The sequence below is a fragment of the Onychomys torridus genome, chromosome 21 (genome assembly GCF_903995425.1).
Source record: "Onychomys torridus chromosome 21, mOncTor1.1, whole genome shotgun sequence".
Lineage (NCBI taxonomy): Eukaryota > Metazoa > Chordata > Mammalia > Rodentia > Cricetidae > Onychomys > Onychomys torridus.
In genome coordinates, this window is record NC_050463.1 from 5,225,273 (window position 1) to 5,353,973 (window position 128,701).

General features: G+C 55.5%; 6 protein-coding genes and 1 long non-coding RNA gene across 10 annotated transcripts in view; 3 read left to right on the plus strand and 4 right to left on the minus strand.

Annotated features, from left to right (window-relative positions):
• Nucleotides 1-4,618, plus strand: part of Plin4 (perilipin 4) — a 7,043-nt gene extending 2,425 nt beyond the window's left edge. Inside the window, exons 4-6 of the mRNA XM_036171240.1 lie at nt 470-531; nt 1,713-4,326; nt 4,407-4,618. Of these exons, the coding sequence (XP_036027133.1) occupies nt 470-531; nt 1,713-4,326; nt 4,407-4,618 (2,888 nt within the window). The remainder of the gene's footprint in view (nt 1-469; nt 532-1,712; nt 4,327-4,406) is intronic.
• A 22,023-nt stretch (nt 4,619-26,641) lies between these two features.
• Tnfaip8l1 (TNF alpha induced protein 8 like 1) lies at nt 26,642-36,706 on the plus strand. The gene is made up of 2 exons (XM_036171210.1): nt 26,642-26,700; nt 36,054-36,706. The coding sequence occupies exon 2, from the start codon at nt 36,059-36,061 to the stop codon at nt 36,617-36,619; it is 561 nt and encodes a 186-aa protein (XP_036027103.1). The 5' UTR covers nt 26,642-26,700; nt 36,054-36,058; the 3' UTR covers nt 36,620-36,706.
• A 3,339-nt stretch (nt 36,707-40,045) lies between these two features.
• On the minus strand, nt 40,046-50,304 carry Mydgf (myeloid derived growth factor). The gene is made up of 6 exons (XM_036170968.1): nt 50,103-50,304; nt 48,244-48,294; nt 42,847-42,908; nt 42,107-42,188; nt 41,575-41,647; nt 40,046-40,453 (listed from the first exon to the last, which is right to left on the minus strand). The coding sequence occupies exons 1-6, from the start codon at nt 50,253-50,255 to the stop codon at nt 40,374-40,376; spliced, it is 501 nt and encodes a 166-aa protein (XP_036026861.1). The 5' UTR covers nt 50,256-50,304; the 3' UTR covers nt 40,046-40,373.
• Nucleotides 50,305-53,375: 3,071 nt separating this feature from the next.
• On the minus strand, nt 53,376-85,588 carry Dpp9 (dipeptidyl peptidase 9). Of its 3 annotated transcripts, none has more exons than XM_036170808.1 (21): nt 85,416-85,588; nt 84,080-84,132; nt 78,196-78,452; nt 72,091-72,203; nt 71,072-71,245; nt 70,833-71,001; nt 70,470-70,583; nt 69,566-69,694; nt 67,998-68,059; nt 64,645-64,745; nt 63,214-63,391; nt 62,934-63,096; nt 59,985-60,064; nt 58,844-58,996; nt 58,497-58,632; nt 57,480-57,625; nt 57,263-57,409; nt 56,563-56,715; nt 55,860-56,002; nt 54,681-54,792; nt 53,376-54,037 (listed from the first exon to the last, which is right to left on the minus strand). In XM_036170808.1, exons 3-21 carry the CDS (start codon nt 78,419-78,421, stop codon nt 53,945-53,947), a joined length of 2,592 nt encoding a protein of 863 aa, XP_036026701.1. In that variant the 5' UTR covers nt 78,422-78,452; nt 84,080-84,132; nt 85,416-85,588; the 3' UTR covers nt 53,376-53,944. The 3 variants fall into 3 exon arrangements, with proteins under 3 accessions (XP_036026701.1, XP_036026700.1, XP_036026702.1); XM_036170807.1 differs by lacking the exon at nt 85,416-85,588 and adding an exon at nt 84,328-85,329; XM_036170809.1 differs by lacking the exons at nt 53,376-54,037; nt 54,681-54,792; nt 85,416-85,588 and adding exons at nt 56,311-56,428; nt 84,328-85,329 and having other exon boundaries at nt 55,900-56,002.
• Nucleotides 85,589-97,464: 11,876 nt separating this feature from the next.
• On the minus strand, nt 97,465-116,371 carry LOC118572026. Of its 2 annotated transcripts, none has more exons than XR_004943425.1 (3): nt 115,494-116,371; nt 98,515-98,564; nt 97,465-97,781 (listed from the first exon to the last, which is right to left on the minus strand). It is a non-coding gene; the product is annotated as an uncharacterized LOC118572026 (long non-coding RNA). The 2 variants fall into 2 exon arrangements; XR_004943426.1 differs by lacking the exon at nt 115,494-116,371 and adding an exon at nt 106,403-106,799.
• Nucleotides 116,372-116,737: 366 nt separating this feature from the next.
• Nucleotides 116,738-119,991, plus strand: Fem1a (fem-1 homolog A). The gene has a single exon (XM_036171234.1). The coding sequence runs from the start codon at nt 116,900-116,902 to the stop codon at nt 118,862-118,864; it is 1,965 nt and encodes a 654-aa protein (XP_036027127.1). The 5' UTR covers nt 116,738-116,899; the 3' UTR covers nt 118,865-119,991.
• A 7,394-nt stretch (nt 119,992-127,385) lies between these two features.
• Nucleotides 127,386-128,696, minus strand: Ticam1 (toll like receptor adaptor molecule 1; the record flags this gene model as incomplete). The annotated part of the gene is made up of 1 exon (XM_036171241.1): nt 127,386-128,696. A coding segment is annotated over one exon (636 nt), but the record flags the coding sequence as incomplete, so codon positions are not given.
• Between the last annotated feature and the right edge of the window lie 5 nt (nt 128,697-128,701).

Sequence of the window (128,701 nt, forward strand, 5' to 3'; positions counted from 1 at the left end):
TTTGGTGACTTGTCTGACTCTGTCAAGGATAAAGACCCAGAGAGGGCCAACAGCTGTCCTAGGGTCACACAGCATCCATCCTAGGACTCAGCTGCGATGCCTGCAGCAGGCCACTAACTGCCTTGAAGGCCCTACACCTGTGACAGACTACTGGGGGCCATGGCGCAGGCAGCGAGACATTAGCCTACTGCAGGCTCCACGGGCCCCACGGGAGCAGGGTGGGTGTCCAGCACCCAGAGTCCGGCACAGAAAGTCCTTCCAGAGCTCTGCGTCACAAGGGCCAGAGCCACCCTTGGCAGCGGTGGGGGGAGGCTGGGCCTGGCTCCTGCCTGTGGATGCCACCTCTTGCTGTCCCCGGCCTGTGGCTAGGACATTCCTGTCCTTTGGGGCCAAGCCTGGAATTGCACAGCAGCAACAGGCTCCAGCCAGAGGCCTGCCCTCACTCCCCGGCCTGGCTCTGTCTCTGCAGTGGCCACTGACCTGCAGCGAATGGCAAGGGGTACGGCGGGGCTGCTCCAGCCGTCTGAACAGGTGAGCCAGGTTGGAAGACCCTGGATAGGAAGGTCTGGGAGGTTCTAGTTCCTTCCATGGGGTGGGGATTCAAAGGACAAAGAGAAGGTGGGGCCCCTAGTACATTCTCCACCCTGGGCCTCAGTTTCTACATCTGAGAAATGAGCACAAATTTAACAGTCCTACTTAAATGTTAGCCCTCCCCGGCCCCCGAGGAGACAGGGGCTGTGCCCCACAACACCACATGGTAGATGCAGAGAAACTGAGGCAGAAGACCCCCACCCCACTTTCAGCAATGGTGGCACTACACCCTGTAGATCCAAATCAAAACACATCCCTGGTAGCCAATTGAGCACCCACTGAATCCCTTCCTTTCGTCCACTATTCTGACCTTGAAGGAAGTGTTTTTGCATCTGAAACAAGGTCTCATGTAGCCCAGGCTGGCCTGTACCTTATTCTGTAGCTGAGTCTGTCTGGCTTCAGCCTCCCAATTCTGGGTTGACAGGTATGTGCTCCGTCATGAGCTGTAGCGCCAGCCCCAGCAGGTAGGAGTGTATTTCCTAGGGGGCTCCAGGTTTGAGGGGAGGGGAGACACCATTTGTGCCTGCTATCACACAAGTGCAGGGAAGAGCTGGGAAGTCAAGCCCAGGCCACTGCAGAAGCGAGGTGACCACTGGGCTAACTGGGCCACACTGTGGGACACACACTCGGCTGGGCCTCCACCCTCCCGTGTTGGGACAGCTAGTGTCTCCAGGCATGCTCCGAGTTCCTGGGCCACTCAGTGGCAGCACATCTCCGTCATCCCAGCAGGTCCTCCTCAGCTACATAGTGAATTTTGGGGTCACATGAGACCAATATCAAAAATAACCAAGTGACCTCTGACCCATGGGCCCTTGGCAACAATTTGAGACATGCCAAAGTCCAGCGGACACTGATGGGGTCTCTGTCAATTTGCATTTCAGTTGTTTGAGACAGGGTGTCACAGTGTAGCCAGGCAGACCTTGACTTGTAACGGTCCTCCTTAAGATAAGTGATGGGACCTTCTTAGCGGGTCCCCAGACATTATCTTGTAGCTGAATGACACTAGGGTGTTTGGCTAAGGTAGGTGGGAAGTCCCAGGGAGCTGGGTGCACAGAAGGGATGAAGAGCATAGTCACCCTCAGGGACTTTTGTGAGGTGCTGACCATGCACTTCCTCATCAGACAACGGCTGGAGACAAGGACATGGGAAGCTTCAGCGTGACTGGTGGCAAAGATGCCTGCTCCTCTGGGGTGGTGGGCATCATGGACACTGCAAAAGCAATAGTCCAGGGTGGTCTGGGCGTCACCCAGTCGGCCCTTGTGGGCACAAAGGAGGCGGTGTCCGGAGGCGTCATGGGAGCAGTAGGTATGGCCAAAGGTCTTGCCCAGGGAGGCCTGGACACCACCAAGTCTGTGGTCACGGGCACCAAGGACACCGTGACCACAGGACTCACGGGGGCCATGAACGTGGCCAAGGGGACAGTGCAGACGGGCCTGGACACCAGCAAGAATGTGCTGATGGGCACCAAGGACACCGTGACCACAGGACTCACAGGGGCCATGAACGTGGCCAAGGGGACAGTGCAGACGGGCCTGGACACCAGCAAGAATGTGCTGATGGGCACCAAGGACACCGTGACCACAGGACTCACAGGGGCCATGAACGTGGCCAAGGGGACAGTGCAGACGGGCCTGGATACCAGCAAGAATGTGCTGATGGGCACCAAGGACACTGTGACCACAGGACTCACGGGGGCCATGAATGTGGCCAAGGGGACAGTGCAGACGGGCCTGGACACCAGCAAGAATGTGCTGATGGGCACCAAGGACACCGTGACCACAGGACTCACGGGGGCCATGAACGTGGCCAAAGTGGCAGCCCAGGGAGGCCTGGACACCACCAAGTCTGTGGTCATGGGCACCAAGGACACCGTGACCACAGGACTCACGGGGGCCATGAACGTGGCCAAGGGGACAGTGCAGACGGGCCTGGATACCAGCAAGAATGTGCTGATGGGCACCAAGGACACTGTGACCACAGGACTCACGGGGGCCATGAATGTGGCCAAGGGGACAGTGCAGACGGGCCTGGACACCAGCAAGAATGTGCTGATGGGCACCAAGGACACCATGACCACAGGACTCACGGGGGCCATGAACGTGGCCAAGGGGACAGTGCAGACAGGCCTGGATACCAGCAAGAATGTGCTGATGGGCACCAAGGACACCGTGACCACAGGACTCACAGGGGCCATGAACGTGGCCAAGGGGACAGTGCAGACGGGCCTGGATACCAGCAAGAATGTGCTGATGGGCACCAAGGACACTGTGACCACAGGACTCACGGGGGCCATGAACGTGGCCAAGGGGACAGTCCAGACGGGCCTGGACACCAGCAAGAATGTGCTGATGGGCACCAAGGACACCGTGACCACAGGACTCACAGGGGCCATGAACGTGGCCAAAGTGGCAGCCCAGGGAGGCCTGGACACCACCAAGTCTGTGGTCATGGGCACCAAGGACACCGTGACCACAGGACTCACGGGGGCCATGAACGTGGCCAAGGGGACAGTGCAGACGGGCCTGGACACCAGCAAGAATGTGCTGATGGGCACCAAAGACACCGTGACCACAGGACTCACGGGGGCCATGAACGTGGCCAAGGGGACAGTGCAAACGGGCCTGGACACCAGCAAGAATGTGCTGATGGGCACCAAGGACACCATGACCACAGGACTCACAGGGGCCATGAACGTGGCCAAAGTGGCAGCCCAGGGAGGCCTGGACACCACCAAGTCTGTGGTCATGGGCACCAAGGACACCGTGACCACAGGACTCACGGGGGCCATGAACGTGGCCAAGGGGACAGTGCAGACGGGCCTGGACACCAGCAAGAATGTGCTGATGGGCACCAAGGACACCGTGACCACAGGACTCACGGGGGCCATGAATGTGGCCAAGGGGACAGTGCAGACGGGCCTGGACACCACCAAGTCTGTGGTCATGGGCACCAAGGACACTGTGACCACAGGACTCATGGGGGCCATGAACGTGGCCAAGGGGACAGTGCAGACGGGCCTGGACACCAGCAAGAATGTGCTGATGGGCACCAAGGACACCATGACCACAGGACTCACAGGGGCCATGAATGTGGCAAAGGTGGCTGCCCAGGGAGGCCTGGATACCACTAAGTCTGTGGTCACTGGCACCAAGGACACCGTGACCACAGGACTCACAGGGGCCGTGAACGTGGCCAAGGGGACAGTGCAGACGGGCCTGGACACCAGCAAGAGCGTGCTCACAGGCACGAAGGATACCATCTGTGCTGGGATCACTGGGGCCATGAACATGGCTAAAGGTGTCATTCAGAAGGGCCTGGACACAACCAAGGACACACAGTCTGCCCTGCTGTCTCCAGAAGATAATGTGACCATCCATGCCACCCACACAGGTGTATACACAGTTCCAAGTTCACTCTCCAGCTCTCATGCCACCATGTTTTATGAGCCTGGCAGTTACAGAGCCACCGACCAAGGAGTCAAACATGCTACTCTGACTTCTGCCGAGTCCCTGTGCTCTGAGATCAGTAGCCTTGTGGAAACATGTGGCTTGGGGCTTGTCACAGAACCCACAGCTACCACCAAAGGTCCTCTGTCTGGTGTAGCTTCATCTGCCCACGCAGCTACCAGGTCTGAGGATGAGTGTGGTCAGCTGGCTGCTATAAGCTTTGCTGCACTTCATGATGAGTTGGAGGGACTAGGGGACATCTTCCAGCCCATGACAACTGAGGAACAAGGTAAGTGCCTGTCCCTCCCCATTCCAGGTCCCCAGCTCCAGTAAGGGATCTCAGACTGAGTCTCACTGCCTTCCTTCTAGCCCAGCTGGCAGCCTTGGAGTCAGGGCCCCGGGTGCTCTCTGCTGATGGGGGAAGCTACTTTGTCCGCCTGGGTGACCTGACACCCAGCTTCCGCCAGCGTGCTTTTGAACATGCCCTGAGCTACATACAGCACAACCAGTTCCAAGCCAGGGCTGCCGCGCCTCTCCCCACGGGAGTGACGCTGAAGGCCATGGGGTCCCGCACTGAGTAGGGCATCTCCAGTATACAGTAGATGCTCCATAGATGCTTTGCTATTATTGTTTTAGTGAGTTTCCAATTCATCTGGGCCGCCACCCTCCCACAGGAACTTCACGGATGCGGGATTAGGTCCCACGGCCCCTGTGGACCTCATGACATCATTGAGTCAAACCACCAGGGTCTCTTTTATGTATTTATATTGATTGACTAGGGCGGGATCTCCTATGGAGTTCAGGCTAGCCCAGAACTTAGAGTTCATGGACTAAAGGCCTGAGCCAACACGCCCGCAACACTCACTGTCTGAGGGACCTTGGGACAGCAAGACATCTCTTTCCATGCCTCAGTTTCCCTCTGTCGGAAGCCCTGCCCATGCCAGCCGTGACCCTGAATGCAAACCTCTCCCCCATGGATCGAGGTACCTACTGCTTCACTCCTGACATCCCCTGTATACAGTAAGCACTCCACAACTGCTCTCGCTGTTGTGTGGAGTAAATCCTGCTCGTACAGCGGCTGGGCACCCCTGGCCCGCCCAGCTGAGGACTCCCAAGCCCAGGGACTGTGGGCTGTCTGGGAACAGCCCAGGGTGTCAGCATTTGACCCGAGGTCACACTGAGGTCTGGACACCCTGAGGGCTCACCATGGCCTATGCACCCGCTTTGCTGTCCCCAGCAAATCAGCCAAGACACAGCTTCTGTGGAGAAACTGAGGCCTGCGTGGCAGGGCACGGGGCCAGACCTGGGTCTGCTCCTCGGCCGGCCTATAATCCGTTCATCCGACAAACACTGAGCGCCGACTGTGTCCTTGGTCCCGGAGGCCTGCAGGTGACCAATGGCTGCAGAAACCCAGGGGCTCGGTGGCCGCGGGGGGAGGGGACACGGCGGGGTGTGGGGGTGCGGGGAAGGCCTGTCCGCAGGGAGACCTGTCTGAACAAAGGCCCATGGTCATGAATGAGGCCTCTTTCACAGACGGGACAGGGAGGTCAAGCCGCCCTCCCCCACCGGCTCCGGCCGGTCTCGGCGCTGACCTGATGGCCGTGGGGAGTCAGGGAGGGGGCACCTTGCCTGCGGCCTCCGGAGCCAGCAGCAGCATCCCTTCCCTCAGCTGTGGGGCAGGCCCCGCCCCCTGGGCCTCAGTTTCCCCAGCCTCGGCCGTGCTGCGCTCCCGCCCTGCTCCGGGCTCAGAGATTCCAGTGCGGATTTTGGGGACGCCCGAGGCTGCCGACACCTTCCTTCCACACTGCCTGGCTGCGGCCCGGGGGTGCTAGGGGGTCCGGGGAGACCCTGAGAGGGACAGTGGGCCTCGGAGACCCTGGATCGGGAGGCTGGGCCTGGGCACCGTGAGGACCCGCTCCGGCCTCCGAGAGCCCCCGTGCGCCCCTCTCCTCCTGTGCTTGCTGTGTGACGCCAGGCAGCTCTCTGACCCTCTCTGGGCCCGTCTGGAGCCGGGCAACCAACTTGCCACGGGCCACCCGGGTCCCTGTCCCGGCAGTCCCCTGCCTCAGTTTCCCCCCCTATGTCAGGCACACTTCGAGCTCAAGCTTGGGGTGGTGAGAGGGTCATCGTTGCTCCACAGCACTCAGTGTCACTCCGGGTCCCGGCTGTGACCAGGGAATCCCCCCGGGGCTGCCCAAAGGGCAGTTGCGATTGGCTGAGGCCTCTCGTGACGTCAGACCCTCCCTGACGCCCCCTCCCCCAAGAGGCACGTGGGGGGCGACGGCCGCGGGGGAGGGGCTCGGGTCGGGCGGATTGGGGTGTCCCCCCCAGCCCGGGGTGGCAGCTGAGAGGCGCAGACGCGAGTGTGCGCGTCCCCCAGCCCCCCACCCCACCCCCGGGCTGCAGCTGCTCTGCCGACAGATGCGCCGCTCAGTCCGCCCAGCTGGTCCCGAAGCTCACGCGGCCCAGGTGGGGGAGGGCTGCGGCGGGCTCTGACCCTTCCTTGCCCCTGTCCTTTGACCCCTGGGGCGGGGGGTCCTCTCGGGGACCCTCCCTTAAACCCCAGGCCCCTCCTGGGGCTTCTTTCAGTGTGGGGTGACGCGGGGGGCGGGGGGCTCGAGAAGCCCTCAGCATCCCCGAGAAAGGCACAAAACACAACCAACAAATAACAAGACAGTCCCCGGGGTGTCCTGACGAAGACGGGCCTATATTAGGCACCTGCTGCATGCAGTTCCAGGATCTCTGAGTGCAGCTATTGTTACCCGCTGAGCGAGGAAATTGAGACCCGGGACCACGGGGTCCAGATTCTAACCCTGGCTATTGAGAGGAGTGTTCTTAGGGCTCCCTGTCTGTCCCGCATGTGGGCTGACCCCTGCTGTACCCCTTCTTCCCTGCAGACCTGAGCCACCCCTTTGCCCTGGGCTGGGCCACCCAAGTTTGTCTCCACCCAAGGATGGGGGTGGGGTCTGCCCTGCCCGCTGCTGTGTTCCCAGGGTCTGTAAAGTGTCCTGGTAAACAGTAGGTAAGTTATGAATGCTGTCAGGACCTGTCTCCTTGCATTGAGGGGGAAATGAGGCCCAGTTGGCCCTGGGGTGAGCCCCAAGCCACCGACTTCGCTCATCATTAAAGCAAGGCAACAGAGGGGACCTTCTTGCCAAAAGTGAGGAGGTTGTTATCCAGTGAGACAGCGGTTTCAGGAGCACTTACTGTGCAGGACAACAGGTACTCAGCATATCTGGATAACTCGGAGAAGCACTTTATTGAGAAGCTACGGCGTACAGCCCAGCCCAGCTGCTTTGCTCACTCAGCTAACCCCAGGAGCACTGATTGAGTGCCTTCGGTGTGCACTGTAACCAAGGTACTTTGTGGATTAGGATAACCTTGTGTGCACTTCTTGGACACCTACTGTGGCTTTTTGCACACTGGGGTGAATAAGCTCAGGAGCCCCTACTGTATATGTGGCACCACCCTGGGCGCTTTGCACATTTGTAGCTTGGTAGGATTCAAACCCAGGACAGAGGCCTTGGCTGGTCTGAGTCCTACCTTGGTACAGAGGGAGGATGTGTGTGAGGCTGAGCTGTGTGAGGCCGGAACTGCCGGGCATCTTCCAGTGAGCACTGCCCTGTCAGAGCCCGGGGACCTCCTCCCCTCCCTCCCACCCCCCATCTCCCTGTCCCACCCCACTCCACCCAGTGCCTCAGCAGAGCTCCCAGGAAGTCAACGGTGCTCACTGCATTTGTGATCTAACCAGCAGAGTCCCCAGAAAGGCCCAGTACCACCCCTCCAGGCTACCATTTGCATACGTAAACGAGGCCAGAGGCATCCTGGTCCCCGCAGCTGAAAGGGGACAGGGATATCCTGATAAAGCCACCCTCAAACTCTCCAGGACCCATCCTCGCTCTGGGAGGGACAATCACCCCTGATCCCTGTGGCTGCGTCCTGTCTCAGGGCCTTTGCACACACTGCGCAGAGGTCGAGTGGTTAGAGGTGAGCAAGCATGCCACCGTGAGTCTGCAGCTCACAAGATTGCAATCCAAATGCAGCTTTGCCTCCAGGAGGCTGATTGTCAAGAGGTCGTTGCTGAAGATGCCCAGCACACAGTAGGGGCTCAACTGAGATTCAGTTTCCTCTCACCTCTGTATTCCTCTGAGGCTGGGGAAGGAGTTCAACCACAGAAATACTACACTGTCAGGAAAAGGATGGGATGCTGGCATGGCCCTGACATGGATGGCCTGCCAGGGTCCCACTCCCAGGAGGTCCCTGGAGTCCTCAGAGCCACAAAGACAGCAGGAAGGGGTGGCAGCAGGTGGAGACGGTGGAGATGTGGGTACCGGCTGAGATCCGTGCTGGGGGTGGGGGGGAGCTGCTGCAAACAGGGCGCAGGTGTGAATGACCTCACCGTGTGGCACCTGCCACCAGGCCCCCGTGGGTCACACTGACATCAGCATGTGTCGGGCTCTGTGCTCAGGTTCACGCGCCTCTACAAACCCGTTATCCAGCCAACTTGAGTGTGTACCTACTGTGTGCTGGACACACACTGTCCTCACAGCTCAGGCACCACCTATTCCCGTGCACATTTATTGAGTGCCTTCTGGATGCAGCAGAGGACACAGAGTGAAGAACTTTGGCTTCAAGGTTCTGACATTCCAGGAAGACAAACGTGAAGAGCTGAGAGTTCTGTCCTGGGCTGTGTTGCAGAGCAGGGGCCAACACTACAGGAGGAAGAGGAAGGGGCGGGGCAGGGGGACTTTAGATGGGTGGTCCTGGCAGGTCACACTGAGGGAACAAGTAAGCAGAGACCAAGAAGAACTGAAAGTGGCTGAGACAGGCTTGTGCAAAGGCCCTGGGGCATGAGGACCCTGGGACTGACTCATAGGAGGCCTGTGTAGCTGGAGCAGAGGGAGGGAGGGGGAGGGGGTGGGGTGGGGCTGGGGGTGGGAGGCCGGGCAGGAGAGGGAGTCACTCAGCACCTTGGCTCAGGCCACTCTCTCACCCCTCCCGGTCCTCACCGGTTAGAACCGCATGGTGGGTCAGGATCCAGAACCTCTAGAAAGGTCTGACCCAGCACTATGGTCTTCTCACAGCCCTGGGCCAGCCTGGTCCAGGTCTAGAGGGTTTTAGCACACACTGGGACCAGGTGGAGTGCGAGGTCACACTGTGTGCAGTGGGGTGCCCCTCCGCCCTGGGCTGCTGAAGTCTGGAGTCACCCATGTGGCAGATCCTGGGCCTGTAGTAATTAGGGGAGAAGCTGGAGTCCTCAGCACCCTACAGTCACTCCCATAGCCAGGCGGATCACCAAGGCCCTCAGCCTGCGGCAGACTGAGGCCAGGAGGCCTGGGGCCCCTAGGCACTGGGTGGGCACAGGGTGGGCCCGAAAACACACGAGGCTCATTTGCATAAAACCTGCACAATTAGCATATTTATTCCAAGTGTCCACAGGCCTTAGGCAAATGGTTTCCACAGGAGGGGGAGGAGCCTACACACCGGGAGTTTGCAGGTAGGGAAACTGAGGCCCATGATAGGGAGAAATACGCAGGACATAAGAGAAAGGCTAGGTTGGAGACATTTGAGAATAAATGTTCAGAGAAACCCCGGGGAGGAGGTTATTCTAAGCAGAAGGCACCACCCAAGCAAGGCCTGGGGTTAGGGGAAGAGGCCCTGCAAAGCCTAGGGGCAGGGGACTGCTGGGGCAGGGGACATGCCTGTAAAGGTTCGAAGCCCAGGGTAGAAGTTCCTGAGAGAAGATTCCAGAGAATTGAAGGTTTTCTCTCCTCCTAGGTGCCCAGCAGGAGGAGGGGAAAGCCGAGCGGGGAGGTGCTCCTAGGGGAAACTAAGGCACTGTCCATTCCCTGTTTTGCAGCGGGATCCCTGGGGCAGAGGTGCGGAGCTGGGAGCCCAGGAGCCTGGAGAGGGAGGGCAGCTCCTCTGCGCTGTATTTATAGATTCCGTTTGATGTCCCCACCGTTCAGGGCTGACCTGGTTCTCTGCAGCTGCGGGAAGGAGGGGAGAAGGAAGGTTCTGGAAGCTGCTGCTCAGAGGAGAGGAGGAGGAGAGGAGACAGGGAGGGAGACCAGGTACACCCAGGGTGGGGGCACAGGGCCAGCCTCAGTTTACCCTTGCAGTATGATTTCAACATACTATGTTTGTTTGGTTGTTTGCTTGTTTGTTTGGTTGGTTTGTTTGTTTGGTTGGTTGGTTGGTTTTTGAGACAGGGTTTCTCTGTGCAGCCCTGGGTGTCCTGGATTTCACAATGTAGACCAGGCTGGCCTCGAACTCACCACCTGCCTCTGCCTCCCAATGCTGGGTTAAAGGCCTGTGCCACCACGGCTCCGCTAACACAGTGTTTTAATGATGTTTCTGTGTGTTGTGCCACATCAGGAGAGGTGTCTGGGGTCAGTTCTCTCCTCCCCACACAGGTCCGATGACTTGAACTCAGGTCTGGTGTTTGGTGGCAAGCTCCCTTACCCCAGAGCCCTGTCTCCAGCCCTGATACAGATTCTAATACAGGATTAGCCTGGGCTGGACTCTGCCTCTCCATGTAGCCAAAGCTGGCCTCCCCCGCTTAAAGTGCTGGGGTGAAAGGCACCACGGCACGGGAGGGAACCCAGGGCCTTGTACACATAGGCGAGTGTCCTGACCACTGCACCCCGCTCCTACCTTTGGCTTCACATTTCAGCCAGAGCTTAGGGCTGTGACATCAGCCTCTGACATCATCAGAAAAGAGATGTCACCACCAGGAAGCTTTCGGTTGATCCCAGCAGGTTCCTGTGCAGCCCCTGAAAGGCTGTGTGACCTTGGGTCAATTGCTCAACCTTTCTGGGCCCTGATTTCCTCTAGCTATGATGTTCCTATAAAAAGGGACTTCTATGTCCTTTGACCTCACTTGGCTCTAGCCGGGAATTTGGTGATTCTGGCCTTGGGTTCCCAGCACACGGGAGGTGGAGGCAGAGAAATGGTTCTGTCCCTGTGCCTCAGCTGCTGTAGCAGTTCAAAAAAAAAACAACTCAGCTTCAAAGAGAAGGATTTTATAGGGGACTCCTCGCCAGCCACTGTGGGCACACATTAACTAACATGACATTGGGTGACCAGAGAGGTCGAGTCTGTTTCTCAGGGCCACACAACCAGGCAGGCCTGAAGGCTAGGAGCTGAAGCCAGGTCCTGCTAGCGTGTGGAAGTGAAGCTGGGCTCTCTGTGGGGTCAAGTGGCCGGCGTCGGGCCTCTGAGGACCTGGCTGGCGCCAGGCTCCAGGGTTAAGCCCCTGTGGCAGCTGAACTTCCGTGGACTTGTAACTCCCAGATCTCTGGAAGCACAGCGCCAGGTGTTCCGGAACAGACTCTCGGGCTTGACAGGCCACCGCACATGAGGAGGGACAGCTGCCGGGCCGGGTGGCCCCGGGGAGGGGCCACTGCAGGCAAAATGTTGGCCAGAAAACCAGGCCACAAGCACCCTCAAACACCTGTCCCCAGACTCCTTATCCCTAGTCTCCCCTGGAAAGTCAGTTCTGGTGTCAACATTAGGGAGCATTTATGGAGCACCTAGTGTATGCCTGATGCCCAGCAGAGCCCACCCTTTCCTAATGCATGGGTGAGAGTGTGCATGTGCCTGTGCATGGGGACAGCAGAGGACAACCACCGGTGTCATCAGGAGTGAGTCTCTCCCTGGCTTGGGACTCGCTATGGAAGCGAGGCTGGCTGGGTAGTGAGCCGGACCTGTCTGTCTCTACGCCCCAGGACTGGGATTCCAGGCCCTGGAATGTGTTCTGGGACTGGGGCTCGGGTCCTCAAGCTTGCACAGCACTTTACAGCCACCTCCTCAGTTCCCCCATGGGTACTTCTGCTGGACACTGTGTTGAACCCCCGTTTGCATGTGGAGCTAAGGCCTAGAGAATAGCAAACAGCAAACCAGATCGGGAGCTGGGCTTCTGCCCAAGGGCCTTTGTACATCTGTTCTCTGCAGTCACTGACGCTTTGAGCGTCAAAGGTTAGGTAGAAAGATTTCTGGGGCCCACTACCTCCCCGACCTGCCTACCCGGGAGGTGTCCTCAGCCACCCCTTCTCCCCACATCTGCACTGGGGGCTCCATCGCGGTGCTCCTGACCTCCCAGGTCCCTGTATCCTCCATCCCCAGCACGAAGCACGGATCTCCCAAGTGGCCGGAAGAGGGTTGGGGGTGACCCAGGACCTGAGGATGAGGTTAAGGGGTCCCTGCAGAGCTTGGCTGGTCCATGCACCCCACCGCAGAAGCGATAGTGTAAGGGCGCCCCCGAGCTTTGACGGCTCATACCTTAACAGTCACCTGCTGAAGGGTGAGGTGGGAGGGGCCTCTGCAAGAGGCGGGGCCGAGGGGCGGGTCCATTAACGGGGCGTGGTCCGGGAGGGGCAAAGAGGGAGGGACTTCTCGGAGGCCAGGCTGGGGAAGCCGAGGGGTTCCGAGGAGGGGCTGCGGTGGGGGTGGAGCTCCTGAGAGACTGCTGGAGAGGGGGCCGCAGCGAGGGTGTGGGGCTGGGGCCTCGGCCGTCATAGTGGGCCACATCAGCCCGCTCCGTAAACACGTCCCATGTCTCAGGGTCTCCCCAGCCCGTGCCCCTCCCCACCGCGCGGGTCAGCTGTGGCCGTATTTATAGTGCATGCCACTTCCCTTCCGATCACCGATCACCGGGGACCCGCCACACCTGTCCCCGCGCGCGCGCGCGCGCCGGGGGCGGGGGAAGGGCGGCCGAGCTCCTCCCGCCCCTCCTCCCTCGCTCAACAGCCCCGGGACCTTTCCCAGGCCCCCTGAGGCCCCCTAGTGTCGCCAGTCCCCCCTCCTTCCGGACCTGACACATTGTCCCCAACCCGGGGTCCCGGCGTCTGGGCGGGGTGGGGGCTTCAGCCTGGTGTGGGGGCTGCCTGCTGCTGGCGGTCTCTGGGCAACGCTGGCTCGCAGCGAGCCAGGACACAGAGGCTGCGCTGTTCCCGGGGAGGGGACAGAAAGCTGGAGGTGACGGGGTGACAGCCTGGGAGGGGTATCTCATGCAGGGGTGCCAGAGCAGGGTCTGAGCGCCCCAAGTTGTCGATGGGTTGGTGATGAGGCCATGGGAATCCTCTCCCATGCCCAGCTGTCCCCATTGAGTGAGTGCCCAGCTCTGCCAGCTTCCTTTCCTCCAGGCCTGCCTTGTCTCAGCCTGGCTGCCGTGGACTCTACAACTCGACCCATTGAACGGATCTGAAAACGAAGGCCTAAGAATGATGACACACATCCATCATCCCAGCTTTTGGGGAGAGGAGCAGGAGTACTGAGTTGGAATCCAGCCTGGGCTGCATGCATACTGAGGGAATAAGAAGGCACATTTTGAGGACTCCGGCTGGACACTGACCTCTGCCGCTTTCTCACCGAGTTATCCAATAGTTCCTGAGCCTCAGTTTCCTCTGGTATAACAGGAGCCACAGCCCCCACAGGAAGGGCACTCAAGACAGTCAAGTTAGATGGGGTAGGGCTCTGAGTAGAGTGCTTGCACTCAGCACCCACAAAAGCCCTGGGTTCCATTCCCCAGCTCCACAGAACCCTGGAGACAAAGGCAGAAAGATCGGAGTTCAAGGCCACCCCTAGCTACAGAGTGAGTTGAGGCAGCCCTGGACTACATGACACTGTCTGAGAAAGCCACAGAGATACAGAGGACACTAGAGTGAAGACTCTGTGTCCGCTGTCCTGCTGGCCAGGGCCCGTGGATTCTCTACCTCAGGTTCCCCATCGTTAAAACGCATGCTAGAATTGCCCCTGTTTGGACAGGCCGTGGTGGTGACAGAGGATCAGTCTCTCCAGTTGCTCTCCTCCAGGCAGGGCAGCCTTCCCCCAGCCACCTGTTTCTTCCATTCTTGCCAAGAGGACCATGCTCACTGGGCACCCAAAGGCTCTGAGGACCCCGTGCCTCACGGCGCAGTAAGAACACAGTTTCATGACATCTGCTTGACTTCCTCCTTCCCAAGAGTGGCACAGTGGGCCCCTTACCTGTCCCATCTCTGTGTTCTCACTGCGTGGACCACCACAGAGCCCAGTGATGGGGTTTCAGGCCATCACTCTCAGGGTCAAACAGCAATAACCACTTAACCACACAACCAACCCCAAGAAAGTCTGTCATCTCTCCAGGCTCACACCGGAAGCAACAGTTCACACTGCAGGTTGGTCTCCAGCTGCTGTTCTTCCCGCCTTGGAACAGCATGCGGCGAACAGAAGGCTGAGCTGGGCTCAGCTCCTACACTGAGGCCAGGAATTGGGGGAGTCAGGATGGGCAGGGTCAAGGACACACAGCAAGTAGGAAGGAAAAGATGGTGTTGGGGTCATCTGCATCTGAGGTAAAAGACACAGGGAGGGGTAAAGAGAGCTGTGGATGGATGGACAGAAGGAAGATGGAAGGGTGGGGGGATGGGTGGGTGGGTGGAAGGGTAGGTTGATAGACGGGAGGGTGGGGGTCAATAGGGGGATGAGCGGATGGGTGGATGGATGGGTGAATAAGTGGGTGAATGGGTGGGTGTGTGGGTGTGTGGATGGTGAATGGATGGGTGGGTGAACGGATGGATGTGTGGGTGTGGATGGTGAATGGATGGGGGGTGAGTGGGTGGGTGTGTGGGTGTGTGGATGGTGAATGGATGGGTGGGCGAATGGATGGATGTGGATATTTTTGTGTGTTCTCATGGACAGGTGTTCCAGTGTGTTGCTTTCCAGTCTGTTTAGGGAGCATTTAGCCTGGTGCAGTGTCTCAGGAGGTTCCCTGAGGCTGGTACAAGCCCCACATGCTGTCTTCATGGTGGTGGTTTCTTACAGAGGCCATCTGGTCTTGAGCAGAGTTCCCACTAGCTTCTCTTTCAGAGAGTGCTCATCCTAAATCTGTTTCCCTGGTGACACCCTGCCTCAGGGACCTGGCTGAGTTCACAGGAGAAGCAAAGTCTCTCCCCTTGGCTGAAGCCTGCTGGTCGGGGCTCCTGGGACATGGTGGGGATCAGTGTGCACCAGCTTGTGGTGGGTGCTGCTACTGTGTGTGGTTACCCCGTCAGAGGCTACCCCAAGTGACTACTGCACTGGACTGAAGGGACTGAGGTAAGACCATTTGCCCTGGCATCAGGAAGTCATTCAAGTGGATTCCAGAAACAGGAGGTGGGGGAACCTTGTGGGTAGTTTTTTGTTTGCTTGTCTGCTCAACTTGACCATCTGGGAAGAGGAAACATCAAATGGAGTAAATGCCTCTTTCAGATTGGGCTGTGTGGCAATTTCTCATTTAGTGATTGACGGGGAGGCCCCAGTCCACTGTGGGTGGGGCCATCCCTGGGCTGCTGGTCCTGGGTTCTGTATGAATGCAGGCTGAGCAAGCCATGGAGAATAAGCCAGTCAGCAGCATCCTCCATGGCCTCTGCATCAGCTCCTGCCTCCAGGTTCCTGCCTTGCTTGAGTTCCTGTCCTGACTTCCCTCAGTGATGGTGGGAAGGTTGTGAGGCAAATAAACCCTTTCCTTCCCAGGCGGCTTTTGATCATTGTGTTCACCATATCAACAGAAAACCATTTAGGTCAGAAGTGTAGACAGCCAGTGTGGACACATGGCTCTTCTAATTTAGCTGTTACAAAATGAGTCATGGGAGTAGTCACTGCAGATGATTTGGGACTGATAAAAGACTTTTAAAGAAATAAGAGCCCTGAATACTGTGTGCACTCCTGAGATTCGGGCTTCTAAATATACTTTTATTAGATAATAATTAAGATCATTATCCTAATGACGGTTGTTATCAGCTTCTGATGGTTTGGGGCAAAACTCAAGCTGCTGCAGAGCCCAGCAGCTCTGATGGAAAAGTAGGCATCAGAGAGCGCGCAGCCCCAGGTCCCTAGCAGGAGGGGATGGTTCTGTGTTTGCGTACGTATGTATTCATGTAAGTGCTATCCAGACATCCTCACTGGGCATGCTCCTCAACACATAACCACTTTCATTTTTTATTTTTAGTTTTGTCTGCACCTGTGCTTGTATGTGTGTGTGCTTGCCTGCATGTATGTTTGCACACATGTGTACAGGTACACACTGAGGCCGGGAGACGGCTTTAGATCCCCTGGAACTGGAGTTACAGGCACCATGAACCACCTGTTGTGGGCGCTGGAACTGAACTCAGGTCCTCTACAGGAGCAGCAACTGCTCTTGACTGCTGAGCCATCTCTCCAGCCATTTCTTTGTAAAAAGAATTTAAGTTCAGGATGCAGGGGCCGGTGGATCTGTAACAGAATTCTTAGATGTTCTTATTAATAAAATCAAACCTGAGGCCAGTTATTGGGGTAAATGCTGGAAGATCAGGGAGAGAGAACAAGCCACAGCTTCCTCACCTCGCCAGTTCCTCAGCTTGGTCTTGTTTCCTCAAACTGCAAGCTTCTGAGTCTTCATCCAAATGGGACTCAGCTCAACGGGGCTGCTCAAAGCCTAAAAGCTTAACCAGCCAAATGCTTATAATTTCTGGTCTTCACACCTTATATATCTTTCTCTTTCTGCTGTCACTCCCTGGGATTAAAGGCATATGTCACCATGCCTGCCTGTTTCCAATGTGGCCTTGAACTCACAGAGATCCGCCTGGCTCTGCCTCCCAAGTGCTGGGATTAAAGGCATGCACCACCACCGCCCAGCTTCTGCTATGGCTTGCTCTAACCCATTTTCTAGCCACCATTTTTTGGCTCTGTATCTAGCGGCTGTCTGTTCTCTGACCCCAGATAATTTATTAGGGTGCACAATATTTTGGGGAACACAATTCCACCTCAGTGGATCTCTGTGTGTTTCTGGCCAGCCTGGTCTACACAGTAAGACCTCGTGAAAAAAAATGATTATTTTTATTATTCCATCTTATTTTGGGAGGCGGAGCGCTCATGAACTCAGAGTTCCGCAGATAGGCTGTACTGGCTGTGTGTAGTCAACTCCAAGTCCAGAGCTGCATAATCAGGATAAGTAAGAGGGCTGGGGGCGTGGTCATGGTGTAGCCCCGCCTAGAATCCCCAGTGAGGGGCTGGGGGCGTGGTTGGGGTGGAGCCCCGCCTAGAATCCCCAGTGAGGGGCTGGGGGTGTGGTCAGGGTGGAGCCCCACCTAGGATCCCCCAGTGAGGGGCTGGGGCACTGCTCAAGAGTTAAACATTGTGGTCATATTGGGTCCCCCTCATACATGTGATCTGTTAACAACAGAAAAGCTGTTCATTGCCTGTCTTATGATCCCAGGGATTTTACAGATGGGAAAACTGAGGCACACAGCAGTTCCATACCTGGTAGCATTTGAGTACCTGAGTCTAGCCACACTGAGTCTTGGCCTGTCCACGTGGACCTGTGGGCACACAAGAGCGAGTGTGTGTGTGTGTGTGTGTGTGTGTGTGTGTGTGTGTCTAGCCAGGCAGGTGGTCCTGACTTGCAAGGAGGCGTCTTTGGAGACCCGAGTCGCCACGGTAAATGGGGTGGTAAGGCCGCCTGGCAACCATCTCTGAGCCAGGTTTCCGCTCCTGCAGCCTGCTCCCCTCCCACACTCGTGTTGGCCCAGGGCCAGCTCCTGACCTCGGGCACAGAGTCCCCTGGGGATTGGGCAATCAATTAGTGCTGGTCCTGATGTCTGAGGAAAAGCTGCTGGGAAAAGTTGAGGGCAGCGCCTGGGGCTCAGTGCCTCCGCCTGCCTGCAAGGCCAGGCCGGTGCTGCCTGTCCTCTGCAGTGTCGGGGCTCAGAAGCCATGTGCATTTATTGAACGCCACCTGCATGCAGAACAGCAGCCTCCAGCCAGCCTTACCCAGCTCTGTCCTTCCAGGCTTCCAGTGACGGATGGAGGGGACAGAAGCATTCCAAGTCTCCTCTGTGAGTGACCAAGGCTGTGGCTTGATATCTGGGCAGCGATGGGATGAGGAGGAAGTGTAGGGGTGGGCTCCCTGGAGAAGGGACCAGACACGTGACTCAGTTGGTGGCCACGCATTCAGGAGGCCCTGGGTTCAATCTCAGAACCACACAAATGTGTGGTATGCCTTTTCCATGCAAATGCCTCTCAAGGCTGCAGTTGCGAGGGAGATGGCCAGTCATCTGTCACTAAGATAGACGTGGTCTGGTGTCACCAGGGTCCTCACAGGGCGCCAGAAGGATAAGAAGTAAAGACATTGGGAATGGCCTCCTTGCAGGCTCTGAAGAGGGAGGAGGGGGCCACAAGCCAAGAGATGCGGGCAGACGGATGGAGAGGGACAGCTGAGGTTCCCAAACTGCCTCCACCTTCCCTTTTTCTCCTGTCCCGAGTCTCTCCTCTACCCTCATCACCTGCCCCTGGAGACCCTCCTGTGACAGCCACAGTGCCCACCTGGGGTCCCAGGTGCAGATTCTAGGCTGCACCGTAAGATCTTTTGAAAACTGGCATCTTCACCACCTAGCTGACCTAAGCTGGGTCCCAGACCTGGCGGGGAGGCCTCCACACAGGCCTGCGTTGAGACAGGCAGGCTGCATTCAGATGTTAAAACCCAGGATACATTGTTTCTCTTGGATGTAGGGTGCATGGTCCCTGCACCCCGAAACAGCACTCCTCCGGCATCTACATTCCCAGTAGTGAAGAGGTGTTTGTTCCCTTGAGAGTCCCAGACCTGAAATTGCTTTGAGGCAGCTTCTCTGTGGCCACATCTAACACATATCACCTCCAAGACCACTAGTAGGCAGGGAAGGAACGGGGCTTCCCGAGGTAGCCACAGGGGGTCTAGGGAGGCCAAGGGGCAGCAGATGTGAGCAGTGACTGGGCTAAGCTCACCAGGGATTATATGTGGGAGCCTGGTCACAGACAGGATTCATGCGGTCAGGCTTTGGAAACCAAAGTCGGGTTGATGAATTCAGAGAAACACAGATCTCTGCCTGGGAGGTTGGAAGTGATTCTTCCACAGTGTTCTTCATCCTCAACCCTGGTCCTGGAAAAGGGTGGGATGTGAGGGCAGAGCAAGGAGGCTGGGGCTGGCCAAAGACCTTAACTTTAAAGACTGACTCACTCCAAGCCAGGCAGTGGTGGCGCATGCCTTTAATCCCAGCACTTGAGAGGCAGAGACAGGCAGATCTCTGTGAGTTTGAGGCCAGCCTGATCTACAGAGTGAGTTCCAGGACAGACAGGGCTACACAGAGAAATGCTATCTTGAAAAGCATTTCAACAAACAAACAAAACAAAAGGTCACAGGCAAATGCCTCCCCAGCAAGGACCAGACCCTTCTTTCTCTGCTCCAGCTACAGGGCGACCTGCATGATCCTCTCACACACCAGGCTCCATCTTGCTCCAGGACCTTCCCCTGTGGCCTGGGGCAGAGGCCGGAGTGGCTGGAGAGGGAACAGGAAAGCTGGCAGGAGATGGAGCCTTGCCAGGCTCTGGAGCAGGAGAGCGGAAGATTTTAGTCACCTTTTCAGAGCTGTCAGCTAATGGGGGCATGGGTCACTTTGGGGGAGCAGTGGGAATCTGAGATGGGCTGAGTCAACTGAGTGAGGGGTAGTGATGACGGCCTGGACATTGGGTGCTTTGAGGGACGGGAGATTGGTTAGAGAAAGACACATCTTACAGACCCATTCAAGTGACTTATCTGGCAGCTGTGGGTATCAAGGGCCAAATGTTTAGATGTTGGGCTTCAGGGGAGCCCCCTGATTGACAGAGGAGCAATGACAAGTGAGCAGGAATGATAAGAATCTTTGTTACGCCTCTACCAATAAGCAATCTTACTAAAATCCCTCTTTCATTTGTAATGGCAGCATACTATTCCACCAGCAGCTCAGAGCACAGTCCTCCATGCATCCCCCGTTCCTGGGCAGCCAGGCTGTCTATTGCCTCAGCTCCTCGCTTCACAGAGGGTCAAACAACCTCAAAAGCGGTGGGTTCTGGAGAGGAAGCAGGCTGGTGCTAGAAGGATCCCAGAGTCCCCACCTCCTGGGGTCTCTGCAAATCCCCTGGCACAGGAGTGTGGGGGAGGCCGAAGGGAGAGGAAGGGAAGGGAAGGAGTGTGTGCTCAATGTCTAAGTTTGGGGTGATACATTCCGTCTAACTCGAGGGACTCTTCTCTCAAGCAGGATTTAAGGCAGGGTGGAGGGCAAAGGCTGAGAGCTCGGACGAAGGACGCAGGCCCACCCTGGTGACAGCTGCAGGGGACTGAGCTGTCCGAGGTGGGACAGGAAGACAGAGTGATAAGGTGCTCCTGGGCCCAGGGGAGGGTGACCCAGGGGCTGCTGGGGAGGGCAGGAGAGCCTCTGGAGCCCTGAGCCTGCACCCCCAGCCTCATGCCCCCCTTCTCTCCCAGCTCCTCTCCCCACTGCCGGCGACACAGAATAGAACCGTGTTTTTATAACTTCTCTTCCCCCGGTGCTGACTCCATGTGCACAGAGTTCTATTTAAAAAACAGAGTGGAGAGTTGCTGAGGCTCACAGCCGCATCCTTGGTGAAATGGGGTGCGGGGACCAGGTGTCTTTCCCTTTAGGGAGGTCAGAGAGAGGCATTAGGGCTCAGAAATGGCAGGACCTGGGGCACATCATTCACATGTAGACTCTAGTAGCTCCCAAAGCCTGTTCCCTGGCACAGCGAAGCTGGGGTGGGGAGGGGTGGGGGTAGGGGGTGTAAGTGGCCCAAGCCATTGACTACACGGTCCAGTGAGGGTCCAGTGAGGTAGCCGCTAACATGGTCCTGGCTGCCTGAGCAGGCACAGGCGAGCACTCAGCCATGGGGTGAGTCTCAGGGGACTTCCAGGATCTGGTCACCAGGGTTAGGAACAGCTATGTACCAGATTGTCACCTCCCGAGGACATCTTTGCTCCCATTCCTGGTGAACAATTGGACACATGGGCAGAGCCAAGCCCTTCAGAACCTCAGGACCGAACTCTCCTCCAGATGGGGTGCGGTGGGACAGACCTGTAAACAGCAAACCCAAGAAGCTGAGCCAGGAGGACTGTGTACTCAAGACCAGCATGGACTATAAAGAACTCTTTCAGCCGGGCAGCGGTGTTGCACGCCCTTAATCCCAGCACTCGAGATCTCTGTGAGTTTGAGGCCAGCCTGGTCTACAGAGTGAGTTCTAGGACAGGCTTCAAAAGCTATACAGGAAAAACCCTGTCTTGAAAATCCAAAACAACAAAACAAAGCAAAACAAAAAGAACTCTCAGAAACCAAAACACCTCCTACAGAAAGACCTCCCTGATTCCACCTTGGTCAAGAACCTGGGGCTGGGGGCGTGGTTAGGGTGGAGCCCTGCCTAGAATCCCCCAGTGAGGGGGCTGAGGGCGTGGTCAGGGTGGAGCCCCGCCCAGAATCCCCAGTGAGGGGGCTGGGGCGTGGTCAGGGTGGAGCCCCGCCTAGAATCCCACAGTGAGGGGCTGGGGGCGTGGTCAGGGTGGAGCCCCGCCTAGACTCCCCAGTGAGGGGCTGGGGGCGTGGTCAGGGTGGAGCCCCGCCTAGAATCCCCCAGTGAGGGGCTGGGGTAGTGGTCAGGGTGGAGCCCCGCCCAGAATCCCACAGTGAGGGGCTGTGGCCTGGTCACTTGAACAAAGTCCTTGGAGCTGTAGTTTCGCCACCTCTCAGCACTGTTCCATTGGGTGTCATGGACACCCACCTTGTAGCTGTACTTTCTGGCTAGTCCTTTGTTGTTTCATACACAGCCCTGTCCAGCCAAGGCTGGCCTGGGACTCACTATGTAGCCCTGGATATCCTTAAACATCTGACCCTCTTGCCTCCGCCTCCCGAGTGCTGGGATGACAGGTGTGCGTTTCTGCACCTGGTTTATGTGGTGTAGGGGACCGCACCCAGCCCCAACTTCCAAAATATTCACTGACTGACCTTTGAAATGGTGACGGACATCTGAGAAATGTTACCTACTTTGAAGAGGGGGAAACTGAGGCCTGGTAAAGGAAGAATTCTGCATGACCTACACCCAATAGGTCAGACAAGATTTTCCCCACACCCCACACCCACACAGCTCCTTCCTCAATGCCAGACAAAATGAAAAGATGTTTATGACCATCTTGAGGGACTAGGGACAGGGAACAGCGTGCATGTGAAAGGTCCTGGGGCAGAGGGCACAGCCCACAGGACAGTCCGGGAACAGGACAAATCCTGGTAATAAGGGAGCATGGGGAGGTCCAAGTGGTCAAGGAAGCAAGGGACAGAGCGGGAGAGGGAGGTGGGCAGGGTTTGGTGGGCCGCAGCGAGGACTTGGTTTGACTGAGCAAGAAGGAGGTGAGCCCGAGGTATGCGCCCAAGATGCAGGCTTGCTCAGGGCAGATCTAGCCTGCCTGGTCTCTGTCTGATGCTATGCAGCTCAGGGGAGGTGAACATCGTCTCTGGACTCACTTTCCTTACCTGCTGGAGGGACGCCATCACAGCAAGACTCCCCTCCGGCTGCCCAGGCACCAATGCCAAGCATTAGCTAATGTTTGTTGCCCCAGATTCTGAGCAGTGTGGGGCCTCTGGGTGACCCCTTTATCAGTTTGCCCTGCTGTTTACACACCTCGATGAGGTGGGAAGATGAGGCCAGCAGAGCCCCGGTGATGTCACCCATAGGGACAACGTGCACACAGGTTCCTTTCTTTGTGCCTTCTGAGATCCAGGATCAGGACAGGACAGAGGCTTCATCAAGGTGGGGTCCTCACATGCAGCCCTCCTCGATTGCCAGGCCCTCAGTCTCCCCTGGGAAGCCACTGACACTCCAGGACCTGTGAGGACAGGGTGACCTGACCCGGGACTCAGGCTAGGAGAGGATGGGAGGACGCAGGCATGTCTCTAGAGTGAGGGATGTGATGGGTCCTGAGTTTGAATTAATTCCCACCTGCTGTATGGGCTCATTCTGGACAGAAACCCGATTTGACTGGTTAGTGAGCATTTAGTGGGCACCTACTGTGTGCCAAACCAACAGGGACATGGGAGAGTGGTCAGACCAGCTGTATCCCCAGTGTCTGATTCCAGAAACTGAGACAGGGGGATGAAGAGTTTGAAGCCATATGGGATACACAGGACGAATGGGGTAAAGCAGGTGAGGTGGTACTGTGACTCCCATCTCAGAACTAGAGAGAAGCAGGAGTTCAAGGTCATCTTCAGCTATATAGCAAGTGTGAGACTAGCCTGAGCTACAGAGATCCTATCAGTAAAGGAAGGAGGGTTGGGGATTTAGCTCAGTGGTAGAGCGCTAAGGCCCTGGATTTGATCCTCAGCTCAAAATAAATAAATAAATAAATGAATGAATGAATGAATAGATAAACGGACGAACGAAGGAAGGAAGGAAAGAAGGGAGGGAGGGAGGAGACACACACAGAGGTGACAATTTTGCCTATATCCTTAGAGGTTTGTTTTCTTTTATTTTTGAGATGAGATCTCATGTAGCCCAGGCTAGCTACTCCTTCACTATATATTGGAGACTTTAAACTCCTCATTTTTCTGCCTCCTCCTCCCCAGAGCCTGATGACAGGCGCTGGGGATGGAACCCAGCCAGGGCCTGGGCCTGCCCTGCCCACGCTACATCCACTGAGCCCATCTCCGCCCCATTTGAAAAGTCTCAGGAATCTCGGCCTTTGATCTTGCCCAGTCCAAGGTGGTGGGGAGTCAGCACCCTCAGCGACAGAGCCTGGACAGCACCGCAGGCATGCACACCCCACTTCTTGCTCACACCTGTCATTTCCCGGCCAGCCGTCTCCTCCCACACGCAGCCTGTGGGCTGGTGGTACGGCCAGCTCGGCAGACAGCCTCACCCGAGACCCTAGGGAGGGAACAGGAGCCGCGTGCAGTGTCCCGGGAACCCCCTGGCCAGGCTCACAGTGGGGGACCCCAGCAAGGCTCCCCTCCTGCTCCCCCGCCCCTCCCTTGTAGGGTCGTTCCCAGTGTCTGAGGACAGATGGATCCTGACGTGTGGGTGTCACTCGCTGAGCCAGACATGCTGAGTGAGGGAGCTCTGAGAACCAGGGACTACATCCCAATGCAGCATTCCAACGTGGAGGGGACCCTGGGGGCCCTGCCAACCTAGTCCCGTCCCGTCGCTCAGGCGCCAGGAAAGGCCCAGGGAAAGGGGTCCGCTCGATCGATCGGGGTCACACAGCCCGGAGGAGTGCAGGGCGGTCTGTCGAGGTGCTGGGGAGCTGGTGGCGGAGTCTGGAGCGACGCGGCCCCGAGACCCTCCTCCGCGTGCCGGCCCCGCCCACCCCGTGCCCAGAGCTCCGGGACGCGTGCAGAGTGCGCCTCCTGCTGGGAGGCGGGAATCTCCGCAGCCCTGACCCGGGACCGGGGCCCAGGAGGTGAGCAACCTTCCAAGCAGCCGAGATTTCACGGCCTGCAGCTCCCAGCTCCGGCGGAGCCCTCTTCCGAGCTAATCTTTTCATCTCTATGCTCCCCACCCCAAGCTGAGCCCGGATCCTTTCTGAATCCCCAACCTTTCACCTCTGCGCTCTGAAGCTCCGAACACTAACTTCATCCTTTCCTCAGCCCCGGCGCCCACCACCCTATTTCTGTCCCAGTGGCTCTGATTAATGCCTGGAAGGGGGACCCTGCCTGGAGTCTCCTTCGGTGCCTGGCTCATGTCGCTGAATATCGTGTGTTGTTGGACTTCCATCCATGGCGGAGCAGGTGTCTGAACGACGTCCCTCTTCCAGGCTGAGTAATATTCCTTTGTACATATGGAGCACATCTCATCTTTTTATCTCCCCACTGATGGAAGGTTGAGTCCATCCTATGGCTCCTGGGAATAATTCAACCAAAACTGCCTACACACACAACAGAATCTGTGAATATGTGTTTTCTACTTAAGTGTATCGAGGTGGGGAATGCCTGGGGGCCATGGAGATCTTCTGTTAGTTTTCGAAATTTCAAACTGTTTTCCAAAGGTTATCGTCATTTTATATCCCCTCCCCGCAGCGGTGCCCTCATCCTCACGGAAAATTTGTAAGTTGTTGTTATTATTATTATTATTATTATTATTATTATTATTATTACTAATCTGGGTATGGACCTGGGGCTTCCGGCATGCTAGGTAGACACTCCACCCCCGAGCCAATACCCTCCGCTCCTTCCTGGGTCATTCCAGGCAGGGGCTCCACCCTGACCACGCCCCCAGCCCCTCACTGGGGATTCTGGGCGGGGCTCCACCCTGACCACGCCCCCAGCCCCTCACTGGGGATTCTAGGCGGGGCTCCGCCCTGACCACGCCCCCAGCCCCTCACTGGGAGATTCCAGGCAGGGGCTCCACCCTGACCACGCCCCCAGCCCCTCACTGGGGATTCCAGGCAGGGGCTCCGCCCTGACCACGCCCCCAGCCCCTCATTCGCTCCACCTGAGCCACACCCCCCAGCCCACACAGCTGGGCTTGAGCCCCGCTTTGTCAGACCCATGCTGTCTGTGGGTTTCCCAGACCCGCTAAATCAAAATTCTCCGGCAACTAGGTGCCAAAAACCTGCTTCAGCGTCCGCCCTCCCCCGACCAGCTATCCTGGCTCGTGCTTGGAGGTCTGGGGTATGAAAATAGATCTGTGGTCTCTACTGGGGATACTGAGCCACGTCTGGGGTTGTGTGGCTGTCATACAGGGGGAGCTCCCGGCAGGGAGTCAGTGGAGGCCGCGGACGATGCTTAGAGCCCTGCAGAGCCCGGATGGCTACTGAACGCAAGTTCCTGGCCCCACACATCGGATAGCACGGACAATCTGAAATCGGGAGGCGGGGCACTTGGGCCTGTGCTGCTCCAGGCAAGTCGCTTGCCCTCTCTGGAGCTCAGTTTCTATCTCTCATAATCTAAAGACTGGACTTATTTTTGTGTCTTAAAGCCCGTGCCAGGGGAGGTCAGGATGCAGTCAGCAAACATCTGCGGGGCTTCCTGGAGAGGGCGATGGCGCTGAGGCCTCCCAGGTGCGCCCGGGCCATCCAGGCACAGGAAGTGCAGACCGGGAGTGGGGGTTTGGGGGCAGGGTGGGGGTGTCGGGGGTGAGCCGGGAGGTGGTGGGGGTGTGGGAGCCACTCCCAGGTTGAGTTCCCAGGACTCACAGCTGCGTCCTCCTGGGAAACAGCTGGCCCCGCCCCGCCCCCAGGAGAGAGGCCGTCGGAGTGTCCCCTTTACCCTCACCCCAGCGACACCCACCGAAGGGGGCTCTTCACAAGGCTCATGAGCCCCAAAGATCGTCCCAAGACAAATGTCGGGGTGCATTTGTCATGGGGGTCTCAGGTGGCAGCCTAACTACTCAGTGGGTAAACTGAGGCCGGCCCGGAGGGGTCCATGTGCCTCTTGGTGCTTCGCGGGGGCGTGTTTCTTTGCTTTGTCCTCTCGGATCTCGGACGGGGTGCACATGTACCCAATTTTCTGTGCCCGAGTCTCCTTCTTCCTCTCCACTCCCCCCACAGTTCCCGCCGCGGAACCCCCTGCGCCGCCCTCGCCTGGGCGTCGGGCGTCCGGCGCGGCTCTATTCCGGAGGAATCCCCCGGCCGCAGGCCACGCCCCCGCCACACCCTCCCTCCGCGGCGGAGGCCTGCTGCTATTGGTCCCTTCGTACACCGCCCGTGCGCTGCCATTTGCTGAGCCAGTGAGCGTCTGCGGGGGCGTGGCCTGCCCGGTGTTGGGGCGTGGCTATGTGGGGGCGTGGCCTTTATCCAGCCTCCGCTCAGATCCACCCGCCAGCGCCTCCAGCCCCACAGAGGCGCCTGCACAGAAGTGACGGACAGACGGATCCTGAGGAGCAGGTGAGCGATCAGGGTCCCACACCCGCCCATCCTGGGTCCTTCCCGTCCCCTCCTATCCCCACACCGCCCTATGTGCATCCCGGCCTCAGTTTCCCTCTATACCTGTGCCTGGCTGCGTGAGCAGACTGCTGTGGGCTACGGTAATGGTGCTAGCATCCACCCTCAAGAGGGACTTGATGGACCTGGTCCTGTACAGCTATGCAGCCTGATTCCAAAATAGTCTGGATATTTCCGGCGGTGGCTGGCCGGACCCCACTTTGGCTCTGGCTGGTACAGGGACCCCACCTGAGCCCTGTCATCCAGACTGGGAACTTCCTGTCGCCCTGAGGGCTTGGACTCGGTTTTATCAGCTGGGAACTGGGACAGTCCCCCCCACATAATTGGCAGGTGACCTGACCCAGGTCTGTGGTCTCCTGGCTCTTGCAGTGGTGGCCTGGAGGGTAAACTGAGGCCCAGAAAGTAGCCTGTGGTTGGCCAAGGAGGTGGAGACAGAGGGAACCAGAATGTGGCTTCTTACCTTTGTGAGCAGCCAGTCTGGAGAGGGACAGGGTGAGGGTCGAGCTGTACACAGGCTCCTGGGTCACTCCCCCAGCTCCAGGCTGTGGAGCCTGTGGAAACCTCCCTTGGGGTCAGGACATGGCTCACACAAGCCTGACTCCCTTCAACAAGTAACTTAATTATAAGCCTCAGTTTTCCCGTCTGTGACTTGGGATGGCTGTTTCAGGACTCCCTGGGGCTAGAGGCTTCTGGGAGGATTAAAAGCAAAGACAAAACACCAGAGGCAGAACCGGGTGGGCTATACAGTGCGGCAATGTCTAAAACAAAGTGGAGGCTAGGGTGAAGCCTGGTGGGTAGAGTGCTCGCCTATCGGTCAGGAGGCCCTGGGTTACAGCCCTATTGCCACATAAACCAGGGGTCGGGGTGTGTGGCTTTCATCCCAGTGCTTGAAACACAGGCAGGTGGATGTCTGTGAGTTTGAGGCCAGGTCTGCATAGTGAGTTCCAGGCCAGTCATGACTATACAGTGAGATCCCGTGTCAAACAATAAGCAAAGAAGAAAGAAAGAAAAACAGGAATGTGGGCTTTGTGTGCCAAACTTCCTGTTTTTCTGTCCTGGGACTTCAGCGTGGCTGCCCCTTACCCACGTGGAATGTCCAGCCTCAGGACCTTTGCACATGCCCTCTACAGCCATGCCTGAGCAACACAGGCGCCAACTTTGAAACATAACAAGTTCATGATCTGGGACGCACCTAGGTCGTGGGTGGCTGGGAGGGACGGGGCGGGGCCGTGGGGACTATAATGTGTCAGAACAAAGAGAGCTGGCACTGAACACCTGCGCTGGGCCAGGGCTGGGAGTCCTGGGATGCATGACTGGTGGGTCCTGAGGGTACCGGGACATGAGACACTTGTTCCTCAGTTTACCCTCTGACCCCTGGGTAAGCTAGGACCCAGCCCACAAAAGTCTGTTTACTGACTCAGTGTGAGGGGACTCAGTATAGCTCGAGGCCAAATCGTTGTGGCCCCAGGGGGACATGCCACCTGTGTGTGCACCCAGGGCTTACGGAGACTTAAGGAGGGTGAGCGTTGATCCAGGCACCCAGCATCCCAGCATCGCCCCACTGCATGGTCACTCCGAGTCCCTGAGCCTCTGTTTCCCCATCTGGAAAGTGGCTGAGGCCATCAAGGACCCTCCAGAGGGTGCTCTGTGGGCTGGAGGCATCTGCAACCCTGACCAAAGGCTGATCAAAGGTACCATGAAGGGCTGACGGGGCACACAGCTTCTGGAAGATTCCCAGACTGGATCAGTAGGCTCCTCCAGTTTTGGAGTGAGTCTGGGGGAGGGAGGGGGCTGCAGCCAGATGAGCTCCTTGTTAGGGGCTGGATTCGTATCCCAGTTCTGATTTAGTGTTGCTCTGTGAATATCTGTCAGCTTCCAGGCCACAGCCTCAGTTTCTCCTTTTGCCATAACCATGAGAGGTTACTTAGTCATTTGATAAACAGTTCTGAACACTGAGGGGAAGTCAAGTGTGGTGCCTCATGGAACACAGCAGTGACCAAAGATGGCCCAGTGCCCATCCTTTCCTGCCTCACACTTGAAAGAGATGGACTCTGTCCTGAGTTACAACTGTAACCATAAGATGAGAAAGGGACGGGAGAACTGGGTGTTCATGGAGAGGAGGGATCAGCCACACAGCAACCTGGGGTAAGAGTCTTGTAAGTAGGGGCTCAGCGTGTGCAAAGGCCCTGGGGTAGGATGGAGTCTGGTGTGCCATGTGCAGGAGGAGCAGAGGGAGAAGGGAGGTAGGATTCTCAGGACTTGAGCTCCAATAGTGTGGGAGGTGGGAGCCGTGGAGGGCTATGGGCAGAGAGAGGGAAGTGGTTCAGTGCCTACAGGGCCTCTGGCATTTCAGGGGTCCTGGCGAGGGTGAGAGGAAGCAGGATGGAAGCTGTCAAGAAGGGAGGGAGCTGGTACATCCTGGGGCTGAATGCACACACCCATGACCTTCACACTCCCCTTCTTGTTAAAACCTTGCGTGGATGCTGGGTGTGGTGGAACGTACCTAGGAAGCTGAGGCAGGAGGATCACCGTAAGTCCGAAGCTAGCCTGGGCTACAGAGTGAGACCCTGTCTCAAACTCCATCCCTAAAGAGGAAGCTGACTCAGAGATCCATGCCTCATGTCCCTATACCCTCAGGACCCACTAGTCATGCATCCCTGTGGCTCTGTGAGAGCCTCTTAAAAATATATTAATTTATTCCTTTTTGTGCACATGGAGCAGACAACTGGCCCTCCTTCCACCGAGTGAGTCCAGGGCTCGAACTCAGGTTGTCTGACTTGACAGCAAGCACCTTTAGTCTGCTGAGCCACATTTCCGGCCCCTCAACAACTCGCTTCTTCAGTACATGTCCATCTTGCCTCCCAGCCCTCCCCACCCATTCTTGGGGCAGCATCATTGTGGGGACCCTGGTTGAGAACCCCCAGTGTCTTAACCCCCAGGGGAACCTCCTCCTCCCTGATTTCCCAGAAGGCCAATGGTGGGCTTGGGTGGGTGGGTCCCAGTCCTGGTGTTAAGGGTGCTGTTTGCAGGCAAAGTCCCCAGCAGGCAACTGCACTGGGGCAGAGACGTTTGGGGCCCTGGGTGACAGGGGGCCTTGGCCCAGCCACCCTTGGGACAGTCAGCCAGGGAAGATGGCGGGCTTGGCGACATCAATTATGGATGTGCTGCGTGTGGGACATAAAGAATTCATGAGGCCGGGGGCTGCCCAGAGACAGGCGGCAGCTTCGGCCTCAGGAGAGCTACCGCTGGGTTTCGGGAATTTTGCCATCTGGTTGTTAAACTCAGATTAAAAGTCAAGGGGTGAGCGCTTCCAGCTAAGTAAATCGTGTTATATTTATTATTTATTACATTTATTTACTGTGTGTTGGAGGCCAAAGGATGACTTGTGGGAGTCGGTTCTGTTGGGTCTCAGGATCGAACTCAGGTTGTAGGACTGGGCAGCAAGCACCTTTATCCAGGGCCACATCAAGAGAGTGTAAATCATGTCGTAAATAAAGCAAGCTGTCAGGTGGGTCGCACAGGTCTGTCAGCCAAGCTGGCGAGGTGTAGGCAGGAAGATCAGGAGTTCAAGGTCAGCTTTATATATAGAGAGGGGGCAGCCTGTGCTACATGAGACTTTGTCTCAAAAAAAAAACAAAAACAAAACATAAGCCAGGTGGTGGTGGCGCACACCTTTATTCCCAGCACTTGGGAGAGGCAGAGGCAGGGGGATCTTTGTGAGTTCACGGCTAGCTTGGTTTACAGTTCCAGGACAGGCTCCAAAGCTACACCGAGCAGCCCTGTCTTGAAAACCAAAGTAAATAAGCAAATAAATAAATAAGTAATAAAATGTAAGTGCACTTTATGGCATGCAAATGCTGTTTCAATGAAGCTATTATTAAAATGCAAAGGTTAGGTAGGGTGTGATGGCGCACGCCTTTAATCCCAGTACTCGGGAGACAGAGGCAGGGGGATCTCTGTGAGTTCAAGGCCAGCCTGGGCTACATAGAGATACCCTGTCTCAAAACAAAAATAAAAAAGCAAATGTCAGGGCTGAGGGAGGGTGACTCTCAGGTAAAGTGTTTGCTGTCCAAGAGTGAGGACCTAAGTTCGAACCTCCGGAATCCCACACAAAAGCCAGGACTGAGGAGACACAACTGTAATCTCATGCTATGAATGTGGACAGGAGCGTCCCTGGGGCTCAGTGGCCAGGGCTGGGTGCAGGGCTGGGGTGACTGAGGAACACACGGGTGTCCATCTTGTCCTCCACATGCACAGCAGAGGTGGAAGTGGGGGTCGTTAGTCCCCAGCACCGAGAACGGTGGCCACCAGCACAGACACCCCATGGCCCGACTGTGGCCTGTGTCCGAGTCTGTCCTCTCTCTCCTGAGTCTGTTAGAAATGGTACAGGAGCCTCACAGCTTCACATGTCTTGTGTGGCTGTGGTGGCCTCAAGGATCCCACAAGGATCCTCAGACTTCTTTTTTTTTTTTTTTTTTTTGTTTTTTCGAGACAGGGTCTCTCTGTAGCTTTGGAGCCTGTCCTGGACTAGCTCTGTAGAGTTCAGGCTGGCCTTGAACTCACAGAGATCCACCTGCCTCTGCCTCCCGAGTGCTGGGATTACATTTGTGCGCCACCACCGCCCGGCAGGATCCTCAGACTTCTGCAGAAGCCTGGACTTCCTTACTGTGTGGCCAACTGTGGCCATGGTGGAGACGGAGCCTGGGGACTGACCACCAGGCTATAGTATCAGCTGTGCCAAGACATAAGGGCCCATCCACCTGCATCCACCCCTGGGTATGCAAATGAGTGCATGTGGAGTGTGACAGAAAGATTTCATTTACAAAATCAAGATGGATGCTCCAGCAAGCCAGGGGTTATGAGCAAGGGTGGGGGTCATGAGCAAGGGGAGGTGGGGGAGGGCGTCTCCTAGCATTTGCAATCACTTCAGAAAGCAATGAAGGCATTTTATTTGGGGCATGGGATGTCACTGTGTGTAGCCCAAAGTGTCCTGGAACTCCATCTGTAGCCCAGGCTGGCCTCCACCTCACAGACATTCTCCTGCTGGGGTGGGAAGGGCCTGGCTCGCTGTCTCTCCCACTGCCCGGCCTCAGGGTGGCTGGCCATCTTGGGAACCAGAGGGCATCCAAGAGGTTCTGAGGTTGGGGTGTGTGTGGTACCTGCAGGCGAATATCAGAAAGGGCAGCACAGGTCACATTTGTTTGTTGATTGAAATTTGATGTGACAGGAAATATTTTGTGAGGCCCAGAGGGCTCTGTGGTGCACATCGTGGTCCCAGGGGTCATCCTGGCATGGCTATCTGTGTTCAGCTGTCCCCAGACCTTTTCACCCTGTCCTCTGAGGCAGGGTTTCACTGAACCTGGGGCTCAGTGAGGGCCAGCGAGCCAGGGATGCCCAGTTTTGGGGGTTACAGTGTAGTCTTCCCTCCTGGTTTTGTTTGTTTGTTTTTTTCCGAGACAGGGTTTCTCTGTGTAACAGCCCTGGCTGTCCTGGATCTCACTCTGTAGACCAGGCTAGCCTCAAACTCATAGAGACCCACCTACCCCTGCCTTCTGAGTGCTGGGATTAAAGGTGTGCACACCACTGCTCGGCTTTCCCCACTGGCTTTTCTGCGGGGACTTGAACTCAGGTCTGCATGTTTTCAGCAAGACTTTACCCATTCGGCCACTAAGGACACTTGATGGGGTGTAGCACTGTCCCAAGGCCCCAAGACTACCAAGGTACCTGGGAAGTGACGGTGCTCAGTGCCCACTCGAAGGCTTCCTGGACTGTGCTTGGGTGGGCTGAGGGGATGGAATGGGGACAGGGGACAACAGTGAGGATCACACACACACACACACACACACACACGTGTGTCACCCCGGTGTGAACCTCCAGTCTCTGGGGCCGGCACGCCTTGGCACACTTCTCTCTCCAGAGTTCTTCACTTAGCATTCAGGAATTCGTCATTGCATACGCATTTACTGGGCACCAGCTGTATGCCTTAGTGGGGTGTGCCCTGCAGACCCCACCCTCCCAGCCTCTCCTCTCCCACCTCCTGCACCCACAGACTGGAACTGTGCCACCCCCAGCACCACACATGCCCATCATCCCAGCACTCAGGAAGTGGAGGCAGGGGGATTGGGAGTTCACAGCTACAGTGGGCTTCGGGTCATCTTGACTCAAAAAGCAAAACCGGAGGACAAGCAGGAAAAACCTGGGGGAAAAAGAAAAGCAGGAAGTGGGTCAAGGAGGCACTCCTGAGCCTGGACCTTTATGCTCAGAAAGGCCTCTTGGAAGCAACACAGCCGTCCGTGCAAAGGCCCTGTGGTTGGCCTTGTTGCATGGGCTGCGATTGATCACTGAGTTCAGAGCCAGCCACTGGGCCACACCTGTCCCCACCAAAGGGGAGAGAGAGTCCAGGATGCAATCCAGCCTTGTGTAAGTCAAAGTCCCCAGCAGGTAGCCTAAAGCTTAAGGGAATATTCGGAGCCGTTGGGGGTTGCTGGGAGCTGCAGTGATTGACAGGGTTCAAAGTACAAAACTCAAGTAGGGTTTGGCAGCACATGAAAAGTCTAAGGTGGGCCGGGTGGTGGTACATGCCTTTAACCTCTGCACTTGGGAGGTGGAGGCAGGTGGCTGGCTCTCTGTGAGTTTGAGGCTAGCCTGGGCTATGAGTAATGAGACCTTGTCTCAAACAAAACAAAAACTTAAAAATCCCACCAAGTCTAAGATGTGGCCCAGGGCCTGGGAGAGAATGTGGGGCTCTGATTTTGTACTTGGGGCTCTTGTTTCCACAGGAGCTGTGGTGGCCTGAATGGGCCCAAGGCCAGTGCAGCCCTGCCCCGGGGCCTTTGCACAAGCACCTCCCACTACTGTCCCTCCCTCTGACCTGTGCTCCTGTGCCCGGGTCTGGGACCCTGCTCTGGCCTTTCCTCCCTCTGACCTGTCCCCCTGTGCCCGGGTCTGGGACCCTGCTCTGTCCTTTTCCTCCCTCTGACCTGTGCCCCCTGTGCCCGGGTCTGGGACCTTGCTCTGGCCTTTCCTAGCTCAGGCCCAATCTTTGCTTTTCCCCCTGTTCATTGATTCCTGGTGTTTCCCTCCTCCCCCTGGTTCACGAGACCTCTCCAGGGTGACTTTAGGGTTCCAAACAAGCACAGTCGGTGCATGCCTGTCATCTCATGGTGGGGAGGCTGAGGCAGGAGGATTAGGAGTCAAAGGCCAGGATGGGTGACATGAGACCTAGCCTGGAAAAAGGAAAAGAAAAAAGTAAAAATACATGAAAAAAAAAGTGAATTAAGGGATGGAGGGGGTGACGTGGCCTGTGAATTCAACTCCAGACTCAAGATGGTCCCCAAATCATGTTATAACCAGAAGATGGCAGAACTGGGGTGCTGGGAGGCAATTGGAAGCAGAGGCAAGGTCTCTTTGGGTCACTCCTGTGCCCCTGGTGTTGAGTACACAGCTGGTGCTTCATAAATACCCGTTAGGCAGTTGGGCGACTGAATGAGTGTTGCCACTGAGTTCTGGAGGGTAGAGGGGCTGTTGGGCTCCGGAGCTGGGCTGGGTGCTATGGTACCGGATGGGCAGGGACCAAGGCCACAGCACCTCATCCCTGGGAAAGTCCCTGCCCTGAAGGCCCCACGTGGCTGCACACAGGCCCCTTAGGCAGGAAGGCCTGTCCCCTGGGGTGGCAGCCATCCTGGTCTATCAGGACAATGGGTTTCAGAACAGGAAGTGGAGGCCAGCAGCTGGCTGCCCCAGGTGGCGGCCCCTGCTAGTCTCCCGGAAGTCCGTCCATGCTCTCAGCTTCGCTCCTGAGCCACGGAGTCCAAATTTGGCTTTGTCCATGGGGAAAAGCAAGGCCCAGAGAGGGCCAGCACTCCCCTTGGCGACACCCAGCCCCCAAGCCAACGGGAACTCCAGACTTTGTTTCTCTGCCAGCCCCCCCGCGCCCCCCCCCCCCCCCCCCCCCCGGTGGAGAGGTCCCTCCAGTCCGGTCTGCACAAAAAACTTCTTTCTTCTCTGTTTTTCAGAGAGGGTCATGTAGGTCCAGCTCCCCGTGTAGCTGAGGCTGACCTTGAACTTCTGATCCTCCTGCCTCCACCTCTGAGTGCTAAGGTGTACGGTGTGTGGAGTATGTGGTGCCCTCAGACACCGGGGAGGAGGCTGGAGCACTCAGTTCTGGGGCCACTGGGGCCAACCGTCCTCTCCTGCGGCCTGGCCCCCGGGTACAGGGGACTTTGAGGGGACAGATTCCACCATTGTGCATTCATCCCGCCCGCGCCACGCAGGGCGGCTGTGCTCTCTGCAGAATGGCGTTGGCCGAAGTGACCAAATGGGTTCGCAGGGCGGGCGCTCTGTGTCAACAGCGGTGGCCGGGCCCTGGCTGGTGCACGGCGGCGGGGGTGGTGATCGCTGGGGGCAGGGAAGCCATGGAGCCAGCCTTGACCGCCAAGGCCAAGGAGAGGCTGGAGAGAGCGGGGGCTGCCTGGGGTCTGGGCTCACACAAAGGCAGGCTTTATAGGGGACTTGGGGATGAGCGGGCTGGGTGGGTGGTGCACGGCTGACCAGGGGCCAGGTCTCAGCGGCCTCTGGATGTCCCTTGGCTATTCTGGGTTCCCTCACTCCCAGAGGGGCCGGGCTCCCGGAGAACACAGCAGAGGAGGGTCAAGCCCCGACTTCCCTCTGTGGTGTGAGGGGGCAGGAGGTTGTAGCCATGTAGCTCTGAATGACTCAGGAGTACCGCACAGCAGAGTTGGGGGTTCTGGGCACTGGGAGGTGTGTAGGAGTTTGTTTAAAAAAGAAAAAAAAGAAGATGACAAGGAGCCGAGCCGTGGTGGCGCACGCCTTTAATCCCAGCACTCGGGAGGCAGAGGCAGGTGGATCTCTGTGAGTTCAAGGCCAGCCTGGTCTACAAAACGAGTTCCAGGAAAGGCGCAAAGCTACACAGAGAAACCCTGTCTAGAGAGAAAAAAAAAAAAGTAAAAGACAAGGGTTTGGGGATAGGGCTTTGAGGGATGTGTAGGAGTTTCTTAGGGAGGAGGCATGAGAACTCTCAGTGGTTTTGAGTACTGCTTGAACTGCTTGAACGAGGTAGTGAGACAGAAGTCGTGGCTGCTCCATGGGGGCCAGCCTGCTCGTCCTCTGGGCCACTTGCCGGTTCTCACATCAATGGCAACGATCAGCTCCCAGCTAGGAAACAGCGGTCTGGCTGGCAGGGAGTAGGGATGGTGCTGGGCCCCGCCAGATTTTACCATTCCACGTGCGTTCCTTTGACCTGACCGCGTCTGTCTGTGTGTCTGTCGTCCCCGCAGGGCCCATGGACACCTTCAGCACCAAGAGCCTGGCCCTGCAGGCCCAGAAGAAAGTCCTCAGCAAGATGGCCTCCAAGGCCATGGTGGCCGTGTTCGCGGACGACACCAGCAGCGAGATCCTGGACGAACTGTACCAGGCCACCAAGGAGTTCACCCGCAGCCGGAAGGAGGCGCAGAGGGTGGTGAAGAACCTGGTGAAGGTGGCGGTGAAGCTGGCCGTGCTGCTGCGGGCCGGCCAGCTGGACGGCGACGAGCTGGCGCAGCTGCGGCGGTTCCGGGGCCGGGCGCGCAGCCTGGCCATGACGGCCCTCAGCTTCCACCAGGTGGACTTCACCTTCGACCGGCGCGTGCTGGCCGCGGGGCTGCTGGAGTGCAGGGACCTGCTGCACCAGGCCACCGGGCCGCACCTCACCGCCAAGTCCCACGGCCGCATCAACCACGTCTTCGGCCACTTTGCCAACGGCGACTTCCTGGCCGCGCTGTACGGCCCCGCGGAGCCCTACCGGAGCCACCTGCGCCGCATCTGCGAGGGCCTTGGCAGGATGCTGGACGAGGGCGGCATCTGACCCGGCCGGGTGGCCGACCGGCCGGCGCGCGTCCCAACTGCTCCTCTTTTCTACTTCTGAGACGCTGTCGTGTAGCCCAGGCTGACCCCAAACTCTCTGTGTAGCCGAGGCTGACCTTGAACTGCTGCTGCTGCTCCTGCTAACACCTCCCGAGTGCTGCTGAGGTGACGACGGGTGTGCCCCAGCACCTCACTGTCGGGTGCTGTCCTTATTTCTGACAAGGTCGTGGAGGGTTGGCAGTGAAGAACTGTGTTCCCCGAGCCCTGCCCCCGGCCATTCCCTGCCTCTCAGGGCCTCCGAGGTGACTGGCTTTATTAGTGGAGTTCAAGCCCTGGCACCAGTCTAGCGTCGACGGCCCCAGCCTGCCACTTCCGTGCTGGGATCTGGAAGAGACCCCGCCTGGAGACTGCGCCCTGGCACCGAGGCGTCTGAGCGTGGTGGGGCGCTCGCCGCCAAGCCTGACGACTGGAGATTGACCCCCAAAACCCACACAGTGGAAGCAGAGAACCAGTTTTGGCAAGCTGGCCTCTGACCTCCACGTGGCCCGCCCACGTGACCACGCAGCAAGGAGCCACTGATCTCGTGGGAAAGCTGGAGTCCTCAGTGGGAGGGAGGAGCCTGGGGACCTCAGAGGCTGTCCCCCGGTTCAGCAGGGCAGAGCCACTGGAGGCACGTGTCTGTTAAATTATAATGCTGTATTTGGGAAACAAACCCATCTTTTCTCTTTGTATGGCGGCCAGGGCTTGTAACCAACGTTGACCGCGCATGCGGGAGCATGACGTCATACCTGGCTTAACCTTATGGTCACTATGAGAACTTTTATCCTTGGAAAAGTGGGGCGGCTTCAGCGACATTTGTACATAGTAAGGGATGGGGCGTGGTCAGGGTGGAGCCCCGCCCAGAATCCCCAGTGAGGGGGCTGGGGGCGTGGTCAGGGTGGAGCCCCGCCCAGAATCCCCAGTGAGGGGCTGGGGGCGTGGTCAGGGTGGAGCCCCGCCCAGAATCCCCAGTGAGGGGCTGGGGGCGTGGTCAGGGTGGAGCCCCGCCTAGAATCCCCAGTGAGGGGCTGGGGGCGTGGTCAGGGTGGAGCCCCGCCCAGAATCCCCAGTGAGGGGCTGGGGGCGTGGTCAGGGTGGAGCCCCGCCTGGAATCCCCAGTGAGGGCTGGGGGCGTGGTCAGGGTGGAGCCCCGCCTGGAATCCCCAGTGAGGGCTGGGGGCGTGGCCAGACTAGCATGCACACAGTAGGGAAGACCCCTGAAACCAGTGAAGGCTGACTCGGGTTGTGCAATGCAGGAAGGTTATCTGGGGTGTTGGGGAGGACACAGGGCATCCAGAGCTGCCTGTGTTTAGGGCAAAGTTTACAACCAGTAACCTGTGGGGCCTGGGGGAGTATTAGAGGCTTTATTAGTGTTTCAGAGTTTGCAGACAGCAGCCAACACTTACACAGAAGATTCTACCAATCTTTATCTTTGTTTTAAAAACTGTATCTAATCCTGTAGCCTGGAATTCATAATCCCCCTGCTTCAGCACCCCAGCCCGAGCCCCACACTGCCTGGCTGCAGTTATCGCTCCTGTCAAGTCCTTGAATCCCCCAGCTCCACAGGGGAACTTCACTCTTTAGGCCCTGAGCCAGATCTTAAAGCTGGGACACCAATATGCATGCTGCTGTCCCCAGATGAAACCCTCCCGCTGACCAAATAGACCAGTGAGGGGGTGAAAGAGTCTGGGGGCCGTGTTCACACGGCTGAGATGAGAAAGGGACACATCACTTCATTAGTGTGTGCCACTGGGCTTGTGTGTGCTGTACAGAGGCTCTGCCATCAAGCCAGCCTGATTCCCTTTTTAGGTTTAGATACTCAGTGTGTCTGGACTTCACAATCCTCCTGCCTCAGCTGCTTGAATGCTTAGGATCACAGGCCTATGCTTCCAGGCCTGGGATAGAGAAATATTTAACACTGTTGTGGGGCTGGTGACATGGGTCAGAGGGTAGAGAAGCTTGCTGCCAAGCCTGACGTCCAGAGTCTGTCTATGCTGGTGGCCACGTGGAGGGCGGAGAGCCAGGTCCCACAAGCAGTCCTGTGACCTGCACCTGTGCTCCACGGCTCTCCGGCACCCACAGACAGACTAAGAAATCCACACCAATGTCAGAGGCCCTGGTAGGACAGTTCCTCCCCTGCCCAGGACGGGGGTAGACCCCCCAGGTTCCACTGAGTTCCCTTGGCTCGTCACAGGCTGCAGGTTGCAGCTTCCAGTAAGAGGGTCTCGGTGTGGCTGTGGCCTTACTGGCCTCCTGTGTTTGAGGCATTAAGATCATTCTTAGCACAAAATTTCCCCCCAGAAATGATTAGATATTAAAGGGCCACTGTGTCCTAGCACCCAGTTCTATCCACTGTATCCCTGGAGACAGCTGGGGACCATCAAAGGCACGCAGGAAGAGCCAGGTAGCCAATGCTGTCACTGCATCCTGTGTCTTCTCTAACCTAGGGGCGTGAGGCTGGGACTATGCCACCTACACCCAGGTACTGGAGCCTCAGGCCCCTAAGAGGATGCTGACGGCTGTGTCCTTTCCCAAGGCACACACAGCATGAGATGTCCTCAGGTTCCACTTAAAGGACAGCTCCCCTTTACTGAGGCAGGGTCCCACTGTGCAGTCTTAGTTGTTCTGGAACTCACTATGTAGCCCAGGCTAGCCTTTACCAGAGGTCCCCTTCTTGATGCTTGGGACAGCAGGAAGGTGCTAGTCCTTGCTATGAGACACTATTCCCCAAACAGCTGCAGCACCCCAAGGTCTGTGTGAGGCACAGGCCTGTCTGGCAGGCCCAGCCCCTCACATCATGGTTGGCCAGAGGTCTGGGGGGGCCGCAGGGCCCTCTGAAAGCCTGGGACACTAGGGCTCACATAGGTTACTTTGGCTGTAGGTTGTTTTTAGTTTGGGTTTTAAAGATTTCTTTCTGTGAAGGTGGCTCAACAGAGCACCGGCTGCTCTTGCAGAGGACCCAGGTTCAACTCCCAGCACCCACAGGCGGCTCACAACCACTTGTGATTCCAGCTCCAGGGGATCTGATGCCTTCTTCTGGCCTCCACGGGCACACAAAAGGCACAGACTCACTGACAGACGCAAGTACAAAATAAGTCTGCAGACATCTAGCTTCCATCTGACTTCAAAAGCCCACCTGAAGCTGGAATCTGTGGGGACGGTGGCCTCACCCTGGGATCCTTGTGCCAGGGGCAGGATGGATTCAAGACAAAGTGGAGGCTCAGGAGAGAGAATGACTAGTCCTTCTGTGAGTATCAAGCCACTGGGCGCCTCGGGCCCCGCCATCCTGGCACCTGTGTGACAGCCAGTCTCGGGAGAAGCCACATGCCTGCTGCTGCCACTGTGGAAGGTGGTGGGAGTCCGAGGCCTGACCCCACAGAGCCCCAGCTGGGGTGGCTATTTCTTTCTTTATTTGTTCCGTCTCTTCCTTTTGAACGGAGGTGCCATGGGTGGGGTAAGAAACAGTCCCGGGGATGGGATGCTCATCTGTGGCTCCGAGGAGAGACCACGCCTGACTTCAGGAAAGCCAGGAGGCCCTAGGTCCCACCCACATGTCCCATGCCTTCCCTGGTGAGACGGGCGACAGGGCTCAGAGTTCGGCAGAGTGCCTCAGTGTGAGCTGTAAACAGGCAACACCAGCTCCCGGGGGAACCAGTGTCCCAGACAAGTAGCTGCGGCCATGAGCCGAGGACGTCACAGCCCAGGACAGGTCAGAGTCACAGCTCCGAGCGTGCTGCCTTGGCTACGATCACCAACTTGGAGAGCTCAGACTTGAAGGCCCCAGGCCTATGAGACACTGCAAGACAAAAGCAGAGTTGGGCCCTGACAGGGTGCCTCATGAGATGCTGAGAGCCGGGCAGTGCCAGCAGAGGGGTAGGGAAGGCAGGGAAGGTGTATGAAGGAAAAGCTGCAGAGCCAGGTATGCTGACAGGCTCGTTACTATGGCTACTCTGGATACTGAAAGAGGTTGAGAAGACCCAGACCAGCCTGGGAAACTCAGGGAGACTGGGAAATTACAAAGAGGGCTGTGGGGGTGGCCAGGGTGGAGCCCCGCCTAGAATCCCCAGTGAGGGGCTGGGGGCGTGGCCAGGGTGGAGCCCCGCCTAGAATCCCCAGTGAGGGGCTGGGGGCGTGGTCAGGGTGGAGCCCCGCCTAGAATCCCCAGGGAGGGGCTGGGGCGTGGTCAGGGTGGAGCCCCGCCCAGAATCCCCCAGTGAGGGGCTGGGGGCGTGGCCAGGGTGGAGCCCCGCCTAGAATCCCCCAGTGAGGGGCTAGAGGCGTGGTCAGGGTGGAGCCCCGCCCAGCATCCCCCAGTGAGGGGCTGGGGGCGTGGTCAGGGTGGAGCCCCGCCTAGAATCCCCAGTGAGGGCTGGGGGTGTGGTCAGGGTGGAGCCCCGCCTAGAATCCCCAGTGAGGGCTGGGGGTGTGGTCAGGGTGGAGCCCCGCCTAGAATCCCCAGTGAGGGGCTGGGGGCGTGGTCAGGGTGGAGCCCCGCCCAGCATCCCCCAGTGAGGGGCTGGGGGCGCGGTCAGGGTGGAGCCCCCCCAAACTTGAGGACTGAGGCCCCCTTCCCCACACTCGGCCAGTGTCTCCCTCACCAGGTTGTCACAGTCTAGCAAAGCTACTCTGGGGCCCTTGATCCCAGCTCTGAGCTCTGCATGGTCTCTCCACTTCACGCAGCGGCCTGCCAGGGCGTGCTGTCATAGCACAGGAAGTGACCAGGACAGGTGACTGTCTGGGTGCTGCCAGCTAAACAGACCGCAGCAACTGCAGCACAGGGTCCACCCTGCAAGCTTCTTCTCTTTAGCCCGGTGCCCGCTCTCAAGAAAGTCTCTGGTCTGCAGTGCACAGTCATGGGGCCCTTGGCTCTTGCCAGGTGCTGGCGCCTTCCACCTGTGGGGTTCCATTTTTACCTACCTGCTGTCTTGGTCACTTCAAATTCCTCATTTTTAAGGGGGACATCGCTCTCTCTCTCAAACGCAGCTTTGGACTAAAAGAGAACAGGGCACTTTGGTAGACACATATTGAGGAGTCCCTTCCAGTCCCCTAGGTCTGGTCTCCTGAGCACTGTGGCCTAAGCCCAGGCATGCTTGCTGGAGCGGGTGTGTGGTGTTCCTGAGTGGATCCCAGGCAGGGGTCAGCTCACAGGTGACAGACAGCTCCCGATAACACACTCGAGGAGGCTGCTACTCGGCTCTGGGGCTGGGAGGGTAGAACCCGTCACTAACTAGAGGAACAGGGGTGGGCCTCGGGCCGCAGCCTCTGCTGCCAACCTCCCCATTGTTCTGGCCTCCTGGAGTGAAGCAGGTCTATGCAGAGGGATGGGTTACTTGCCCCCACTGTGAGCCTTCTGCTGAGGTCCCCCACTCAGGTGGGAGCCCTGGGGATCAGCAGGGTGGCCGAGTCCCTTGCCATGAATGGTACCTGGGTCCCTAAGACTGGTACTCACATAGGCCATGGCGTACTCGATCTCAGCACCCCGCACCTCGGCCTTGAACTGTGTGAAGTAGAGGTAGGACTTCCCCTGGGGCCTGTAGGGAGACAGAGTCAGCGCTGAGCCTGGCGACGTGAGACTCCATGGTAGGGATTTCCGGTAAGGTAAAGCCAGAGACAGGAAGGAGCTGTGGGTGCCAGGGATGAAGGGGTGGGGGTGACAGCTTCTGGAGACAGAGCTACCTTTTGGGGTTTGTCTTAAAACTAGGTTTTAAGATGGGGTGTCTGAGCCGGGTGGTGGTGGCGCAAGCCTGTAATCCCAGCACTTGGGAGGCAGGTGGATCTTTGTGAGTTCAAGTCCAGCCTGGGCTACCAAGCGAGATCCAGGAAAGGTACAAACCCTGTCTCAGAAAAAAAAAAAAAAAAGATGGGGTGTCTGGTAGCCCAGCCTGGCCAAGGCTAGCTTGAGCTCCTGATCCCCTTGCCTCTGCCTCCCCAGAGCTGGTGAACATGAGGAACAGCAGCTGACTGTACTTCCCAGAAGGCAGGACTCTATCTCAATTTTTAAAATTGGCAAAAGCGCTTCGGTGACTTCCTGCCCTGTGACCCACTCCCCTGTCCTCTTCCTCCCTCCCTGCCCATGCTTTGGTGTTAACACACACTGGCAGCCAGTCTGCTCTCTGCAGCCCATGCATGCAGGTGGCTGCAGTAACAGCCCCACCCCCAGTCCGGTGCATTCTCGGGGCTGCAGCTCACCTCCAGACGGTACAAGTGAAGTGTTGACTGTCTTCGCTGCTCCCCAGGCTCATCTGCCATTGCTGGGGAGAGAAGACAGGCTTGGTGAGCAAAGACAGGTGACCAGCCTCTCTGCAATGACCACACACTCTCTCCCAGGCCGTGTCCCCGGGAGAGCCACAGACACTGTCCTCTGGTGGATCAAGACATTGCCTGTTTCCCTTTTTCCCCTTTAGGGACGACATCTTGAGAATGGCTCCCAGCTTGGCAACAGTGAGACTGTCTAAAAAGCAGACAAGGGTTGGGGACCGTGGGTCAGGGTCTCAGCACGGGGCCCTGACTCCAACCCCAGAAACAGGGCACAGTGGAGCATGTCTGTCACAGAAACACTCAGGACAATCAGGAGATAGCCTCAGCTACATAGGAAGCCAGCCTTGGCTACAAGAGACCCTCTCTCAAAAAAACCAAAGGCAGTCAGGTGGTGGTGGTGCATGCTTTTAATCCCAGCACTCGGGAGGCAGAGCCAGGTGGATTTTTGTGAGTTTGTGGCCAGCCTGGGCTACCAAGTAAGTTCCAGGAAAGGCACAAAGCTACACAGGGAAACCTTATCTCAAAAACAACAACAAAAACAAACAAACAAACAAACAAACAAACAAAAACCCAAAAGCAATATGGGCATATTGGTGCATGCCTTTATTCCCAGCACTCAGGAAGCAGAGACAGATATCTCTTTGAGGCTGAGGCCAGCCTGGGCTATGTTGTAAATTGCAGTCCAGCCAGGACTACAACATGAGACCCTGTCTCAAACAACAACCCAGAGCAGCCAGGACTGAGAGCCAGCTCCGAACTAAGAACATGGGCTGCTCTTCCAAAGGACACAGGTCTTGTTCCCAGGACTCACACAGTGGCTCACAGCTATCTGTAACTCTAGTTACAGGGGACCTGATGTCCTTTTTTGGTCTCCAACACACCAGATATTCAGCTGGTGTGAAGACATTCAAGCATGCAAAACACCATACACATAAAATAACTAATATTAAAACACACAAACAAAAACCCCAACCAACCAGTTCTGACCCCAGCGCTGGCCACAGGTCCCACTGCTGCCCTATCTGGCTTCACAGGGAGGTTTTCCATTGCCGGGACACTCACGTTTATGTCAATTACAAGGGGACCCCGCAGCCACTCAGGTTCATTTTGCTGGAAAGCTAAGCTGTGAGACCCAACTGCACACATGCCAAGGCTAGGCTGCTGGTTCCGGGTGGTTCCTGTGACTCCACAGACAGGCTAATCCCGAACTCCCAGGCTGCTCCAGAGCTTCTGGGCCCTGCAGACAACCCATCTGAGAGATGCTGCTAAGAGGATCCACGTCTTGCTTTTCTGTTAGAAGCAGGGTCGGTCTCCTGTAGCCCAGGCTGTTCCTGAATTCTCTGTAAAGCTGACAACGACCACGAACCCCTGACCCTCTTGCCTCAGCCCGAGAGTGCTGCCACCCTGTCTGCTATTGACCCCTCTTATACCTGTTTAAGCTCTGGCACAGCCAACCCCTAAAACTGCTGACAAAATAAAGTAGAAATGTTTCTTTCCCTGGACCACTCACTAAGTCAGCGAGGTCTAGTCACAATGCAGCCAACACTACTGTCACACATCCAGACACTCTCAGTGAAAAAGGAAGCCCCATGCTAAACCTTCCCTGATTCCCTCTGGCCCCGAGTGCCCACTTCCTGTCTCTGGGTTCCCCTGTCCCGGACACTTCCTGCAGTGGAGGCCCAGACTGTGGCTACTGGGCCGGGGTCTCTCACTGAGCACAGTGTTCTTCAGGTCCCTCTCAGCTGTACCGTGAGTCGGGGCCATGCTCCTTCTATCTCAAACTGTCACTGTCACATGTTCCGTGAGCTCGATGAGAAGCCGGCTCTGGAGCGGGGTCTGTGTGTCTCCAAGGTCTTGCTTGGGAGAGGGCGGGCCCAACCTGTAAGCGGCGGTGGTGGCTCCAGCAGACAGCCCAGCCTGACCGCTCTCCGGAGCTCTCCTGCTGTCCTGGCTGGTTTCATGCCAGCTTCACAGCTGGGGTGACCAGAGAGGAGGGGCCTCAGCTCAGAAAACGCCTCCAGGAGATCCAGCTGCAGGCTAGCCTACAGGGCACTTTCTTTCTTCTTTCTTTTCTTCCTTCCTTTCTTTCTCTTTTATTTATTTATTTTTTTGAGACAGGGTCTCTCTGCAGCTTTGGAGCCTGTCCTGGACTAGCTCTGTAGACCAGGCTGGCCTTGAACTCACAGAGATCCGCCTGCCTCTGCCTCCCGAGTGCTGGGATTAAAGGTGTGTGCCACCACCGCCCGGCTTCTTTCTTTCTTCCTTCCTTTCTTTTCTTTTCTTTTTTTTTTTTTTTTTTTGGTTTTTTCAAGACAGGGTTTCTCTGTGTATTTTTGGTGACTTTCCTGGATCTCTGCAGACCAGGCTGGCCTCAAACTCACAGAGATCCTCCTGAGTGCACCACCACCACCCAGCTTAGGGCATTTTCTTAATTAGTGATCGGTGGGGAGGTCCCAGTCCACTGTGGGTGGTGCCATCCCTGGGCTGCTGGTCCTGGGTTCTCTAAGAAAGCATGCTGAGCAAGCCATGGGGAGCAAGCCAGTAAGCAGCATCCTCCATGGCCTCTGCCTCAGCTCCTGCCTCCAGTTCCTGCCCTGTGGAGTTCCTGTCCTGACTTCCTTAGATGATGAAAGGCATTGTGGAAGTGTGAGCCAAACAAACCCTTTCGTCCCAACTTTGTGTCGGTCATGATGTTTCACTGCAGCAACAGAAACCCGGACTAGGACACCTGGGTTCAGTCCCCAGCACCCACATGGTGGCCCACAACCACTACTAACTCCAGCTCCAGGAACTCTCAGTAGGCAACACACCCACGTGTACACACCCATACCCACACACTAACTATACACATAACTAAAAGTTATGTATTTAAAAGCCCTTCCTACAGTGGGGAAAAGAAGCTGGACACAGCCGGGCGGTGGTGGCGCACGCCTGTAATCCCAGTACTCGAGAGGCAAAGGCAGGCGGATCTCTGTGAGTTCGAGGCCAGCCTGGTCTACAGAGTGAGTTCCAGGAAAGGCACCAAAGCTGCACAGAAAAACATGTCTCAAAAAACAAAAACAAAAACAAAAAAAAAAAGGAAGAAGCTGGACACTTGTCTTGGGGGCTCACTACTTGGGTCTCCAGCTGACTGCCATCTTGCGTCCACAGCTGGTTCCTTACTGACTAAAGGTCTGCAGAGACATCTCAGAGGTGAGAGCACTGGCTGCTCCTGCAGAGGACCTGGGTTCCATTTCCAGCACCCACATGGCAGCTCACAACCATCCGTAACTGGTCCTGGGGATAAGACGCCCCCTCTGGCCTCTGAGGGAACTGCGTGCTGGTTTCTGCTGCCTGTGAGCACCTGGCTGAAGATGTTTTGCCGTCTACAGTCTTCTGCTTGCTGTGTACATACTCAACCCACTCATTCCACACCACAAGCAAGGCTGCGATCACTCTCCAGACCGTGAACAACACTGCACGAGGGCATGTATTTCTGCCCATCAAGGTGCTGGGCTGTGCATGTACATCCATCCAAGGACATCAAGTCACTTCCATTCACTGGCCCCACTGAAGGCTCTGCTCAGAACACTAATGTGCAAGGTGCCACAGAGACCAACATTTCCTCTGGAGAATGGGTCTGGGTGTGGGGCAGGTCGCTGCCATGGTGGGCAGGCATCTAGCTTCATGGCTGTTGGCCTTAATGTTCCCCATGCTGCTGTACCAGTTTGCATTCTACTGCAGGGGGGTGGTCTTGGTGGGGGTTCGACCCCTTGCCAGCTCACAGGCTGCCCTCCTGAGGCACTGACCGCCTTGAGATAACAAAGGTCCCTCTGCCCAGGGAAGTGACACTGTCATCTGAGCACTCAGGACACCAAAGCAGGCAGAGCAAAGGCCACATGATAAGAACCTGTCTAAAAGCACGAACAAACTGACCAATGAGAACCACAGTGACTCACTGACCACACATGGATCAATACTCAGGGACTGGCACTGTGGGTCACTGGCTCCGTGAGGCGAGGGCCAAGGCAGCTCGGGGTCCTCTCAGGCTCATGTGACTGAGAATTCAGTGCCGTGAGCTGTGAAGCTGACTACCTGCAGTCCTTGCTGGGGGTGGGCTGGGCGGTCCAGCCGTGAGTACCACTGGCTTCCACCATTCCCCCAGTGGAGCACACAGCCAGACAGCAACCAGCCTCCACCCTCCTGCTGTGGTAACTGGACTCACCCATGGGGACAGGAGTCCTGCCTAGTGAGCGGATGCAGTGGGGATGCCTTGACCACTCCTTCACACAGCACACAAGCACATGAGGGGTCATCCTGGACTCTGAATTACACACCTGTGACATATCAAGCCCTCTTTCATTGATGGCAACATCCTGAGTAAGGGGTACCACGAATGGCAGATTGACAAACCACCCCCCTTCCCTGTCTAGACACTAGTGCTGTGAGATGTTCTGTATGTTAAACATGTTGCTCTGATTGGTTAATAAATAAAACACTGATTGGCCAGTAGCCAGGCCACGAAGTATAGACGGAACAAACAAAAAAGAAATTTCTAAAAACAAAAAGGCTGAGTCAGGAGACGCTGCCAGCTGCCACCATGAGTACCAACATGTCAGATACCGGTAAGCCACGAGCCATGTGACAACTTACAGATTAACAGAAATGGGTTAATTTAAAATAAAAAAACTAGATAACAAAAAAGCCTGCCACAGCCATACAGTTTATAAGCAATATAAGTCTCTGTGTGTTTACTCGGTTGGGTCTGAGCGGCTGCGGGACTGGTGGGTGAGAGAGATTTGGCCTGACCGTGGGCCAGGCAGGACTGGAGAAAACTCCAGCTACACACTTGTAGTGTGGAGTGAAGAGAATCTTGACAGGCATGGCGGCTCAAGTCTCTCACCCCAGCACCTGAGAGATGGAGGCAGGGTGATTGCCCAAAGTCTGAGGTCAGCCTGGAAAACACAAGAAGGCCAGTTTGTTCTGGAAACCGGCCTGTCTCAAAACGACAAGGGGCTGGAGAGGTGGCTCCGAGGCTAAGGGCACTGGCTGCTCTTCCAACACTCACATGGAAGCTTACAACTGTTTGTACCTCCAGGCCCAGGGGCTGTGTGACCATCTTCTGGCTTCCATGGGCACCAAGCACATACATGGTACATAGACACTATGCAGGCAAAATGCCACGCACATTTAAAAAGTAAGTCAGTCTTTTCCAAAAACCAAAAAGAAAGAAAAGGCACTGAGTCTGCACCTTCTGTGCTGAGTGGCAAGAACATGCCCACAAGCACAAGAGGAACCTGGCAGCCTGGCCACGTCCCGACACCAACTGTGTGAAGCCCAACTACTCACCTCGTTGGTCCCTCCTTGGGAAGCGTATGTGAATGTGCATGTAAACTTGCCCTGGAAAAGAGAAAACAGAAGAAGGCTGGAGGACCAATGTCTCGATGTCCAGAATCAAGACCCCAGCATACAGGGTGTGGCACTGCATGGCTGCCATCTCAGGTACTGGTGAAATCAGAACAGGAGCCACACTGTCCTGCACCGCCTTGTAGGCATCCTTTCTGTTTCCTGAGCCGGTATCCTGGAAACCATGCTTTTCCCTATGCTGAGCTTGGGGCCCCACGATGAACACCCACCCTTTGCCTTGCTAAACTCCTGCACGCCTCTGACAACTCCTCTTCCACACGACCTGTTCTTGTACTGATCTACCTTGACCCCCGAGTCCCCCAAATTATCCCAACAGCTGTTTCTTATCAACCATAACCTCAAAAGCCAGTGAGGGGCTCCTCTCTGAAACCCCGACTTAGGGGGAGCCAGTCTGGCCAGTCAGTCCCTATGGACTTCTAAATATAGCCTGCTTTTTTTTGGGGGGGAGGTTCGAGACAGGGTTTCTCTGTGTAGCTTTGCGCCTGTCCTACAACTCGCTCTGTAGCCCAGGCTGGCCTCGAACTCACAGAGATCCACCTGGCTCTGCCTCCTGAGTGCTGGGATTAAAGGCATGCGACACCACCGCTCGGCTTACAGCCTGCTTTAATCAGACAGTGGTGAAAATGTTTTGTCCTCAGGCAACTGATGAAGTAGAGGCAGGAAACTGCGAGTCAACGCCAGCCTTGGTGACTTGCATCTACAAGAGAGCTCCTGCCTAGAATCCCCAGTGAGGGGCTGGGGGCGTGGTCAGGGTGGAGCCCCGCCTAGAATCCCCAGTGAGGGGGCTGGGGGCGTGGTCAGGGTGGAGCCCCGCCTAGAATCCCCCAGTGAGGGGCTGGGGGCGTGGTCAGGGTGGAGCCCCCACCTAGAATCCTCCAGTGAGGGGCTGGGGGCGTGGTCAGGGTGGAGCCCCGCCTAGAATCCCCCAGTGAGGGGCTGGGGGCGTGGTCAGGGTGGAGCCCCGCCTAGAATCCCCAGTGAGGGCTGGGGGCGGATGGGCCCGCTAAATCCAGGAGGGGGCGTGGTCAGGGTGGAGCCCCGCCTAGAACCCCAGTGAGGGGCTGGGGGCGTGGTCAGGGTGGAGCCCCGCCTAGAATCCCTAGTGAGGGGCTGGGGGCGTGGTCAGGGCGGAGCCCCGCCTAGAATCCCCAGTGAGGGGGCTGGGGGCGTGGTCAGGGTGTCTGTCTAGCATTTCCAGCCAGGGCTGGAGCCGGGGCAGAACATCCCAGCACCACAGAAAAGGAAAAGGCTCTAGGACGCCCTCCGGTGGCCACCTGGCTCCTTTCCTCCCCGGAGCACAGAACTCTGCACAACCCCCGGGGTTTCCTGGGACGGTCTCTTGGCCCTCAGCAGCCACTCCTTTAGAACACTGGCTTTGGGTTCAGTACCTGGGAGCCCCTGACACGCACACGCCTTTGCTACTTCCTGCCTGCGACGCAGGCCTGCAGGAAGCCCTGGGCTCTAGGGACGTTCTCAGGAAATGGTCCCGGGGACAGCTGTCACAGGGGCGTTGGGGACCTGCAGTGAGGCTGACCGCTGGCTTCAGGGCCCCGCCGCTCTCCTCAGCCAGCACCGCCTTTCCAGAATGTGATGGGCAGGGGAAGGGGCTTGCGGCAGGAGGAGCCTGCTGAGGCGGCCACGCCCCCCGAGCCGCTCGACCCCAGGCAGCCCCGCCCCTGACTCGCTGACCCCGTTTCCACGACGACCCGCTCCCTAGTCTGGCTCCGCCCAACACCGGCAGCCTCCAGCCGTCGATGCCCCGAGGGAGGCTCAGCACTTACCCCGGGTCCTACGTCCTGGGAGAAGGAATGTACGACGCCTCCGGGCCTCACGTCAAACGGCACGGTAGTGGGCTCGGACACAGCGGCCGCCAACGTCAGCGTCTCGGCCGCCAGGAGCAGGGCGGTCCAGAAGGCTCCTCTGGGCGCCGCCATCTTGGTTCCGGGCCAATGCGCAGGCGCCCGCGGACGGGGCGCGGCGAGGGACACGTGGAGCGGCCGGCGCGGGACACGTCGGCGCGATGCAGTGACGCTCAGGCCGCCATGTTGGGGCGGGGCACGTCTTGGCACGTGAGGCGTGACAGCGCCTCTGATTGGCGCCCGCTGATTCGCCTCCGCGCTGCAGGGGTCAGAGTTCCCATAAGGTTTTTTTTTTTTTTTGCTTTTCCCCGCCCCCCTCCCCCCCCCTTCAGTCCGGTTCCCCTAATCAAAATGCCTGACATCATTGTAATCAGGGTGAAAAAAGTATTCCGGTATTTTTATATTTATATCTCATTTAAATGGACTCCATTTGTAATTAGGACGAAAAGGTATTCCGGTATATTTAGAGTTACGTCTCGTTTAAATGGACGCCAGGTCTCCATCTTGGCAGTTTTATTTTGTTAAATTATCTTTAATATGGCTCCACTTTCATTTTTAATTTTTAAAAATTTTGATTGCTCTTCGTTTTATAACTTATTTTACTTTAGTTTATCGTTTAAATTTCATTTAAGAACATTTTATGGTGGAGTCTGGAGAGATGGCTCAGCAATTAAGAGCACTGGCTGCTCTGGCAGAAGACCCAGGTTTGAGTTCCAGCACCCACATGGTGTGGCTCGCGACCTCTTGTAACTCAGTTCCAGGGCATCCAACGCCCTCTTCTGGTCTCCGCAAGCAACAGGCATGCATGTGGTGTACAGACGCGTACATGCAGGCAAGACACCCCTCCTCACAGAGTAAAAAGAAATATTTTTATTATGTTTTTCAGATGGCTCATTGATCCCAGGCTGGCCTCCAACTCCTTTTGAAGGGAAGGATGGCTTTGAACTCCTTGTTCTCCTGCCTCCTTCTCCCCAGTGCTGGGATGCAGGTTTCACTGGTGCTGGGAATGGAACCCCAGGTCTTGTGTGCTGGGTGATTATCCTAGCCTCTGAGACACAGCCCCAGTTCTATGGACAAACACACCTGCCAGCTCCCACTCGCCCTGGCCAGACAGGCCTGTCTTGACAGTGTCCTGCGCTGAAGGAGAAGGACGTCCCGACGCAGGGGACAGTGGGCTCTTTCCCTTTTGTGGCTCCCGATATGTCACGGGTGTTGCTTAGCTGTCCTGAGGCTAGGACTAGGGTCTTTTTTTTTTTTTTTCCTAAGACATGTAGTTTTGGAGCCTGTCCTGGATCTCGCTCTGTAGCCCAGGCTGGCCTCGAACTCACAGAGATCCGCCTGCCTCTGCCTCCCGAGTGCTGGGATTACAGGTGTGCGCCACCAACGCCCGGCAGAACTTGGGGTCTTATGCATGCCTGGCCAGCTCTGTCCTGCTGAGCAATATTCCCAGCTTTCTGATTGTTAAAAATTAGACTTAAATTGTCTGGGACGATGGATGAGTGAGGAAGGGGAGGGGCTTGCTGCCAAGACTGCTGACTGGCGCTCCGGCTCTGGGGACAGATGGTGACAGAGCTCACCCCTGCAGGATGTGAGCTGGGACAAGCAGCCATGGACAACAGAAAGTAAGTATGTAGCTTAAGGAATTAGCCTCCAGTGCCAAGTGAACCTCACTCTAATCACAAGGACAGGCCCTCTTCCCCGATGGCTGCTGGTGCCCACATCAGCCTCCTCCATCCTTATCTCACATGTATTTATCCAGTGTGTGAAGGTCAGTTCTCTCTTCCGCCATGCAGGTTTTGGAGATCAAACTCAGGCGGTCAGGCTTGGCAGCAAGTGCCTTAACCTGCTGAGCCGTCTCACGAGCCCCACACTCTTCCACTCTTGTCAAATGAAAGGAGAGGGGGAGGCTGTATCACAGGCCACTTGTGTGCTTCCAGGGTGGGGACAGTGAGGACAGAGCCTGGCAGAAGCCACCAGCTGACCCATGTGAGATTTCCACCCACTGCTCCTGTCTCCATTACAGGTCTTCTTCTTCTTCTTCTTTTTTTTTTTTTGTAAGATTTATTTATTTATTATGTATGACTGCAGGCCAGAAGAGGGCACCAGATCTCATTACAGATGGTTGTGAGCCACCATGTGGTGCTGGGAATTGAGCTCTGGACCTTTGGAAGAACAGCCACTGTTCTTAACCTCTGAGCCATCTCTCCAGCCCCCACTCCAGGTCTTAAGGGGAAGCATCTCATTAATTTTTCTTTGGTAAATTTATATTATTTTTTTCCAGACAAGGTTTCTCTGTGTAGCCCTGGCTGTCCTGAAACTCGTAGCCCAGGCTGGCCTCGAACTCACAGAGATCTGCCTGCCTCTGCTTTCCAAGTGTTGGGACGGCCATCATGACTGGCCTTTATAATTTCAATACTTGGAAGGCTGGAGAAGACAGCTCACAGTTAGGAGCAGGCTGCTCTTCCAGAGGCCTCAAATTTAGTTCCACACACCCTCACTGTGGGTGAGGCTCACACCCAGCTCCATGGGAATCCAACTCCTCTGGCTTGTGGAGACATCCATACTCACGTGCAGTACCCACTGACACGCACACGTGCATACCCATGTAAATACACATAATTAAAAATAACACATCTCTAGAGAATAATTTCACTGATTAAAAAATGTTTTTGAGACAAGGTTTCAAGCACCCAAAGATGACCTTGAACTCCTGACCCTATGGCCCCCACCTTCTGAGGGCTGAGATGGAGCCCATATGGGGCATCTTTAGGCATCCCAGTGACCCCTCTTGTCCCGGTCCCATGTCCATGTGTCTCATACCCCCTCCCAGCCTGGTACCCCCAGTCCCACAGAGCCCCCTGCAATCCCTCAAACCCACACAGCACCATTTCCATCTGGAATCGTTTAATGAGTCTACATACCACATAATTATAAAAGAATAAGAATTGACAAAAATATTTTCTTTCCATAATATGTAGAGGTGGTTTCTGGGGGGTTTTTTTGTGTTTTTTTTTTTCTTTTCTTTTCTTTTTTTTTTTTCCGAGACAGGGTTTCTCTGTGTAGCTTTGCGCCTTTCCTGGAACTTGCTTTGGAGACCAGACTGGCCTTGAACTCACAGAGATCCGCCTGCCTCTGCCTCCCGAGTGCTGGGATTACAGGCGTGCGCCACCACTGCCCGGCCATTTTTTTTTTTTTTTTTTTTTTTTTATTTCTTTATGCCCAAACTCTGGTGGCAGGGGGCAGGGATACAACCCTGAGGTCAGGACGGGTCCTACTCCCGACCCTGGCACCCCCGGGTGGTGCATGAGGAGGAGTCGGGCAGGGACAGGCAGGACGGAGGACACCGGACACGGGACTGGCAGCTCCTCACAGTCTGGGCGTCAGGAGGGCGTGGTGTCCCCAGCCGCCCAGTGCCGTACCTCCAGTTTTATATTTCGGTACCGCTTGCTTCCTGTCTTTTAAATAATTATTTAAAATGCCCCCGAAACACACACGACTCTGCAGGGGGGGTCGGCGGGGCGGCACATGCTTCTGAGCTGGGATGGTGCTGCAGGTACGGGGCCGTGGCAGCCCCCATGGCGGCTGCGGGCCCGGTGGTGGTCTTCCCCTAACCAGCCAAGGAGGGCAGCATGGGGGCCGCCGCCGCCTCTGTCCTGGGCCCCAAGCAGCAGCAAGCAAACAAATCGAAAGCTTCAAATACTAAAAGATTACAAATACGCAAGAAAAGCAGCGGTGGCATCAGGGCAGGGGTCGGAGGTCACAGGTCACAGATGCTCTTGCAGGAAGTGCAGCAATGTCACCTCATAGTGCTCCCCGGACTCCGGGCAGCGGATGCTGTGTCTCTCGTTGGGGTAGATCTGCAAAACAGGCATGGCTGCAGACAGGCCCACCCGGGGACCCTGCTCTGCACGTCAGGGCTGGGGTGCACAGCTCGCCACACAGGGCAGAGGCGTCGGTGACAGGGCTACTGCGTCACCACGTCCAGGGTGCGGGTCTCTTCCCCAGACCCACACCACACGTGACGCTGGGACATGTGAAAGCCCACTGGCCTCTTCTCCTCTCAGTCTGAGGACACACTCCTGAGGAGACGGAGCGCTGCCCCTCTGTCCTGTGTGGCTGGTGCCACCCTGAGTCTCCCCCACATTTCCACAGGATATCCTATCCTCTAGGCAGAGGCACCCCCGAGGTCCGCTCCCCACCTCACTGCGGAAGCCCCGCCTCTGCAGCAAGCCCTCCCCTGGCATCAAGGCTCCGCCCAGCAGCCCCCCCAAGGCTGACCCAGGGGCTGGGGATTAAATGTTCCCTTCCTCACGGGTCCTCTGGGGTCCCCCCCCCCCCCCCCGTGCCTCTAGCCAAGCGGATTCTTCAAAGCAGAGGTCTCTGGTGTAATCACTGAGGACCTGGCAAGTGGCAGGCTGGCCAATGAAGACGGGACTGAACACACGGCCCTGAAGTGGGCGGGCCGGAGGGTGGAGCCTGGGACTTCGACCTCATACTCACCTGGAGCTGGTATGGCTTTCCCGCCCGGATCAGCTGGGACACGAGGAAGTTTGTGTGGAAAAAGTGGACATTCTCATCCAGGAAGCCATGGAGGATGAGCAGGCGGTTAGGCCTGGAGGAGACAGGGGAAGGGGTGAGGCCTCTCTGGGGGGGTCAGGGGATGGTACCCATGGACTCAGAGTCTCTCCCCAGCCCCCGTGCAGCAGGCAGGGCAGAGGTGGAGGGAAAGGACTGTCTAAAGTGGCCCATTCCCAGGCATTCTGCACGGGGGAATGTACTGGAAGCAGATTTCCACTATGACCACCACTGACATTATACACTGGCCAGCAGCCACCTGTGGCTCTCAGAATATCAAAAGTGGTAGGAGTGACCAGAAGGTGAATTTTCTCTTTTATAACAAATTTATTTTAGAGACAGGGTCTCACGTAGCCCAGGCTGGCCCTGAACTGACAATGTAGCTAAGGATGACACTGAACTCCTGATCCTCCTGCTTCAACCTCCTGGGTGCTGGGATGACAGGCGTGTGCTGGGATCTGTACTGCTGGGCTGGGGCCCAGGGCTTCCTGCATGCTGGCCACAGGCTCTGCCACTTTATTTCAACTTTACACACCAAATTTGTGCAGTGCTAATAGTTCCCGAGAATGACAGAGTGGCATTTGGTATCTTTGTGGCTATGATGTTGTATACCCATTAGATCTGTAGTTCTAGAACATTCCATCCTTCAGAGAAAGGGCCATCCCAGCAACAGTGATGTCTGGGCCCTGGGCAGCCCCTGCTCTGCTTCCACAGCTCAGTGCAGTGAGCAGGACTGGAGGAACCTTGTAGGGGGTGCAGTCAATGGTGGGGATTCCTGGAGGCGGAGACACCCTTGCCACACTGCACTGTGACCAGCGCCTGGCCCTCTGACATGGTCACCTGCCATGTGTGGACAGTGTCCATGCCCGTGCGGCATGCAGAGTTCAGGTCCAGACGGGCTGTACGAGGCTGGACGTGAGCTCACAGGGTTACTTGTATTGTGTGGGCAAGCGCTTCAGGGAGGCAGGGTGCCCTAACCCCCACCGTCCTGCACCTCAGGTCAGGATCTGACACTGCAGGAGGCAGGGCAGCTGGCGGGAGGTAACAGCAGACACATGCAGGGAATGATGCTGGGTGGCAGACAGTGCTGGAGCAGGGGCTTACTCATTGGGTAGCTTCTCCACGTGTAGGGCCACAGACCCTGCCTCATAGCCTTGCTGGTTGTTTTCAGGGACATCCATGTACCGTTCTGTGTACCCGGTGTCATAGGCCATCCACACGGTGACGGGAGCACCCGCAATGGCTACCTGGAAGACACAGGGGATGGATCGGGCAGGGAGAGAGAGAAGGAGAAAGGTGTCGGATCTGGGGCCTGGCCTTGACCGGGATTGTGAGCCTCAGCAGAGGGCCAGGCAGCTCATGCACGAGGGTGGTGGATGGCAGGGGGCCCTCAGACATGTCCCCGTGGGCCTTGAGCTGCTCCGGGACACGCAGGGTATGGAGGGAGGGCCCGTCCCACCTTCCTGCCTCCTCCGCCTCCTCATGGCCGCCGCCCCGCAGTGCCCTGCCAGTCCCGGGGCCTGGGCCCCCTGCTGCTCCTCACAGCATGCCCCACCTCTGCCCCTCCGAGGCGGGGGTCCCGGGCTTGGCCTCCCACATAGAGCTGCTGGCGGATGCCATCCTGGGGTCGGTGGTGGCGGGCAATGAGGAGGGGACTCGGCCTCATGGGGCGGCTGCGGGGAGAGATAGCCAGGTGGCAAGGACCCTGCCAAAGGCGCTTGCTCCAGGTTGGGGCTCCGGGGTAAGGACAGGGGTCAAGGGCAGGTGAGCATCGGGCTGCAGGCAGCTAGACAGGAGTGAGACCCACCTTGAACACCTGTGGCTTGTGGATGAGCCCCATGAGCGAGAGGAAGCCACCGTAGGACCAGCCGTGGATGGCCACGCGGCTGAGGTCGATGAAGCCATACTTCTCGGCCACGTATTGCAAGCCTTCCACCTGGTCCTCAATCTCCACCTGGCCCTGTGGAAACCCCGCGTTCTGTGGCTTCCGCCGGGTGGCGACCAGCATCCCCCACTCCATCCCCCTGTCGCTAGTGAGAAGCCTCTCCTCTTAGCCTCAAAGTAGTACTCTAGAAGTGTCTGCCCAGACTGGCCCTGCTGAAGCTGCTCCTGATGGCACCGTCTCCACCACCACCACCATCACCCCACCATCACCATCACCCCATCATCTCTACCATCTCCACCACCATCACCCCATCATCTCTACCATCTCCATCACCACCATAACCATCACCGTCATCACCACCACCATCAGCATCCCCACCACCCCTACCCCACCATCACCATCGTCACAGTCACCGCCCTCAACACCAGTGTCCTCCCACCCTCTCAGTTCCCTTCCTCGGCCACGCCCATCAGACCCACCCTTGGGTTCCTGTGGACCGAGGCACCTTCACAGCATCAGGCTGTGTCTTGGCCACTATCCTCTTGCCAGCCGCATGCTCAGGCCTGAGAGGAGTGGAGGGCACCTGGGTTCCCGAGGACCACACTGCAGGGCCAGGACTCACCATTTGGTTTTTCAGGGCCCCCTCAAATCGCAGGCCCCGTTGACAGGAGCCCCGGCCGTCGATCACTACCACGGCATAGCCCAGGGACGCCAGCGTGTTCAGCCGCAGGTACTTGATGCCCTTGAAGGAGTTGTTCACCAGCTGCACCTGCAGGTGAGGCGGGTGGTGAGCGCTGCAGGGGCGGCAGGGGACGGGGTCTGGGCCAGGGTACACCCACCTGTGGGCCCCCATAGACGAAGAGCACAGTGGGGTGCTTCTTGCCCGGCTGCAGGGTGTGTGGCTTGTAGATCATGCCGTACAGCTGCACGTCGGCACGGGTGTGAAAGTGGAAGATCTCGGGAGGCACATAGTCCGGAGGGCAGTCTGCAGTGACGAGGGTGTTGAGAGTGCTCAGCAGGCCGGGCCTGTGGACCTCAGCCGCCCCACTGCTTCTGCTGGAAGATGATCTTGGGGGAGCTGTGGGGGGTGCCATGGGGGACATGCAAAGCCCCTGGCATGGCCGGAAACCTGCCCACCCCCACAGGGTCCCTCCACCTGCGTGGTCACTGTGGGAAGAAGAGTATGGCAGAAGCCTATGCTGGCCTCAGAGGGATGCAGTCACCCGCCATGGGCTGCCCTTAGGTTCCTGTTTCCCAAGGACTGGCACACAGCCACACTGGTCACCTGCTGCAGTGAGGCCAAGGCCTTGCTTTCCTGAGACACCATCTCTTTATGTAGCCCAGGCTGGCTCGGACCCAGACTTATAGTCCTGCCTCTGCCTCCTGAGGGCTGGGATGACAGTGTGCCCTACCAAACGTGGTTTCTGGGGATGGAACTGGGGTTTCAGGCATGCCAGCACCCTGCTATTGAGCCCCAGCCACTATTCGAGGTTTTTCCAAGGCATGCCCCTCGTGTGCAGAAACTGGAACTCAAGTTCCTCAAGCAGGTTGTAGTGGACCTCAGGCTTTGAGGCACTTTCTCGGAACATTATCTTTCTCTGAGGCCTCTGGTGAGTGACCCTGAGCTCCCTGCCAAAACTACAGCTTCCAAACATCTGCTTTCCGAGGTACTGTCACAGAGGTTACCCCGGGTGCTAGGGTGGCTGCCAGGGACTCGCACCTGCAGGCACGCCAGAGGCAGGAGAGGCAGGGCAGAGGCACTGGGAACCTCTGAACTATTCTCTCTGTGCGCCTGTCACTGGCTGTCTCTGCCCTCCCCGGCTGCTGGGGCCAGCTCCCTGAGGTGCACCACTCACTGGCTGCCTCCATCATGCTGGCCCAGAAGCGTGGCTGCTTGTGCAGCGGGTCGTCATCAGGACCGCTCAGCTTGTACACGTGCACGCAGGGCGGTGTGTTCACGCTGCTGTAGTGACTCACAAACATGTCGAAGTTCTGCTGGCGGCAGGGTGGCACTCAGTGCACGAGAGCAGACGCTGCACAACCCCACCCACCCACCGGCCATCGCCACCAGGGACCCAGGCCTCATCTCCGATGGACAGGGATCAACCCGATTTCCACATGTTCAGAGAGGCTAAGGGCCATGGACTGGACTAGAGGGCGTGGCCCAGGGAGGCTGGGGTGGGCAGGGGCGTGGCATGCCCACCTGACTCATGGAGCAGCTGTGGGAGAAGCCGGGTGTGGTGAGCCTCACAATCTCGCCAGCCGACTCGTAGCTGACCACATAGAGGTGGTGTTCCAGGGGCGTGTCCTTTGTGCCTTGGAAGTACACCAGCTTTGTCTGCTCATTGACCCAGATCTGCAGGCAATGGGGGCTCCTGTGACCAGCTGTGCCTGGGTACACTTTCTGCCCTAGCCCCTTGCCCCAGGGACTGCAATCAGGGACCACCCCTCGCCTGCTGCCCCCTCCCCACCCCGGACAACAGCAGCCCTGCAGCCCGATAGACTGAGGGCAGAGCATAAGGGATATGCGGCTGTGGGGCTGAGAGCTCCCCCAGCATGCACTAGGCCCTGGTTCTATCCCTAATACCACATAAGCTGGGCATGGTACAGCATGCCTGTCACCCAACACTTGGGAGGATCAGGAGTTCGAGGTCACCTTCTGCTACATAGTGAGTTCAAGGCCAGCCTTTTCTCAAAAAATAAAAAGATGTGTATTTGTTTGCTTGATTTTGAGGCTGAGGCTTGCTGTGTAGCCCAGGCTAGCCTAGATATGAAGGTTTCCCTCTCCTTGGCTCCTGAGTGTTGGGATGATGCCCCACAGACAACACTCTGCTGGGACTCTGAAAATGTTTCGGCCTCATGTTTTCCTTAATTCCAGAGTAAAAGGTTCAAAGCCACATGGAGAAGTCCCTGTCCGTAGCAACACAGGTGGGAACGTGACCCCCCCAGAGGGCACTCAGAGCCTTTCTGTGTGTGTGGCTGGTGTAGAGCTCAATGGGAACTTGCCTAACACTCAGAGGACCCTGGTGCTATGCCCTGCATTGCAAAGTTTGAAAATATGAATCACAAAACAAATTTAAAAAACTGAAATCTGGCTCTTTGCTCAGGATACCCTGGTGGCTTCTCCGGACACTGCAGCCACCATACTGGGGAGCTCTGGGAAAGGAGTGGGTAGAGGCTGGCTGGCCCTCAGCACTCAATCACAGAACTGCTGTCTTGCGGAGAGGGAGGGAGCTGTAGGTCTCCAGGGCAGCCCTGGGATGGGCCAGGCCTCCCACCTAGACCTCCCTGCTCAGACTATTGGTGTCCTGAGGCCCCTGGTCGGGGAGGGCAGAGACCAGTACCTTGGAGCCATGCCTTGACAAGACCTCCCACTCGCCACTGGTCAGGGCAACCTCCTCCTTGATGGGGCACTTAAACTCATCTGGAGGAAGGAGAGCAGAGAGGTGAGGGAGGTGGGAGAGGACCATCAGCTCTGCAGCCAAGGGAAGGGCAGTCACAGCCAGTGCCCAGCCTGAGGGGCACTGCCCAGCCTGAGGGGCGGCCAGCGGGGCCAGCTGGTGCTTGCGGAAAACAGCCAGGAAGGAGTCTTCCTAACTCACAGCAGGCGTGGCACACAGTAAGTGGCCACAACCTCCTAGATCATGCTGGCTCACTGGAACCAGTCTTCCATTGGGCATCAGGCACGGCGGCGCACGCCAGTCTGGGCTACACAGTGAGAGCCCTGTCTCAAGAGCAAATCTACCACCGACAAACAGAACCAGGTTCTGTTACCCTGAGGTCTGCTGAGGATCAGGCCTGCAGCCGCTTCCAAAGCCTACTAGACAGAGGTCAGGCTTTTGCTAGGGTACATCTGACATGGACTGGGACAGCTTCAGGGAGACAGCTGACTTCCTAGTCTAAGGCCGCCAGGAAATCTACCACTGTCCAGGCTGGCCCTCACATGCCCCCCACACACAGGGCCACCATCTGTGCCCCACCCCTGCCCCGACCTCAGATTTGAGGCTGTGCATCTGCATCTCGGCACCAGAGGGTCCCGATGACCCACTTATCTGCTGTCAACCACATCACCTAGATACATTCTACCTCCTGGTGTGTCCTTCAAAGCCACCCTCGTCCCATGCCAACCTCCTTATCCTTCACAGCCCTTCTTCATGTTGAACTTTTACCCCAGGTGTGCAGGTATATTCCTGTACACACTGTGCATGCGTGTGTGTGTGTGTGTGTGTGTGTGTGTGTGTGTATGCATGTGTGTGTGCTTGTGCATGTATGTGCGTGTGCATGTGGTGCCTGCGGCGGCCAGCAGAGAGCATAGGACCCAGGGACTGCAGTTGGACAGTTCTGAGCCATGTGGGTGCTGGAAACTGAGCCTGGGTCCTATGCAAGAACAGGGGCTTTAACCACTGAGCCAACTCTCCACCCCCCCCACTCCCCCACTTTAGACAGGGTCTCATGTAGCCCAAGCTGACTTCAAGCTTACTAAGTAGCCAAGGATGACCTTGAAGTCCTGACCCTCCTGCCTCCACAATCTACCACACATGGGAGCCCAGGGCTTCCTGTGTGTCAGATGGACACTGTATCAACTCAGCCCCAGCCGAGGCTAGGCTAGCCCTTCCGAATCTCCCTCCTGTTCCCTTAGGTCTGTCCTGCTCAGACACTCAGCTGCCATCATGTCACGCCAGAAGGTGCATGCTGGGCCCCGAGTGAGCCTGTGGTGCTGGACAACCATGAGCTGGAGGAAGTTTCCAGGCAAAAGCTCCCTGAGTGCAGGGGTGGTGCCCCAGCAGGGTGCAGATCAGAGTTGGTGACACTCCTGTGACACTGAGGTCACTGCCAGGAGGGACAGACAGAAGCCCCAGTCAACACCAACCTGAGCCTTGAGGCACTCAGTCCCACAGCAGCTGGGACGTGAGGCCTGGACTCCTGAGGCTCCTGGTCCTCAGACATGCTGCCTCATTCACTCCGTCCTTTGAGCCCATGGCTGCCACAGCCTGCTGTGGGTACCACCTCTGAACTGTGGTGCTCACTCAAGATGATCCATCTCCAGGGAGGCTTGAATGACATCTGGGGACATGTGCAGCTGTAATAACTGGGGGAGCTGCTGGCAGGGAACAGGAAGATATGGGGATGCTCCCTGAATGTAGCCTGTGGTGGCTGGACCTGGGCCCTGAGCTAAGGCCACAGCCTGGGCAAAGACCCTGAGGTAGAAGACACAGCTCCATTGCACAGGCTATGACCTCATCCTGATGACCCGGAAGTGCCCTCGGCCCTTGGGGTTCACCTGCCATCACCCCAGGAGCCGTGAGTTTCTTTTAGAAGCATAGTCTCTTCAGACCCGGCACCTCAAGCCACTGGCTCCAAAACACAGTGCGAGCTCCCCTCTCCTAATGGCCCTGACTGGACCCCAAGTCATGCTCGGCACCATGTGAGACAGCTCTGGCTTCGACTGTGACCTGACTCTATTCACTCCTCACTCCCTGTCCTGAGCCCCACAGAAGCCTAGTCACTTCACAGTGATGTTAGGACCAACCACTTCCTGCGTCCTCCAGGGTCACAGTCCACGTGCTAAGTCCTCTCAGCCCACTGGTGCCCCGGCCCTCCTCCTGTTCCTCCAACACCACATGCCCTGTCCTGCACACAGCCTTCCTGCAGGCTCCGTTCTCGGCCTCAGGCCTTCGCTGAGAGCACAGCACACGTCTTCCTAGTCCCTGTCAGATCTCCAGTGGCATGTCACCCGAGATACTGACTCACATTTGGAAGAGTTCCTCCTTCTCCTCCTTCTCTGCCACATGTACCTTCTCTGCGTGCCCCAAGGCCAGGGCCACCATCTAGAATCACTCTAGCATTACCGCCTGCACCACCAGAGTCTGTCGGGAGAACACACTTGGCTGGACTGCTCAGACGCGCCTTGCCCCTCCAGCCTCAGCCCTGGGACTCTGGGGTCACTGGGCGCACCACTGTACACCATGGCCCCTGGAGCCGCTCTGGTCAAGGCGCAGAGGGTCTGAGACTCGGAGGCAGATGGCTGAGGCTGGGACACAAACGTGGGCAACAGGCAAACTAGAAACTAGCAGCTGTGGCCATACACCAGGAGAATGACCAGATAGGCCAGATGCAGGTGCACGCAGCAGTGACAGAGTTGCAGGGGCCAAACTCTAATGCCCCGGTGGCACCAAGGGCCCCCGTGCACTTAGGAAACCCCACCTAGTCACTCAACAGACACCTAGCTGACTGCTACCAATGGCCGCTCTTTCCTCCCTACCCCTGCCTCCTGTGACTGATGCTCCGCTCACCTTCTGAGGGGCTGAGGGGTTCCGTCCAGTCGTAGTCACTGGTTCTAAGGTCCACGGTGACCTTGTACAAGTGGCAGAAGCCAGTCTTACACTCGTTGGCGCGGATGAAGCAGAAATCCTGCTGGCCCTCGGCCTGCGGGAATGGGTGGAAGATGTCATGGACCTGCAGGGAGAGACACCTGGGTCAGGGGACTCTAAGGCTGGACAGACCCGAGCCCAGCCCAGCGGCCCACCGGGGACCGTGGTGTGGGAACAGTGGGTACCCTGGGCTCCCGCTTACGTTGATCCAGACATTGGTGACTTCTTCGTAAATGACAAAGGGTTGCACGTGCTTGGGGACGGCTCTGGCGGCTGCCTGCCGCTGGGCCTCGTTCTCAGGGGACGGGATGAAAAGGGCTGGCGGCAGGAGGACAAGCTGGAGCCGCTGCTGGGGCCTGTCCAGGAGCGCGGCCCAGGCGCTGGCAGAGAGAGAGGGGCGGGGGCTCAGAGGGGCGGGGCGAGAGGGGCGGGGCTCAGAGGGGCGGGGCGAGAGGGGCGGGGCTCAGAGGACGGCGGGGAGAGGGGGCGGAGCTCAGAGGACGGCGGGGAGAGGGGCGGGGCTCAGAGGAAGGCGGGGAGAGAGGGGCGGGGCTCAGAGGACCACAGGGATTGAGGGGCGGGGCTCAGAGGCTGGACAGCAGGGGACAGGGCCACACAGGGCCATTCCCTGGCTAGCCTTGCTGGAGTTGGGGTGTGGAGGAGCTCTAACTGGTACACCATCTCCATACAGATCAGGTGAGGCTCCAGTCACACAATCCAGGGACAGTATTCTCAAATTGGACAGGTGGCTTTTTTTTTTTTTTTTTTGGTCAAATGACCCCCCCCTCCCCGCCGCCCTTTTTTTGAAGCTGGGGTCTTGTGTAGCTGAGGATGGCCTTGAACTCTTTGTTTGTTTTTTTGAGACAGGGTTTCTCTGTGTAGCTTTGCCCCTTTCCTGGAACTTGCTTCATAGCCCAGGCTGGCCTGGAACTCACAGAGATCCGCCTGCCTCTGCCTCCCGAGTGCTGGGACTAAAGATGTGTGCCACCACCGCCCGGTGACCTAGAACACTTGATCCTCCTGCCTCCACTGTCAGAGAGTTGGAATGGCAGCTGTGTGCCATCGTGACCAACATTAACTAAATGGACAATGTTCTATTCTCATGCCAGCACGAACATGGGGCCTTGTGCAGGCTAGACCGCTCTGAAACCCCAGGCCTTTTGAGGTGTTTTATTTTGAAATGGTTTTGCCAGGCACGGCCATGGCCCTGTCCTCACGGCAGTAGGAGGCAGAGGTGGGAGCATTAGGAGTTTAGGCTTATCCTGAGCTTCAAAGCTCTAGGTCAGCCTGGGCCGCACAGAAAGAGAAAGGAAGATGAGGAGGAAGTGGTGAGCATGACTGTTTCTGCATTCTGTCCCAACTATGGAAAAGCAAGGACCCCGAGAGACGTGGGGGCATTCCTGTGTCCTGTCCAAGTCCTGGTGTTCCTTCTATTCCAGGCCACCCGGGATTGCCCCACTCTTGGGACTTTGGTCAGAATGACCTGATGTCCAAGTCCCCAGCTTTGCAAATCTGCTGGCTGAGGCTGGGAGGGACCCTAAGGGAAAAGGCATGGGTGCAGGGCACCGAGCTCCACCCTGGTGGGCGGGCCCCAGAGTGGCCCCGGGTACCTGCCCATCCCCAGGACACTCACTATCTGCCATCCCGTGTCCAGCCAGCCCGAGCGATGTACTCCGCCTTGGGGAAGAGGGAGCTGAATGGCTGCACCAGTTCCTTCTCGCAGCTCGACACAATCTGGAGAGACAGGGCCACAGCATGCACAATGCCACAGCCTCCCTGATCTCCAGGGTCCTGATGGCTCAACACTCAGCACCCACATGGCATCCAACGGGCTAGACCTCGTTTCAGGAGCTCCGACACACTCTCCTGGTCTCAACGAGCAGCACGCAGTGCACATACATAAAGGCAGACAAACACTCATACACTAAAAATAAATAAATAGCGGGGCATGGTGTTTAATCCCAGCACTTGGGAGGCAGAAGCAGGTGGCTCTCTGTGAGTTTGAGGCCAGTCTGGTTTATAGAGGGAGTGCCAGGACAGCCACAGCCAGAATGACAAAGAGAGACTTTATCTCAAAAAATAAAAATTAAATTTTTGTCTCTGTGTAGTTTTGGCGCCTGTCCTGGATCTCACTCTGTAGACCAGGCTGGCCTCAAACGCACAGAGATCCGCCTGGCTCTGTCTTTCCAGTGCTGGGATTAAAAGCATATGCCACCACCGCCCGGCAAATAAATAAATCTTAAGAAAGAAAGGAAGGGGGCTGGAGAGATGGCTCAGCGGTTAAGGGCACTGGCTGCTCTTCCAGAGGACCTGAGTTCAATTCCCAGCAACCACATGGTGGCTCACAACCATCTGTAATGAGATCTGGCGCCCTCTTTTGGCCAGCAGGCAGAACACTGTACACATAATTAATAAATCTTTAAATTAAAAAAGAAAGGAAGGAAAGAAGGAAGGCAGGCAGACAGCCATGCACATAGCCCTCTAAGGTATTTAGGTGAGGTGGAAGTCACACTTGATGGGACCCTAATCCAACATGTTATATCATACAAGGGACAGATGCAGGGAGACAGACAGACAGACACACACACACACACACACACACACACACACACACACACACACACTAGCATGATGTCCACTGGAGACTCGGGACATGTGGTCACCTTATAGGGTAAAGGGAAACAGACAAAGAAACCCACTGTGGCCCTGAAACCAGAGCCAGTGAAAGAAACACTTTGGCCCTGAACCCAGAACCAAAGAAACACACCCTGACCCTGAAACCAGTGCCCTAGAATCAGAGGCAGTGAAAGAAACACACTCTGGCCCTCAAATTAGAGCCAAAGGCTAAAAAGGGCCAGTGACAGAAACACACTTTGGATCTGAAGCCAGAGCCAAATCTGCGTGATCATCTAAGCAGAAAACCACCAACCAACCAATCCCTGAGCAAAAAAAAAAAAAAAAAAAAAAAAAAAAAAACCCTGAGGCGCAAGATTTAGCCAATCTGGGCTCAAGGACTTAATTCTGACTAATTCCCACCCTGAAAATCTTCCCCCTGGAAAAACTCCACCCCTAAGAAGTCTGTATAAACTGTTCTGTGCCTGTTCAGTGCCCTGTTCTGTGCCCTTTCCCACCCTGGCAGGGGCAACCACTCTCCTGGATTCTTCCCTCCCAATACATCTCTTGAATGGGGTTTGGGTGAGACCTTCTGTCTCAGGAGCAGAGACAGAGCCTGGGTGGAGGGGAGGGGAGCAAGGCTGGCGTTTGGCTGGGGAAACCATCCCCTGGCGCAGCCGAGTTGTTACACCGGAGCAGAACTGTAACGGCTTTGCTAGGGAAACCCTCCCTGCTGGAGGAGAGCTGTTGCATCCGGGAACCTTTCCCTGGAGCAGGCTTGTAAGATGCTAGCTTACTGTGACAGGAGGTATTCTTTGGCTCCTGATTACCAGAATCCCTTTCCATCCAAGCCCCGATGCTTACACACCTGAGTTGCTGGGACAGACACTGCCCAGCCCTCAGGGAAAACCAGCCCTACTGACGGCCACCCTGGACCCTCAGCCTGAATGGTTGCTGACACAGCGCCTCTGCTGTCAAAGCCACAAACCCACGGCTCTCTGCAGTGGTAACATCTCCTTCCACAGGGGTGGAATGGGGAAGGGAGGGGAATGGATAGACGGGGTGATGGACAGGAAGATGGAAAGACAACAGGACATTGTGTTTCCCGGCACGTCCAGATGTTTCTGGAACCACCAAGTTCTGCCCTGGGTCATTCCTGGACTTGGAGGATGATGGGGAGAAAAGGAGGCAGGGTCATGGGTCAGAATCATCAGCCCACGCCTGTTCAGGAGCTGCAGCCCCTGCCCAGCTCAGGAGCCTGTTTATGGCAGAGGCCTGGCTCTGGCTGAGGATGAGGGAGCAGCTGAGCCCTTACTATCCATTTCCAGGTCCGAGTTGTGTTCCCAGCACCCACAGGGCAGCTCATGTCCACCTGTAACTCCAACTCCAGGGGATCTGTCACCCTCTTCTGGCTTCTGTGGGATCTGCACTTATACAGATTTAAAAACAAACAAAAAAACAAAAACAAAAACAAAAAAAAAACCCACAGCCTAGTGGGTGGGTGACCCATATATCACAGGTAATGCTGGTGCAATATCACAGCGTTCTAAAAAGACTGTACAAGGGACTTGGTGAGTAAGGGTCTAATATGCATAAAGAAAAGACGTCTAAATAACCAAGACACAGAGTCTTATACTTTCCCTGGATATTAAGAAAGCTTTTGAAAAGCTGGCTGGGGGCCTGCAGGACAGCTCAGCAGGAAGGGGTGATGTCACCAAGCCTATGGTGACCACTAGAAGCCACATGGTGGAGGGAGAGCTGACCCTCACAAGCCGTCCTCTGATGTCTGTGCACACAGTCCATGGAAGGACCAAACCCTGCAGCCAGGATCCTGCAGCTATACAAGCCCTGCCTGCCTGGGGTCCCCATCAGCAATTCCACACATCCTTGGGCCCAGGTTGCCTGGGGAACTTTCAATGTCACGTACCCTTGATGACCTGAGGGATCAGGACTTCAGGAGACCCATCAGCAGCTCTCATTGGCTGGGGATGGCATGGCGCAGTGAACAGAAGGACAGGCCTGCCAGAGGCAGGTGAATGCACTCACTAAAGACCTCTTACCAGTGACCATATTGCCATTGCTACTTAGCACTCGTTCTGGGTTGTGAGGCCCTACTCAGCGCCTCCAAGTGAGCAATACCAAGGAGCTGGGGACAGAGAAGGACCCAGAACACTGCCACACCCAATAGGAGATGACCTCAATGTAGTGACCTGAGGACTGAGCCCTGGCAATCTGTTCTGGGCTGTGATCACCACAGGATACAGGTGAGGCCACTTGGTAGCACCATGCTTCAGAGAGTAGACTGACCGTACACATGCTGCCCCTCCCTGCTCAGTCCTTCTGAAGTTTCCCCAGAATGTGCTTGGCTCTTACCTTGCCCTGTCCATCCGTCTGGAGCTCAGCTAGTTTCAGGGCGATCTTGGGGTTCTTGCTGCCTGTTGGAAGAAGGCCAGATGAGTACCAGGTTGCCAGAGGCTACCCTGGCCAGGGACTGCATGACCATACCTGTAGGGAGGTGGCACAGCCCTCTCAGGAATAACACAAAGTCCCCAGGGCAGGGATAATCTGGCCCAGGGCCTGGACCACACTCCTAGTGGGATATACGGTGTATTCCTTTGTCATCTGGAGGCTGGACTGGGAATACCACACAGAAGGGACATGGCCCTGCCCTACCTCTGTGCAGTCCAGTAGCTAGAGACTGAAACAGACACATCACCACACAAAGCCAGACCCAGCCCTCGGGAGGCAGTAGCCACAGGCTAGGGAAGTCACCCCCACTTCTAAGAGGTGGGATGTGGCTGGGTTGCTTTCTTAGGATGCTGGGGGCAGATCCTGGATTTCTCTGGAGAACGGTTAGGCCCCAGCACAGGGTAATACGGGGCACGTGACAAACGCTGACACCTTGCCTGAGGCTCAGATTCCACACCTGCTAAGCACAGGGTAAATGTGGATCATCCCACAGATGTTCTGTGGAAAGCCTAGGTCCCATTCACACAGCATCTGGGAAGGCTCACTGTGTGTCTGGAATGGCAGGCAGTCTGTTTCATTTATTTGGTTATTTGGAATAGGGTCTCATGTATTCTAGGCTGGCCCAGAACTTCTACAAAGCTGAGGCTGACCTTGAACTCCCGATCCTCCTGCCTCCAGCTGCAATAACAGGCATGCCCCAGCACACCCAGTTTGTGGTGCTGGGGATGGAGCCTGGGACTCTGCACACCAGGGAATTCTACCCCCACTGACCCTCAGTACAAGTGACTCCACAGAGGCGCAGGTAGTAGGCCTAAGGTTCACACAGGCTAGCCTGGGCTGCTGCTAGCTCAGGCTTCTTACACCTTGAGACACCAAAGAAGCGGGCTCAGCCAGGAGGCCCGTCTCTGGTGGTGCTCCCTCCACTTATTTTTTCCTTTCCTTTCCTTTTCTTTTTTTGTTTTTTGTTTTTGTTGTTGTTTTGTTTTTTGAGACAGGGTCTCTCTGTAGCTTTGGAACCTGTCCTGGACTAGCTCTGTAGACCAGGCTGGTCTCGAACTCACAGAGATCCACCTGCCTCTGCCTCTGCCTCCTGAGTGCTGGGATTAGAGGCGAGCGCCACCACCGCCCGGCAACCTCCACTTTTTTTGACAGGTGTTCGTTATGTAGCCCAGGCTGGCCTGAATTCATGAATCTTCTGCCTCAAAGATACCACTACACTTTAGCATCTTCCATGAGGCTTGTCCCGCATGCCTGTGGCTGTCCTGGGGTGGAGACACCTGAGATGTGGCATCAGGCAGTTGGAAGATGCTGCCACATTCACTTTCTGGATCCACCTGGAGAATCTGTGACCTCTGAGCTCTGTGACCATGAAACCCAACAAAGCCAGGCAGAGGGGACCCCAGAGGGCAGAACTGTGCCAGCTGTGGTGCAGAGGCCTTAGGGCAGCATGTGGCCGTGCCGCTGGCACCCACCTGTCCTGGGATATCGATAAGAATCAGTCTTCCTTTCCTCCAGGGCAGGGGAGGGCACATGGATGACCTCCACCTCAGACTCATCCACTTCTTCATACAGGATACGCAGCGTCTTGAGGCCTTCGGAACCTGGTCGGGGGCAAGGAGCAGGGACTCAGCACCCACCCACACCACATAGGGCCTTGGTACTAAGTGGGGTATAGAGTCAAGCTGGGCCCTGAAACCACATGCTCAAGCTCTCGTCTAAGGCCTTTGAGATGCACCTGCGAGGGAGGTCAGGGGACCCTGGGCCAGTATGACAGGAGTACTCACAGACACACGGGACAATGGAGGGCATGAGGTCTACATCAGAGCCTTAGAAAGCCAGCTCTGTCATACTGCACCCCAGACCAGAGGCTAGTGTGGGGACACACATTTCTGTTGTCTGTGCCATTCAGTGCCACTCAGGGCGATTTTGTCATGTAACCTAAACACACACTCACATGCCCTAGAAGTGCAAAAACACCACAGTGAGGGGCTGGTGGCGTGGTCATATGGAGCCCCGCCTAGAATCCCCCAGTGAGGGGCTGGTGGCGTGGTCAGGGTGGAGCCCCGCCTAGAATCCCCCAGTGAGGGGCTAGGGGCGTGGTCAGGGTGGAGCCCCGCCTAGAATCCCCCAGTGAGGGGCTGGGCGTGTGGTTCTGATGTCTATGGATCACCCAGTGTTCTCCTGTCTCCAGAAATGTGCTTATAGGAATAGCAGGACCCAGGTAAGGCAAGGCCTTTGTCCTCTCCCTGTCCTGTGCAGACCCTGATGTGAGTATTTAATGGGTCCTTAGGTGTTGGTCCTGAGAGCACATGGGCTGATTTAGCGGAGGTGTAAGGCCCTGAGTTGGAGTAGGGTACTGAGAAGTGGGCTGCCTACCTTCCCAAGAGGCGGTGGGGCACCACCAGCACCCGGTGAAGCGGTCAAACTCCTCCTGGATGACAAAGGTGGCCACACCTGCAGACTTGGGGTCGTCCAGGACATTGGCTGAGCCTGGGGGAGGGCACATTGTGAGTGACAGACAGCCTCCTGACAACCACTGTGAGTTAGGAACTCAGCGCCAAACGTGGTGCAGGCTGGACACTGTGCAGCTGGCTTTTAAGGCTGCGTGTCCTGGGTACTGTGCATCACTGCACAGCAGGTAGACACTCTAGAAGATGGGCTGGCAGTACAGTAGGCACTCCCAGAACATGCTGATGCAGCCAGGCGGACTGCCTGTCCCCATTCAGGCCTAAGCCTCACCCTGGTGACAGAAGGTTAGTCGCCGTTCCTCTCCGGTCTCGATGTTGGCCACCCACAGGTCACTGTTGTTGATAAAGGAGAAGAAGGCAGGGTCTGCGGGGCAGATCTTGGGGTCCATACGTGGCCCGGAGCACTGGGTCTTGATCTCCAGGGGCTTCATAGGGGACACCTGGGGACAGGGAGGTTGGGTCAGGGCACTGGCACCATGTCCCCACCCAAGGATGCAGGCTGTGCCTCACCATGAAGCCGTTCTTGCCGCCGTCTCTGCAGTGGAACAGGCTGTTGCTGGCCTGGAAGAGGAAGAGGCCACTCTCACTGTGGAAGTCGTACGAGGTGATCCCGAAGACGCCCAGGCGCTTGCGTTCCCGCAGAAGCTCCTCCTCTCGAGAGTAGACACCATGGTGGGGCGTGGCCTGCGGACACAGAGCGCCTCATGCTGGCTGGCGACCCACCACGTCCCATCGCCCCATCCCGAGCACCTGTGGTGACGTCTGGCCTTGCCCTCAGTTCCCACGCACTCAACTGTGGGTGTCCCTGTGGGGACCTCGCCTACCTCATTCGTAGCCCCTCCTCCTGAGGACGCGCCATCGAAATCTACAGCTCTGCCTACACAACACGCCCAAGGCTTCTCTGACCAAAGCTATCTGGACAGAAGCCTCGGGGCGGAGAGTGAGTCTGTCTGGTCGGGGCAGGGCTGCTATGGCACAGGCTAGCCTGGGATTCGCTACTTGGCAGAGGATAACCCTGACAGGCATGCACCACCATACCCGGCTTCTACAAGATGGAATCCAGGGCTTGCTGTGTGCCGGTTCAGTGCCCCATGCCCTGAGCCTCAGAACTGGGCTGGGGTGTGGCTCAGAGCTAGGGTATGGAGGAAGCGAGTGTGAAAGCCTGGGTTCCATTCCCAGCACTGTGCTATGCGGAAGGATACCCGGGAACTAAGAGGGGCCACCAAACTGGGAGTGAGTGGAAAGATGGGGGCTCGGGCATGCCACTGTGACAGTGTTACTGTTCTCTCCGAGTGGATCCCAGGGCCTCTGCACAGGCTGGGCGAGTCCTTGCCACAAAAGCCACAAAGCGCAGCCACGCCAGGGTGTCTGTCCCCTTCACTGGGCACCTCTGGGCAGGGATAGTAATCATTAGCCAGGCCCTGAGCCAGCTGTCACTTGAAGGTGCAGATACGAGGGGGAAAGGTCTGATAAGTGCCCCGTCAGTCAGAACTCTGTCCCCGATGCCGGGTGCGGCACGGGAGCCTCACCTGGAAGTGGTCCAGCATCTGCTTCCAGGACAGCAGCAGCAGGGCCTCCTTCCGCACCTTCTTGGGGATCTCGGAGTAGAGGAGGGAGTTCTCGCGGCTGCCATATGGCATTCCTGGGGAGGGGTCAGAGAAACCTCAAGATTGGAGGCCCTACCTGAGAAGGTACCAGGCCGTGGCTCCCCGTTTCTAGCTGGAGCCCCCATGTTCATCACTATGTGCATGTGGAAGCCAGAAGTGGACACCAGAAGTCCCTCCTCTCTGCCTTGGATGGACAGGGATCCACCGGCCCCCGCCTCCTGAGTGCCGGGATGACCACTATCTTTTTTGAGACATGGTCTCTCACTGACTCGGCTGGCTGGTCAGTAAGCCCCAGATCTCTTCCTGTCCCCACCTCAGCGGAACAGGAACCAGGGTGACAGGCGCAGTCAGCACACCTGGCTTTGACACGGGCACCGGGGATTTGAACTCAGGTCCTCACGCTTGTGCGGCCAGCGCTTCACCCATGGAGCCCTCGTCCTGGTCCACACTGTCCAGTTTGTTCAGGCTCTCCCCACCCTGAGAGTCAGGCCCTAGTGGCTGCAGCAGCCACTGGAGGTCAGAGAGGGTCAGAGAGCTGAGCTCTCCCACAGTCAGGTGCAGCTCCAGAGCCGTGGTTCTCAACCTGCTGCTGCGACCCTTCGATACAGCTCCTCGTGCTGTGGTGACCCCCAACCGTGAAACTATTTCATTGCTACCTCATAACTGTAATTTTGCTACTGTTATGAATCAAGTAAATATCTGGTTTTTTTGTTTGTTTTGTTTCTCTGTGTAGCTTTGCGCCTTTCCTGGAACTCACTCTGTAGCCCAGGCTGGCCTCGAACTCACAGAGATCTGCCTGCCTCTGCCTCCCGAGTGCTGGGATTACAGGCGTGCGCCACCACCGCCCGGCCCAATGTAAATATCTGGTATGCAGGATTTTTGATATGTGACCCCTGTGTGGGTCCTGACCCACAAGTTGAGAACCACTACTCTAGAAGGTTCCTCTGTATGAGAGAAGCTGGCAAAGACTAAGGACTAAATCGGTCTCAGATGAGAGTAAGGTTAAACCTTCGGGAGAAGGAGGAGAGAGAGAGAGAGAGAGAGAGAGAGAGAGAGAGTGTGTGTGTGTGTGTGTGTGTGTGTGTGTGTGTGTGTGTGTCGGAAGGTCCCACGATGCTCACGGCAGGTGGCTTTCAGGGAGTGAAAGTCTTCCTTCTCTCCTGCTACAGCCACTCCAGCCAGGTGGAACAGGAACAGTTCCAACCCCGCTCTCCTCAGGCCCCGCTCCTGTGGGCGGCACCTGTGAGGACAACTGGACTTGGGCCCTGACTGAAAGACATGAATCACTGAGGGAAGTGTGCAGTGAGCTGGGGACAGGAAACCTCGGGTGTGGCGAGCCCTCTCCATTTCCCTGGGTGGCAGCACCGCGAGGCTCCGAGGCTGGATGGATGTCATAGAAGCTACGAAGCTACCAAACTCTTTGTGGCGGATCACCCAGCACGGCTGGGGCGAACCAGCCGCTCTTACTCCGCAGTCTGGCGATGGCTGCATGTGTGCATGCCCTCTGCGTGCGAGGGTCCTGCAGCCAAGGATAACCAGACTTGTTCTTCCAGACTTCACCTCCCAAGTGCTGGGACGTCAAGTGACAAGTGTGTCCCCACAGATGGGGAAGCTGAGGTCTCAACACAGGGCAACCCCATGGAATGCAGCATTGCTGTTACTGTGACCAGCTCCAGCATGCCTCTACTTCCCCTCTCTGGTCAGGGCTGGCGCTCCTCTGAGCCCAGAACAGTCCAAGAGCACGCAGAGTGCTTGGTAGCCCAGGAATGCGGTGACTTGCAGGACGTGTGATCTCTGCCTCACTCCACCTCTGCAGGTGCCGGGACCGTTTGGTTTTCTGAGACACGGTCACTGTGTAGCCTGGACTGTTCTGGAATCTGCTATGTTGCTCAGACTGCCCTTCAACTCAGAGATCCACCCGCCGATCCTGAGTGGAGGGACTAAAGTTGTGCGCTACTGGACCTCACATCTTTAAGAGTGTGACACAGCCAGTGAGAACAGGGACTTGCCACCAGGACTGATGACCCGGGTCTCAGAACCCATAGGATGTAAGGGAGCAACCAACTCCCACAGGTGTCCTATGACCCCCACACAGACACCGTGGCCTACGACCCCCACACAGATGCCATGGCCTATGATCTCCACACAGATGCAGTGGCCTATGACCCCCACACAGATGCCATGGCCTATGATCTCCACACAGATGCCATGGCCTACGACCCCCTCACAGATGCCATGGCCTATGATCTCCACACAGATGCCATGGCCTACGACCCCCTCACAGATGCCATGGCCTATGATCTCCACACAGATGCCATGGCCTACGACCCCCTCACAGATGCCATGGCCTATGATCTCCACACAGATGCCATGGCCTACAGACCCCCCCCCCACGAGTAATTAAGAAATGGAAGGGGGCTGGGGATTTAGCTCAGTAGTAGAGTGCTTGCCTAGTAAGTGCAAGGCCCTGGGTTCGATCCTCAGCTCCAAAAACAAAACAAAAAACCAAAGAAATGGAGGGAGTGAGACACTCTGAGGTGTGAACTGTCCCTCAGTCCTACTCAAAGGCCCACACTGGGCCTGTGGGGTAGCTGCTCCCCAGCAGTGGCCTGTTATCCTCGGGGCTTCTGAACAGGAAGTCCAAGGCAAGTCTGTGCCAAGGACATCAAAGCCACCACCCTCCACAGCCGATTAACAACCAGTGACACCAACGCTCAGGCTAGTGCATTCCTAGACTGGCCTCCAGTGCTGGCACCACAGCCCCCGAGGCCTGGCCATGACAGCCAGGGTGGAGCTAACTGGTGCCACCCTCACGTTGCCTCAGCCGCCTCACCTAACTTATCGGCACACATCTGCACATGCCCACTTCAACTGGTCACCCTGGCCTGGGCCCACACCCACCTGACTCTAGTCACCAATGTGGCCTTGGCCAGCCTGGCAGGGACCAAACTGGACTACACTGCTCAGTATATCTTGAACCCAAGAGCCAAGAGTCCAGGTCTCTCTAGGCCCTGAGGGGTCCCCACCCCGACAGAGGTGCTGCTGACAACGGAATGGGCTGCCAGCCAGGGCCAGCGGGTCCCCCCGCTCAACAGGGGAGCATCAGCCAGGGACTCCGCCATGCCCCCATCTGATCCTGAGTGACACCTGTCACAAACACACAGTCTGAAGGACTCAGAGGGACCAGGAGGTGATCAGCCAGTGCTGGCAGATAGCAGTTGGTGAGACCACAGGGTTGGCTGGCAAAAAGCAGCCACGTCCAGAGTTCTGGACTCCTCTACGTGTGTTCAGGTCTGACTTCACTACATGTCCATCTGTGGCCCTCCAGTCCCACGAAGACCCCCAGCACCCTGTGCAGAACCCTGAGGACAGTGCACCCCAGCCCAGACGCACACAGACACACACACAGAAGGCACGTGTGAATGGCCACCACCTGCCTAATGTCAGTCTTTCTTCTAGAAACCCTGAGAGCTCAAGAGGCCCCGCCCACCCAGGCTAGAGTCGAGCTAAGCCAATCACATTCCTCCTCCAGAAACCCTGTAAGCTCGAGGCCCTGCCCACCCCAGCCCACATAGTCAAGCCTACAAGGCACAAACTCCCCCCAGAGATCTGGAGAAAGTGGGTTGAGTCACAGAACCAGGGAGGCTATATAGGAGAGGGGACCCTAGGATGACTGTGGCTTGTAATAAGTTTTGGTTTTACTCAATTACTGGGCAAGCCTCAATGAAACATTTCACTATTAGGATAAGAATTTATACTGTATCAAGCTGATGAAAAAAACACAATAAATAAATAAATAAAATATAAATAAATAAAAGATAGATAGTTAGCTGGGTGGTGGTGGTGCACGACTATAATCCCTCAGGAGGCAGAGGCAGGCAGATCTCTGTGAGTTCGAGGCCAGCCTGGTCTACAGAGCTAGTCCAGGACAGGCTCCAAAGCTACAGTGAAACCCTGTCTCAGAAAAAATAAATAAAAATAAATAAAAGAAAGAAAGTGGGTTGAGAATTTGCAACCCTATTCCCAGCACACAGAAGCCAGGGTGAAGGGTTCATGGAACCCAGGCTGAGCCAATCAGATTCCTTCTCCCGGGAACCTGGAGCCAAGGGTCAATTTCCGCAGCTGGTGAGAAGACAGGACATCTGAGGTGCTACCTGGCAGAGGTGGACTGGAGCCAAAGTCATGGTATCATGAGGCTCTAGGTCGCATGTGCCTCATCCTGAAGCTTGGTGGCTTTCTGTCCTGACTCTCTGAGCCATCCCCGGGTTCCTGGTGCCAGGTACACTTTGTGGCTGAGACCTCAGAGGATTCTGTCCTTTCCCGAGGTCCTGGGAGGCTGAGAGGTCCCCAGAGAAAGACAGACAGCTGTGTCCTGGGGCCTGAATTCAAAAGTCACTGTCTTCATTGAGACAGGGCTCTGTCTGTAGCTGTGACTGTATTAATGTTCTCCAGCTACCAGCATCCTCAGAAGACCGAGGTGAAGGGAGAGCTCACACAGACAAGTAAGTCATGTGATCACGGAGGCAGAGCTGGGAGAGATGGGGCCAGAAGCCGATAGACAGATGCTGTACACGTCACAAGCTGGAAGAGGCAGGGAGGTCGTGCCCAGAGCTCCGGGAGGAATACAGTCCGGCTGCCATCTTCCCTTCAGCAGGTGTAGGCTGGAGCTAACTCACCAACGACAGGCCATGCACCCAGTGGGTGGGGCCACCACTGGAAGGTGGGGGCCCAGGACCTCAAGCAGAGGAGGTGGACTTCTGGTGGCCCCAGGGCACCCCCGTCCTCCCGGCTCAGCTCTGGTGAAGACACTTAACAGTGTCTCTGGCCTTGTCCTCCATGGGAGTGTCACCGCACCATGCTGCTGTGACTAACGGCTGCCACACTGTTGCTAGGCAGTCTGGCAACATCTGCTGGCCTGTTCTCAATCACTGCATTTGTAAAAATCCATGTGACTTCCTTCTAAGACAGCTTTGAAGGGGAAGTATGGGGACAGTGGGAAGAGGAAGGCCACCCATTGTCCATCTTGGTTCCTGTCATCCATGTAGGGTCAGCAGCGGGCATGTGTCAGTGTTCATTCCGTCATGCATTTAAATGCTGAGGGCGCAGACATGCACAGACATTGTCGGGGGGACCAAGGCCACCACGACCATCAGCAACAAGACTGGCTTGGAGGGTGACCAGAGTCACCTGTTCTAAAAAGTGTTTCTCAACTGGAAGCGACACCAACCCCCAGGAATCCTAGGCAATGTCTGAGGATGTGCCACCTGGGAGCCCACCACAGAGTGGGCTTGCACAAAGCCTAGGGTACCCACAAGTGGCCCAGCTGGCATCCACAGTACAAGGTACCATACCTCCAGTCAACAGTCAGGAGGCATGCTGTTTGCAAGCAAACACGCCTAACTGATTTCCAGAGGGTTCTTTCTTCCGGCTCTGTATTCCCTTTAGGCCTACTAGGGCAGAGTGTATGTGCTCTGCAGACACTTCCTGTCTATGGCTGGAAGTGGGAGAAGGCACTTCCTGTCCATGAGCTGGGGCTGGGCGCATGTCTGTCTGCAGAAGCTATGGAAAGCCTGAGGGGGTCACACTGGTGATCCAGTGGGAACACAGCCTGCCAACAGCTGGGCAGGGAGCAGGAGCCTCGGGGTCCTGTGGCAGGATGGTGAGCCACGCTCCACTGCTGGACGACGGCACACTACACAGAGATGGTGCCAATCTCTGAGCCTCAGAACCCGTCATAACACATCACCACACAGTGAGCTCCTACTGGAACAGCGTGTGACCCTCCCACAGGGATCTGAGACCCATCCTGTTTACCTAAGAAGTCCTGCCAGCCAGCACCAGGTGCCTGGGAAGTGGCCCAGCTGGGAGCAGTTTCTAGACTCAGAGCCACCTGGCCAACCCTGAACTATCACCTATGTGGCTGACCCTGGAGGTAGACTAACATTGCCTGCCCCAGGCTGGTTGCTTCTGGAGCCTCTGGCACCCCAGGCCTGCCAGCATAGGGCAGAGGGGGCAGGAGCAGCTTACCCAGGTAGTAGAGACGGTGGGAGTGGGGGCCAGACTCATCAGGCTTCTGCACAAACTGGAAGTCGTGGGGGGCCTTGCTGATAATGAGGCCCGATGACTTGCGGCTGCCGTGGATGATGCTGCGCAGGCCGTCCCAAGAGTGCTTCTGCACACAGAAACGTGCTGCTGCCGTGTCATCCATGTCGCCTGCCGCCACCTGCTCAGCTGGGGAGACCCCGCTGGACATCCTTTGGGGCTCCTGGGACGGCAGTGAGAAGCTGTGGAGGGAGACGTGCATGAGAGAGGGTATCTTCCTGACAAGCTGCCCGCATCATGGATGCTTCCAGACAGGTCATTTTGGGTAGCCACCCTGTCACCCAAGTGTCTCTCAAGTTACTGCAACTTGTTCATGCTGTTCTCATGAGAACCAAGGCTCTTCTGAGTTAGGAACTCTACCTGGATCCATACCACTGAAACTCTTCCTGGTTGTCCATGGATTAGTTGGGAGTGGCCCAGGGGTAGAGCCCCACCTAGAATCCCCCCTTCCGTGATGGGGGCGTGGCCAGGGGTGGAGCCCCGCCTAGAATGCCCCAGTGAGGGGCTGGGGGCGTGGTCAGGGTGGAGCCCAGCCTAGAATCCCCAGGGAGGGAATGGGGGCGTGGTCAGGGTGGAGCCCCGCCTAGAATCCCCAGTGAGGGGCTGGGGGCGTGGTCAGGGTGGAGCCCTGCCTAGAATCCCCCAGGGAGGGAATGGGGGCGTGGCTCAGTGGTAGATGCTAGCTAGACTAACAGGAACTCAGGGCTCTTAGAAGCACAACAAAAATCCAGTGTTTTCTGGTGTTCAAGGACCCACTCCTACACCTTCCAGACTTTTGAACACCCTCCTCTTCATAACTGTGTCTTAGAGAAACCAGTCTTTACTCAGATCCTCAAATAGGGCAACCTCATTGCATCTGCCCCAGGTACATGTCATCCTTTCTGAGATGTCGTTTTTTCATCTTAGGTTGACTAACTTTTTGTTTTGTTTTGTTTTGTTGTTTTTCTACACAGGGTTTCTCTGTGTCACAGTCACAGCTGTCCTGGAACTCGCTCTGTAGCCCAGGCTGGCCTCGAACTCACAGAGATCCACGTACCTCTGCCTCCCAAGTGCTGGGATTAAAGGCGTGCGCCACCACCGCCCAGCAGGTTGACTAATTTCTAAACTAATTCAGCTAAGTATGAAACAGGTCCTTAGGACACTCCTTGTGCCGTCCGTCTGGAGAGGGCTGCCACGGTCCTTCCCTCCCCACAGGGCTGTCCTCCCCTCAAGGACTTTGCACCGTAGTCACTTGATGAGTGCCTGTCCCAGCCATACCCCTCCTCGGCTGTGGGACCCAGCACCCCACGGGCATCACTGGCAATGAACAAAGACTTCAGGCTTCCAGAAGAAAAACCAGCCCTGTCACTGTGCACAGGGGATGCCTGCAGGGGCCTTCACACAGACATCCTGCAGGTGAGAATCCTTCAGGCCACCCTCTTGCCCATGCTGGAACTGGCCACCTCCCAGCAGCTCCCTCCCCCTCACAGCCACTGGACTCAGCCTCTGTCTGAGCAGACCTGGACCAACCAGGCAAATATTTGCTTTAAAGAAATCTAAACAGCACCCAGGCACAGTGACCCAGTTCTGGCTGTGCCAGAGTGGCTGAGGGGAGCTCCAGGGGCTCCTGTGACGGTGCCTCCCCGGCATCTCAGCAGAGGCAGGAAGCGGGAACCGAAAAGTACCACTACACAAGGCTCAGGTCTGTGGGAGCGCGAGGGTGCAGGGGCCCGTGCACAGCTGGGCCAGACCTTCAGAGCTGCCTAACTCCTCATCAACAGGAGACCACAGTGGCTGGGCTGGCCACACCTTTAACCCTAGCAGAAGAAGGCAGACCTCTGAGTCCCAGGCCAGCCTGGGCGGCACAGGGAGATCCTCTCTCAAAGAGACTCACAGAGCCTCGCGCAGTGGTGGTGGCACACATCTGTGACCCCAGTGCTCAGAAGGCCAAGGCAGGAAGATGGCAAGTTCCATCCAGGTCACAGAGTGACACTGCCTCAAAATCCAAACCAGAAAAAAGTGTGCAAGATGTCTCAGTGAGTATTTGTGACCTGACTTCCTCCCCAGAACCACATAAAAGTGGGAAGAGAGGAACGACTCCACAAAAGGACCTCCAGAGCTTCCTCAGGACGTCCAAACCCACACATGCACTCACAGACAATAATAAATGAGAGGAAAAAACCAATCAGAGAAAAGGCTCCCACGGGGGACAGGAGCGAGGCCCCAGGCTGCTTTGAAAGTACAGGAAGGAAGCAATCCCGTCACTGTGAGTCAGGCCTGTCAACACCATTTCACTCAGACTCATAGGAGCCCATTGTACAGGTAGGGAAACTGAGGCCAGGGGCAGAGCCAGGGGATAGGAGCTCCTGATCCCAGGCTCCTCTGCCACACTGTGACCAGCTTCTGCTTGGGAAGTCTCTGAAAGGCGAGTCTGGCAGATACTGAGCAGGATGGGGTGGATCCTCCCCGGAAGCAGGCGCAGGCTCACCCCCTCACCCCCACTCCCATCCCCCACCCCGGCTCAGTATTCTTGGCAGGGAGACACAAGAAGCTGAACGTTCTCCCTCTCCCAGAAGGCACTGCCATGGAAGTTGCTCATGAGATGCTCTGAGTGCAGACCAACGCCACAGATGTCTCCAAGGTTCTAACTCAAACATCCCAGAGGAAACCAGGGGCTCCCAGAGCTGCAATTCATTCTCAGGGAAGTTGGAAGCCAAGGGTAGTGACAAGCAGAGGCTGCCGGCAGCAAGCCAGAAATCTGAGCCAGGGGAATGCCACTGACTGGCTCCAGTACCTCCAGACTGGGCCAGCCCAGTTCAAGCCTTGTTCAAGCAGGAAACACAAATTGTGACCTGTGGGTTCCCAGAAGGGGACCCTTCGGGCCCTGTTAGAGTCCCATCAGACCTGTACCGAGAGGACCTAGGAGGACCTCTTGCCTTGAGTCACCGCAGAGGGTCCAGGTTGCAGAGATCCACTCCAGGAGACACGACATGAAATAAGACATCTGGAGCTTTGGGTGTGTCTTAGAACCTTTCAGCGGGCACTCCAGCAGGGCTGAGGCCCAGAGCTACCGCCTGACAGCGCCTCTTGCCTCTCTGCTGTCCCAATGAAAAATGGGGACCCAGAGAGGGGCTGGGGAGTAAACACGTGACGGCCTCCACCTGCACCAACCTGCCCCGCAGATCCCACTCAAGAGTTTACACAGCTGGGGACCAAGTCGATGCCAAGCCACTTAACCCAGCCACCTACGCTCTCTTTCCCGCCCATCGGCATGCCGCTTTCACAGCCTGTAAAGCCACCAGCGAACAAGATCTAAAACTTGGGACCATGGTCAAGGCCACTGGAGTTCTGACGGCTTACTTCCCAGGGGTGTCCGACTTGCTGCCTTAGACCTCAGAGGGGGCTTGTGGGAGGGAAGAGGGCTGAGGTACAGAAGAAAGAGGCTGCCAATATGGGGAGTTCAGGTGGGGAGACACGACAGTGTGGAAGGGGGTGATCTGCAGATGCCTCACAGTAGAAGGTGAGAGACACAGAACCTGTGTCCAGCCCGAGCTGTCCTGGCTGACACCCAGTGCTTTGGCATTCAAGGCCTTCCAGAGGAGATCTTGAGCTTGGACTTAAATTCAGCAATGAGACTTGGGGACCATAGGTGCAGGGACCTTGTATCTGGGAGGCCCTGCTCTAGACACCCTTACTGGCTCCCTCTGCCAACTAATTAGAAAGTGGGGGCTGGGCTGGACCAGTGGAGGGGTCTCGGGCCTCTGCCTCCAGTGATGGGCCACACAAGGCACAAGGATTCACCCAGGTCCCTGCTGCACACACTTGATGTGTGCTATCACCTGGGGCCACTTCTGAGGTCACATTTATGGAGGGGACTAGAAAATGAATTCAGAGAAGCTAGATGATTTGTGCTGTGTCACCCAGGGAGGAAGGCACATTTTTTGGACTCCACAGTTAACCACCCATGAGCAAGGGTTCTCACACTTGATAGGTCTGTCCCAGCAGACCTGTGTCCAGGTCTGGGAACACCTGGAATAAATTAGGGCACAAGATACTGTTAGCAAGAAAGGAGAGGGAGGAGGGAGAAGATAGAAAGACAGAGAAAGAATGAAGAATAAGAATGAGGAGGCCGGGCAGTGGTGGCACACGCCTGTAATCCCAGCACTCGGGAGGCAGAGCCAGGTGAATCTCTGTGAGTTCGAGGCCAGCCTGGTCTATAGAGCGAGACCTAGGACAGACCCCAAAAGCTACACAGAGAAACCCTGTCTTGAAAAACAAAACGAAACAAAAAAGAAGAATGAGGAAATGGAGGAGGAGGAGGAGGAGATGGAAGAAATGAAGGAAAAGGAAGAATGGAGTCCCAAGTCACCGTGCAGCACCCTGGAGTGACAGGTGCACAACCCAGAGCAACCTAGTCTAGGGCCATCCCTACCTCAGACACCAGCAGAGGGGGAGCAGGAACAAGGAGTTGCTGAACCGCCTGACCGTCAGGGCTCCACCCCTACCCCGCCCCCACATCCCTCACCACCTCCTCCTTCCTCCTGATCCAGATGCAGCTTGACCTTTGATACTGACCCACTGACTGGCAGTGGGGACCCCAGTGTGGGGCTGCGATGCCCTGGATATCAGGGATGCCCGTGCCAAGTGCCTAACTGGGTCCAAAGCAACCTGCATCTCTTGTAGGGTGGGTTTCTGGGGTTCAGAAGCCCCTGAGCACCCTCCTGCCTCCAAGGTACCTCAGCACCCAAGGCCAGCACCACGGGCACTTCTTAACTTCACCCCAAACCGAGCCCAAATACATCTTTTCCTGTTTGTATCCACATCTTCTGTGTATGGGGGGGGGGACTGATCTCACAGAGCAAGTGGGCTCTGCTGTACCTTCTCCCCTAAAACAGGACCCCCAGCTCCTAGTCCAGGGAACTGTGGGAACAGAATGTAAGCCTCAGTCTGTCTCTTCTTTCAGCTGCTCACCCCACATGACAGCTGCCTAGGAAAACTCACTTGGAGGACCCCTTGCTCTCAAGGCAGGTGACTATCACCTGGGGACCCCAGGAGATGTCTGGGGACACATGTGGCTGCCCTGACCAGGAGAACTTGGTCAGGACTAGGTGGGGGGCTGAGAGCTGTTCACTACGTCACAGAGAGCAGCCCATTCCAATGTCCCTGAGGGACTGACAGTTCCCTCTAGATTGCTGTCCCCGTCCTCACCCAGCTGCGGCCACTCTTCTCAGAAGAGCCTGACAGCCTTCAAATGTCTGATGCCACTGGACACAGAATAGAAGTTTTGCCAGTGTTCCCTGTCCAGTGCTGAAAAGCAGGAGTCCCATGTCAGAGGAAGAAGGGTTCAAACCCCAGCCTACCCACATCTGTGCTGTGCGACCCTGGAGAAACCGCAAACCTCTCTGGGCCTCAGCCTTCCAAAGTTATAAACTGGGGCTATGGTGAGGATTAATGGGGATCCACACACAGAACATTTTCATAATAACAGCTGTCAGATGAATGAGCCACTTTAAAAAAGCTACCACAGTGATGGATGCCCAAGGGCTGGGTACTGTGTCTGATGGGCTAGGGAGGGGTGGCCACGCCTCTCCCAAACCCAGCCTACTCACCACTCTCCCTTTGTCCCCCTGGGGCACCGCGGAGGGCAACAGGAGAGAGGAATGTGGGGACACTGCAGCAGCAGCCATGGCCCTGGGTCACTGACCCCAGAGCCACACACAAAGCCACATCCTGTCAACCTCTGCATTCCAGAGCAAGCAGACTCAGAATGTCCCAGCCCACCCCACCCCACCCCAGAGCCTGCCTTACTGCTCAATCCCACGTAACTGACCTTCTAAAGGGTCCAAGGAGTTTCCATGGCAGCTGCAGGCGAGGAGCACGGACCTTGACAGAACAAATGTGGTGTTAAGGTGGGCAGATGGGGAGGGTTGGCGAGAATGGAGGGATTGGTGAAGATGGGGGCTGGCGAGGATGAGGGGCTGGCGAAGATGGAGCAGTTGGTGAGGATTGGGAGGCCAGTGAGGATGGAGGGGCCGGTGAGGATGGAGATGCTGGTGAAGTGCTTAGCTTCTCACTCACTTTCCATGCGGGCGGGAGTCTCCGCCTGTGGGGTCTAACCCTATCTACCTGGTTAGACTCTAACTGAGCCTCCCAGCCCCTCGGGGCTGCCAGCATGCCCTGAGTTGCACTTGGAAGAGACGAGTCTCTCAGTGCCCGGTCTCCCCAGGACCCAGCTGGGAACTGGCGACTGTGGTCCACACCTCCTGGGCAACAGTCCCAGCTCCTCGAAAGCAGGTTGGTGACTGCCCAGGGGACTCCCAAGGGAGCCCGGGTGGGAGGCAGCAAGAGGGCCACTGGGATGGAAGGCTGGACTATAGCGTGGATGGGGAGGGGATGGGGAGGAGATGGGGCGGGCCTAAGGCCTGGACCCTGAGGGTGGGGCTGAAGATGCAGGAATTGAAGCTGGAAGCTGAGGACTGGGGTTTCAAGCTAATGGGGGGGGGGGGGAGACAGAGGATATAACTTGAGTCTGGGAGGGTATCAAGCTCGGCGTGGGACAATGTGGAAAGTGAGGCAGAGGATAGAGCTGAGTAAGGGACTAGACTTGGGGAGAATCAAGCTGGGGGGGGAGGGTGTTACCAGGCTTGGAGGAATCAAGCTGGTAGGGTCATTTGGAGAGGTTCATGCTGGGGGTATCAAGCTTTGGGGAATCAGGCTTGAGAGGAGGGTCAGCCAGGAGTATTAGGCCTTGCGGGAACAAGTTATGGGGATCAGGCTGAAGGATCAAGCTGGGAGGAGAATCAGGTTTGGAAGGGATCAGGCTTGCGGGGACCCGACTTGGGGAGATCAAGATGGGAGAGGATGAGGCTGGAGGGGATCAGGCTGCGGGAGTGGGGGGATGAAGCCAGGAGGGAGAGTTTGGCGGAGACGAGGCTGGCGGAGGCTTGCGGAGGCTGCGCGGACGCCGGGCTGAGCCGCGCTCTGCGATGAAGCTGGCGGCGGCGTCTCCGCAGCGGTGCGGCAGCAGCTCCTGGGCGCGGCCCGGAACGGGCGAAGCGCGGCGACCGGGGCGGCGGGGACGACGAGGACAGGGCGCGCGGCGCCGAGGCGGGCGGACGGCGCCGGCCGGGGCGGGAGGCGGCGAGCCGGGGCCGAGCGCTGCTCACCGGGGCGCGGCGCGGAGCACGAGCTGGGCAAGGGGTCCCCGGGGCCGGCGGCGCCTCACGCGCGACGCTCCATGCCCCGGACGAGGGCCCGGAAGTGGAGGGCGCGGGGGGACAGCGAAGGCGGCGGACACCGGGGACCCGCCGGCTGTGCCTCCTTTGACCCGGAAGTTGAGCGGCTGGAGCAGCGGATTCTGATTGGATGACGTCAGGACGGAACCAAGATCCGTGGAGTTTTAGGGGGCAACGCGCGGGCCCGTGCCGGGCGGAAGGCGAGGCCGGCGGCGCCGCGCTGCCCCGGAGAGGCTTGGGGGTGGGACACGCCTGCTCCGGCTCCCGTCGGCCAAGCGGACCCTGCGATGACCTACTCAACAGACAGGAGAGGGAAAGGGAAACTGAGGCGGTTCAGTGGCTCTGCCTTCCAAGCAGTTGGCCCTCGTTCGAGACCCGGCCAACGCATCTGTTAAGATGTCTGTTTTCAACTTACCTTTTCATTTCCTTGAAAATCTACTTTCAGAATTTCATTAGACAAAACAACCCTAGCAGGAAGCTAGCCGGGGTTGCTCATGCCAGCCATACCAGCCCTCAGGAAGCTGAGGCAGGAGGACTGCCAGGAGTTCCACGCTAGCGAAGTGATAGCGTGTCTCAAAAACAAGAACCTTAAAATAAAAATACGGGGGGCTGGGGATTTAGCTCAGTGGTAGCGCGCTTGCTAAAGCCCTGGGTTCGGTCCTCAGCTTTGGCAAAAAAAATAAATTAAATTAATAATAATAATAATAATAATAATAAAAAGAGAGGAACAAAAATACGGAGCCAGAATTGTGACTGTGGGAGACTGGGTTAATTCTGATTGGGCGGTCAAGATGGTTCAGCTGATGAAGGCGACTGCCCCTAAGCCTCACTACCTTTGTTCGCTTCCTGGTCCCCACATGATAGCGAGAATGGACTTTTACCTCCATGCCGGGTGCTATGACACGATACAAAATAATTAAAAAGTCACACCCATACACAAAGTAGTCAACATAAGCCCTATTTTAAAGTAACATTCTAATCGAGTTGGCTCCGAAATAACTCCAAAGGAACATGCCATCAGATACATCACCACGGCTTTTGTAGCAACTGCTGGCTTATTTATGCCCATCGCTCCAAACTGGGGGGAATTTGGCACCCACGGCTCCCACTGGGGGCAAGCACTCTGCCCCTGAGCTACATCCCCAGCATCCAACTTTACGCCTCTATTTCTATCTTATTTCTCGTCATTTTTGAGACAGCCCTGGCCAGCCTGGAACTCTCGGCATACATCAGGCTGGCTTTGAACTCCTAGAGATCTGCCTGCTTTTACCTAGACCCACCCTCCAACCCCCGTTTTACTTTTTGTCCATGTGTGCCCGAGTGAGTCCGCACCACCTGAGTGTGCTGAAGAGGGCGATGGGGCCCCTGGAGTTACGGCCATATGAGTGCTGGGAACTGAACTCCCTCCTCGCTGAGCAGTCCTCCCTCCTGTGCCTAAAGAGCTTTTGTAAATAAAGTCACAGGCCCAGAGTTGTCATAACTGGGTTACTGGGGAAGGGCAGCCATTGTTTGGTGAGTATCCCCTATGTTATTGGCGCGCGCGCGCACACACACACCGTCTTGTTGATACTTAGCTTCCTGGATAGCTAACTAGTTGCCTGGACATCCTGAGGGTTACATTTTGAACAAGATGTTGCAACCCGCTTCCCTTTCCAGGAACCCTCCCCAGAGACACCATTTGTTACACAATTGCAGGACATGGCTCAGGGTCTAGAGGCTCTCCCACCTCTTCCCCAGGCTCGGCCATCTGCTCCTCTCTCCTGTCCCAGGACGGAGTCCCCTTCCCTTTCACACACAGCTTAGGAATCTCATCCTCATTTTGGGCAGGGTCTCATGTAGTCCAGGTTAGCCCAGAGTTCACCATCTAGCCAAAGTTTCTCTTGAACTTCTGCCTCCACCTCCCCAGTGCTGGGCTGACAGGTCCGCACCACCATGTGGGGTTAATGCAGAGCTGGGGACAGAGCCCAGGGGCCTGGTGCATGCTGGGTCAGCGCTGACTGCAAGCCCCAGCCTCTGCTTGAACTTCAAAATGAAAGTGTGATGAGGAATGGAGGAGGGGCTCTCTGCGGTCAGGGGTCAGCTCTAGCCCGGAGAGGTGCAGGCAGGGAGATCAGAAACTGATCTTGGCGTAGCCGTGCACTACTGACGACAGAGAGGAGCAGTCTGTGCCTCTATGTCTGGGACTGGAGGAGGGTGAAAATTTGACTCAGGCAATATGAGCGTCAGCCATCCCCCAGCTGGCAACACTGGGGCCTGAAATCCTTCAGGTCTCTGGTCCCACGCCCCAGTGGGGAGTCGGGGGCGTACCTTACACAGGGGGCTTCCAGGAGGCCAGGCTCAGGGAGAGCTGGCTGGACTCCCAACTTGCATTAAGAACACCCTAAATTGAAAGCAGGGTAGAAGCGGGGGAGGGGAAGTACCTGGAGTAGCCTTAGAGATAGGGAACTGGGAAGCGGTGGGGAGGGGCGCAGGTAGAGATGTGGGAATAGGCAATAGGTTGCCAGCTGGGACCTCCAAGTCTTGGATCCACTCTGGGGAGCCTCAAATTCAGAAAGCGGGTTGATTAGGAAAAGGAGCACCCCTCGAACCCAGGAGCACGTGGGCCCTACGGGAGAACGCACAGTGGGACCCCCAGGAAAGCCACAATCACCCTCACTGTCCCATCAGCCCTTCCCTGGCTCTAGCCTAGGTGGATGGGGTGAGGGGCAGGCCTGGCGTGAGGGGAGCCCCGCCCCATCCCTGCGCCCTCCTCTCCGCCTCTTCAGCCGCCCTCCTCCTGTTCCCAGAGCCCGCACCTGGGCTATGTCCAGCACCGGGCTGGAGCCCGGGCAAAGCAAACCTTCCCACCAAGGCCGGCCATCGGCCATCGGGGATGAAAGGGAGCGGCGGAGGAGGGAGGGAGGGAAGGAGAGAGGGAGAGGTCTTTTTTGTTGATTTTAAATTTTATTTATCACGGAGGGAATGTGCATGTGGAGGTTAGAGGACAACCTGAAGGAGTCTGGTCTCCCTGCCTTCAGGTGGATCCAGGAGTAGAACCCAGGTAGTCGGCTTGCTTGGAAACACCTCTAGCCCCCTGCTTCCCTTTTTCTTTTCTTCCTTCCTTCCTTCTTTTCTTTTTTCTCTTTTTTCAAGACAGGATCTTACATAGCCTCAGCTTCCTGAGTGTCAGTGTGCAAGCTACCACACCCGACTTAACTTTAAAGTTTTAAGCCCCCAGATATGGCATACCACCGGAATTCCCTGCACAAAAAAGTCTAAAGTTTAGGCCCTAATCCCTCTATTTTTTAATTTATTATTATTGTTGTTGTTGTTTGTTTGTTTTTTGAGACAGGGTTTCTCTGTGTAGCTTTGCGCCTTTCCTGGAACTCGCTTGGTAGACCAGGCTGGCCCTCGAACTCACAGAGATCCGCCTGGCTCTGCCTCCCGAGTGCTGGGATTAAAAGGCGTGCACCACCACCGCCCAGCTTGTTTTCTGTTTTGTTTTCTTTGTCAACTTGCCACATACAGAGTCATATGGGAAGAAGGAACTTCAATTGAGAAAACACCCATCAGATTGTCCTATGGAGCATTTTCTTGATTGATGGGGAGACCCAGCCCACTGTGGGTGGGGCCATCCCTGGGCTGCTGGTCCTGGGTTCTGTAAGAAAGCAGGCTGAGCAAGCCATGGGGAGCAAGCCAGTAAACAGCATCCTCCATGGCCTGGGCATCAGCTCCTGCCTCCAGGTTCCTGCCCTGTGGAGTTCCTGTCCTGACTTTTTCCAATGATAGTGTGTGGCCTGAGAGTTATAAGCTGAAATAAACCCTTCCTTCCCCAAGCTGCTTTTGGCCATGGTGTTTATTACAACAACAGAGAGTTAACCAGGACCCTTTTCTCTCTACAGTGAATGCACATCTGTCATCCCATCACTCAAGAGGTTGAGGCAGGAGACTGGCTGTGAGTTATAGGCCAGCCTGGGCCACAAATAAAACAAAACACCAACTCTTCCAAGAAAAATGTGGTCAATGGGGCCATGCAAGCGCCCCCACCCCAGCCCAGAGCCTCAAAGCTTGTATGGGGACCACAGCTGCTGGCCCCGCCCCTCTTTTGCTGGTTCCTCCCCCGCTCCCTCCCCTTCCTCATCTCTCCTATTGCAGCTTGAATCCCCTTATCCTGGGGACCGAGCAGGACCAGAGCCCATAGAGGACACAGGACCCAGACAGGGAAAAAGAAGGGGGAAGGAGGTGGGATGGGAGGCATGGGAGAGGGGAGAGGCAGGGACAGGGCAAGCAGAAGGAAGGCAATGGAGAGAAATATCTAGGGAGAGCTATGGGGTCTGTCGGGTCAGCGAGGCTGAGGCTGAGACTGCAGCTCTGTGGTAGATTGCTCGCCTGGCAGGCATGGAGCCCTGGGTTCCGGACCACCCGATCACCTCCACACCCTGACCTCATTAAACTCCCAAGGCAGTGTAAAGACATGGAGGCGGGAACAAGACCAGAGAGACCTCGACCATGACACTGTGTTGCTTGCACACGCAGCGAGGAGCAGCCTCTCTCCCACAGGAAATGCTGCGACCCTTTATAGGGACTGTGAGGGGCTTGGGAATGAGGGGTTGGTCCTAGAGACTTGTCCTAGCCTCAGGGGACTATGCAAATCTGCAGCCTCTCTTTCCTGGAATTGTTTCTCCAGGAAGTAGGCTATCTTGGAAGACAGTCTGTCTCAGCAGACATTGTCTGTGCTGACCCATAAGGCTGAGCAGCATCGGCTGGAATCTCACAACCTCAGGACTCCAATACTCCCTCCCCAAGTCCTCACAATAACTTCTCTAGTCCACGTCAGCCCTTCACTACTGAGACCGACATGAGGGGCTGGTGAGATGGTTTGGTAGGAAAGGTGCTTGCCACCAAGCCTGAGGACTTGAGTGCAGACCCCTGGTACCCACGTAAAATCTGGGCATGGTGCTCATGTGTGTATGTCTGACCCCAGTACTGGGGAGCTGGAGACAGGAGGGGCCCTGGGGTTCCCTCAGTGTCCATCAGCTGAGCTGCAGATCCAGGAGCTGCCCAGTACCAGGTAGAGCGGGGTGTGGTGGTCACATGGTTAGCCCAAGCACCATGGAGGCGGGAGGATCCCTGTGAGTTCCAGATCTGCCTGGGCTACACAGTGAGACTCCAAATCAACAACAACAAAAAGAAGAAGGGGGGGGAGGGGGAGGAGAAGGAGGGGGAGGAGGGGGGAGGGGGAGGAGGGGATGGGGAGGAGGAGGGGGAGGAAGAGGAAGAGGGCAGGAAAGCAATAGAGGCAAATGCTGAGTTTTTTCTGGTAGAACTTGAGAGTGGAGCCTGGCATCCAGGGAGTGGTGGTGCACACCTTTAATCCTAGCACTCTAGAAACAGAGGCAGGCAGATCTCTGTTCTGCAGCCTGGTCTACATAGTGAGTTCCAGGACAGCCAGGGCCACAGAGAGAAACCCTGTCTCGGAAAAAACAAACAAACAAACAAAACAAACAAAAAGGAGTAGAGCCCGGGCTAGGCTGGCAAGGAGAGGGGAGGGACGGGGGGGGGGGGGGGGGAGATGGGGGGGAGACTGGGGGGAGACTGGGGGAGACGGGCTCTGCCCAGGATTGCTGCGCGCGCGCGCGCGCGCTCACACACACACACACACACACACACACACACACACACACACAGCTCAGAGAGGCCAAGGAGGAGCCAGTAAGGAGTGGGGACCATGGTAGTCAGCCTCCAGTAATTCAAGAGCCATCTGAGGACCAGCAAGATGGCTCAGTGGGTAAGGGGGCTTGCCACTAAGCCTGGTGACCTGAGTTTAACCCCTGGAGCCTACATGGTAGACAGAGAGAACAACGCTTGCAAGTTGTCCCCTGACCTCCACATGTGTACCACGGCACACACACAACAAATAAGTAAAATGTAAAATAAAATTTAAAAAACCAGGAACGATGGACCTCGGAGAATCCACTGATAAAGAGGGAGGTTTGAGCTGAAGCCCAGTGCCCAGTGGGTAGAGCACTCACCCAGCGAGCACAAAGCCCTGAGTCACATCACCGGGACCACGGAAACAACGGCATGGGGTGGACACCTGTCATACCAGCACTCAGCAGACTGAGGCAGGAGGATCAGCAGCGGGCATAGTGAACTGAGGCCAGCCTGGGCTCCATGGGACCCTCTTCTCTCTCCTCTCTCTATTCCGAGTCTCCATCTTCCTCCTCTCCAGCTGTTTCTCTTTGTTTCTCCGTCTGTCTTTCTGTCTCTCTACCTCCATCTCTCTCTTCCCCTCCCCCTACTCACCTTTCTCTCCATCTCCACTCCAGCCTCACAACCCCGTCGACTCGTCCCCTCCTGGCCTCCATACATCTGCCTCTCTGTTCATCTCCCATTTTCACCCCCCATGAACCCTGAGTCTGCAGAGCCCCCCCTTACAGCAGCAACAGGTGTTCAGACAACCAGACACCAAGGGGATTAGCCGCCCTCCCCGTCTCTCACCCCACACTGGTTCTGTTACAGACATCAGGCACCTGATTAACTGTCCTCACATCCACCTGTGAAGCCCCCTTCAGGGTCAACAGAGGGCCACAGGCCTGCCGGTGACGGTGTCCCTGCACCTGTTGAGCTGGGTCTCTGTCCCCTGCTGCCTGGCTAGAGCCTCCACCCACACCTGCAGGGTCGGGGACACAGTTCATATAGCGGTCTTCTTCTTTGTAATTAAAAAACTTACATTTATTTATTTTATGTATGGATGTATGGGTGCATGAACTCCTGGGGAGGTCAGATGTCAACAAGTGAGAGAGTGAGAGTCTGTTCCCTCCATCCGCTGTGTGGATCCAGGGGATTGAAGCAGGGTCATCAGACTTAGGGGCAATCGCCTTTTCCTGCTCAGACTTTTTGCTGGCGCCTTGGCAGCACTGCGGTAAGCTGGCTAACATGTCCATCTGCCAGGCTTTTTCTGGATGCGTGAGCCATGTGTGCATTGTCCTCATCACCAGATTTTTAAGTTTTTATTTTTAATTTAATTTATTTTGAGACCGGTTCTCAATTGCACAGCCTTGGCTGGCCTGCAACTTATTAAGTAGACCAGGCAGTCCTGGAACTCACAGAGATCCGCCTGCCTCTGCATCCAGAGTGCTGGGATTAAAGGCATGGCCACCGCTCGGCTCATTTACCCATATTTAGTGGTCAGCTGTACAGCAGCATCAGCCTTTACACCCTTCTCTTCACCTTCTCTGAAGCACCATTTTACATCATTCTAGAACATTCTCAGAGCCAGAATGTAGAACTTAATCCAGCACTGTCAACTAGACAGCAGGCTTCCATTAGACTTTTTTGCTTTTTGAGACAGCAAGCAGAGACACAGACAGACAGAAGGACAAGGAGAGACAGGAGAGACAGGGGATGCCCCCAAGCCCTTCCTCCTACGTCACATGTCCTTAGCTTCCACCTCCCATAGCCCATCAAAGAAAGGGTGAGCTGCTTACTGATGCATCCGTTGACAACATGGGGGCCTCCTGACCCCATGGCCCCACTCTGGACACTCCCCACCTCATGTCAAGACCAAGCCTGTCCCCCCACGGGCCTTTGGAGGAGTCTCATGCCCATGTGTTCACCGCAAGGTCGCCTCCTTCCATTACGAGACAGATGCACACGTACCACCCACACGGTCCCCAGGCTGGAAAACTCCACACAGAACATCCTTGTCACCACGCTGATCACCATGGTTACCAAAAGATGCTGTCTCTGCAAGGCACCCTTTCTCTCCCCTCCTCCCCCACCATTCCTCCACCCCAATTTGATGCCTTAGAATAAAATTCTCCAGTGTTGACTTTAACAGGGGTAGAAATATAACATATGGAATGTTCTAGAAGGGGAAGTTAATATAGGCTACACCAAGGCCCAGCAATCTCCAACAGTATGGATGCCTCCTGGGCACTGACCACCATGCGTTCAGGCTACAGAATGAGCTTGGTGTGTCCACCAGGGCCTGGAGTGAGTGCAGGGTCCACAGAGATGTGTGCCCAAGGCTAGTCGGTCCTTCCTGCCAGGCAGGGGATCCTATGAGCTGACCTGCCTCCTCCCTCCCAACTGCAGGTACCTGCACACCCAGCTCCACCCCATCAGGGAAGCCGGCACAGATCCAACCTCCTGCCGCTAACCTTACCTCACAGGCCCGAGGTAATGCTTCCACACTTCACCTCCACAGCCGGGTCCCAGCCAGCATCAGAGTCTGGACCCTAGATTGGAGGTCGCTCACTTTACCTAAAACAAGTCATATTTCCTTGGATCTCAGGGCCTTTGACCAGTTCCCTTGGGCCTCAGACAGACCCGGGCTTCTGATATCATTAGAACTGAAAACAGGAGACATGCTTACATTAAAAAAAAAAAAAAAATCAGGGGTTGGGGATTTAGCTCAGTGGTACAGCACTTGCCTAGCAAGTACAAGGCCATGGGTTCGATCCTCAGCTCCACATACAAAAAAACAAAACAAAAAAACAACAAAACATCCTAATTTATTTTGTGTACATGTGTGTAACATGTGTGCAATACCCATGGAGGCTGGAAAGGCGCATCAGATCTCAGATCTCTGGAGCTGGAGTCACATGTGGCTGTGAGTCGCCATGTGGGTGCTGGACTTGAACCCTGTGTCTTCTGGAAGGCATCCAACACTCTAACTACTGAGCCATTTTCTCCAGCCCTACCTTTTTTTTTTTCTTCTTCTTCCTGATTTTCTGGGACAGGGTTTCTCTGTGTAGCTCTGACTGTCCTGGACCTTTCTCTGTAGACCAGGCTGGCCTCGAACTAACGGAGACCTGCCTCTGTCTACCAAGTGCTGGGATTAAGGCACATGCCACCAAAACCTAGCTCATCAGTGTATTTGAAGAAAGCTGTGCTCGAAGGTCAGCAACCCTCCATACACACCTTTACTACAAGGTTGCTTCAGGCTGAACATCTAGAATGTTCTACAATGTAACACACCTAACAATGGTGTCAATAAACATACACTGTAAGAAAATTTCAAGGCACACAATTTGGTTTTCCTTCTATTAAGAGAAATAACACACTAGTGTAGACTTTTATTTTTATTTTTACTTATTTATTTATTTACATTTAAGGATTGAAAGCTAGAAGCCTTTGGGGGAAGTTGGCAGAGAATATTGAATTTTTTTAGCTGCAAAAGTATCTACTAGCAGTTTCTCAATGCCCACTGGGTGGCTGTGGTTTTCATTTTCTTCACTGATTTCTTCTTATTTTAAAACTGCCTACAGGGAATTTGTCATCTATAATAAGAAAAATACAACCAATGAAATTATCTTTGAAAGAGTCAATGAGCCTGGCATGGCAGCACACACCTTTAATCCCACCCCTTGGGTGGCAGAGGCAGGTGGATCTCTGTGAGTTCGAGGCCAGCCTCACAACTTGGGCTACATAGTGAGACCTTGTCTCAAAATAACAGCAAATAAACAAACAAAAGATAAAAGAGTCTCTGAGCATCCTGGACACCCATGGGTCCTCTGGGGTGAAGACAGGGTTTGATGCCAACCCAAGGTCCATTGCAGTGGGTGTTGAGCAGTCGGCTGGGTCTGCCAGCTGCTCATCTGTCCACCCATGCGAGGGTTTAGTTTTTTTTCACATTTTGTTTATTTATTGGTGGGAGTCACACGTGTGCCATGGCACACATGCAGGAGCCACAAGACAACCTTTGGATCCCGAGGTCAAACTCAGGTTAGCAGACTTGGTAGTAAGCACCTTTCCCCACCCACCCTCTTGCAGGTCCGAAGGTTTGATTCGATTTCATTTCTTTTTGTGATGCTGTCATAGGAAACAGAGCCTCCCGCCTCTGTCTGTTTTTATTATGCTTGTTGTTATTTTATTATGTTTTTTATTGTTTTTATGATTGCTGGTGATAGAACTCTGGCTCTTGCTATACATCTCAGGCTAGTTTGGAACCCACCATCCGCCTGCATCAGCTTCCAGAGTAACTGGGATCACAGCCCTTTCCCTCCACCAGGGTCAGGGAAACCAGACCCTGATGATCAGGCCTGGCAGCAGTCACCTTTACCTAGGGTACCATCTCACTGGCCCTGTGACTCTATCCTTTAAGGCATGTTCCCAGAAGCCCCCCAACCAGATTTATCCAAGCCAGAATGCCTGCTCTACACAGTGCAGCGGCATCCAAACCTCTCCACCAGCAAAGGCGCACACAGTAGACGCCCAATGCTTGCTTCAGCCTTAGGATGGATGCTGTGGTGCGGGAAGAGGGGCTCCTGTTTTCAGATTTTCCTGCTTTGAGGGCGGGGTCTGCCCAGCCTCCCAACCTAGAAGGGAGCATACAGCTTTCCCACCATAATTACGGTAATTAGCATGAAGATTTGGGGGGTGGGGCCGAGGCGGGAAGGAGGACTTTGGCCTGGGCTGACCTGCTTCCCCACAGGCATCCTGATTGGTCCGCGTCTACCATGTGATGTGCACCGTGGACTTGTTGCTGGGCATCCCATCATTGCCATGGCGACGGCTGTCGCTGCGCTGCTGAGTGCTGGTGATGGTGGTGGGAGCTGGAGATGTGTTGAGGGGTCTCAGGACTCAGTGGGTGGTGATGAGAAGGGACAGCAGCCCCAGGCGAGCGCTGCCACCCTCCCCTGCTCCCAGAAGGCCTGTTCTCCAACCCAAGTGCCCCAAATCCCCATCCCTACCCCAACACAAGGCCCGTAGCCAGCACGTGGGTGGCAGCCACAAGGTCAGGCTTGAGCAGGGACCAGGACATGCAGGGACGACGACCCATACATGCATGGACAGGCACATACAGGCCAGTCTCAGAGCGGGTGGGCATATGGTTGCTAGTGAACAACCTGCATTCAGAAGAGAGTGGGGATTGGCAAGATGGCTCAGTGGGTAAAGCAGATTGCCACCAAGTCTGAAGAACAGGGTTTGATCCCATGATCTGCATAGAGGGAGGAAAGACCTGAATCTCACATGTTGTCCTCTGACCTCTACACTGTTCTGCATAGACAGTCATACAATAAATAAGTTAAATATATATGGAAAGTAGCAGAAACAACCCCAGAATCTCTTGGATCTTCCCTTTTATGTGTCACTGGTGGATCATATTTTTTAAATATTTTATTCATATGAGGGATGTGTAGGAGCCACAACACGCCTGTGGAGGTCACTGAACAGCTCTCCATATGCAGTTCTTCCCTCCCATGTTGTGGGTCCCAGGGATCGAACTCAGGTAGTCAGGCTTTAGTGGCAAGCCCACTTACATACTGAGCCATCTTACTGGCTCAGAGACATATTTTATATCTGCATGAGCTACAGCAGCTCCCTGTCAACACAGAACAGACTCGTGAAATTTAATGTTGGTCTCCTTTTACCCGGGACATGATCCATAATCAGATGTCACCGTCTGTCCCCATCTTGTTCTCAGCAGTCCTTTGTCCTCTAATCTGGGGACAATCACAGTTTGCACTGCACTGCTGCTCCTGTCTGAACTGCCCTCAGCTTTGAAGGTGTGTTCTGCAGATGTTCACTACCCAGAGCTAAGACAGAGTAGCCCTGTGTGGACCGGGCTGACCTAGAACCCTCTCCATCCTTCTGCCTTAGCCTTCTGAGGCACCACCACACCTGGCTTCTGTCCTTTCTGTTATTTGTCTGAAGTTTGGGGACTAGAGCCAGAACCACCCATATACTAGGCAGGCCAGTCCCTCACCACTCATGGGGAATCCTAGGCGGGGCTCTACCATGACCATGTCTGTCCCCAACCCCGCACGGTGTGTGTGTGTGTGTGGGGGCGTTCCAGGTAGGGCTCCATGCTGACTGTGCCCCCAGGTCCTCACTGTGGATTCTAGGAGGAAATATCACTTTTTTTTTTAAAAACGATTTATTTATTATGTATATAGCCTGTATGATTGCAGGTCAGAAGAGGGCACCAGATTCAATACAGATGGTTGTGAGCCACTGTGTGGTTGCTGGGAATGGAACTCAGGACCTCTGGAAGAGCAGTCAGTGCTCTTAACCTCTGAGCCATCTCCAGCCCAGAGGAAATATCACTCTTGAACTGGACAAGATGACGTTACATGTTCCTTTGGACAGAGCAGTGATCGTCACTTGACTGCTGCTACAGGATACAGTGGTTGTGAAGTGTTCATGGGATTAATAGCAATGAACCTGGAGAAAATTAGATGCACTTCCACGCCTTGATTGTGATGGTTATCCCGCTGGTGCCGAGTGAACGCCTGTTCGCAGAGACACCCAAACGGGCATCCCCAAAACTCTCCGTTTCTTGGCTCCTGGACTGGCCTTCTAAGTAAGCTGGGAAATTGAAAGGGACGAGAAAGACACTGAGATTACGAGGCACCTCAGGGCCCCTCACCTGCCCAGGCCTGACAGCAGCTTCAAGGGCAGGAAACATGAGCCTGGCATGTCACAGCTGGTGATGGAGGCACCCGAATCCACAGAACAACAGCTGACGGACGAGCTTCGAGCAATCTCAGGGGGCCTGGTGGCCCGCAGAGGGTCTTGAATTTGCACATTTGTGGGGCCAGTGAACTTGATCTCAAGAGGCCTATGAAGCCTGTGGCCACGGACGCCCTCACTGCTCTGTTGTTTGTACTCTAGCTCCTCAGGAATGGCTACAGTCATTCTTCCTCAGCACTTCCTAGAGACCTTGCAAGGGCCTCTCTCAGGGGCCCTCTGACTCCAGGGGTCTCCCTAATGGCTTTAGAGCTGAGCCTGAGCAATGCTGAGCTGATACAGAGGCTTCAGACAACAGCAGCCCATGTGCATCATCATAGGGGGCAACCCTGCACTCGCCATGCATTCTGTGCGCTAGCCTCGGAATTCTCACCATTCCCTAAGGGTTCAAGTCTGTGATCTGAGTATGCCATGGTCAGGATGGAGACCCCATCTAAAAGCCCCCAGTGAGGGTCTGGGGGCGTGGTCAGGGTGGGGCCCCTCCTAGAATCCCCAGTGAGGGTCTGGGGGCGTGGTCAGGGTGGAACCACGTCCAGAATTCCCTAGAAAGGAGGGTGGGGGCGTGGCTTACTGATGAACACTTCTCTGTGATGTGCACCGGTTTAGCTTCCATCCCCAGGTCTGTAAAAATAAAAAGAATTTAAAATCTCTTAGTGCCAGGCGGTGGTGGTGCACGCCTTTAATCCCAGCACTCGGGAGGCAGAGGCAGGCGGATCTCTGTGAGTTCAAGGCCAGCCTGGTCTACAGAGTGAGTTCCAGGACAGGCTCCAGAGCTACACAGAGAAACCCTGTCTTGAAAAACAAAAACAAAACAAAACAAAACAAAAATTCTCAACATACTCTTACTCCCATTGCTTGTGAGGTAGAGACAGATCTCTGTGAGTTCTAGGCCAACCAGACCTACACTGTGAGATACTGACTCGAAAATATCAAACCTCCTATCCCACATTGAACAGCAGAAAAAGGAACACCAGTCCCCACTAAGGGTCTAGCTGAGAAGACATTAATGTCAGAGTCACCACTGGCCTCTCTCCATCCTTCCGAGAAACACTCCCAATCGTCTCCTCTGCCTAGCGAGCTAAAGAGTTACAGCCTTCGCGGGTAGGGGATACGACTTTGGGATGTAGGGTCTAAGACCATCAGGAGAGCATCCCTGTTGGCCTCCAGTGGTAGGACAGCCTGAGTGTGGTCCCGGTGGTGTGGGACTTCTCTTGAGCCAGTCCACCCATTAATCTCCCCTGCCAGGCAGGTCAGGTTTCAGGTGGGGCCCAGGCAGATGTTGAGCAGAGCAGTTCTGTTTTCCTTAATCCTTGAGGCCCCAGGAACTGTCCTTTTCCGAGAAGCAACAACAGGCCGGTTAAGGCCACCATCTGTGCAGACCTGCCTGGGCTTGGGGGGAGGGCAGAGGTTGCCATAGCAACACTGAGTAAGGGGCTGGGGGTGTGTGAGTGTTCACATGCCAGGCAGGGCATACAGATGAACACAGTCAGACACAATGCTGCTAGATCTTTCTTCTTCTTCTTCTTCTTCTTCTTCTTCTTCTTCTTCTTCTTCTTCTTCTTCTTCAATACATCTTGATGCCTTTTGGCATTTGAAGAAAAAATAAGTTATTATTTTTTCTTTTTAAAATTTTTTTCTAGTTATTTTTTTAACCTATTCAATTTTGAGTAGCCCAAGCTGACCTCAAATTCAATGTGGAGCCAAGGCTTGAATCCAGAGGCCCTTGCTCACTACCAGAGTGAATGACCCATCAAGTCGCAAACACACCTTCTGCTTGCTTCCAGCCCTACGTCCCTTTTTTTTTTTTTTTTTTTTTTTTTTTTTTAAGAGATGGTCTCTAAAGTTCTTTACTCCTGGGTCGTTTCAAGCTTTCAAAAATCCTCCTGCCTCAACTTCCTGAGTGTGAGGATGACAGGCCTCAGATAGTACGCCAGTTTTAGCTAGTGCTCACAGCTTCAGTATCATATGGGTGTGGGTGGGTGATTATTAAAACCCTCACCGCTGTGTGTCCGCCCACACCCATACTTCTCATGATACAAGGTACACTGCAAACCTGGGGTCTCCCGGAGGGGAAAGTGGAATCATGGGCCTTTACTTTAAGCACAGTTTCCCAGGACATAGGAGCAGAGCCTGCATTAGAAAGGGGGACCGAACTGTGAGGCCAGTTGGAACTGGGAGTGGCAGCCCATACCTGTCATCCCAGCATTTGGAAAGCAGAGGCAGAAGGATTTCAAATACGAGACTACTCCGGGCTACAGAGCAAAGGCCCTGCATCAAAGAGCTAAAACAGTGCTGGGAGGCGCTTCCTGAGTGAAGTCTGGGCGGTGCAAATGTGAAGGACTGAGCTTTTCCCACAGCGCTCATCAGAAGCCAGGCATGGCTGTACATGCTGCAGTTCCTGTGCAGAAGCTGAGCTAGACCTTGCTGGCCACACAGCCTAGTGGCAGCCAGCAGGCTCAGCTTCAGTGAGAGACCCCGTCTCAAGACAGAATGTGGAGAGTGGTCAAGGAGAACACAGATGTGAGCCTCCAGACGCCACTCCCTGGGTGTGTGTGGAATCCTTCATACACACACATGCACACATACACAAATAATAAATAAAAATAATTAAACACTTGGGAGGCAGAGACAAGTGGATCTCCAATTTCGAGGCCAGCCTGGTCTACAGAGTGAGTTCCAGGACAGCCAGGGCTACACAGAGAAAGCCTGTCTCAAAGAAAAGAAAAGAAAAGGATTACAAAGAAAGGGAGTGGAAATGATACTGCAGAAGCACACGTGTGAATATTTGTGTGTGCTTCCTTCATGATGTCCAAACAAGGCAGTGGTCGGAACTCCAAGTCCTCGAACTAGGAAACACCTGGTGGGCAAAACCCACCCACAGAATGCTGTGACTTGACGCTGACAGAAGCAGTTAGGTAAAGGGGCTGAAGAGGCCTGCTGCCTGACCACCTGGTCCCATCCCTGGGATTCCCCTGGTAGGAGAGACCGACTCCTTCAAGTTGCCCTGAGCTCCAGGTGTGCAGCACAGCGTGTGTGTGTGTGTGTGTGTGTGTGTGTGTGTGTGTGTGTGTGCACGTACACGAGCAAGGGCACCTTTTCTCTATTTATCTGTTTGTATGTGCTGGGATGGAACACACAGCTTCACAAATGTGAGAGAAGGAATCCAGAAAACAACCCTCCCTCAGCCCAGAAAAGGTTCTCCAAAGGTTTAAGATAACATTTTAAAATATGGATTCCCCAAGCTAGAGAGATGGCTCAGCGGTTAGGAGCACTGGCTGCTCTTCAAGAGGACCCAGGTTCAATTCCCAGCAACCACATGGCAGTCCACACCTGTCTGTAACGCCTGTTCCAGGGAATATGACTCCCTCACATACACATGCAGGCAGAATACCAATGTACATAAAATAAAAATAAACAAAATTTTAAAAGCCACAGGAAAAAAATAATCCCAGGAAGCACAAGCTGGCTGCTGACTTCCGTACATATGCACATGCTTAAATAAACAAATACATAATTTGAGAGAGATGATTTAGTACTTCTTTGGGGGTTTCAAGGTTTGAGGGATGAGAGGAGAGAAAGATGGATCCATATAAGTTTACACAAGAGACCACTAGAAGGGACAGGGACAACTGACCAGCTTAGACCTTGCACCTGGCTCTCCAGATTCTCATCCCAGCGCCCACAGCTGCTTACTACACTGGTCTGTAGAATGGGCTGGGACTGTCAGCTCTGCAGCCTTGGGGAGCTGGTAGGATACGTACTGTGAATCATCCCCAATTTGTCAGTATGGAGACAAATGATGCCATGTAAATGATGGTGGGTGCAGTGCCACACACCTGTCATCCCAGTGCCAAGAAGGCTGAGGCAGGAAGGTCAGGAGCTCAAAGCCAGCCTGGGCTACATAGTGAGATGCTGTGTCACAGCGGGAGGCTGGGCTGGGGCTCAGGGGTGGAGCACTCGCCTAGTAATCAGCAAGCACTAAGTTCCTGCCCTAACACCGCAGATGCTTGATGGGAGCCTGAGGCAGGAGAATCGTAAGTTTGGGGTCAGCCTGGGCTACAGATCAGGACCCTGACTCCAAAGCAAAACAAAAGTCGACAAATTCCAGAATTGAGCCCCACCTCTGCCATAAGCATCTACGAGCCTCGTTTTCCCGAAAATCTCAGTTTCCCTGTGTAGAACTGGACTTTATGGGACACATACCGGAAGATCCCTAATGCCGCTGGATGCTCAGTGATTGGGGTGGGTGTGATTCTCATGTGAAGACTTCATGAGCCCAGTGATTGTACCCCATCCTCATCTGGAAACCATATATATATATATACATACATACATATTTTTTTTGGACAGATTCCAGACTTTTATTCTGAAGTCGAGGCCCCAACCTATGAGGTAATCCTTGGAGCTTCACTCGAGTATGAGTCCTATTGGTCCACTGGCCAAGCCCCGCCCAGGGTTCCCTGTGCTCCGCCTTCCTCTCAAGCACATAAAAGTGTAACATCCGGACCTGGGCAGCCACCGGGAAACCTGCAGATGCTGCTGAACAGGAGCAGGTGAGGCATGCAGGGAGAAGAAACAGGTGCTGGGGGAGGGGAGGAGGATAATGCAGGTTGGCACATCTTCCAGAGGCCAACTGGACTGTCTGGGAAGGAGAGAGGAGCCAGGGCAGTCTCCCTGGGAGGTGGGAGCAGGTGAGATCCTCGCACCTTGGGTCCCGGTCCCCCTCCTGGAGCTCCCTGGGACGATAGGAAGGGATTAAAAACGAAGATGGGACCCTGCAAGGCGGGACAGACTCAAGCAGCGGGCATCCGGGCAGAAGGCGGATGCTGGGAGCCTGTTCTTGCGCCCACCCAACCGGAGGAATGGCTAATTATGTTTCAGCACTGGAGCCAGGGACAGCGCCAGCCGGGTGGGGGACAGGCAGGGTTCCGATTCAGCACCCAGAGCCCGGACAGCTCCCAGCGGGCCTCCAAGGAGACTTGGTTTCAACACGGCACAGCACCAAGCTCACAGTACTCGGCCTCAGAGACAGCCTTGGGGTCTGTTCTGGTGGAGAGAGTGCAGGAAGAGGGTGGTCTGAGACCTCTAACGGTTTGAGACACTTGTCCTTTACGGAGGGGATTTTTTTTTTTTTTTTTTTTTTGAGATAGGGTTTCTCTACATAGTCCCGGCTGTCCTGGAACTCACTATGTAGACCAGGATGGCCTCAAACTGGCCTCAAACTCAGAGTATGGGAGAGGCATTCTGTCAACCAAATAAGTGCCACTGGGTGAACTGATGTCCCAAGTGAAGCAGTGAGGGGCAAGCCAGCCCCAATCTAACTTTTTATCTTACAAAAGGGACTCTCTCTCTCTCTCTCTCCCTCTCATTTTATATATATGTATATATATTATCCTGTAGCCCAGGCTGACTTAGAACTCTATGTGAAGCCAAGGATGATCTTGAAATCCTCATCCTCCTGCCCCCAATTCTTGCGTGCTGGGGTAACAAGTGTGTGCCACTCACACCTAGATCAATAAATCCCACATTGCTGATGCAGCAGGATGTGGGTTGGGTGGTTAGAGAACTGATCTCTCTTGTGTCGGGGGGACGGAATGGGAAAGGGAAGCTTAGACATGGTAAGTCAATGTGGCCTGTTCCTCTCCACGCGGGACCAGCACAGGACAAGGACCAGGGGCTGAGCATGTGAGCCAGTGCTATATGGAAGACTTGTGATTTTGTTGTTCTGATGTGGTATGACAACAAGTCACAGCCGGCCTCATAGCGTGGACTCCCTTCACCTTTCTCCTGAAACACAGGAAGCAGTTGGGGCAGGAAATTGGGGCAGGAGGGGGAGAGGGGGGAGTGGGGCATTGGCGGGGGAGGGTGTCTGGCAAGGTCGCAGGTCCTGAGAGTCCTGCAGTGTCTCACAGGTGCTATTGGCCTGTCACTCAACACTTCTACAGAACGGAGTGGGAGACACAACCTCAGGGCCCTGAGCCACCTCGCCATGCTTTTTTAGAGAATCAAATAGGGAACGGTGGGCTGGTGGTAAAGGGGCTGCAGAGACCCTGGGGACCTGAGTCTGGTTCCCAGGACGACAGGGCAGATGGATAGAAACAACTCCTGCAGGTTGCCCTCTGGCTACCACACATGTGCTGTGACACACACTCACACACACAAAGAAACACACGTAAAACTTTTAAAGGAGGGATGGGCGTAGGAGGTGCTTCTAAAGCACCCTGAAGTTACTTTTTCTTTCTTGTCTTCCTTTCTTCCTTCCTTCCACTTGGTCTGTCTGTTCTGAGACAGCGTCTCCTGTAGCCAAGGATAGCCTTGACAACTGGGCCCTCTTGCCTCCACTCCCTGAGTAGTGTCCACACTATGTCCAGTGCACGTGGTGCTGGACCTGGAGTTTCAAGCACACTGCCTGGACACTGTACCCACAGAGTCCCAACCCAGGGTCTTTTTCAATAAAACTTCTGTGTTCCCTACACACCAACCACTAGTTGCATGATTGAGCCCAGGACAATGTGGACTTGTGTTTGGTGGGTCATGGCACCCTTAACATTCATCAAATATCACCTGTGACATCCAAATGCAGTCACTAATCCCCACCCCAGTGGATTCTCCCCAGATTCCTGGTGCTATGACATGGGAAGGAAAGGGTTTATTTGGCTTACAGTGATGTTCACATTCCACCACTGAGGGAAATCAGGACCGGAACCTGGAGGCAGGAGCCAATGCAGAGGTCATGGAGGGTGCTGCTGACTGGCTTGCTCCCTATGGATTGCTCAGCCTGCTTTCTTATAGAACCCAGGACCAGCAGCCCAGGGATGGCCCCACCCCAAACCCCCACTAGAAGATTCCAGTCAGGGTGCCACACCTGACTAAGCCCCCAGACCCTCAACTGAGAGATTCCAGTCAGGGTCACCACCCATGACCACATCCCCAGCCCCTCACTGGGGGATTCTAGGCAGAGAGTCATCCTGACCACGCCCCCAGCCCCTCACTGGGGATTCTAGGCGGGGCTCCACCCTGACCACGCCCCCAGACCCTTACTGGAGGATTCTAGGCAGAGAGTCATCCTGACCACGCCCCCAGACCTTCACTAGGGGACTCTAGGTGAGGGCTCAACCCACGACCCAAACCAGGCATGGAGATAAAAGACCAGGAAGGATTTCAGGTGAGAAGTGTAGATTCTAGGCAGGGGCTCAATTGATGAGTCCCACTTTTAGCTTTTATTTATTTTGCACTTTTTTTTTGAGACAGGATCTCACTATACAGACTAAGCTGGCCTGGAATTCAGAAACCCACATGCCTCTGCCTTGCCTTACCTTTTATTTCTTGACCACATCGTGCTCTTCTGCCCTGAATGGCCTTGAACTCAGGCTCTTCCTGTTTCTACTCCCCCATAATCTAGGGTGATGGCCTGTGATACCAGGCGTGCTACTGTGTTTTCCCGGTGCCCAGCCCAACACATGATATTCAGCGGGTGCTCAACAAATGTGTGTTGAATCCACAGAGGCATCAAGGAATACAGCCACCCAGCAATCAGTAAACAAAATCCATATGTTCGCTGCACACACACTGCGATTCCTGTCTGGGCTCTAAGAGGGAGCAGCTGTTGAGGGACAGCAATGGCAGGTGTCTCCTGGGGAAATATAATTAAATTTCTGGATACTCAGGGGCTGGCCAATGAGAGAACAGCCCCAGGAGAGAGCCGGTCTCTGTTCATTAGCACTTAGGAGACATTGATTCCTAATTAGCTGGGGCAGGCCCTGTCTCCCTCCTTCACCCCAGAGGAACGGAATCTTCTCGCTCCTGGCCTGGGAGTCCTGCCTCAGTGGGCCTATTAACAAGCTGAGAGAATAAGATTAAATGATGCCTAAATGCCAGAGGTCTTATGGATGGGAGCATCTGGGGGGCCTTTGATGTCTGGGTTAAGTTGCACAGCGGAAGATTTTCTCATATACTGAGCATCATGAAGAGGAAGAGATAAGGGAACAAATGTCCACAACCATGTTTCAGAAATTCTGCCCTGCATTCCTTTTTCTTTTCTTTTCTTTCCTTTTTTCCTTCATTTCTTTCTTTCTTTCTTCCTTCCTTCCTTCCTTCCTTCCTTTCTTTCTTTCTTTCATTCTCTCTCTCTCTCTCTCTTTCTTTACTGTCCTGGAACTTGCTCTGTAGTCCAGGGTGGCCTCAAACTCACAGAGACCCACCTGCCTCTCAAGTGCTGGGATTAAAGGTGTGTGCCACCACCACCCAGTTTATCCTACATTCTTTTTTTTTTTTTAAGATTTATTTATTTACCATGTATATAGTATGCCTGTACACCAGAAGAAGGCACCAGATCTCATTATAGATGGTTGTGAGCCATCACGTGGGTGCTGGGAATTGAACTCAGGACCTCTGGAAGAGCAGCCAGTGCTCTTAACCCCGGAGCCACCTCCCAGCCCCCCCTACATTTTTGTACTCACCCCAAGTTCATCCTTTTGATTGGAACCATCAGGTCTCCAGGAGTGGGCACTGAGCTGGTTAGGTTTTCTCTACTTGACACTAGCCAGAGTCATCTGGGAAGAGGGAACCTCAGCTGAGAAAATGCCTCCGCCAGGTTGGCCCGTGATTCCTTTACTTCATATTGATCAGTGTGGGTGGGGCCACCTGGGCAGGTTGGATAAAAAGACAGGCTGAGCAAGCTGTAGGGAATGGGGCCATAAGCAGCCACCTCCATGCCCACAGGTTCCCCTCCATGATGGACTCTAACCTGTGTACCAAGTGAACTCTCTCTTCCCCAAGATCCTTTTGCTCTTTGTCATAGCAACAGGAAGCACCCTAGGCTGTCTTTTCCATTGTCTCTCAGCAGATCACAATAGTAGAAAAGAAAAGAAATGGGCAGCGTCTTAGTTAGGGTTTCAGTTGCTGTGAAGAGACACCATGATCATGGCAACTCTTATGAGGAAAACATTTGAGGTGGCAGCTTACAGTTCAGAGGTTCAGTTCATTATCATCATGGTGGGAAGCACGGCGCCATGCAGACAGACATGGTGCTGGTGAAGGAGCTGCAACATGTTGATATGCAGCACCAGGAAGTAGACTGTCTTACTGGGCACGGCTTGAGCATATATGAGACTTCAAAACCTGCCTGCACAGTGACACACTTCCTCCAACAAGGCCACACCTACTCTCCAACAAGGCCACTTAATAGTGCCACTTCCTTTGGGGGACATTTTCCTTCAAACCACCACAGACAGCAAGAAAGCTCAGTAGGAAGACAACATTTGGTGCCAAGCCTGAGGACCTGAGTTTGATTCCTAAGACCCACATGGTGGAAGGCAAGAACAGACTCTACATGTGAGCGCTGGCTAGTCTTGGGAAAGGGGCCGCAGGGGTGGGTCAGTGGTTAAAAGCACTGGCTGCTCTCACTGAAGACCCGACTTTGGCTCCCAGCACTCCCATGCCAGTTCCCGGATTCTGATGCCCTCGTGGCTGCCACTGGGTACCTAGCACACCCTTGGACACAGACACACACGCTGGCAATGCACTGGCACACAGAAAATAAAACAAAAAGGTAATATTGCTGAAGAGTGGACCCTCCACATTTGCACACGGTGAGTGTGAGGCTAGCCTGGGATCCACCCTGCGCCATCCTTCCTTCCTTGCTTCCTTCTGAAGCCTGACCAGCTCTCCACAGACCCCATCTGGTTAGCTTCCATGTGTAGTTTGAAGGAGATGCCCGGTATGTACATGTGTGGCTCTGCATGTGTGTGCTGGAGTACTTGCTCATGTCTGTGGAGGCAAGCAGCCAACACTGGCAGTCAGACCTCAGGTACCATCCACTTTTTTACATCTATCATTTATTTACCTACTGAGTACACATGTATATGTGCGACTGTCCCCTGTGCAAGTCCCTCTACTTGTAAGATTCAGTTCTGTCTGTCCACCGGGCCCTGGGGATTGAACTCAGATCATCAGGCTTGGTGGCAAGCTCCCCTTACCAGCTGAGCCATCTTACTGGCCCCTCTCTCATTTGAGACTTATCCCATTCTATAGCCCGGGGTGGCCTGGAACTCAAAACAATCCTCCTGCCTCTGTCTGCTAAGTGTTGATATTACAGATGCAAGCCACCATGCCTGGCTTTACCATCCTCTTACAAAGCAGTAAGGTTTCCCAAATATCTGGAAAGATTTCCTTAAGAACCTCACCACAGACCCAGGAACAACACAGCTCCTTTTTGGTTGTCAAGTCCCCTAGCAGATGGCAGACTTGCATGGTATCTACTTTCTGCTCCATTGAGGGGGTGTAGACCTCATGCCCAAGGGTCTTGCATGAGAACTTCATGCAGTTTCTCTAGCTCACAGGGTAGGGCTCAATCTGTGATCCCACACCAGTCACATGGAGTTGGGGATGGGATCTGCCACATGCCCACAATGGTGTCACTTGATGGTTTTTTTTTTCCTTTTTTTTTTTTTTTGGGTTTTCGAGACAGGGTTTCTCTGTGTAGCTTTGCGCCTTTCCTGGAACTTACTTGGTAGCCCAGGCTGGCCTCGAACTCACAGAGATCTGCCTGGCTCTGCCTCCCGAGTGCTGTGACTAAAGGCGTGCGCCACCACCGCCCGGCCTTGATGTTTTTTGTTTGTTCGTTTTTGGTTTTTGGAGACAGAGTTTCTCTGTGTAGCTTTGGAGCCTGTCCTGGAACTCACTCTGTAGACCAGGCTGGCCTCGAACTCACAGAGATCCACATGCCTCTGCCTCCTGATTGCTGGGATTAAAGGCATGCGCCGCTGCTGCCCGAAGCCGCCACCACCCAGCCACTGATGTTTTTTACTAAATGTCAGTCACTCTAGTTTATCAATAAAGACTTAGACGCCGGGCAGTGGTGGCCCACACCTGTAATCCCAGCACTCGGGAGGCAGAGGCAGGTGGATCTCTGTGAGTTCGAGGCCAGCCTGGTCTATAAAGCTAGTCCAGGACAGGCTCCAAAGCTACAGAGAAACCCTGTCTCGGAAAAAAAATAATAAATGAATGAATGAATGAATAAATAAATTAAAAAAAAAATAAAGACTCAGGAGCCAGATGCTGGGGTGAAAGCCTACAAGCTCAGAAAGGCCGAGAAAGCACCTCACTGACCTTCCTCCTCCATCGTCATCCCAGAAAAGACTTCCTTTCTCCTTTGATGTGTCAAACAAACAAAAACTCAAACTGAATGTCCCTCCCTTCTACTTCCTGCGAGTCTCTCTCCATCCTCCTGACTCCTCTTTACTCTCTATGGTTTTTTCCTTGTTCACTTCCTGTCAGCTGGTTGCTTGTTCCACCTCTAGACCATTGGTTGACTTTATTTAATCCTATTTACAGTAAGCAGAAAGCTTAAAGGTACATGCTGGACTGAGCCACACCACAGCTAGCAACAGGTTTTTCAGTAAATAATGAATCTCAGGGCTCAAGTGTGATCAGATATCCTATGTCAGCCACTGGTGTCACTGAAGGCAGAGGTGGGCTGGCTAGGGAGAGTGAGCCAGCTTCTGGGAGTGGGGGGAGGTTTGTCCTTGTTCAGATACATATCTACGTTCAGGAAGACAACAGTTGTCAGGACCCTATGACCTCCCCAGGCACTGGCTTTTGACCAGGTTTTCAGGAGAGCAGGTGTCAAATCTGATCAGAAATGACGTCATGCCACTACTGCCCCAGAGCAGCATTTGTCTGCCACCACACTGCAGCCCCAGGGTCCAGTTAGTGTGAGTGCCCATGTGCTGGGGTCAGAGGACAACTTCCAGGACGGGTTTGCTCCTTCCCCAATGTGGGTCCTTTGCAGCAAGCACTTTTGCCCACTGAGCAGCTTCATTGGCCCCAAACTCTTTTTAAATTGTATTTTTGTCAGAGGTGGTGGCGCACGTCTTTAATCACCACACTTCGGAGGCAGAAGCAGGCGGATCTCCGAGTTTGAGGCCAGCCTGGTCTACAGAGTGAGTTCCAGGAATGCCAGGGCTACACAGAGAAACCCTGTCTCAAGAAAAAAAAAAAAGTTTGTTTAGAGACAGGTCCTTACTCTGCAGTCCAGGCTAGCTCAAACTCACAAAGATCCTCTTCTCTCAGTCTCCCAAATATATGACTATAAAAAGTCATAATGGACAGCTTCCCTTTCTGGGGAGATGGACATGGGCACTGTCAGAACTGGGAGACGTGCAGTACTCACTGGTCAATGCCAGCCACCGTAAATCTGTACACTTACTGTCATATGCTGTTGAGGCAGTCTCACATAGCCCAGGCTAGCTCAAACTCCCTATGTAGCCGGGGTTGACCTTGAACTCCTGATTCTCCTGCTGGATGACAGGTGTGTCCCCATGCCTGGCTTGTGTGTGGTGTTGGGAGTTGAACCCAGGCCTTTATGCATGCCAGGTAAGTGCTCTCTACCCACTGAACTATAGCCCCAGCCTGGCTTTTCATTTTTTATGTTGCTTGTTTTATGAGTCCAGGTTTTCACTCTGTAGCCCAGGCTGGCCTGGAACTCATGACCCTCCCTCCCCATCTTCCCAAGTCCTGGGGTGACAGGTGAGCTCCACCCCGTGGTCTTCCTCTGGATGGAGCTTGCAGGGTTTCGATGCAGACTGATTGTGATCCATCTAGCCACTTTCCTTCCAGGAGATGTTGCTTTCTGAGCCTCTTCAGAGCTGGGTCATACTGACATAGGACCATCTGGGCCACACAGACCAGGATTTTATCCCAATTATCCCGGCTACAAGGAGCTGAGACAAGCCAGCTTGCCATTGAACCCCCTCCTCTCTCCCTCCCCCCCTCCCTCTCCCCCCCCCCCCTCTCTCTCACACACACACATTTGTTCTCTACATGACTTGGCCTGCCATCCACCCTCCTCTTCCTCCAAGCTGAGTTGGCATAGCATCCCTACTTAAGACATTTTGTTTTATTTAGCGAGTTAGTTTTTTCAAGACAAGGTTTCTCTGTGTAGCCCTGGCTGTCCTGGAACTCGCTCTGTAGACCAGGCTGGTCTTGAACTCACAGAGATCCACAGAGGCCATGGGACCCCCTGGAGCTGCAGTTACAGTTGTGAGCCGCCATGCCATGTGGGTGCCAGGGATCGAACCTACTTCCTCTGCAAGAGCAGACAGTAATCTAACTGCTGAGTCATCTCACCTGAAGACCTGGGGGCAGATGCAATATTGTAGCCTTTTACCTAACAGGCTAAGGTCCAGACAGGTAAAGCATGTGGTTCAGGGAAGCTCAGCCAGAAAGAAGCAACTGGGTCCATTCAGCTTGGGGCCCAATCCTATGAAGTTCTTTGATACTTTACACAACTTCTGATAGTCTGGTGTTCCCTGGCATCATGGTCCGTGTTGTTTGAGATATAGCCTCAATGTTGTCCAGGCTGGGTCCTCCAGGCCTCAGCTTCTGGGGTAAGGGGATTATGAGTCAGTCACGAAGCCTGACTGCCGCATAACACTGATGAGGTCTCTCTGACTTTCCCAAACAGGGGCTTGAGGTGGTGACTCCATGAGTCATTCCCAGACACCAGGACCCCGAAGGTCTCTGCTTGGAATCTGCCGTATCGTGGAATTTTATTTGGGAGACATAGAAGGTAGGATTCAGAAGTCCAATGACACCCCCCACCTCCACAACCCAGCCCCCCAACCCCTGCTCAGCAAGCACAGCGATCCCCACCCCAGGGAGGGGGGGGGCTTGCCCAGAGAGCCTTGATTACTTCCTACTCCTTAATGGGTCCTTCAGAAGAGTGGGTTTTGGTTTCCATGGCAACAAGCAGGCAGCAGCAAAAGGGAAGCAGCTTCCTGAGCTTCCTCCCCCTCCCATAAATACTTCTGGAGGCCAGTCTCTCCACAGCTGCACCTGAGGGCCAGGGAGATGCCTACCAGAGACCACAGCAACACCTGTTAGGTGGGTGCAACTTCCTGGCCTGTGCACAGTGGGAACATGACCCTGGACTATCCAGCTGAAGGAAACTCAGAAAAACTGCTTATGACAGTGAGGGGGTAGGCCCGTGCCTGTGGAAAGTAAGGCTCGGTTACCTTTTATCCACTAAATAGAATTTATGGCATTGACCCTGGGCTTTCCAAGGTCTGTGATCATTGAGGCGGTTGCCCCCTGCTGTCCACTATGGGAACTGCAGCCACCTTTGGGCTTTTCGGTCAGGCTGGGAGGAGAGCCCAGTTCATGCTAAGGTCCCAACTTGGTGTCCACCAAGTCCCATGTCTTCCAGAGCTGGGCCCAGTGCAGCCCACCTCTATTTCCAGTTCTTGGCAGTTCCAGTCCAGTGCTGGCGATGACAGGCGTGGGCCACGTGCTAGTTTTCCATAACATGTTGGATCAAACACTGACTTTTTCTCCTGGCTACTCTGGTCAGCACGAGTTTTCTGAGTTTCTCTGTCTCCACCTGGCTGCTGGTACCTATAACACAGTGTCTCCCCACAGCCTGCTCATCCCCTATAGATTCCAACCTCTGTCTGACTCAGAACTGGCCTCGATTGTAAATAATGTCCAACCTCTATGGACCACAGGCAGAGTATACATCTGCAGGTATGATGCCCCAGCCCTTAATCCCAGCACTCAGGAGGCAGAGGCAGGTGGATCTCTGAGTTCCAGGGCAGCCTGGTCTACAGAATAAGCAAAAAATGAGAGAAGTGGGGAAGATATATCCGTCCAGATTCAATATAGTTTTGTTGTTTGTTTGTTTGGGGGTTTTGTTTGTTGTTATTGTTTGTTGTTTTATTTTTTGGTTTTTCGAGACAGGGTTTCTCTGTGTAGTTTTGGTGCCTGTCCTGGATCTCACTCTGTAGACCAGGCTGGCCTCGAACTCACAGAGATCCGCCTGGCTCTGCTCCCAAGTGCTGGGATTACAAGCGTGCACCACCACCGCTGGCGTGTTGCAGGACTCTGTGGCCTCCTTCTGCCATGTGGTTTCTGGGGTCAAAATCAGGCCGTCGTGTTTGGCAGCAAGCACTTTTACCCTCTCACCAGGTCAGACATATTTTTTAAATTTGAGACAGAATCTTGCTATGTAGCCCAGGCTAGCCTGCTCAACGTAATCCTGCCTCACCCCTCGCCCCATGCTGGGAAGAGGGTGTGCACAGCCATGGCAGGCCACACACAATTTAAAGAGCATTTTCAGAATCTAAAGTTGTCAGCCGGGCGGCGGTGGTGCATGCCTGTAATCCCAGCACTTGGGAGGCAGAGGCAGGCGGATCTCTGTGAGTTCGAGGCCAGCCTGGTCTACCGAGTGAGATCCAGGAGAGGCACAAAGCTACACAGAGAAACCCTGTCTCGAAAAAACAAAAAATAAAATAAATAAAATAACATGAAAAAAGTCAAGCTAGAGTGTCCCCAGTTTAGAAGGTGTGATTAAATAAATGCTCTGACAACAAAAACCAAACTCCAAAGAAAACAGAAATGCTTGGTCAAAGCACCCGAAACAAGGAACGGTGTACTGCAGGTGGAACGTCACCTCCTTGATGAAACCTCCCCAGACTGACACATGTACCTTAACCTTATTTCAACTGTGTTCCAGATTTCAAAAGGTATACAGGATATGCCAGGTGTGAATGCACTCCGTAATCCCACACTCGAGAAGCAGGGCAGGTGGATCTCTGAGTTTGAGGCCAGCCTGGTCTACAGAGCGAGTTCTAGGAAAGCCAGGGCTACACAGAGAAACCCTGTCTCAAAAATATATATCTAAAGTTGTTTGAATCTGACTGTATTTGATGGAGCCAAGAGGCCAATGGCTGGTGCCTTTGTCCCTCAGCACTGGGGTCTGTCTGTACATGGAGAGAAAAGGACACCAGGGCCCTGTGAGCACAGAGGACACAAGGAAACAGTGGATGAATCAGAGGCTAGCTGGAGCTACACAGTGAGATCCAGGACTGAGGCCCTAAGTTTCATCCCCAGGTTCCATGTGGTAGGAGAGACTGCATTCTCCCAAGTTGTCCTCTGACTGAGGCGTGCGCGCACACACACACACACCCCTTAAAGGCAATGTAAGGAAGAAATTTAGAGGGCCGGGGATGCACTCAGCAAGTAAAGTGAGGCGTCTGGAGTATGACTGTGGGTGTGTGTGGGACCCACCTGCTATCCGAGCCTCCAAAGGCAGAGACTGGATGCTGAACCCAGCTATATCTCTGAGCTCTGAGTTTGACTAAGAGAGCCTGCGGCAACAACTCAGGCAGAAGAGCGACAGGCAGAGTGCCGACGGCAACCTCAGGCCTTACATGCAGGCACGCACATGTGCTCAGAGGTGCAGTTAAAAAAAATGCATATTCCGGGGCAGCAGAGATGGCCGAGTGGTTAGAGCATGGGCTGCTTTTGCAGAGAATGGAGCTTGGCCTTAGCACCCACATGGTTGCTCAACCAACCATCTGTAACCCCAGTTCCAGGGATCTGACGCCTTCTTTTGACCTGTGAGGGTACCTGCACCCACACCCACACTAATAAAAAAATATGTATTTTAAAAATACATAATGTGTTGGAGAAGTGGTTCAGTGGCGATCCAAGTGTTTGCAGAGGAGTCATCCGCGGCACCATGAGAACAAGTCAGTGTTGAAGCTGTCCAGCCAGATCCACCAATTGCACATTGGTTTAACCTCCCATGGGCCTCCCCACTTCCCTCTGGGATCCTTTCTTCTCTCCACCCCCCCCCTACCCCCCACCCCCGTCTCCCTTTTTGGTTTGGTCCTATATCCTGGAGGCCATTACCCACTTGTAAAGCTTTTCATCCCTGGCATCCGGATCAATAAAACTACATCATGAGCAAAGCTATTCTGTTCTTGGCTTGGCCACCCTGGGGGCTGTGCTACCATTTTCTCTACTTTCTGAAAGTTTAAAAACAATATATATAGTTTTCCATTAAACACACCGCGACGGGCCCTGCGGGAAGAGGCCTGGCAAACCCCTAACCGGCTCTTGGTGGCTGGGGCAGGTGGCTCAGCCCCAGCTCCGCCTGAGAGGTGGCGGTCAGGCTCTCAGAGGTGGTTTACGGCTAATCACACCCAGTGGGAAGCGCCTGGCAGGAGCCCAGAACGTGCCCACGTGCGGCAGGCGGATGTCCAAAGCTGAGGAGGGGACAGAGGGGGCAGGGACGGACTCACGAGGGACAGACAGACGCAGGATGCAGACAGTGGCGGGGCACCCCCATGCACAGCCCCCACTGGGTCTCCTCGGAGCTGACCCCCTGGAGGCTTGAGGGAGGGCAGAGAAACAGGGTGAAAATAAAGAACAGCAACCAGGGAGACGGCTGGACACAGATGCTGCTGCCAAGCCTCAAGACCTGAGTTCGATCCCCGGAGCCCACGGGGTGGGAGGCGCGCACGTGCCCACACACAGTAACACAACTGGAAGCGGCGCTTATTTTTCCCACTCTGGGCGTGTGCCCGCGTGCCACAGCACGTGGATGGATGTCGCTGGACGACCCTCGGGAGTCCCTTCTCGCCTTCCATCACGTGGGTGACTTGACGTCAGCCCGCGCGACGTGAGATCCGATCTCAAACAGTTCCTGAAAGAGACCCGGCGCCCTCTGCTGGCACACGTGCCTCGTCAAAAAGGAGAAAATATTACCTAACATGAGAATCGGGGCTGCTTAACGTGTCGCCCCGGGAGAGTGGGGTCTCCTTCGCGGCCTCAGTCGCCCAGCGGGGCCAGATCCGGCGCTCACACCCGGCCGCGCCCCCTGCTGGTCAGCGGCTTCTCACACAAAGCTTTCCTCCCGGCCCTAGAGCCAACGTCGCTCCGGATTGGCTCCGCGTCACCTTCGGTGCCCGCTGGGAAATGTAGTCGGCAGAGAGGAAGGAGGGTCGCTCATTTCCTGCCTGCGCGAACACGAACACCGGAAGTACGTCCCGACACTGGCCAGGATGGTACGCAGCCGTATGCCGCCTACTCATTTACGTTTCGCCGCGGGTGGCTCAAGCCCCTCTGGGAAATGTAGTCCCTTTGGGGCTGACGTGCACGTTTTCCGGTGCTCTCTACCGCACTGACTGTAACAGGACGTACGTCATCACCTGGCCGACCCGCCCAGAGCCCCTCAAAGCACGGCGTGTAACTTTACGTGATGGGAACTGTAGTCTTTCAGCGGCTACATCCGGCTGCGCTGCGCCTCGACCCTCGCGCTCTGAGCTGGAGCGCGGCCTTCTGGGGACCCTCCTTTCAGGGCAGCAGTGCGTACCTCTATTCCCCAGTGTCGCACACGCTAATGCCCACTTAGGCTTGCATGACAGGATTTCCACCTCCATGCTCCGTAACCGGAAACACAACTCCCACCAAGCCCTGGTTCGCCGGGGCCGCGGAAACGGAGCCTTTACGGCTGGGAGTGCGCCTGCGCTTCCTGTCGGCGTAATGAAAGCAACAGGAAGTATGTAACAGATTTTCCGGGTTCCAGGACTGCTTTGCCACCTCCACGCTTCTTGCTGACGATTCTGGGAAACGTCATTTCTAGGGAGGAGCGCGCTTGCCCTGTGTAAAATCTCCGCCGGTGACAGTAGCCGGAAATACGTCATCAAATTTCCCAGGGTCACACACAACCTTATAGCCTTCCCTGACAGAAACTGGAAATTGAGAGGCTTTCTGAAAAAATGTCCTTTGGGGAACGGAAGCGAGAAAGTGCTTCCTGCAGTCCGCCTTATACGCATGACAGGAAATCCGTCATCAAATTTCCCAGGGTCGCACTGACCATTGGCCTTGCTTGTTGTTCTTCCGTCGGTACTTTACCCACAGTTCCCAGCGGCTCCCCCTATGCCTTTCGGGAAATGTAGTCTTTTCTCCTAGCTGCGCTAATAACGGTATCGTCTAGCGGGTGCTCGCTCACAGGACTCCATTTCCCAGGATGCCTGCGCAGAGTCCCTCCGCGCCCCGTCGCGGAGGCCATTTTGTTCCGCCGGTGGCCGCTAAGATGGCGGCGGGGGAGAAGGTGAAGGTTGTTTCTGGCGATAGGCGGCCGGGGTAGGGCCGGCAGCGAGGCGTCCAGCATGGATCTGCACACAGCCGTGTACAATGCGGCGCACGACGGCAAGCTGCAGCTGCTGCAGAAGCTGCTGGCCGGGCGCGGGCGGGAGGAGCTGGACGAGCTCCTGGGTGAGGTGGCAGGTGGCGGCACGCCGCTGCTGATCGCTGCGCGCCGCGGACACCTGGACGTGGTGGAGTACCTGGTGGACCACTGCGGCGCCAGCGTGGAGGCGGGCGGCTCCGTGCACTTCGACGGCGAGACCATCGAGGGCGCGCCGCCGCTCTGGGCCGCGTCGGCGGCGGGCCACCTGGCCGTGGTGCGTAGCCTGCTGCGCCGAGGCGCCTCGGTCAACCGCACCACGCGCACCAACTCCACGCCGCTGCGCGCCGCCTGCTTCGACGGCCACCTGGATGTGGTGCGCTACCTGGTGGGCGAGCACAAAGCTGACCTGGAGGTCGCCAACCGCCACGGCCACACGTGCCTCATGATCTCCTGCTACAAGGGCCACCGCGAGATCGCACGGTACCTGCTGGAGCGCGGTGCGCAGGTGAACCGGCGCAGCGCCAAGGGCAACACGGCCCTGCACGACTGTGCCGAGTCCGGCAGCCTGGAGATCCTGCAGCTGCTGCTGGGCTGTCACGCTCGCATGGAGCGCGACGGCTATGGCATGACCCCGTTGCTGGCCGCCAGTGTCACCGGACACACCAACATCGTGGAGTACCTCATCCAGGAGCAGCCGGGCCACGGGCAGTTCTCAGGGACGGAGCTGCCCGAGGAAGGCTCCCTCCAGGGCGCACGCAGCGGCTGCTCCGCCGCGGAGGAAGCAGAGCCTTACGAGAGCTGCTGCCCCACCAGCCGGGAAGCCGCTGTGGAGGCCTTGGAGCTTCTGGGGGCCACCTATGTGGATAAGAAAAGGGATCTGCTCGGAGCCCTGAAGCACTGGAGAAGGGCGATGGAACTCCGCCACCAGGGTGGGGACTACCTCCCCAAGCCCGAGCCCCAGCAGCTGGTTCTGGCCTACGACTATTCCAGGGAGGTGACCACGCCCCAAGAGCTGGAGGCCCTCATCACAGATCCTGATGAGATGCGGATGCAGGCCCTGCTAATACGGGAGAGGATCCTGGGCCCCTCACACCCCGACACTTCATACTACATAAGGTACCGGGGTGCTGTCTATGCGGACTCTGGAAATTTCGAGCGCTGTATCCGTCTGTGGAAATATGCCTTGGACATGCAGCAGAGCAACTTGGAGCCCCTGAGCCCCATGACCGCCAGCAGCTTCCTGTCATTTGCGGAGCTCTTCTCCTATGTGCTGCAGGACCGCTCAGCCAAGGGCAACCTGGGCATGCAGCTCGGTTTCCCCGACCTCATGGGCGTGCTCAGCAAAGGGGTTCGGGAAGTGGAGCGGGCTCTGCAGCTGCCCAAGGAGCCGGGCGACTCGGCGCAGTTCACCAAAGCCATTGCCATCATCCTCCACCTGCTTTATCTGCTGGAGAAGGTGGAGTGCACACCTAGCCAGGAACACCTCAAACATCAGACAGTCTACCGCCTGCTCAAGTGTGCCCCGCGCGGCAAGAACGGCTTCACCCCATTGCACATGGCGGTGGACAAGGAGACCACCAACGTGGGTCGCTACCGAGTGGGTGTCTTCCCCTCGCTGCACGTGGTAAAGGTGCTGCTGGACTGCGGGGCCGACCCCGACAGCCGGGACTTTGACAACAACACCCCGCTGCACATCGCCGCCCAAAACAACTGCCCAGCAATCATGGATGCGCTCATCGAAGCTGGGGCCCACATGGATGCCACCAATGCCTTCAAGAAGACGGCCTATGAGCTGCTAGACGCAAAGCTGCTGGCCAAGAGCACCGTCCAGCCCTTCAACTATGTGACGCTGCAGTGCCTGGCCGCCCGCGCCCTGGACAGGAACAAGGTCCCTTATAAGGGCTTCATCCCAGAGGAGCTAGAGACCTTCATCCAGCTGCACTGAGCCTGACCCAGCCACCTGCGTGCACTGTGGCCTTCTCCAAGTGGAAGCATCCCGTCCCCTTGGCCTGCTGGCAGTGGGGGGCAGTGGAGTGAACCCAGCTGTTGGTTCTAGAAGCCTTCAGGGTCACGTGGTAGGAAGACAGTCTTTCTCTGTGGCAAAAGGGTGCCCGGACCTCCCCAGTGGCATCAGTCTGGGTCTGGAGACCTCTGCCCTGTCACCCAACACTGTCAAGATGGGTGAGAAGTCGTGGGTTCCTTCCTGCGGTGGGGCACGCGGCACCTGCCACCTAGATGTTTGCGGTTGGTTTGTTGTTTACTAAGCAGTGGGCGACAGCCTGGAGCCCACACTCTGAGGTTTCCCTCTTTTTTCCTTGGTTTCTGCTTGTTGGACTCACTAATGACTTAGTTTCAAGATGCCAGGACTTGGCTGTGGCCACACTGAGAGCAGCATGAGCTGTGAGTGCAGATCCATGACTGACGTCCTGGGATGCCTCCTCACTCCCATGCCGGTTAGAATCAGGACTGTCCCCAAGAAAGGCCAGAGCAAGTGACAGGAACAGCCAGGCAGACGCCAGTGCCTCTAACAGGGTTCCCAACTTCAGGCTGCAGCTGTGATGGCTGGCAGGCGCCACAGCCATCAGGTCCATCCCCATGCCACACTTGTCCTGTCTCACCTCGGAGGACCTGAGCCCAGGTCTTCGTGAGGAGTCCATCGTCTCCCCGATAACTGCCAGGAGTGGGCTTCTTGGGGAAGGTGGGGGCTGCTGGGGCCCTTGAGTGCAGCCCCGGCACCACAGACTACCTGAACAGCACCAACCTGTGACTCCACCAGCTTTTGTCCCTGTCACTTATGGCGAGTGCAGTTAAACTTGGGTCACACCAAGGCACGAGGTGCTCACCCCCGGGCTGTGAAGGGAGAGAGCCGCGTCGAGAGGCCAGCCCTCACTTGGCCGTGAAGCCGCATAGGCTGTCCCGCGAGGACATGGGTGTGCGATTGCAGTGTTAAGTAGGTTGTTCTCTGTACAAAACAGGCCTCACTGCCCTGTCCTGCCGAAGCTCAGGGCAGACACAGACCCCTGTGAGTCTGGGCACTGATATTTATGGATTAAAGTGCAGATACGTGAAGAACTGCCTAGCTTTTATTTCATGTGGGTAGCTTGCAGGTGGGGAACCAGGTGAGTGCCTGTCAAGCAGGCTGGCACACCTGCCACCTCAACACTTTCAGGCTGAGGCAACAAGGTCACAAGTCGGAGACCATCCTAGAGTAAAGCGAGTTCAAGCATAGCCTGGGGTAATAGTAGACAGTATTTCAACACCCCCCCCCCCTTCTCAAAACCATCTCCTGTGAGGTACGGTGCTAGTATCTAGTGAACCCCACTGCACCCCAAGTGCTAAGATGTACTGCCTACTTCACGGCGGCTGCCTTCTCTGGTAGCTGTCTCCCCTCAGGTGTCTGTGAACAAGTTCAGAGAGGTAAAGACCGCCAAGGGTGGGCCTAGGGACAGGGACCACCATCTCAACAGTTGACATGCCCAGATCCATTCCCCTGCCTCAGCACCCTGATTATCTGTCTCATGGGGCCTGGCTCTGCTGGACATTGTCTGGATCCAGTGTTTATCCAGCTGCTCCCAGTGGCTCCCTCCAGCTGGGTTCCAGGTGGATCCTTGGTGGGAACAGCAGGATCAGACAGATTTCCTGCAAGATCCCCACAGGGTCCACCCAGCCTCAACACTATGGTGCCTGAAGCTGGACAGGCCTGTGTCACTTGTACACCCTTCAGCCAATCACAATAGCCTGTGAGTCGGCTGCAGTGATTGGTTAAGAGAGCCCTGGAGACCCTGTGGTTATAAGGCTGGGGTTGTGGGGAGGAGCTAAGAAAGCCTAAGGCAGGGTGTGGGGGCACAGGCCTTTAACCCTGACACTGAGAAGACTTCCAGGACAGCCGGGGATCCTAGAGAGACCCCCCCACAAAAGTGAGAAAGACTGATGCAGAGGGAGAGGGCTCTGTGGGTGTGTGCCGCCTGTGAGACTCCAGCTCAACCCCTCAGAACACACTGCTGTTGGTGGGTGGGCAGATAGACTGGGAACAAGGAAGGGGAACACCAACCCCAGCATGGGGGTGTCAGTCACAGGTGGGAGACACACCCCACTCAATGCCACACCCCCTCCCCCTCTGGCTGGCATCACAACAGACAGACTGGTGCTTGCGGTTGTCCAGAGTGTTCTCCGGTGTCCGTTCATATGGATGAGGGCAGCGGTACAGCCTGTCCCCTGTGGCTGCACTAGCGCCTGCTATTTCTAGGTAGGGCATCACACCCCAGGTTAAACATAGCTCGGTGCAGGGCCACATCACTGGGCACTCAGCCAGCTGCACAGAGGGCCCGAGAGAATGGCAGGAGGATTGATGAGCACAGCAGGTGTGGGTCAGAGGGGACCCCAGTGCAGGGGCTCTCCACTCTCAGCCCTCACAACCTGTTTAAAGCCTTTCCCACGCCTTCAATCCCAGAACTTGGGAGGCAGGACAGCCAGGGCTACAGTAAGAACTTTTCTTGGGAACAGAAATAACAACCACGAAGTGAACTTGATGGAGCTTGACCTGCAGAAGACTTCCTAGATCACCTCTCGAGTCTCACAGCACTGCCTTCCAGGCTCTTTCCTTCTTAGCCAGCTGCTTGGCTTGCTTTTTAAATCGTGTGTGTCTTGGGGGGCATGCATGTGAGTGCAGTGTCTGCAGAGGCCTGACATGTGGGTCCACCTGGAGATGGAGCTTTTAATGTTTAAATGCTTTTAGCTTTTTTGGTCAGGGTCTCACTCATGTAGCCCAGGCTGGTCTTGAACTCCTGATCATCCTGCCTTGTCTAGAGTGCTGGGGTGACAGGCATGTGCCATCATGCTCAGTTTGCAAAACTGTTTTCACATCTACACTTCAGTGGTGTTTAGAGTATCCTCAGGGGTGCACAACCATGGCCATTTACAGAAGTGGATTTTCAAGCCTGCGGCACGGTCAGCAATAAGCATTTGTGGATGTTGCCTGGGATTCACCCCCCAGCACTGAGAGAAATACTTTTTGAAAACTGTAAAGTTTACTTAAAGAAGAACAAGGGCTCAGGCTAGAGATGGCTCAGAAATTAAGAACACTGACTGCTCTCTCAGAGGGCCTGAGTTCAATTCCCAGCGACCGCATGGTGGCTCACAATCTCCTATAATGAAATCTGGTACCCTTTTCTGGCATGCAGGCAGAACACTGTATGCATAATAAATAAGTAAATTTTTTTTCTTGGTTTTTCGAGACAGGGTTTCTCTGTGTAGCTTTGTGCCTTTTCTGGACCTCACTTTGTAGCCCAGGCTGGCCTCGAACTCACAGAGATCTGCCTGGCTCTGCCTCCCCAGTGCTGCATGGCATAAGTAAATCTTTTTAAGGAGAAGAAGGAGGAGGGCTTAGTAGTGGGAGATGGTGTGGGATGAATGAGGCTGGATCAGCAGCAGCCAGAAAGACGGTACCTGCAAAATCAGAGTTCAGGGTTGGAGTGTCAAAGCTGCGGACAGCAGCCACAGGACTAGCCTGATTGGGGGCATTGACCAGCCAGTATCTAGTGAGGGGCTAAGCCCCTGGGGTAGGAGTGGTGAGCCTAAGTCTTGGGGGGGGGGAGGGGGAGAGAGATTCTTCTCACTTCCCTGAGAGTCTGGCCAGATCCCAAGGCTGCTTAAAGGCCTGGGCCACAGGACAGGCTAAAAATAAAAGCCCATTCTGGCATCGGGCAGGACACTGACCTAGGCAAGAGACTGCCCTCTTTGGGTGCCCATATCAAGGTAGAAAGTATTCAATCTCACCCTGCAATCTTGGAGACTGATGCCACCCTCTGTGCCTCAGTTTCCCTGCCTGCAAGATTGGAAAGGAGCATTGCACCCCTCTGGGAAGAGTATCTAGATGGCCACTATTGCTGTCTTTGTCCCAGGGCTGAAATAATCAGCAGTCATGAGCTCAGGCTGCTGCCCTGAAAGGTCTGTTCATGGCAGTGCCACCTTGGCACGTCCCACCATCTCCCACACCCCTTAACGTGTCGTAGCAATCACGTTGCCCAGGCTGAACTCAGACTAGATACAGGGCTGTAGATGACTTTGATCCACTGGGGATGGACACACCGGCTGCCCTGGGCCCCTCAGAGGCTCCACACTCTCTTCCCTGGCCTGTGCCCTGCATCCCCAGGAGAAGTCACGACCTCCAGTTCCTACTGTGCCCTCAGCATCTTCTCCACTGGCGAGTGGAACTTGGACCTCACAAAGGTGGAAGCAGGAACCACAGATGCTTAACTCACACTTCAAAGTCCCACGAGTGGGTGGTAGACAAACAAGACCCACCAGCCAGCAAGAAGGGAACGAACAGGGAGGGAGCTGAAGGTCAACTGAAAGGTCAAACGTTTACTGAGTACCAGAGGATGGGATAGTGTGGGTTGTGAATGACAGTCGGTCGTTTATCCCAAATAGCTGTGCACAGTAGTGGGAACATGAGGAAGATTAGGTGGGGTAGAAGGGCATGTTGGTTTTGGGTTTTTGTTGTTGTTTGTTTTGGAAACGGTCTCACTATGTAGCCCAGGCTAGCCTGGCATAAGTTTTACTTTTTAACTTGAAGCGCTCGGTGGCCAGCATGAGCTCCTGGCCTGGGTTAAGTGACAGTAGTCTGAAGTGAGTTTAGGGCTGGGGCCTACGTCAGCAGTCCAGCATTCATCTGCCTTGTGCAAGAGCCCTGGGTTTGATCCCCAGTGCCAGAAATCATGTGTGTGTGTGTGTGTGTGTGTGTGTGTGTCCTCCTGCCTCTGCCTCTCCAGCGCTGGGGTCGTAGGTGCAGGCCAGTTGTTTAATACATGTTCTAGGATCAAACTCAAGTCCTCTTGTGCCCCAAGCACTTTATCCACGGAGCCATCTCTTCAGCCCTGATGAATTTCCTCTTGTGGGTGTTTTGCTTACATATATGCCTTTGCACCACATGCATGCCTGTTGCCTACCCAGAAGAGGGGGTTGGATCCCCTGGAACTGAACACAGGTCTTCTGCAAGAGCAGCCATGCTCTGACCACAGAGCCACCCCTCCAACCCCAAGAACTTGGATTTGAGCAAAATTCTGTGGACATTAAAAGGGAGCCATGGAGGAATCTAGGGGGAGAGCTTACCATCCAGAGTCACAAAGGTCCTCATTTAGAGGGCAGTGCTGGAGAGTGAAGAGGATGAGGAGGGATGCATCACCTGCACAAGGTCACAGCAACCTTCAGTGGGTGCAATCCCTGCAGTGGTGGGCTGGACGGGGTGGTGGTGAGCATCACCCAGGACTGCATCTAAGTCCTTTCTGGAGCAGAACCTGTGGGAACCCACTGTGCCCCTCTTGGGCTGTCATCACCTTCCAGAAAGTTCTACCTGGTATGGGCAGAAGCCAGGAGGGCCTTAGCAGGTGGCACAACTTCCTCCTTTCAGTTCCCTCAGGAGGGCCACAAGGCTGGTTGGAGCCAGGTTCTGATAACCATGGACTCAGCCCAGCAGTGTGCTCCAGGCCCAGGAAGGGGAGTTGCCAGATGCTTCTAGAACAAGCTGCAAACAAGCAGACGTCTGTTCCTGCTCCCAGCCATCTGCAAACAGGAGACCCCTCTGCTGCCTGTGTGGGGTACACATCCAAAGCCTCACCACCTGAGTTTGAGCCCCAGGACCCAACGGAAGGAGAGGACTGACCCCTGTAAATTGTCCTCTGACCTCCACGCACATGCTCACACAAAAGAAATGTAAAAACACCAGTCACGCATACGGTGTGTGACTGTTGCAAGACATAACTCTCTTCTTGGCTTGGAGAGAACATTTGTTAAACAAACAAAAATCCCTTAAGAACGTCCAGCATGCATCCCTGGAAGCAGGGGCAGGTAGATCTCTGTGAGTTTGAGGACAGCTTGGTCTATAGGACAATCAGGGCTGTGAGCAGAGCTGGCTTCTGAATTCCCAGCTGGTTAGGGACACACCCTGCTGAGGCTGCCACCAGGGGATATCAGACCATCAGTCTGAGAATGTCCAGCCATGGTTCCAGTCCCTCAGACTTCCTTCTTCCAGAAACTTCCTTTAATGGAGCTGCCCACCAGCTCTTGCCCCCTTATAACCCTAAGGCTGTCTGTCCAATGGCTGAGTAAATGCATACACATGGCCTTGCTGTGCCCCAGCGCCTAACATAGGTACTAAATGACTCGTTAAAAGAATTCAGGTTAGGGATTTAGCTCAGTGGTAGAGCACTTGCCTAGCTAGCGCAAGGCCCTGGGTTCAGTCCTCAGCTCCAAAAAAAAAAAAAAAAAAAAAAAAAAGAATTCATGTAGGGTTGGAGCTGTGGCTCAGGGGTAGAACACATAAATTAAAAAAAGGAACTTAAAAAAATAACATTTTCTGACTTGAGACAGGGTCTCCCAAAGCCCAGGCTGGCCTCAAACTTAAGTAGCCAAGGTTGGCCTTCAGTTCTTGATCTTTTTTCAGCCTCCCAAGTCCCAGGATGGTTAAATGACATTTCTTGATTGATTGCGGGTGTGTGAATGTGCACCTGTGTGAAGGTCAGCTTGCAGGAGTCGCTTCTCCCCTCCCGCCATGTGGGGCCTGGCGAGGGAACTCAGCATGAGGCTCCGCCACAAGTGCCTTTAGCAGCTGAGCCGTCCTTCTGCCCTCAAGTCCAGTGGAAAGGAACCCCAGGCTACACTCTTTCTGCCCTTCTCTACCCTGTCCTCCCTGCACCCTTTCCGTGCCTCCTCCCACTGCACCGCTAACACGCTGGGCTCTGTCCTACCCCAGGGCCTTTGCTTGGACTGTGTTGCCCACATGCACCCTGGGACAGGCTGTCAGCTCCCTACTTATTCCAAGTCCCTTCAAGCTTTCCCAAGTCCCCTTGCTTGCTTTACTGATGCCTCCTTTTACACTTCTCCACCCTGGAACCCCATAGTCAAGAGCCCAGCACCTTTCCAGCCACCCCTCAACCCAGCAACTGGACAATCCCACACACCATAGATCAGAGGACTTCATTTACATACCCCGCCCCCCAGGATCTCAGAACTATGATGCTGGGGTTTCACTTCAGCCCTGACTAGGTCTGATTCAGACTAAAATAGCAAGGGGAGTGACTCATCCCCTCCTGCGGGGGGAGAGTTGGCTGTAGGATGAGCCCACAGTTGCTGGTCCTTGGAAGTCTGGAGTCTTATATTAAGCTCCCCTAAATTCTAACTAGAGTGATGTTGAGGGCTGGAATTCAGTTTTCATCATCTGTAAAGTGAATCCACATTTCACAGAGGCTTGTTTGGAGGGTTGAGATATCTGGGCACATTAAAATCTCTTTTGGATTTCAAGACAGGGTTTCTCCATGTAGCCCTAGCTGTCCTGGAGCTCGATGTGTACACAAGGCTGGCCTTGAACTCAGAGATCCACCTGCCTCTACCTCCCAAGTGCTGGGATTACAGGCACGCACCACCAACCCTTGTCTCATCCAGGGCTATGTAAAGAGACCTTGTCTATAACTAAACCCAAATAAGTACAAGACTGGAAGGGTTGGGGATTTAGCTCAGTGGTAGAGCGCTTGCCTAGCAAGCACAAGGCCCTGGGTTCGATCCTCAGCTGAAAAAAAAAAAAAAGAATGGGGAGGGGACAGTATAAATAAATAGAATAAGAAAATGAATGCATAGGGGCTGGAGCTATGGCTGTATGGTTAAGAGCACTGGTCCAGAGTCCTGAGTCCAGTTCCAGCACCCACAACAACGTATCTATGTATAATGAGTGGGTCCCAACCTTCCTAATGTTGTGACCCTTTCGAACTCACTGACACCCACCTGCCTCTGCCTCCCAAGTGCTGGGATTAAAGGTGTGTGCCACCACCACGCCTGCCTCATGTGGTGACCCTCAACCATAGAAATACTTTCATTATAACCCAAGGCCCTCTGTTGGTGTGCATACATGCATAAAAACAACCATATACATAAAATACATAAATACATTTAAAAACTTTTTAAATAAAAGAGCACGTACTGCTTTTGCAGAGGATCCCGGTTCGGTTCCCAGCACCCACATCAAGGGACTCCAGCTGACTGTAACTCCAGCTCCAGGGGAACTGACACTCTCTGTGCTTACAAAGTGCACATAATTTCACATAGCCTCACATGCATACCCATAAATAAAAATAATACATCTGAAAAAAATTAAACCAATAATAAGTGAGATGAAACGGCAGAGGGTTGGAGATGCAAAGTCACACAGCCTTGGCTGAATCTCATCACACGCTCACACTCCAAAGAAAACCTCACTGTAGCAAAATCTGCCAAAATAAATGTTTTGTTTAAAAAAAAAAAACCAACCAGAAAACCTTTTTAACGTATGAGGGTGGGTTTGACGCGACTATCCTGGGGAGCCACAGGGAGGAGGACCGGCTCAAACAGGTTTTCCTCTGACCTCCACACATGCCTGACACACATGCACTACATAAATAAATGCATAAAAACAATCAAAACCGCCAGAAACTCCCAGTGTCTTTTTTTTTTTCTCTTCTTTTCTGACATTACAAGACTTCCTGAGCTATGGCTGCCCAAAAAAAACTACATTTCCCAAAGTCCCTTGCAGCAGAAGGTCACGTGGCCCGGGCTGACCAATGGAATGCGAATGCACCCACAACGTCCGGTTTCTGCTCCTCAAGGAGCCGAATGGCTGGTGCACGTCTTTTCCGATTCCTGGCGTAGCGGAGTCACTTGCTTGTTGCCTGAGGGCGGTGGTGGTTGGGGGACGCAGGCTTGTGGCTCAGCCGTCAATAACTAGTATAATGACAGGACCCTCTCCAGTGCCCCAGCACCACATCCTCCCCAGAGACACCACGTGCCACAGTGAACGGCCACGTGGCTCAGGGAGCACCTCGGAAAGCTGAGGCCCCATCGTCTTCTGTCCCCCTGGAGGGTGCAGGGTGGGGTCCCACAGAATCCTGTCCAATAGGGTTCTGGATGTTTCCCAGGCCCTGAGTTTCCAGGCGAGGTCTTCCCGGCCTCTAGAGTCCCAAGCTGGGTCCAGTTCGTGGCCACTGTGAGGGCCCAGGCGAGGTTCCCTTCCCCCGCTGTCACTTTAGGGACCCAGGTGAAGTCCAACCTGGCCACTCCGGCAGGCTAGGTTGGGCTCAGCCCGGTCACTTTAGGAATCCAGGTGGGCTCCAACGTGATCACTCTGGAGGCTCAAGTCGGGGTCCCTCCTGCTCACTCGCAGGGCCCACGCAGGGTTCCTCCAGACACCCAGTCTTGTCATCCGTCGACTGGGCCCCTGTCTGGCCCCACATGTGGTTGTTGACCCCCAGCTGAACCATCTGGGCATGGTGAATAATGAGAGATCCTGGAGTCTGGGGGGCTGCGGTGGAGGCAGATGGGCAGGGTGGGGACTGCGGGAAAGACGGAGGCTGCGGGAAAGACGGAGGCTGCGGGAAAGACGGAGGCTGCGGGAAAGACGGAGGCTGCGGGAAAGACGGAGAGTGCGGGAAAGATGGAGGCTGCGGGAAAGATGGAGGCTGCGGGAAAGATGGAGGCTGCGGGAAACAGGAGGAAACTGGGGTACCACCCTGCTGAGGATGTGAAGGTGTTGGCTGTGGCCATCCCAGCCAACCGGGGAAGAATGGAGGGGTCCCCACTGACAAGTCCTTCCCGAAGGCCCTCCGCAGGCTGTCCATCTGCGCTTGCCAGGCGCTGCAGCTTTGGAAGTAGGCTGAGTAGGCAGCAGACACGGCAGCCACCCTTTGCCGCTCAGCCTCTAGCTGTGTGCTCTGCTCCTTGAGGGCTCTGGCCTCCTGCTTTTTCTCCCAGCGTATCCGGC

Excerpts from the sequence above, each read along its gene's own strand:
- Dpp9 (XM_036170807.1), bottom strand. The coding sequence starts at position 84,423 with ATGCTGGCAGCCCCGAGGGGCTGGGAGGCTCAGTTAGAGTCTAACCAG. Across the intron at positions 63,392-64,644 it reads TGGACACGGGATGGCAGATA|CGCCTGGGCCGCGCTCCTGG; the intron begins GTGAGTGTCCTG and ends TCTCTCTGCCAG. Across the intron at positions 54,793-55,859 it reads GTGGAGAAGCTACCCAATGA|GCCTAACCGCCTGCTCATCC; the intron begins GTAAGCCCCTGC and ends TGTCTCCTCCAG.
- Mydgf (XM_036170968.1), bottom strand. The coding sequence starts at position 50,255 with ATGGCGGCGCCCAGAGGAGCCTTCTGGACCGCCCTGCTCCTGGCGGCC. Across the intron at positions 41,648-42,106 it reads TCGAGTACGCCATGGCCTAT|TCCAAAGCTGCGTTTGAGAG; the intron begins GTGAGTACCAGT and ends GTTCTCTTTTAG. Across the intron at positions 40,454-41,574 it reads TGAAGTGACCAAGACAGCAG|TGTCTCATAGGCCTGGGGCC; the intron begins GTAGGTAAAAAT and ends TTTGTCTTGCAG.
- Tnfaip8l1 (XM_036171210.1), top strand. The coding sequence starts at position 36,059 with ATGGACACCTTCAGCACCAAGAGCCTGGCCCTGCAGGCCCAGAAGAAA.
- Fem1a (XM_036171234.1), top strand. The coding sequence starts at position 116,900 with ATGGATCTGCACACAGCCGTGTACAATGCGGCGCACGACGGCAAGCTG.